The sequence below is a fragment of the Paramisgurnus dabryanus genome, chromosome 6 (assembly GCF_030506205.2).
Source record: "Paramisgurnus dabryanus chromosome 6, PD_genome_1.1, whole genome shotgun sequence".
NCBI classification, from domain to species: Eukaryota; Metazoa; Chordata; class Actinopteri; order Cypriniformes; family Cobitidae; genus Paramisgurnus; species Paramisgurnus dabryanus.
Window position 1 is genome coordinate 9,385,579 of NC_133342.1, and position 138,822 is coordinate 9,524,400.

Sequence of the window (138,822 nt, forward strand, 5' to 3'; positions counted from 1 at the left end):
GCTTATCCCCGTGTAATATTATGTAATTTAAATGTAATTAAGAAGCTAATTCATGTAATTAACAGTGAACTAGTAAGTCGTTTCAAACTTAAGTACACACTAGATACACTTTATTTTAAGTAGCTTATCCCTGTGTAATATTATGTAATTTAAATGTAATTAAGAAGCTAATTTATGTAATTAAACTGTGAACTAATAAGTCGATTCAAAATACGTTACAGATGAATAAGGTATGTAACTATGTAACTAGTAACATATGTAGGTACTTGTTATTACATAGTACTACACAAAGTACTTTCAATATGATTACATTGTAACACATATGTAACAAGACCTTTTATTACACCAGTAGTTAGCTTTGTAACAGACTCGACCTGTTACATATGTGTAACAGTTGCAGGTTATTACATGTGCATAATTACAATCTGTAAGTACATGCTGTTCTATAACTTAGTTACATATTAAGTACATTTAGTTGCATGTAATTACACCGTCTACTACTAAGTACTTAATGAGGTAATTACTCTGTATTAAGGACACCTTAAAATAAAGTGTTACCCACAAGGGAATTGTTTCTGTGTTCAATTCTCATGAAATTAAATTAAATTTATCTGCCTTTTGATCTTGCTATAAGCTTTAAGGTAAAACTGTATAGCAGTAAGAACATTATTTTCTTAAGGCCACGAAATAAACTTCTTAATGTACAATAATGAGAATATTCGATGGACGAATGCATTAATTAATTGTTACTATTAATCAGGTAAAACCTTATAAACTTCTATAGTTAATTACAGGTACCGTAATTATACTTTATATTCCCTTTGAGCTGAATCTGGGAATTACCATAGTATGCTTCGGTAGGAGGTTCAATAGTGTTTTAAATAACATGTCACAGGTCGGAGCGGACCCGAGATAACTAAAGGGTCACGCCCCGACCTGTGACAGATTTGGCGTAGTCGGCAGGGCTCCACCTCGAGTTGAGCGACCAAGGCCCTCCAATGGCCGACGACGAGTTGCCCGAAGCCCCACCCCGTGTTGTGCCCGAGTTGCCCGAAGCCCCACCCCGTGCCATGCCCATATTCCTGGGGAACCCCTGGGTGCAGAAATATGGCGGAACCGAGTCTGAGGTTCGCCTGTCTGAGTGGAGGGCCCAGATCGAGTACCTGGCCGGCCTCCAGGGGCTGAGTGCCACCCAGCAACAACAGTTTGTGTTGAACTCTTTAGAAGGAGAGGCCCGGCGTGAAGTACAAGCCGCCCCCGAAGCCGTTCGAGCCACCGCCCAGACCATATTCCAATTCCTCACCGACCAGTATGGTGACACCACCCCGGTAGCCGTCCTACGGGCGCAGTTTTTCAATTGTAAACAGGGCCCCCACCAGCCCATCCGAGCCTTCGCCCTGAAACTCCGCGAGCAGTATGCTCGCCTGCAGAAACGCTGAGATCACAGGTTAGGGGATGAAGAGACCCTGTTAAGAGACCAGTTCTTGCTAGGGCAGAAAGAGGGCCCCGTACGTCAGAACCTGAGGGTGCAGTTCCGAAGGGACCCCGGGCTATCGTTTGACGATCTGAAGAAAGAGGCAATGGCCCTAGAAGGCGACCAAGCCGAGGTGAAGGAAACCCCCATATGTGCGTCAGTGAGTGGCCCGGCAGCGACGGCCCCAGAGGGGATGGACTGGAAGCAGGCGTTGAAGATGGAGTTTCTGAAAGACGTTCGAGACCAGATGGCCGAGCTGACCAAAACGTTAGTAGGGGAGCTGTGCCTAGGGTCTGGAAGGAGTGAAGAAGGGCTTGCCCCACGAGAACGGGTATATTCCGAATGGGCCCGATACTCGATGAGACGGCCCTACCAGACTAGTCGGCCCCGGTTCGAGTGGGACGAGCAAGGGAGGACGATTTGTAACCGCTGTGGGACTGCGGGTCATGTGAGTCGGCAATGCGGCCCACGAAGAGCCTCTGAAGGGGGGTTTTAGGACGACCGGCCACAGTGGGTCATGTGGTCGGAGCCCCCCAAATTGACCCGTCTAGAAGAATGGAGTCCAGGGATAGAATGATCGGGCTCAGCCCGACGGTGGAGGTACAAGTGTGTGGCGCTACGGTGCAATGCCTCGTTGACACAGGTTCCCAGGTCACCCTATTCTCCGAAAGCCTGTCCCATGAGTTGTTTGGAGCTCAACCCGTACACGAAACTGAAGCTCCCTGGCTTACCTTGAAAGGAGCAAACGGGCTAGAGATTCCCTATATTGGCTATAGGCTCACGGATTTTGAGCTCTATGGAGTACAAGTGCCACAGAAGGGGGTCATCATCGTCAAGGATCACTGTCTCGGCCGCAACCCCGCCCTCATAGGTATGAACGTTCTCTCTGAGTGCTGGGAGGAGCTATTTCGGGCTAGGCCCGTACAGAACATACCGAGGGACGAACGGCCGGACTGGGAACGGGTAGTAGCTGACTGCTGCCGAGTACAGATGGCCAAGATCCAAGGTAATCGTGAAGAAGTTGGGCGAGTAGCATGCCGGTTTGCACTCTCTGTGCCAGCAAGGAGCGAAGCCATAGTGTGGGCCAGAGTTCCCCAGCGGCGCCAGAGGCCCGGGAGCTGGGTGTTGATTGAACCCCATGGAGACTGCACGCAGGTGGGAGTAGCCCAAGGATTGGCGGTGGTCCAACGAGTGCCAGTGAAGGTCTGTAATGAAAACCCCTACCCAGTACACTTACACAAACACCAACGACTGGTGACAGTGACGATGGTCGAGGGCCATCAGGTGTGGGATGGAGAAGATGTGAGCTTTCGCCAGGTGCGTCCCGCAGTGGTTGAAGTGGCTTTAACCCAGGCAGATGGGGCGTCTAGGATGATGGAGAAGAGGATGCCGGGCCACTTGACAGGTGACTCCTTACAAGGGGCGAACTTGGAGCAAGTACAGGCGGAGAAGTTACAATAACTCCTTAGGAGATGGCAACATGTTTTTTCCACCCACGACGAAGATTATGGGTGCACTACGGTGGTAAGACACAGCATTCCTACGGGAGAGCCCAGGCCGAGTCGGGAGCGGTATCGTCCGATACCCCCCACATTATACACGGAGGTCAGGACCCTGTTGCAAGGTATGTTAGAGCAAGGGATTGTACGGGAGAGCAGTAGCCCGTGGGTGGCCCCTTTAGTATTGGTCCAAAAGAAGACAGGGGCATGGAGGTTCTGTGTGGACTACAGGAAGCTGAATCAATTGACTAAGAAAGACGCGTTCCCCCTGCCTCGCATTGAAGACTCGCTGGCGAGCCTGGCCAAGTCTAGCGTGGAATACCAAGCGGGTCCTGGCAAGTACAAGTCGAAGAACGGGACCGGGAGAAGACCGCCTTTACCACTCCTTTTGGTCTGTTCGAGTGGGACCGGATGCCCTTCGGGCTCTGCAACGCTCCCGCAACCTTTCAGAGGCTGATGCAACGGTGTCTAGGAGGTCAGTTGATGGAGTCTGTATTAGTATACCCTGATGATGTGATTGTGTATTCCCCAGACTTCGAGACTCACCTACAGCACCTGGAGCATATGTTCCGAGAGATGGAGAGGTATGGCTTGAAACTACAGCCCGAGAAGTGTTATCTGCTGCGCCGCGAGGTGAAGTTCCTAGGCCATGTGGTGAGTACCGCTGGAGTGGCGGTAGACCCTGACAAGGTGTCTGCAGTGCGGGACTGGGACGCCCCTAAGACCGTGAGGCAAGTGAGATCCTTTTTGGGCTTTGTGGGATATTACCGGCGATATATAAAGGGGTTCTCTAAGATTGCCAAGCCCTTGAACCAACTGTTGGTCGGGACGGGGCGACCACGGGGCGGGGGTCTCCAACGGTAGAGTGGACCTCAGAGTGTGAAGCAGCTTTTAGGGCGCTAAAACAAGAACTTCTGCAAGCCCCGATTCTAGCATATGCTGATTTCTCTAAACCCTTTTTGCTGTACACAGACGCCAGTAACCTTGGCCTGGGAGCCGTACTCGCACAGAAGCAGGATGGAGTGGAACAAGTAGTTGCCTATGCCAGCCGGAGCTTCCACCCCGCCGAAAGGAACGATGCGAACTACAGTTCATTCAAGCTCGAGCTGTTGGCGCTGAAATGGGCGCTAAGTGAAAAGTTCAAAGACTACCTCTGGGGAGCCAAGGTAACCATAGTAACCGATAACAATCCCTTGGTACATTTGCAGACAGGCACTGATGGCGGCATATCACGACCAGATGGGGCATCAGGGACAAGAATGCACGTTGTCCCTACTACGCAGGTGCTTCTATTGGCCGGGGATGGAGACTTCCGTGAGAACGTTTATTCAAGCATGCCCCAGATGTACCCTATTTAAATCTCGACAGGAAGCACGAGCACCGATGGTCCCCATCCACGCTAAAGCCCCCCTCCACATCGTCGCGATGGACTACTTGACTCGAGTCCAGAACATCCTGGTCGTCACCGACCTGTTCACAAAATACGTCTGGGCCATCCCCACATTAGACCAGACGGCGAGTACCACGGCCGCTGCACTATGGAGGGCGGTCTTCCAGCCGTTTGGGTGTCCAGAGTTCCTCCATTCGGACCAAGGACCCAATTTCGAGTCGCGGATCATTTGGGAATTATGCCAGCTGTACGGCTGCACGAAGACCCACACGACTTCATACCACCCCCAAGGGAATGGAGGGTGTGAGCGGTTAAACCAAACCTTGTTGGGCTTGTTGGGAACTCTGGACCAGAGGCGCCAAGACGACTGGGTGAGTGCTCTGCCGAATCTGCCACAGGCTTATAATAATAGTGTACATAGCACCACGGGGTACGCCCCCACTTACCTGATGTTTGGTAGACACATCCGCCTGCCCACAGATCTGTTGTTAGGAACAGCTGGGAGTGAAGGAGAAGAGAGCGTAGGACGACACCACCATCGTCTCCACTTTGCCTATGAACAGGTCAACAAAAGGATCAAGGTGGCCGGAGAAAAGAACAAGAGGCTGTATGACAGGACGGCACGGGAAGCTCCCTTGCTGGGTCCTAGTACGAGACAACCGGCGACTAGGGAAGGGTAAGCTGAGTGACCGGTGGGAGGCCAGGCCATACGTTATACAGCGTCAGCAGAGGCCGGGGCAGCCAATGTATACGATCAGGCCGGAAGGGAAGCCCGGGCCTGATCGTGTGGTTCACCGGAATATCATCCGCCCCTGTCCGAACTATCCCCCATTACCCACTGAAGTGGCTCCTAGGGAGCTGGCACCCGTAGCTCCTTGGATCGGAGAATGGGCCATAGTCCCAAGGAACCCGGTGAATGCACCGGTTCGGTTGGCTCCGAGGGAACCCGAGAACCTACCTGCAAGAGCAGACCCGGTGAATGAACCGGTTCGGGTGGATCCAAGGGAGCCGAGGACTTAACCTGTTAGGGCAGACCCGGTGTCCCCTCCACGGCGGCCCCAGCGTGAGAACCAGGGGCGACCACCAGCCCGGTACGGTGAGTGGGTCACAGGAAGCGGTTCTAGGGACTAGAACCATTTCGGCGGGGGAGGATGTCACCAGGTGACGATTTGTGAGGGCGGAACCAAAAGTATGGAAGATGGGTTCCGCCCGGACGACTGACTCCGAACCTCGGAATTTCCAGGGTTTCCCCGAGAGCAAATCAGGCCATGTTACGCGCAGGTGTGGGCGATTAATGCAGCGATTGCTGATAGGCCAATGAAGAGGGAAAGCAGAGTACAAAAGGACCTTTGAAAACTGAAACGGTGTGCTTTTATGTGCTTTGTTTCTGCTGTGCAGACCTGTGTGTGTTTGGTCCACACCGATCCCTTGGGGAAGACAACGGAAGCCTGTTTGCATTCTCAATAGAAGGAAAGAGGTTGGAGGTGACTGGGTGAAGAGGATAGTTGGCGATTCACTTTTGACTGGGCTGAAGATAAGGTTGTATATACATTGGTGTATGGATGTGTTGACATATGCAAACGTTCTGAGGATTATTCACCAGAGCTGGCGCCTCTGAAAATCGAGGATGACGGAAGAGCTGTGATAGGAAGAGAAGACCGGCAGCGTGTTGACAACGAAGCGTGAGTAGCAGTTAATGTGTTGATACGAAATATTCAGAAGAAGAGTTACTGGGCGTGTGTTGTGAGTGTGTTGAAGAGTTCCGGCCCCACTGCGGAAGGAAACGTGGGCAAGCTGTGGATCAACCGTGGAGCACGAGTGAGGAGACCAGCTGGCAAAGCATCCTCGTTATATGTGAGTAACTGAATATAATACCCTGAGAAATTGCTAGCGGGTAGATCCACTTAACCTATGCTGTGAGCCTAACCACCAGAGTCTGGCCCCACTGATGAGAGAACTGTGGGTGAGCCGAGAAGGTAACTAGGAGCATATAGGGGTCCGTCGACTATATCTACGTGCCAATATTTCTCTCTGTGACAAGAACAACGCCCAACCAGCCTCACGAGGGGTCTGAGTCGAGCTGGCCAAGTCCTTAATTCATGTAAAGTGTGTGCAGAGTGCGGTGGGTGAGTTGTGACTTTTATTGTGTGTGTGTACACTAAAGCTTGCTGTTTAATGCTGTGCTATTAGTGACTGAAGCCGCCCCTGGCCCAGTACAAATCGTGAAGAGGTAACAGCACGTTGGGGCCTGAACCACATGAGAGAAGGCAACTCAATTAGGACCTCATGTGTGCTAGCGAGAGCCCGCGCCGATCCAGAGAGCAGGCAGTGGTGGAGATCAGCCGTGTATCAGAGTGAGTAGCGATTGATGTGCACCGTATGGACCGAGGGTCATTGTGGTGAACAAATCTGCATAGGAGAACCATCTGTGTGTGGAGCCTTGTCAAGGGTTCGCCCCAGCTCAGGACCCCTGTAACCGAAAAGGAGGGGGAGCCAGGGAAGCGTTCGGCTCCGCGCAGCCTGACCCAAAAGTCCCCACGACGCCCAAGTAGCCCAGGTGGACGGAAACGTACCCTCGTCGCCTAGAGGCCGATCGGGTGAAGGTGTACTGTGCACAACCGTCACTGTGAAAGTCCACTGCCCGGAGGAGCGTTGGGTGAGCTAAGCCTTGTGAGTAACTTACCTTTGTGGTGTGTAACCTACCTTTGCTTACAGCATTACCCTGAGGAAGAACGGAAAGTCTCAGCCGTGTGAATCACTTACCTCTGTGGTGTATACATTACCTTTGCTCCAGTAATCGCCCTGAAGAGAACGAAAAGCCCAAGCCTTGTGAGTAACTTAGCTTTGTGGTGTGTAACCTACCTTTGCTTACAGCATTACCCTGAGGAAGAACGGAAAGTCTCAGTAGTGTGAATTACTTACCTCTGTGGTGTATACATTACCTTTGCTCCAGTAATCGCCCTGAAGAGAACGAAAAGCCCAAGCCTTGTGAGTAACTTACCTTTGTGGTGTGTAACCTACCTTTGCTTACAGCATTTCTTTGAAGAGGAACGACGACAAGCCCCAGTCCTGGAAAATCTTTACCGTTGTGTCGCTAACTTACCTCTGTTTCAGCACGATACCGAGGGGAAACAAGTTGTCCCCGCCTTCTGGCAGGATTCACCTCTGTGGATCGTGGGAGACCTCCCCCCCTTTTACTGCCTCGTCCTTGCTGGGTGGGAAGTGTCCAGCAAAGTCCACCGGGGGGAACCTAAGGGCGAGAGAGAGAGAGACGAGAGCATTAGGCAAGTAGCGAAAAGTACTGGACCAAGCCACTAATTGTGTTCTCCCTGTTCTGCCTCCAGGAGAAGCGGAGGGCGCCACGGATAAAAGGAAGCCCTGGAAAGGAGTCCTAGCCCCCGCTCCATAGTCGAATTAGTCCTGGAGACGAGAAGAAGAAGCTTGTTTTAACTGCCCTTTCCCTTTCCCCTTACCTTTTTAAATATTTAATAAAGTTGCATTTTAATTGTAGTATACTCGTCTGTCTGGTCATTGGGGTGGTCTTGGGAACCTCCTCGAGGTGGAAAGCTAGGAAGGGGTGTGACCCTTTAGTTATCTCGGGTCCGCTCCGACCTGTGACAAACATTATTCCTTTCCATTCACTGAATCGCTACAGTTGAGCACTTGTATTTTGTTCTTACAGCAGTTTAGGAATTAAACTTACGGTGACGTCATTGGCCTTCAAATACGGCCTTGGAAGGTCGCAGCCCCTGAACTGGGATGCACCCTTTTTGCTACTGGTAAGAATGGATTGGGGTATTTCATGATTCCTTCACCCATCAGAATTTTTAAAACATAAATTATAACTGTACTGTTTACAGTAATGTGAACTACAATAATTACAGTAATGCATGAAAATAACAATGCAAAATATCTTAATGGTTTTATTGTACTGGGAAATTTTATTTAAGTAACGTGCAATTCAGACATTAATGAACTTTAGTGATGGTCTTTAAACATATTGTTAAATTTTTTAGTATAAATCCACCATTGTATATTCAGCATTGTATATTTTGGATTAAACTAATGTCAAAATTAAATGTTTGTCTTAAAAATAAGTGAACTGAGATTAATTACGAAATTAAACCCAAACATTTTAGTGGCTTGTATAGCATTTTTATTTGTAGTTATTTATAGTTTGTATACATAAAAGAATACACGGCTGTAGATGAATAATATTAACTGTAAATAACTACTGTACAGCTACCTCTGATTGACAGGACAAAATACAATTATTAAAATATAACATTACAATCAGTTATTTAAAATTACTAATTACTAAATGAAAGACTTAATATTTCTTTGTGTTGATTCATCATGTTCAGACAAAATTATTTATAGACTCTCTCTATCATCTATATTGTTATATCAACCAGTTTCACTGATCCAGCAACATAAAACCCAGGATAGAGAGGTTTAGTGAATGTGGTGTTGACTCTGTGGATGAGGGTCATTGTGTCAGAGACGCTGTGGAAGGACAGAGATCCTGCACTGTGATCCACATAAACTCCTATTCTAGAAGATATGGACATTTCAGGGAGTTTAGTCTCAATCTTATTGTGCCAGAATGAACAACTGGAGCCATAGCAGACCAAACACCAGGACTGATCATTAAATCCAAACAAACACCCATCACCTCCCTTCCTCCTGATGCTCTTATATGACACTGAAATATCCACCTTATGACCACTCCACTCAATCTCCCAGTAACAGCGTCCACTCACACTCTCACTACACATCACCTGAAAACAAAAATTATTAAAACTGTCTGGATGATCAGGATCATGCTGAACTCTTTTAGTGTTAGTAATCACTCTGTTCCCCTCAGACAGACGGAGAAATGTATGTGCTGTGTTTGGATCTGCAGTGAAGTGATGATAATCTGATGGAGACAAAAACATCATTTAAATGTAAAATGTCAAGTCTTATTTATTTTAGTTTTTGAGGACTGTCAATGTGTTAAGAAGTGAACAGAGATCATTTACAGTATAGACAGAATCTAATCTGATTGTTTTACTGTTATATTCATCATAATCCTGTGTGTGTAAAAGGTTTGTGAATGTGTGAACATTGTCAAAGTCCCTCTGTTCTGTAGTTGTACACTTTAAAACATATTTTGTTATCATTTAATTTAAGTGTGGAGAAATTTTGTTTATAGAAAACTTAATGGCTTATAAACTGCTATTTGATCTCACAGTTATGTTTCATTGTGGGCGAGCACAGTTATTTATTTTCTGTTTATCAGAGGTGTAAAGAGTACAGTAGCTGAAAGCCATACTTGAGTAAAAGTACAAATTCCTTACTGTAAAAATTACTCCACTACAAGTTACAAGTCACCAATTTAAATACGACTTGAGTAAAAGTATTAAAGTAACCCAATTTAAAAGTACTCAAGTATTTTTACTCGTACTGAATGTTGGCTCAAAGATGCGCTAGTCCTCAACACAAAGAGACATTGTAGGTCTGGGCAGTGAAAACTAAGAAAGTGTATTTATGAGGTTTTATTTCCTAATATAGAAAAGAAATCAAACACCTCAAAATTTTGACCTGGCAGAACAAACACAGATTAAACATAGTAATAGTCTTCTTTTGACTAAAATTTTATTTAGTTTTAGTCATATTTTTGTCATCTGAATTGATTTAGTTTTTTGTCTAATTTTATTCAACTAAATGCCATGAGATTTTAGTCTAGAAATCTAAATTACATTTAATTTAAACCCATTTAATTTTAGTCTAGTGTCATTGTGTACTTGAATGTGCCATGCATGCTGAAAAATATATAGCCTAACTTTGTGATATAAATATATGGTAACAATTTACAGTGGGGTTCATTGGTTAATATTGGTTGGCTACATTGGTTAACATGAACTGATAATGAGCTGCACTTATACAGCATTTATTCATCTTTGTTAATATTAATTTCAACAATTACTAATACTTTATTAAAATCTTGTTAACATTAGTTAATGCACTCTGAACTAACATGAACAAACAATTAAAGCTTACATTTTTATTAACTAACATTAACAAAGATGAATAAATGATGTAACAAATGTATTGCTCATGGTTTGTTCAAGTTGGTTAATAATACATTAACTACTGTTAACTAATGAACCTTGTTGTAAAGTGTTACCAAATATTCTTATATAGGCCTATCCTAAAAAAGATATAATTTTAATATTTAAAAAATTCCAGTAAACTAAAATTACACTAACAGAAATATGATAATGCATATTAAAAACGTGAAGTTGTTCATTTGAAAGATTAATTGAAAACACATGTAGTACGTAACACCACTCTCTCACATTAAGTGCACTACATTTCTTCCGTCATGCATCCCTCTTAGAGTAAATACATTACAGCCTACTTGATTAAATGTGAGGACAGTGAAATTGTACACTTATTATCAATCTTATAATGTACTTAAGTTACTCGGGCAATCAGTACAGGACCTCGCTGGTTTATTTTGGCTTATATAGTAAGTTATATCAAGTTATGTACCAGCTCAGGTTAGCTGATAAGGTAGCATCCGAGTATATAAACATTTGTGCTTGCCTTTGAGTTGCGGGATGACCCTCCTGCAATCGCGCATCACTTTTGTTTTGATTGTAGCATCACATGTTTAAAAAATGGTCCCTTGACTGAAGCAAATGTGATATGCATCCATATGTTTGCTCTTTATCTCTTCTCTCAGACCAGACGCGAACTTTTCTCTACAGTTTATGACATACGCAGCACGGAGATGTCCCGCTACGGTGGCTCAACGCAAGCCATTCAGCGTTTGACATCAAAGTACCGCGAGACCAGACTTCTCCATATGTATTTGATTCGCTCTCGCAGTACTTTGATTTCATACGTTTTCTCTGCGCAGAGCCAAATGAAGTCCCTCAGTTGTGTGTGTGCGTGTAACCTCGCGACCACAGATTCTATCCATCATCACCCTCTGACACTTTCGTCTCGTTTTTATTTGACGAATAAACAATGTAGCGAGTAACGTTAAGTGTCATTTCAAATGTAGTGGAGTAAAGAGTACAAATACCCAATCAAAAATGTAATTGAGTAGAGAGTAAAAGTTGCCTATATTTTTGATACTCAGTACAAGTACAAAGTAGCCCAAAAAATACTTAAGTACAGTAACGAAGTACATTTACTCGAGTACTTTACACCTCTGCTGTTTATTCTACACACAGTTTGATTCATGAGTATCATTAAAGATGATTTTAAAATGACTGAAATGCATATTATCACTGTTCATGTCTTTATCAGCATCAGTGTGTTTATTTGTTGTTTATTGAGACATTTTAGGAACTGCTCCCTGGAGTAACTATGTTGAAAAAATATTAATTCAGAATCAGTAAATGGTATTCTCTCGATTTCTACAAAATATAATATTATTTTTAGATGATGTGTGCTTTATGTCTGAGAGAAATAGGTGCTTTACTTTTATGATATATCTTCTCTATCTCTTCTCTCCAGAAATCCTCCAGTTTCTTTCTCAGACGAGACACAGATTTTCCTACATCATCAAAAAAGATGAGAGCGCTGCCAGTGATGCTGAGTGAGTCTGTAGATCCAGGAGGAACAGAGAGAGACTGGAAACTCTACACAAACACAAACATAAGTTGTCAAAACTTCCGGGCCGCGCCACGTCCGCTGACCCAGTGCTTCACGTCAGGTGGTTTTCTTGTTTGTTTGTCCACTAACTTCGGCTAAAGAGTGTCTATGTGATAAGTCTGGTTGTCAACAATAAAACGAGTAGCTTTAATATGGAATTCTTAAAATCCTGTCTGGTAATTTACATCGTGCTTCTGCTACCGGCGAGTGTCTCAAGCAGAGGACAATGTGCGCTCCCTTAACAATGAATTTGAGGAATTTGTTGCACGAGTGAACTTGGAAACAGATTTCAAACTATGCAATCTAATTTGCCTAACAGAGTCATGGTTAAAGCCTGAAACAGCGGTATCTATTGCCAGCTATACAACAATACGGGCAGATAGAGATGAGCACCTGTTGAGGAAATCAATTGGTGGGGGATTGTGCAAATTTATGGACAATAAATGGGTCACAGAGATGCACATTCAGGAACAAGTCTGTACTCCTGACTATGAAATTCTGACTGTATCATTTCGGCCTTTTTATCTCCCAGGGGAATTTAGACAAATCACAATAATCCTGACATAAGTACCTGGACCGAAACATCAGGAGGCGGCAGGTAGGTAATGCTGTACTCTTATGTTCACCAGATCAGCCAGTGTTTGTACTCGGAGATTTTAATAACTGTGATTTAGTAAACCATCTCCCCATGCTTTATCAGTTTAATATAGATTGCCAAACTAGAACTAGAACACTCGACCGTTGCTTTGGTAATATACCTGATGGGTACAGAGCACTTTGCCGTGAGCCACTAAGGAAATCGGATCAAAATGGGCCTTTTTACACCTGGTCACTTCATATGTTTTCTCTAATCGGATAGCTATCTGATTGGTTAAAACTGTTCCATTTACATTTGGCCACATAAATGCGTCTTGGCAAAACGGATAAGAATCCGATCTTTTACCCACGCCCAAAATGCAAATACACTATTTATTCCTCCGCCTTAAAAAACTTAAGATGATGTTTATGCAACAATAGGCAGCACTTACTGTATGTTGTACTGTATGTTGGGCAGGGGACGCGCGTCTACTTGCTCATGAGCTGAAGCTGACAGTACAGCGCAGCAGCAGAGTGACAGCGCGGTGATTTAATGCAGGTCCATGATGGGGAAAAGCATTCACAAAACTCTCTTTTAAAGTTTTATTTCTTTGTTTAATATCATTTTAGTTTGTCATTGAGTTTGTCATTTTATTGATTCTAGGAAGCTTTTTTACCCGCTGTCGTCGCTCCATAAAGCAACGAGCGTGTCGTCTTTGTTTCCCTCTTTGACGGTTTACTTCTGGGTGACGTGCTTACGTTTGGGAGGAGTTATGCGCTGAAAGATGTGGTTTCATCAACCAGAAGTATTTACACTTGTCCAGTTTCACCTGAATTGCGTCCCAGACCACCTCCTGAAGTGGTTTGAGCGATCGGATTTAAATCTGTCTCGAAAACGTTTCGAAGGGCATTTACACCTGGTCTTTTTACGATCCGATAGTTATCCGATCAGAGAAAACGCATGAAGTGACCAGGTGTAAAAAGCCCCAATGTTCCCTTTCAATACGGTTCACTTCGCATTGTGTCAGTTGCTGACACTATGGGAGAAACTCTTGTTTACTCCTCGATTGAAGCATATCGGTTAACGTCTGTAAAATTACAGACCTATGGTGTTCAAGCCCACGAAAGTGGCGAGACTTTGCCCTATAATAGTCTGAAAAAGAGCGCCATACCTCATTCGCATTATCCTTCAGCCCAAACCTCTCGCTGCTCTGAAGAAGAAGAAGCCTTACTCGCCGTCAACACAAGCCCTGCATTGGAATCCAGGCCTAGCGTCTTCCCCTGCCGTTTTCCGGCTGAGAACCGAAGATAGCAGAATCCAAGTCTAGCGTCTTCCCCTGCCGCTTTCCGGCTGAGAACCGAAGATATCCTTTGCTTGCCGTGGTACGAGCCCTGTGCAGCGGACACATGCCTGATGAGGTCTCCCCTGCGGCCGCCCGGTAAGATCAATATTTTTAATATAAAGCTATAAGCTAAAAGAGCAGGGCCTGTTGTAATAGCGTCCAGCACAGCGGCTCGAATGAGCCTCTCTGCTATGAATTTCCTCCGAGTGCGAACAGACTGTCTGGGATAGGAATGGTTAAGTCGCTCCTCAGCTGGACTGCCCTCAAATGTTTTATGTGTGCTGTTTATCCAGAAACATACACATGTAATACTGATGGTTATGCAAACGGTATTGAATTCCTCTCTAAGAGCAATTTGCGTGCTTACTATACTGTGTATTGACACCCCACGGCTGTACGGTGTCTCTAAACACTTTTTTGCCTTACCGACAAGCAGTTAATATACGCACACATGGCCCGCCGTCCATAATGGTATCGACGCTCGCCGTCAAACCCTGGTTTGGGGATCCATTCCCGGGACACCGGGCTGGATTCTAAACAATAATTCAGACGCTTTCTCGCTGAAATTCGCTCTCAGCCTACCTCAGTTCTTCCGCTACGATACTGACGGTGCAAGCAAGCACGGTCTTACGGCTGTTATTTTCTCTTCCTAGAGAGACGGCAGCCTCAGACGTTTTCATGGCTCCAAGCGTTTGAATCGCACCCTCTCCGGACGGCCACTCAAAGGCCTACAGCCAAGCGGTTTATGACGTTTTTTGGCCATATAGCTGGTTTATATCAGTGGATCCGAAGACGAAAATTAAGGGTAATATCAACCTCAAGTGAGCTTGCTACCCGCCACAATGAGTTTCGTTTATCTCGTTTAAGGCGGGCTCACGTACCCCTCGAACGAGTCCCAGAAAGCTGAATATCGTGGCATTCTGTTCATAAGACCACTTCATTTTGACTAAGCAAAGGTCCCCCCCGAGCTGTCGCCCAGCATCTGCTGTGGGTTGGACACGCCTTGCGACAACAATCAGCCTTCGGCGCGTGAAAGGCCAGTTGTCTCATATCAATGACCTTGTACTGTACATACAGTCGATTTAAGGGGGTGATTTTAGAACTGCAGCACTCTCAACCGTGTTATTGTGATAATGCGGTCGAGCAAACTACTGTGGTTTCATTATTCACCGAGCCAGGCTGAGATCTCGCCCCCTGTACATGCTGAGGAGTCATCTCCTTTATAAGCTCATTGCATGGCTTTTATAAGCTATGTTCAATCAGAGTGATACGCATCTCGTGCTTAAACCACCAAGGTGCAGACATATTCCCCCGTTAAGACGGGCGTGTGGAGATTGCATCCGTGAGACACGACCTACGTGCCTTATGACACGTTGACACGAGCTGCTAGGACCCCTTTCGCGAGGCGTCCTTGTGCAAAGTATGATCTATTCTGTCTAGTGACAGCGAAAAGTCTAAAACCCCACGAATTGTGGTGTGGAACACTTTTCTCCTCACTACAGAGGCTCGTGCACGGCGGCACTCTCCCCCTACACTATATCTATGTGGCGGCAGTTACAGCGAACCACGCTTTAACGACCGACCATTCATTTAATTCACAAGCCTGTCATCTCTAAGATGCTGACGGCGGTTATAACAGTGAACCACGCTTTTACGGCCGGCCATTTATTTAATTCACAAGCCTATCATTTCTCAGATGCGGACGGTGCCCGAGGCGCAGTGCTCTGGAACTGTCCAAGGTCCTGAATGACAGATACGTTTGACATACATCAGACTCCACGTCTGACTCCTCGCCGTCCACGTTGTCAATTTTGCAGCTTCGACATCCCTGTCTTGGCACTACTGGGGTTTGTTGCAATAAAGGTGCACCCGTAAGCTCACCTGTATGCACGATATGCTTTTAAATTATATGTATCCACCATGCGCTTAGAGAAGCTCACCTATGCACGCTATAAGATTTCAGTATACACTAAAGATGCGCTTGGAGAAGCTCACCTGTATACACGGCTATTTTATCTATTTGTGACACATAGAGGCTGTTTACACTTGGCATTAACATGTGTTTTCATCGATCGGATCACAAGTGGACGAGAGAGACACATTACGTTTACACCTGGTATTTAAATCTGTCTCTTTTGTCCACTTTCGACCGCATCTGTCCTGAATACTGTGAGGGGGTGGTCTGTGAGACGGTGGGCGAGTCTCTTTGCTGTCATTCAAACCCGAGCGGGAGTAATTATGAGTTTATATGGACGCAAACTATATTATGTCGGAGTCCACTGCTTGTTTAGCAAGTATACATGCTGCATATTGTTTTGTACATTTATATGTTGGAGCTTTCTCTGAATTTTCAGCGCAATTGATGAAATAGGATCGCGCAACTTTCACACGCTTTCAAAACGAAACTACGGAGATCAGCCGCTTTAGTTGTATCAATGAAAGGCTAAAAATAGCGCTGTTCACCGTATGTTTACGCCAGAAGTCAAAAAAAGACGTAAAACTTGTGTTTAATACCTCAGATTAGATAAATGGGCGGAGAGAAGGCGGTCGCATGTGGCTGTTCGAACGCATTTAACCACATGCGTTCCGCAACTCCAAAGCGATCCGATCGAAAGTGGTTTCGACTACCTCTGGATGTGGTTGAAAGTGGTCGAAAGTGGACGAGCTCAAAACGTTTTGAACACCGTTTACACCTGGCATTAACGTCGTCCACTTGTGATCCGATCGACGAAAACGCATGTTAATGCCAAGTGTAAACACAGCCTTACACACTGTTGTTGTTCATCTGTGTACGTTCACGGTGCGTTGGGTACCCACCGTTACGTTCATCAATCATATCTGTACACATTCACGTGCGTTCTGTGCACTGATTTATTTATACGCATTCATGGTGCACTGAATGGTTCACCTGTGTGCGCACAACTTATTATCAGGACACATGACGGCGCGCTCAAGAATCTTGCCGGCCTGTGCATTATAACACTCTGATTCATCTATATGCATTCACAATGTACTCAAGTGTTCATCTGTGCCCGTGCAATTTATTGTCAGTACACATTTACGGCGCACTTGGGAAGCTCACCGACCTGTGCACTATAATATTACCTACTGTATATGCATCCCCGATGCGCTCGAGGGCTCACCTGGGTTCATGCTATTGTGGTATCTGTATATCCCACGCTACAAACCGTTCTGCCGCATATTAAAGTCAGATCGGCCGTTCGTGAGCCTTGCAGATCACTCACTAAGTATGCCGGTTACTAACAGTGGCTATTTAGATGGATCATTGAAGCCATCGCACTGGCTCACGCCTTCCTCAATGAGCTATGATGTTAGAGCCCACTCTGCGCGAAGTTGGCTTCATCATGGGCTTGGTTTACAGGAGTATCTATTCTTGATATCTGCAATGCGGCCGGCTGGTCTTCGCCGTCTACGTTTGTCAGATTTTACAGCTTAGACGTCCCTGCCCTACGAGCGCAGGTTCTCTCGGCTTAATCATGCACGCTCATTCATGCGCTTTATGTGTACATCGGGGTGCGCTTAGCGAGCTCACCAACGTGACTCTGGATTTACTTATTCTCGCACACCCGCGGCGCGCTCTGTGATCTCGCCGTCTTGTGCTATGTTATGTGCTTCCCGGTGCATTTAAAACCACACCGTTAACATTTTATATGGTGCTTACACTTTTGCTTTAAAGCTATGAATATGCTGGATATAGGGCCACATTCAGTGTCTCTCCGGTAAGGCACTTCAGTCCATTGTGTATGCACGGCGTGATGGGATTACGTTCCCCCTGACTCCCCCAACTGACGCAATGCGAAGTGAACCGTATTGAAAGGGAACGCTTAGGTTACTCACGTAACCCCGGTTCCCTAAAATAATGGGAACGAGCATTGCGTAGACAAACGCCTACGCAGCGAGCTTCATTCAGCAACTGACGCAATGCTCGTTCCCGTTATTTCAGGGAACCGGGATTACGTGAGTAACCTAAGCGTTATCCACCTGCTTCCCAACTACAGAGCCAAAGTTAAATGAAAACAAACGGTGGTTAAGGAGATTCAAGTATGGGATCCCTACTGAAAAATTCAGCTAAGACCACTATAAGCTGGGGAGCTGGTTTTAGCTGGTCTCCAGCTTGGTTTTAGCTGGTTTTGCTGGTGTAGGAAGCTGGTTTTGCTGGTGTAGCAAGCTGGTCTAGCTGTGTTTTGGTCACTTTTTAAGCTAGTCTAGCTGGACTTAGCTGGTCAGGCTGGAAGACCAGCTTGCCCACCAGCAAGGGGAAAGGAAACATGATGCACTAGAGAACAAAGGGGTGTAATTTGCAAATGATTTAAACCAATTTCATTCGAGATTTGATCTCCCTTTATACGTTAACTCTGATGACATTGATTTTGATATATTTAACAACACAACTGCCCACTCAGCAATAACACTGACAGAGACAGAGGTAGCAATCAGTTTAGCCAGAATTAAATTGGGCAAAGCACCCGGCCCAGACGGACTAAATGCCAGGGTGAATAAAACATCCAGTGTTCACAAAACAGTTTCAGCTTTTTTTGAATAACCATCAAGTTCCAAAGTCATGGAAAATCAAATATTGTCCCTGTCCCTAAGAAATCTCAAGCCATAGAGATTAATGATTTTAGACCATCTGCTTTGACCAGTATTCTGTGCAAGTGTATGGAGAGGGTAATAGTTAGCCATCTTTCATCCTCACTTAAAGAACATTTTGACCCACTCCAATTTGCATATAAAAGGGGCTGGGGAACGGGTGAAGCAATATTTACACTGATGAATACGGTCAGCAAACACGTACAGCAGCCAAAAAACTATGCAAGACTATTATTTATTGACAGTTCAGCTTTTAACTGTATGCAGAAACATATTTTAGTTAAAAGACTGTGATATTAACACAAATAGTTTTCTTGTGCAGTGGATATGAGAATTCCTTCAGTGGCATTACCTCTGAGACAGTAGTCTTAAATACTGGGGCGTGTCAAGGCTGCATTCTTTCACCTGTCTTGTTTTCTTTGTATACCAATGAAATGTGGATTATGAACTCCACCTGTCACTTGTATAAGTATGCTGATGATATGGTTTTGGTTGGTCTAATGCAGGCAGGGAATACAGTCAACTAATCTGTATATTTCAACTGTATTAAGGAACTTATTAACTGGTGCCATGACAGTGCTCTTCTCCTTAATCAAGGGAAGACTAAGTTTGTGATAATGAAACGGAAAAACTCCTGCCATGATCTTATACCTGTTGAAATTAATGACCAAAATGTAGAGGAGGTAGAGGAGTTCAAATACTTAGGAACATTCTTTGACTCCACCCTAAGTTTTACTAAAAACACTGACTACATTTTTTTACATAAGGCAATGCAGCGTCTATATTTACTTAGGAAGGTGAATTCATATGGAGTCAGGAAAGAAATTCTAGAGATTGTGTATTGGAGTTTGATTGAGAGTGTGCTGACATTTGATATGTGTACCTGATTTGGAAATCAGAAACAAACTATCTGGAATTGTTAAGCTGGGCAGTAAAATTGATGGTAAAGGCCAGGGACAATTGGCAGACATATATAATACACACATGCGATGTAAGGCCCAGCATATTGTGTCTGAACCAGTACATCCTCTGTTCACAGAATTTAGGTAATCAGGAAGGAGGTACACAGCTGCAACAGCAACTAAAAATGTACCAAGTGCAATAACACTACTGAACTCACAATAGTCTATGCAATATATCCATATTCATCTTTTTGATGCCAGTGTGTGGTGAAGGTGTTATCTATTGTTGTTGGTAAGGGTGATTATGCTATTTGTTTGTTGTATTTATTGTCTATCCATTTTGTATCTGTTTTAGAAATCCACCTGTGGAGTCAGAGATAAATTTCCACTTTTTGTGGAGAATAAAGTTAATTGAATAAACTCATGACACTGAAACATTGGTTGCACTTTATTTTACAGTATGTGTACTTACCATGTACATATATGGTAAATAAGTTGTACTTACCAACAAATGTGTGGTACTTACTTTTAGGTATCTACATGGTAATTAATTGGTATCATTACTGTACTTACCAGTAGTACCTTCTTGGTAGTTATTATGTAACTCTAGGTAAGTACTGGGTAATAACAGAAACATACTTATAGTGTATGTATACTGTAACTAACGAGAAACATTACTGTAATTACAAATAAATGTACAATATAAGTATTTAGTATTTACAGTATTTACAATAAGTGTGTACTAGTGAATGTATCCAGTAGTTAATGTGTCCGGCAAACCCAACCATTGACTATCATACGCATTAACTACTGGGTACATTCACTAGTACGTCCATGGTTACTGCATGGAAACAGGACTGTAAAATAAAGTAATGCTTTTACACAGTTATTACATAGGACCTAATACCTAAGATGTACCATCATTCAATTCAATTCAATTTTATTTATATAGCGCTTTTCACAAAAGTCAATTGTTTCAAAGCAGCTTTACATAAATAGAAGCAGTGAAAAGCACAGAAAAATGACAGATAGCACAACAAAATACATGATAGCATAAGCAGTTAAATTTGCTGCGGCTATGACTCAATATTATAAGTGAACGTATTACTAAAGTAACGTCTAGAAGAGGAAGCTAAGTAAAGCCCAAAAAGGCTGCCTCCCCGGGGTGAAAAACCCCCTAGGAGAACCCCGGGCTTTTATCTGAGGAAAAATAAGTCCTAGGAGGGAAAAACCCTTGGGAGAACGGATAAGGAGATTTAGCGGAGATTAAGCGGGTTCTGCCGGTGATCGTTGGTCAGGCATCAGTTGGGCATCACGTTGAAGGACGGCCAGTAGATCAGAGGTGTGCCGACTTTCACATCTACCGGGACTGGGTCTGTTTATCTCGTTGTCCTCGGGTCGAGGACGAGACAGGGAGAGAAAAACAAAATCGTATTAGCCTAGCGGCCGTTCATATGTATTGAAGTGTCACACAGTGATGTGGTTTAACTCAGCTTAGTTCCAGACAGACTAACTATTGCGGCATAATTATATTATCCACAGTTGAGGATTTAGCAAATTGGGGGCCCAATGCGAGGGTATATATGGTAAATAAGGGTCACCTTCCGATCTTTAAGAGAAAATGAAACCTGACGACCCGTTTGACTAAGGCCTAAAGCCCCACTGTTGTCGTTAATGCAGGTTCAGTGGCAAACGGGTCTATATTGTATACCATTTACAGGACCAGGAGAAAACGCCAAAACATCGCAACCTGACCATACGTGCTAACCCCTTTAACTAAGGCCGGAAGCCCCACTGTTGTCGTTAATGCAGGTTCAGTGGCAAACGGGTATGTATGGCATACTATTCACAAGACACACGAAAGCGCGAAAAACGCAACCCGACCATACATACCAACCCGTTTGACTAAGGCTGGAGGCCCCACTGTTGTCGTTAATGCAGGTTCAGTGGCAAACGGGTCTGTATGGCATACTATTCATAAGACTTACGATAGCGCCAAAATCGCAACCCGACCATACGTGCCAACCCGTTTGACTAAGGCCGGAAGCCCCACTGTCGTCGTTAATGCAGGTTCACTGGCAAACGGTGGCAAACTATTTATTGCAATTCATTTTAAGTGTTCATGCAGAATAGGTTGTTATTTATTTATTTGGTTGGTCTGTGTTATGACCGTGAGTGCTTTGTTCCGTAAAAATAACTATTGCGAGTTAAGAACCTTTACTAGACAAATTATGCGAATGCTTTGTTGAAGAGAAAAGTTTTAAGTCTAGATTTAAAATGATCGACTGTGTCTGATTCTCGGACATCGGTTGGTAAATCATTCCAGAGCTTAGGGGCTAAGTAGGAAAAAGATCTTCCACTTTTAGACACTTTTGATAGTCTAGGGATAATCAATAGGCCAGAATTTTGCGACCGTAGTGTGCGTGATGGATTGTATTCTGATAGTAATTCTCTAAGATATGAGGGTGCTAAGCCATTTAAAGCTTTGTAGGTGATTAGTGATATTTTAAATTGTATGCGATATTTAACTGGTAGCCAGTGTAAAGATGCCAGAATTGGGCTTATGTGGTCATACTTCTTAGTTCGAGTAAGTACCCTTGCAGAAGCGTTTTGAACTAGCTGAAGCTTGTTGACCTGATTTGAATGGCATCCCCCGAGTAGCGAGTTACAATAGTCTATTCTAGAGGTCATAAAAGCATGAATAAGCTTCTCTGCGTCAGATGTAGACAGTATATGGCGTATTTTTGAGATATTTCTAAGATGGAAGAATGCTGTGCGGCAGACGTTGGCGATATGACTATCAAAGGATAAGTTGCTGTCGAACATCACACCTAAGTTCCTAACCGTGGAAGATGGCACCACAGTACAGCCATCTATATGCAATTTGTAATCTGACATATTATGTTTGTAGCGATTTGGTTCAATAATAAGTATCTCTGTCTTATTGGAGTTGAGCTTAAGAAAGTTATGTGCCATCCAGTCACTAACATCGCTAATGCAGTCTTTTAGCTTAGAAAACGGGTGTGTTTCGCTGGGATGCGAGGAGATGTAAAGCTGGGTTTCATCCGCATAGCAGTGAAAACTTATGTTATGTTTCCTGATAATGTCTCCTAGGGGTAACGTGTATAACGAGAACAGGATAGGACCTAAAACTGATCCCTGCGGTACACCGTATTTAACCAGGGAGTGATATGACTCTTCCTCATTTACATAAACAAAGTGATAGCGATTGGTTAGATATGACCTAAACCAGGCTAGCGCCTGACCACTGATACCAACATAGTTTTCTAGTCTATTGAGTAAGATTGTGTGATCTGTTGTGTCAAAGGCTGCACTAAGGTCTAGTAATATAAGAATTGAAATTTCACCACGATCGGATGTTAATATGAGGTCATTTGTAACTCTAAGCAACGCTGTCTCTGTGCTATGGTGGGGCCTGAATCCTGATTGGAACTTTTCATATGTACTATTATTTGTCAAGAATGTGCGTAACTGGCTTGCCACTACCTTTTCTAATATTTTCGAAAGAAAAGGGAGATTTGAGATTGGACTAAAGTTATTAAGCTCTCCTTGATCAAGCTGGGGTTTTTTAATCAGCGGTTTAATAACTGCTAGTTTGAAAGCTGTTGGAACGTATTTCTAGCAATGAGTTAAAGATATTTAGAACCGGGGTTGACACTACAGGGAATACCTCTTTAAGTAGTTTTGTGGGAACGGGGTCTAATATACAGGACGATGATTTGGATGATGTGACTAGTTTAGAGAGCTCATCTAGTGTAGTAGGTTTAAATGAATCAAGATGTTCGTATGGTAGTCTAGTGTTAAGTGAACTAATGGGTAGAGTGGTGGCTGCCTGGGTAGCTACAATGTTTTCCCTAATAGCCGAAATTTTGTTAGAAAAGAAGTTCATGAAGTCGTTACTATTGTGTTGGAGTTTACTATTGGTTTCTGTTTGTTCTTTGTTTCTAGTCAGTTTCGCAACTGTGCTAAAGAGGAAACGAGGGTTATCATGATTCTCATTTATAAGCTTGCTAAGATATGTAGATCTGGCGGTTTTAATAGCCTGTCTGTAGTGTTTAACACTCTCTTTCCATGCTGCACGCCATACTTCTAACTTTGTGCTTCTATAATTTCTTTACATTTTTCTAGCTGCCTTTTTATGGGCTGTAGTGTGATGGTCATTGAACAGACATTGTTTAGGTTTTCTATTACAATATCTAGATCGTCACAGTTATCTGCTACATGTTTCATTTGGGACAGGTCTGGAAGAGTGCTAATAAAGCTATCTTTAGTGGTGGAAATTATTGTTCTGGCTAGTCGGTAGCATGTTGTAGATTGAGTGATCCTATCTAGAAGTACAGTGTATGACACAAGGTAATGGTCAGAAACTGCATCACTCTGAGGTGATATTTCGACGTCATTAATATTGAGTCCGAGTGACAGAATTAAGTCTAATGTGTGCTTACGAGTATGCGTTGGCCCTGTCACGTTTTGTCTAATATTGAGAGAATTTAGAACATCCATAAACGCACGTCCTAATGCATCTTTTGGGTTATCCACATGGATATTAAAATCACCAACAATAGGAGCTTTATCTACAGTGACTACAAGCTCAGATAGGAAATCTGCTATTTCTTTAAGGAAATCTGCATGGTGGCCCGGTGGTCTATAGATTGTCGCTAAGGCAAAAGAAAGCTGTTTGTGGTTACGATCAGTTATTTCCATATTTAACAACATTTGTTCAAATGATTTAAATTTTAGCTCAGATTTTTTGTTTACTTTAAAAATTGTGTTGTATATTGTAGCTACACCACCCCCTCTCCCCTTTAATCGAGGTTCGTGTTTATGATAATAGTCTTGTGGGGTGGATTCATTTAAACTAATGTAGTCGTCTGCTTTAAGCCAGGTTTCTGTTAAACAGAGTGCATCTAAGTTTTGGTCTGTAATTATTTCATTGACAATAGGTTCTTTATTGGTAAGCAATCTAATGTTAAGAAGGCCGTATTTTAACATTCGAGGTTCATCTGTTAATGTATTGTTTTCTTATTTTATATTAATCAGATTTGTACCAGATGTAACAAGCAGTGCTCTGTATTTATTTGTTCGGGGAACAGATACAGTTGAAATGTGCTGATATTTCGGTAAGATTGAATCGAAGTGCTGGGATATAAGTGGTCTTGACATATCACGGCAGCTAACAGACGGACGGTTAAGCCGATCCGTCTGTTTCCTGACCTGGGCCCTGGATAGTCAGACTATATCAAAATTAAGACTATTGATCAGATTTCTAGTGAGTATAGCACTTCCTTCCGATGACGGATGAAGGCCATCTCGGGTTAGGAGGAATAGTCTTCCCCAGAAATGCTTCCAATTGTCTAAAAACCCTACATTATGCTGAGGGCACCACTTTGACATCCAGCCATTGAAAGAGACTAATCTACTATATGTTTCATCTCCCCGGTAGGCGGGGAGGGGACCAGAGCATATTACATTGTATTACATTGTCTGATACTATTAAGGACATCTCCTTAATAGTATCTTTGGTGATTTCCGACTGTCGGAGTCTGGTGTCATTCGTGCCGGCGTGAATAACAATCTTAGAAAACTTCCGCTTAGCATTAGCCAGCACTTTAAGTTTGGATCTAATGTCAGACGTTCTGGCTCCCGGTATACAGTCGACTATGGTGTTTGGTGCCTCAATGTTAGTGTTCCTGAGTATAGAATCTCCAATGACCAGGGCACTTTTAAAAGGTGTTTCAGCTCCTTAGGGGATCGAATCTGTTAGAAATTACCGTAACGTTATGGGTCTTAGAAGGACGCCGTATATGACTATGCCGCCTGACAGTCACCCAGTTTGACCGCCGACTTGACTCGATGTCGGAACCGAGCCATGTGTATTTTGATAAACACTCTGCGCGCTCGATACAGTATTTGTAATATTTACATTAGCATCTGATGTCGGAACCGAGCCATTAGTCTTTTCGCTCGATAGATTATTTGCAACAGTAACATTAGCGGTTTTGCTATCCTCAACTAGCATTCGGATGCGCGATTCTAGTTCAGCAACCTTCTCAGTTAACCTTAATACTTCAATACACTTAGAGCATGTAAACCCCTCTATGCTAACAGCAGAAGCTAAACTATACATGTGACAAGTAGTACATGTTACAATAACAAGCAGAGTCTTACCGCTTTCATGCTGGGCGATGGCGTCTTCGTTTACCCGAACGCGGTCCCCGGAGCTGCATCGCGTGGGGTGTTCGGTTATGACACGCCTCGGTCGCCTGCGAACGTCTGGGGCCAGGGTGATGTGGGGCTTGCTGAATCTGTGAAGGCCGGGCAGCGGTTCCTCCACAGCTTCCCGATCGCTTTCATGTTGGGCGATGGCGTCTCCGTTCAGTCGTTCACGGTCCGTGAAGCTGCATCGCGTGGAATGCTCGTTTGTTGCACGCCACGTTCGCTTGTGGACGTCGGAAGGCAGGGTGAAGTGGGCACTGTACCTCGCGTTGGATCTGCTAAAAACCGGGGTAACAACTCCTCCACAGCTTCCCGCTCAGGTGAGGACAGGTCAGAAAAGCATATATCAGATGAATCCGCCATTAGATCGGAAAATGCTAGCTTCAGCCTCCACCGTTTGTTGATGCTAGCGGGCTATATGCTAACACTGGGTGTTTATTAGTGATAAATAGTTTCACGTGGTAGTACTGCTCAATAATCGTCACGGTAAAGTATTCCTATGTAAAACTAATAAGTTATATTATATAAATAGGAATAAGATGGTAAAAAAAGGATTTTAGATGATGAACTCGACGGAGCTCCGATGCACGATCTGTTCAGCGTGACGTCACAAACCGGAAATGAATCACTGGGCACACACACATCATATACATGTCACTGTGAGGCAAATCCAAGCATTGACTATCATACGCATTAACTACTGGGTACATTCACTAGTACACAGTTATTGTGTATATACAATTTGTAAGTACAGTAGTGTTTGATATTAGTAATCATATATGTACACTATAAATACCTGTCATCAACCCTAACTTGCCTGTAAATACTAAATATTTAAATTGTATATTTATTTGTAAGTACAGTAATGTTTCTCGTTAGTTACAGTATACCTACACTATAAGTATGTATCTGTAATTACCCAGTACTTATCTAGAGTTACATAATAACTACCATGTATGTACCACTGGTAAGTACAGTAATGATACCAGTTAATTACCATGTAGATACCTAAAAGTAAGTACCACACATTTGTCGGTAAGTACAAATTATTTACCATATATGTACAAGGTAAGTACACATACTATAAAAAAGTGCTACCGAAACATTTCATAGAAAATATCATCTGAGTAAAACATGCTCTTCACTTCCTAAAGATCACTGATCTCTGTTACCTGGAGGAAATTGATGTGATCATCTGTGTGTAAAAGCTGCTCCAGCTCAGCGTCTCTCCTCCTCAGATCATCAATCTCCTGCTCCAGTCGCTTCAAGAGTCCTTCAGCTTCACTCACTGCAGTCTTTTCCTGATCTCTGATCAGCTGTGTCACCTCAAATCGTCTTCTCTCAATGGATCGGATCAGTTGAGTAAAGATCCTCTCAGTGTCGTCCACTGCTGTCTGTGCAGAGCGCTGTTAGGACACACAGAGAGAGGAGCATTAGAATCAGCAGCATTCACTCAGCTCTTACTGGTACATCACACAGTCTGTTACCCACAGTGGACTTCAGTGAAAGTCATCCAGCACTGAACTCCTCACTGACTGATTGGATGAGAGTCTTAACTGAGTCTGAAACAGATCTGAAACAGCAGACAGCAGTTGTTCTTCTGATCAAAACTCACCTTATGAGTCTCCACAGCATCTCTCAGCTCCTGAAGCTTCTTCTGACTCTCCTGGATTCTCTGATGATATTTTCTCTGCGTCTCCTTCAGTTCTTTCTGTTGGATGTATAAATAATAATTAAGCAGATAAAATGTACATTAGATAAGTTAAACTCTGCAAATCCAGCCCTGGACAATACAGTAGGTCCAAAATTACATCTTCCCAATGTCCTTTCCTTATAAATCAAAGGAATGTAATGTATGTGTTACATTAAGATATAAAGATCTTTAGTAATGTAGCTTTGGTGTCATTATAATGAAACATTTATCACAGATCACATCTCTTACCTGTTTCTCAGTCCTCTCTTCTTCAGCTGGTATAGTATCATGATTTTTGTGCTTCCCCACCATACACAGATAACATATACAGAGCTGATCAGTTTTACAGTAAATCTCTAAAAGTTTCTCATGTTGAGGGCAGATCATCTGCTGAAGTCGTCCAGTGGCGTCTATCACTTTGTGTCTCTTTCCTGACTGAAGTTCTTCATGAAGTTTAAAGTGAGTTTGACAGTAAGAGTTCAGACACACCAGACAGGACTTGACAGCTTTGTGTTTTCTCTCAGTACAGACGTCACACTTCACATCTCCAGCTTTAGCATAACTGGGAGAAGGTCGAGCTGCTTTCCGTTTAGTGTTTTTCATTTTCTCCACCACTTCAGCCAGTATGGTGTTTTTATATAAATCAGGTCTTGTATTGAAGGTCTGTCTGCACTGAGGGCAGCTGTAGTTTCTCTTCTGATCATCTTGATCCCAGCAGTTTGTAATACAGCTCATACAGTAACTGTGTCCACAGGGAATGGCCACTGGATCCTTCAGTAAATCCTTACAGATTGAACAGATGAACTGATCCTGAATCACTGAAATACTCGCTTCTGCCATTTCACTGTATGTTCACACAGAAAGAAAGACGAAACACACAACAGCCCAACAGTTTCAGTTTCTCTGAACTCAAAGTTTTTCCTGGTTGTGTTTATGAAACGTGTGCAAACAGGTGTGCCAGTCATATAATAAACAAGTCCACTAGATGTCAGTCTCATACAGAAAGTCACAGTTTGAGCAACAGTATGAAAATGCTCTGCCTTGATGAATGAATGGAAGAAAACAATGACAGATTATTACTTTAAATCTTTCTCAACTAGGGGTCCTGAGCCTTAACAAACTTTCTAAAGATCATAATAAAAATATGAAAGCAAGCACTGTAATAAGTTACTAAATGACTAGATGCAGTAATATAGAGAGGCACTAGATGGCCTAATATTTAAAATAATTTATAATGCTCACTTCTATCAGAATATTGTTGTAAGTAAACTCTAGATTAAAATCAGGTGTAATACTGTCGACTTTGCAAAACAACACATATACTGTATAATGAACTTTTTATTTTATTAGGCTAATTCATATGAGTATATCTACTTAAAGGACCTTGGGGGGAGGGAAGTGACCATCAGTTGTACCCTTCGAAATTCCGAAGGGAATGAAGTGGCCTTTGAAGTGGCCAGTTTTTTAACAGTTTGTTCCTGAAAAAAATGCTCAAAAATATTTAAGGGAAACTTTCACTCTGTCAACATGTTCATAGTCTTTTAATGTCAAAATCTATAAATCAGTATAAAGTTAACTGATGTGAAAAAATAACAGCAACGCTCAATTTAGTGTAGTGAGAAAAGAATGTTTAATAGAGACAGAAGAATGTCTGAGACATGCAGCGCTAAAACCACAAATATAACAAAATAACTTCAGCTGACCTGTATGGTATTTTATTTCTTACCAGTGGGTACACAAACATGAAATAAAGTACATTTTAACTACCCACAATGCATCTGAATATGGGAAGAGATATGGTTCACATCTTTCTACAACCATTATTAGGATTTGTTGCTTGTGGTCAGGGCTCCAGTAAAGTTAAATGTTTTTGTTATTGCATGAAATGTGAAATATAACCCTACTGTTATTGAAACAAGGATTTGTAAGAATTTGTAATTGCGTCTGAATAACATATACCGCACACATTAATCCAGAAACATGCAATGCGGTGTAAAAATAATAAAGTGTGACATTTACTGTATATGACATTATAGAGTGCTGTAGGGATGATGTATTTTTAAGGCATAAGGCATTTTAGCACTTCCATCACTTTTTTTAACTCCTTGAATAAGGACTTGGGTTAACACAAGCCCAAGATGTTTCCCATTTTATTCTACAATAGAAAATACACCAGTAATACCCACACTTGTGACTTTTAAAAGCTTTAAAGGGGACATTTCACAATACTTTTTAAAGAAAGTATGTATGTGAAGTTTTAGCTCTTTGTAGGTGTGAGCAAAAATGTGCTGTTTCTGGGTGTGCCTTTAAAAATGATTTAGCTGATTTAAAAAAAAATGATGAGCTGATTTAATGCAAATACTGATCACCATAATGGTGGTTTGTTGAAATTGAAACTCAATTGTGCTGTCAATTACAATTTTCTCTCTCTCTCTCTCTCTCTCTCTCTCTCTCTCTCTCTCTCTCTCTCTCTCTCTCTCTCTCTCTGGCCTAGTCCACACAGACACGGGTATTTTTATAACCAGAGTTTTTCCTCCAAAAAAAAACTGTGCACACATGTTCGGTTTAAAAGAAATCTTTGTCCTCATGAAAAGGCAAAAACATGCTATCAAGTGCTGTCAAGAGCATGCAACACCAGCAGGCAGCGATATAACCCAAATCATACAGCCACCTTGGCCAATCAGAAGCCTAACAAAAGTGACGTTGCAAAATACTTTTGTAAAAATAAGTATGTATGTGAAGTTTTAGCTCTTTGTAGGTGTGAGCGTGCCTTTTAAAATGGAAATGAGCTGATTTAATGCAAACACTGATCACCATAATGACCACCATAGTCACCAAACATTTTTGTTCAATCCTACAAAGTGGTAATTTTAATATAAATGATCTATATGGTATTTTATGCTAAAACTTCACATATGTACTCTGGAGACACCAAAGATGTATTTTACATCTTAAAAGAGTCTTGTGAAATGTCCCCTTTAATAAAGTTTTAAAGAGCTGTCGGAAGCTTGGTGGTGATGATGTTGATGTCAAGAGACCCTTGTGTAGTTCTGATTTGCAAATTGCTAAATTATGAATATATATGCATATAGACTGTTTCAGCAGTAACAACATAAACAAGCAGCTGTCGCGGGCCGCACGTTTCCGGTAAACTCCGCAAAGAACAAATAACAACAAAGTTCTTTAAACGTAGTTTATTTATAAACATAAATAACACATAGATAGGAAGCCAAAACATTAGTTATTTTCGATGAGGCATTTGTTCAAGAGATCAGTTTAGCAACTAGTCAGACCATTAAAAAAAAGAAACCGGAAGTAAAGTTCGGATCCAGACATGTATCGCGTCAGCGCACATGCGTCCGATGAAATGGTCTATATTAGGCTATATTACATATACCTGTAAACATGAAATATATATATATATAAAAAATGTATACAAAATATATTAAAGAAATCAGTGCATAACCATCTGCCATACTGAGTGTGGGATCTGTGTGTTTCAGATAGGGATGCGATGTTATTTTAGTCTCTGAATCACATATACAAGTATTTCTCTGTGGAGCAATGCAGATTTACTCACAAAAGAAATTGTACCCGTTTTATAAATCAACCTCCACAATTGGCCGAAATTAACAAAAACAACGGCCCACTCGATCAACAGAGACAAACATAACTAAAGAGAGATTGTAGAGCAAATGCGATTAGTCAGAATAATCAATGAGACACTGATGCACTGATCCCAGAGCAGATTTTCTGGCATGAAGAAGAGATTGGCCCAAATAGACAGGAAATGGCTGTTGACATCATCAGTCGAGCGGAGGACACAGATGGACCCTACACGGGAGACATGCAGGTGATGGAGACTTAAATCTGAACAGACCGTCATAGCACCAATGAAACCTGATTTAATATTGAATGCTTTCACAGCATAGAAATATTCATTTCATTGGTTGTCATACTTTGCCGCATAAATGAAAATATTTTTCAGAGTTTTACTACTTGGACAGAAACTTAGACGATTAGTGAGTACATAGTTTAAGTAGATAGTGTATAATACAGTGGGGGCTGGTGACTTCTTTTTCAAGGGCGCACGATGTGAAGCTCTTCAAAACATGTATTTACCCCGTCATATGTGTGGCTCGTCATGTTAAAATATGTTTTTGGTGTATCATGTCAAAATACTGTATGTGTTCACCATGTCATGTGAACCTATTTGCATCATGCGTCACATCAAAATATGTGTTCAGCACGTGTCATGTCAAAATATGTGTTCAGCGCATCATGTGAGCCTATGAGCGTTACATGTCATTTCAAAATATGTGTTCGGCACGTCACGTGTGTGTCATGCGCCATGTCAAAATATGTGTTTGGCTCATCATGTCAACCTATGTGCATCACGCGTCATGGCAAAATATGTGTTTGGCTCATCACGTCAACAATGTGCGTCACATGTCAAAATAGCAAGATACTCCCTTAATCTCATCTGCAATCAGAGATTAGTGTTAAATTAGTGTCTTGCGGGTTTTTTTGAACGTGAGCATCTCTTTTATCATAAACCCATTCGACCTGTGTGCATCAGGGACGTATTTTGACATGATGTGTGATGCACATAGATTTACATGACACACTGAACACATATTTTGATTTCGCGCAAAGAAAAGATGTCATCGGCCGCCAGTATGTTACTTCAACATTATTTCATGGCAATTCATATGAAGTATTTTACGAGGTGCGTAATTCTACGTGACTACGTTCAGTTTAATTCATTACATTATTTTTTTATCAAATGAATTAAACTGAAAAATAACTTTTTAAAAAAAGTAACTCAAATATTAATGTACTTTACTCATTACTACAGAAAAGTATTACATAATGCACGTTACTTGTAATGCGTTACCCCCTACAGTAATACATTTATAAGAATTAGCCAACTCGTAAAATATGTACAAATTCTTGTGAGATCAGGCTGGTTTTTGGACACACATCTTATAGGAATTCGTATCTATTTCATGTGATGGCTACTTCGTATTTATTGGTACGATCATATTTGTAAATTTTTATACGATTTGCTTTCTCCCATGATTTTGAGGTTAGGTTTCATTATTTTTTCCTCTAACTGTGGGTTCACACCAGCCGCGTTTTAGGAATCAAATTCGCGTCTACCGCGTCTAGTTTGCCGCTTGAACATTTTGAGTTTAGTCACTTCATTCGGGCGTGAAAGCCACGTGTGAAAGTCTAGTCATTGAGACATTCACGTGGAAATTCACGTCATGGGCTTCTGCAACTCTGCTCACTTTCTGTAATCACGTCACTACTAGAGCAAGCTCCTGATTGGTTAAAAAATTTTCAACTCACGCATTTCCCGTGCCATTCGCGCTTACTACACGGGTGAATGAGGCGGAATTGTGTCTACCAGGCCACGCTAAACGCCTCATTCGCGCCGCGAGACCTCACGCTTGACGCATCTACCAGCGGCTGGTCTGAACGCAGCATAACTATTGTACATTTTTGTACAATTTACACAAGTGCTTAGCCAACTCTTGAAATTTGAACAAATTTTTGTGAGAATGTTTTTGTCTGATTTGTTTTATACTTCATGATTTTCTAAATCCATAATGCAAAATGACGTTTAATGAAAAACTGTTTCCATAAGAAAAATGTTACCCAGGACAACAAAACCAGTCATATGGGTCAATATTAAAATTGAGATTTATACATCATCTGAAAGCTGAATAAATAAGCTTTCCATTGATGTATGGTTTGTTAGGATAGGACAATATTTCATATTTGATATCTGAGGGTGCAAAAAAATCAAAATATCGAGGAAAAGAGCAACTCCATCCACTCACATAAATAAAATGTACATTTACGGTAAGAAATTTACAAAATATCTTCATGGAGCATGATCGGTATTTAATATCCTAATGATTTTTGGCATAAACGAAAAATCTATAATTTTGACTCATACAATTGTTGGCTTTTGCTACACATATACTTCTGCGACTTAAGGTTTTGTAACGCAGGGTCCCAAATGACTTGCATAAAGAGTTGCTGAGCACATTATCATGCATGTGTGTTTGAATTTCAAAGTAATGAAACAAACTTGACACATTTTTAAAATCGTATGATGTTTATAATCGACACAAGGGTTTCTTAATCTTTTCATAGAACATACAACAACATGGACAAATCATTTTCTTCAGCCTCATAAAAAACCTTGAACACAAACTCCCCATTATTGTTCATTTAAAAACAAACAAACAAAAATAATGAAGTACAGTATATATCAGAATGCATTGTTTCTATTGTATCCCTATGAGACCATTTGAAAATATCAGACATATTTATCACTATAAGGCATTACACCTAAACGTGGGACTGTTTTCCTGACCTTGGGAACTGTCACTCATCTGCAAACAAACGTGCTAGAATTTAAAAATGATTTCAGGTCAGATAACTCTGTAAAGATTTTTACCAAACATTCAAACAATCCATAAAGTTGCCTGCAGGATATTTCTCCAATCCTAAGTGGACGATACCGATCTATCAAAGAGAGGCTGTGTGCGTCATGCAAGGTGCAACATTACAAAAATGTGTGTTTGTGTGTGTTTTAGGAGATTGTTGTGATGTGATGATCTGTATGACCCGTCAGATGCACACTCCATCTGTAAATGACATCATTACTGTACATCCTATGGGTGACATCACTTCCTGTAACTTCTATAAACATGGAGAGATTTCACTGAAAGAGGAAAGGACCTCACTGATGCCCGTCTTGTGGGGCGGTCACACTACAGACTTTAAGCATGCAAATATTTTTTTGGACATTACTGCAAATATGGGCTAGAAGAGAGGCAGTACATGAACTTTGGTACGCTGCAATATGCAAAAATATCTTAATTTCCGGTCTGATGCATTTGCATGCGTATCAATGGAAAGAAAAGTGTAGTGTGACCGCCCCTTTAAAGCTCGGTCAAACACAAATTTCATTCATTGTGTGCTTGCATACAGTAAGTTTCTATTCTTAAACATTTGTAATGGGTAATACTGCCAGACTTTTGTTAAATGTTACAGCAATGTTTGCCTTAATGTTACAATGCTGTTTTAACAATATATGTGCGTACAATATTTTCACTCGCAAAAGAGCCGTGTGTATTTAAAACACACACTTACATGTCACGAACACAGCATGTAGAATACACATATGCATTATATTCCTATTATTAGCTTTCATTTCGACTTGGACATTAGAGGTCTTCTCGGGTCTAAAGAAATGCACTCGACCCGAAATGACACAAATCACTTTTTGCCTAAACCCAACGTGCACAAATATATACTTTTTTAACTTGGAAAGAAAGTGTAAGAAAGACACAACCCCGAAAAAATCAGACCCGAGTCCACCCCGAACCAGTGGCAATTTTTTTATCCCGACTGTACCTGAATGTAAAAGGCACCGACATGTATGCCGTTTGCAGTTCAGCACACACCAGCCAGACCTTCACAATCAATTTGGCCCGCTGCTTTTAACCATTTATTTTCATTTATTATCTGACAAAAATTGCACTCAAAATTGATTGACAGGTCTGGCTCATAGAAAATTAACCTACCGGCAGCCACTTGATGTCGCAAGCGCTTTTGGCAAACAAAGGAGGGGTTGAAAAAGGACTCGATGCACACAGTTACGCGAGACAGTTCGGGTCTGTTCGGCAAAACCACATTTATTTTAAATTACCAGAGACCTGATGCCGCTTATGTTATACCCGACCTGCTTGGGTCTCCGGATGGACCTCAGGTTTTCGTATCTAAGTGGACCCGTGAAGACCTCTAGTGCACATAACAGTACAGACTCGTACATAAAACACATGACTGTGTATGGTGATTAAATTACACCTCTCATTCTATCCTTTAACACATGCTGGTGTACGTTTGTTACCGTAAGCCCCAAATATTGCTCGAGTACTGTTGGCCTTTAAAGATATGCTTGAAAATGTGACTGTGTTAGTATGTTTATTTACATCCAGAATACATACATGTTGTGTTTACTTTAAGACAGCCCTGGAAAGAAAGTGTGCAAAGAAAATACTACGCAATAAACCAAACAAGACCTTGCAGAGGTTGTTTTCATTATTAAAAAGAAAGCTGAGAAAGTAAAAAACTCTTTTAGATGTGCTTTGTGTTCTGGGACCCATTCAGAAAATCATTAAAAGACGTTCTCACGCCGAAAGGGTCTACACTAAAACCAACATTTGTTATATAAACACCAGGGTCTTAATTAATAAATAAATATAATGTAACACCATCAATGACTTGTTTTGTTGGGGTCGGATAATCAGTTGAAAGCGGACATACGCACCTTTCCATCACAGAAAAGACACAAAGGCAAGCAGAAGACCAGCTCTAGGGGTGCCATATATCAAATAAAAAACAAAAACGTAGACAGGTCTAAGAACATTCTGTGGTGTTCGTATTCAAGACAACAAAAAAGTGATGCATTGGCCAGTTTCCGTTGCATTTTTGTTTTGGCAATGTAACTAAACCCACCCCTCCACAATCCAACCCAGTCCTATAGAGAGTCCTAATTGGTGGATTTGCCTGTCAATTATCGCCTAAGCAAGATTGTGACCAGTGAGAGAAGATAAAGGCTGACGCAAGGAAGATTCTGGCTGCTTCTGCCATTCACCACCTTCTTGTTCTCTGATGGATAGGCGTAGACTTTGGGTTTGTCCGTGTTTGGGACCGTGAGTTGTGGAACCTGGGAACACTGGTTCTCGGCACACATTCCACTTCCTGAACCGCTGATGTCATCACCTACAAATGAGAACACGAGGCAAAGAAAGTGATATCAAAACAGGAAAGCTAATCATTTACATGGACTACTAATAATTTTCAAGTCTGACAGTATGTGTTTGAAATAATGAAGTTTTACAGACAATACAGTATAACCATTTATTACTGGTAGTATTGAACACGCAATACTGTCTCCTGAAATAGCAACTCTCAAGCAAGACAAAAAACATAAAATTTAAGTGAATGTGTGCATAAAACAAGCAAAAAACTTGCCAAAAAAACTTGAACCTTGTTCTTACTCCATTTTTTTCTTACACACATTCACTTTAATTGTATATTTTTTGTCTAAAAACTAGACATATTTTCCTAGGTCATTCTTGTTAATCAAGAAAATGCATCTTAATTTAATCATTTTTAGATATTTGCACTGAAAACAAGACAAAAATACTAAGAAAGTCATTTTTTGCAGTACTTTGTGCCCCGATCTCCCATACAGATATAAAAATGTAGAGATTGTTTGCACTGTGTGTCACTTTGGATTAAAGCATCTGCAAAATGCCTAAATGCTAGTGTCGTAAGTCTTGAATGAGACCTCAGTTATTGTTTATGGATGAAGTATAACTGAAACCAAATAAAGTCCTCTGTTTCTTAGATGTTTCTCTTAAAGGGCACCTATTATGCAAAATCCACTTTTACAAGGTGTTTGCATTGGCAGTGTGTGAACACAACCACCCACTCCTTTTTAAATCCCAGTTCAATACGGCATGTCTAATGAGACTGCTTTGATTTATTCTCTCATCAATGTGATGTCACACTGATAAAGCCCTGCCCACGGTCATTGACTGACAGTCCTGCATTAACATAGTTTCTGCCCTCAGCGAGTTGTTAGATACTATTGTCTCAGATTGTATTCACAGGAATCAGATCTATTATAACTTAAAGCTCTCACTTTCTTTTGGTACGGGAGTGAGTAACTGTAGCTCATATGCATTTAAAGATACACACATGAAAACAGCAAGTTTTTGCTCCCATTTCGGACTTGCTATAAAAAATCTTGTGAGACTTATATTACACCAGTATATCATGCTGTATTGTTAACAAGTGATGTTGTAACATTTTTGGGACAAACATCTGAGATTACGTTTAGACTAGATTAAACCATCAAATTCTTGTCTTTTACACCACGAAAAAGCCATCTCTGGGAAATAAAACATTGCTTTGAGAATCTTCCTCTAAACTCCTACAATATACATCAGGAGAAATCTTTACTTACTGGTGTCCTGAAAGTCCACATCATTCCCATTGATGGCATTCTTCAGTCGGTTGACCATAATCTTCAGTTGCATGATCTGTTTGCGTACTGCCATGTCTGGTTTGGTGATGTCGATCTCCACCTCAGGATTATTGATCTGATTAGCCAACCCGTCTCCCATCAACTCGGGCAAATACCTGCGACAACACATATATGAACGCTAGGGAAGTTAAGGATCGGTGGAGAGTATACAGATCAGGTGAAACTTCAGTCTAAATGTACTGTCCAGTATTTTCATAGAGTCTTATTAAAGATTATAAATGTGTTGCTCAAAGCTGAGGTTGTGAAATATAACACTGACAATTCTTATTTTTTAATGCAAAATTGCAATGTTTATTAGGAAAAATGTATCTGTGTGGGTCATTATTTTAAAAATAAGACATTTTATTTCAATTTCTGAAATATACATCAACCCTCTTATGGCGATCCTTTCCTGATGATGTCAGCTTGACAGCTTAGGCAGAGAATCAGTTAACCCCGAAGTCTGCTATGAGTTCCATTAATGAATGAAACGCCTACTTTTCCATATCCAATCAATTTACAGAATACACAAACACCCCCTATTTTTCTTGTGTGATTTTCCATTTCACTTGGAAATACGTCACAATACGGAAGCAAAGTCGATGGCGACTTACTGTTCATGGGGACCTTAAAGTGTCCTCACCTATTGACACTAATGCCGTTCCAACATCTGTCCACTTCACTGGGTCCAGATTCACGATCCACACAGAGTTTACTCGGCAAAAGGATCCAGTACTGCATCACATCTCTTAACATCCTCGACACATCAGATAACTGAAAGAGATCAGAGAACAACATCACTATTCAATCTGATGAAATATTAACATCTGATATACACAGTGTTGGCGAAAGTTAAAAGTAATGTATTACAATATTAAGTTACTCCCCAAAAAAATTAATAACAATGTTACTTTTCATGGAAAATAATACTTGGGTTACTTTTGCGTTACTTTTGCGTTACTTTTTCTTACTTGGATGAGGCTTTATCTCTCTTGAAACCAACTTGAAATCCAAACTTAATCAAAACTTTTATTATCTTAAATCAAGTCTGTATTCTTTAAATACATTTGACTTGATCTCCACAGTAAAGGTCTTCACGGGTCCACTTACAGTAGATCCAAAACCCAAGGTCCGACCCAAGTGGATTAGGGTCTAAAAGTTTCATGTGTGCATCGGACATGGCTCAGGTTTAATAACAGCGGCATAGTGTACAATTTTTGCAGAATGGACCTGAGAAGACCCAAACTATTTTGCGTGTGTGTATTGCGTCCTTTTCCGACCAGTTTTCTGTTTGCCAAGAGCGCTTGTAGGTTAATTTTAATTGAGCTAGACCTGTAAACCAATTTTGAACGCACATTTTAGCGGTTACCTTGGTCTCTTTGTCATATAACAACAGAAAATATGCAGACTGCTCACACACCGGTGCCGTTTACAATAGGGTCCAGTCGGATTAAAAAAATACTGGTGCCAGTGGTTTGGGTCGGACTTAAGTCTAATTTTCTTGGGTTGGGTCTTTATTTAAAATAAAAGATTTATGCATGATGGGTTACTTAGGGTAAAAAGTGATTCGGGTCATTTCTGGTCGGGTACATTTCTTTGGACACGAGAAGACCTTTACTTCACAGCATGCAAACACACTCACCAGTTTCTCCAGTTGAGCTCCCGGTGTGCTGCTGACCTCATCGGCTGTGTTTCTACCTCGTTTGATCTGATCCTCAGAACTGAAGCTCAGAGAAGGTGAACCACACGCCTGAAACACCTGAGGGATATAACGTCACATCAGGGACTGCAGTGGAACAGACGTCTCATGGCATGGGACTAAGTGTATGATACAGAGTCCATACAGTCATTTTATCATAGTACTACTGTATATAAGTAGAAGAGCAGGAGTATATTTATTTGAAGGTAATGTTGTATTAAAGTCAGGTGAAAGTTAAGAAAGGCTGACCTTGTTGTTGAAAGTGTTGAGGTTGTCTTGCATGTAGAGGACAGCTTCAGCGATACGCTTGGGTAAAGACAGAACCACTAAGTCCACACTGTAAGGTCGGCTCAGTTTATCAACGGTCTGCAGCATGGCATCTACACACAGACACACACACACAATGTTTGTTTGTCTTTAATGCGTCACCGCAGGGTTAATACAACTGCTCATTTAAAGCTTTTACACTTTACCTGTACTGTCTTTTACAGACTTTAATGTAAAATATACAGGAAAATAATTTGTATGTATTTCTGATTGTTTTGGCAATTTAGATCGCAGACTAAATGAAGTACTTTTGTAAGTTTGTTTTTGTCCACTGGAGTAATCGTTATTTAGACGTGCTTGGCATCACTGTCTTCAAGTCCTCAAAACTCAAATTTCGCTTGGGGTCAGGGTACAATATTTGGTATAATATAAATTCTGTAAGATTAAACAGTACTAAATTCGTACTAAAGACCAACTTGAAACACCAAGGATTTTCCTGTTTTCAACTTAAAAATACATATGTATAGAATATCTTAGCTTGTTGTGGATATTTCCTACTTACAATCCTTCTGTGAAATTGTTACAAAATGAAAAGTACATAAAACTTCAAAAACGTGTGTCATAATTAACGTCATTTAAATAAACGTATATCCGTTTTTTATAAGCTCAAATATTCAAAAATTATATTACTAAAAAATGCCCATAGCTAGAATGTACATGTTCCCACTTATTATATGGCTACTTGCCACAGTATATGAAAAAAAAGATATATTTTATTAGCTTACTTGAAGGAAATGCAAACCTTTCATGAATAAGAAACGTTTCCTACCGACTTTAAGGCAAGACACATTCAAACAAGTTCAGAGTTTAAACAAAATGGACATGCATGTTTTTTTAATCATTTGTAAACAAAATCTCATACATGTTATTATAATTATGTATATTTATATAAGTACTAAACTGCACCTGTCAACATATCCATGTACTAACATCTAATAATAGTCTACGTAAAATATAAAATATACTTTTTACTGTTGTCCTTTTTACCATTCTAATAAAAGGTTCAGCTTGGTCCCACCCACCTGCCAAGTTCCTCCACTCAGAGTCCAGATCTGCTTGATTGGCAAGGCAGCCCTTCATGACGTTCTTACAGTAGTTTGAACAGGGCTTAGCAGAGGCCACACCACTACAGTGAGGACAGTACGTCATCTTCATTACTGCACGAACACATTCAGTGCTCAGAGGAACCTGAGAGAGGGAGAAAATAAATAATATTCATTGCTATATGTTGTGACATACAATATACTTATTTACTTCTTTATTTCGATATTAAGATTCTTTTTCTAAGAGAGAGAGACAAATAGAGAGGAAATACGAGAGAGTTATTCTATCAATTTATTAATAAAAATGTCAAATGAAACTAAATAAATAAATATGAGTAACAAGATGTTGGTTCTGTAATGATATATTGCGCAGTCCTACCCAGTGGTTTCCCGCTTTCATGAAAATATTTGGCCTGCCAAAGCCCGTCCCACACTCTGTATCTATTTTCTTTTACAACCCGCAGCCATTAAAGGCAGGAATTATCTAAAAAAGTTTTTTTTACAAATTTGTTTAAACTGTCTTTATATACCAATACATAATTAAAATGTAAGTACTCTGAAAAAGAGAGTATAAAACTCGAGTGTTTGTAGACCTCTCACAAGGTTTTAAACATCCGGGGCAAAACAAATGATTGGCTTGCGCGACTATCACTCTCTCTCGCGACAATGGCACCACCCCTGTTGCTATGGGATCTGCCCACACATGCGCACACCCGATTGATTTGAACCTGCACAAGGCACTATAGGAAGAGAAAAAGTATGGCAGAGAAAGTGCATTCAGAACTCACAGTACCTGCATATGCAGTCAGCGAAGGCAAACAAAGGAATAAACGAAGCAGTCAAACGAGAGTAAATATCGCGTGGCTTTTCCTTGAGTCGACGATGCGGTAGTGGTATTGTCTCCGGAGTGTAGTCCTCATCAGAGTCAACAATGCTTTCATCACGGAAACTCTTCCATGCAAAACACTGGCTTAATAGTGAGTACTAAAAGCAATCCTATTTGTTTATATTCATAGTGATAAAGTTAGGCGTATTATTACATGCAATATTGTGACATGATGTTACTACATGCACCGCGCTCCCAGCAGAGCCGGTCAGCGTCGCACGTTCATGTGTTTTGGGGGCGTGGCTTTAGAAGAAAGGGGGTGGAGTGAATGGAAAAATGAGCTGTGTTTAAAACAGTGGTGAGAGGTTTACAGACACTCAATGTTTATACTCTCTTTTTCAGAGTACTTACATTTTACTTATGTATTGGTATATAAAGACAGTTTAAACAAATTTGTAAAAAAGTTTTTTTTAGATAATTCCTGCCTATCCTGCCTTTAAGTAGACATACTAAACATTAATGTAAATGAAACATGCTTTTTTCAGCCTAAAATATCTCATACTTTAGTATCACATTATTGACAGAAAATACTTCTGGTGAATAAGCAAAGATAATGCAAAGATATAGATAATGATGTTTGACATTATATCCTAACCACCGCCATAGAATTGTGTCACGACTGGGATGCAGGAGTGAGGAAGTTAGGACGCAAGTGCAGGGTTCACCATGAAATAAATAACATTTATTAACAGAACTAGAAACAAAACACGAGAATAAAACAACGGGCAGGTAACACAGGAACATCCAATACAAGAAACAGGAACAGACATGAAAGTAGTGACAATGACAATGATCCGGCGACAGGTGAGAAACAGACAGCAGTATAAATACACAACACTTAACAGGGAACAGGTGTGATGAATCAGTCCGTGAATTGTCCAGGTGACGTAATCGGAGACACAAACAAAACATGACACGGATCACCGTGACATGACCCCTCCCTCTACGAGTGGCTACCAGACACTCACATAAACAAAACAAACACAAAAGTCTGGTAGCGAGAGTCCAAGGGAGGGGTGGAGGGCTTGGGGACCCTGGCGAAGCCGGCAGCCGCCGGGATGAGACCAACAGGAACGGTAGGCCGGACTGCGCCAGGAGAACCGGAGCGATCGCTCCGAGAACCGAGGCAGACGAATTACCCCCCTCCTGGGAATCGCCGACGATCAGCTGCCCCCGGAAGTCATCTCCCATCCCCTCGCGGAAACGGGGACCCTCTCTCGGTAGCCACCCCGGGGAAATGATCGGGCGTGGTCCGTTCCGGATCCCCCTGCGAGCAGGATGGTGGTCCTCCGAGGGACCGTCGACGACGACTCAACCGTTGGGGGACCTCCTGGGCCGATCCTCCTCCTGCATGCTCGCAGGAGCGAGCGATCGCTCACGGTGGTCCCCAAGAGACATCGGGGCTGATGGGGAATGAACCCCGATGTCACTACTCCCCCTCGACGAAACTCCTGGGGGAGCCGCCCTCCGTGAACCCGCTGCGTCCAGTCTGGCCGGATCATTCTGTCACGACTGGGATGCAGGAGTGAGGAAGTTAGGACGCAAGTGCAGGGTTCACCATGAAATAAATAACATTTATTAACAGAACTAGAAACAAAACACGAGAATAAAACAACGGGCAGGTAACACAGAAACATCCAATACAAGAAACAGGAACAGACATGAAAGTAGTGACAATGACAATGATCCGGCGACAGGTGAGAAACAGACAGCAGTATAAATACACAACACTTAACAGGGAACAGGTGTGATGAATCAGTCCGTGAATTGTCCAGGTGACGTAATCGGAGACACAAACAAAACATGACACGGATCACCGTGACAGAATTGCCTTTTGGCCTCAACAAACATGTTTTAAACACACAACGTTATAGCAGCCAGAAAAAACCCCGCTTTTTCCCCGCTAAAACAAATATTGATCACCATAATGGTGACTTTAAATAAAACAAAGCCAACATCTAAACCTAAGTTAAGAAAATAACTCTACAAGTAAGATGTAAAATGCAATTTTAGGTTTCAAAGAGAAATGGTGAAAAAGAGGATAAAGTCACAGATTGTAGCTTTTAACACTTTTTACTTTTTAACAGTCTATAGTGTGGACCAATAAAAAACACAAAGCAGTGTTAATTTAACTCTGGGGATTTTGGTTACCCTGAAGGGTCAGCCAATTATGAGACGACCCACAGATCACTACCACCTAGGGGCAGAGCCAGACTTTAGAAACATTGGGGGCTTAGCCCAAATTTAGGGGGTCTAGGGGCATGGTCCCATGAAATCATATTGAGTACTCTGCTGTCTAATTGCACGCGTTACTGTGATGTCATTACTGGCATCACAGTTAATGAATACAATAATTATGTATATATAAATATGCACACATGCATGTATAATTTTGAAAACAAATATATAAATATATATTTTTTCTTAAAATTATACATGCATGTGTGCATATTTATACATACATAATTATTTTTCCCAGATGTAAACATTTCTTAAATATATACATGCAAGTGTGTGAAGTTATCTATACAAAGTTATTATACACAGTTCACACACATAATATGATGTAAACAAAAACTTTTCTTCTGCTATAGATTAATCCAATCCAATCCAACTTTATTTATAGAGCACAGTTTAAACAACCACAAGGGTACCAAAGTGCTTTACAATTAAAAATACAATCACGATTAATTGTCAAACACACCTATTTCAAACATCTTAGAAGAAAGCTGATAAGTCAAGTTGTTTTATATAAGGAGACATCTCAAACATGCTAACACCGACCTAGTATACTGAATGAATTTATTTTAGAAACGAGAAAAGATTCAGGACTTTTAAAAAAGCCACCACCTCACTCCACCCCTGGTCCAACACAGAAGTCAATACCCAATCATAAAGACCTGAGAACTGCAGTGTCTCACACAATAAAAGCATGAAAATTAATTTCCATAAATATCCCTCTGCTTGTTTCTTACAGGTTTCCCATGTGACCCCTGAATGTAAGCTGGTAAATCATTGGATGGTATTGTAATACCCATGATGCTTGACACATTGGCAGCTAAATAACCCACAATGAGATGAGCACAGTTGACATCATTCACAAGTTTCCCACATATCTAATCACAGAAGAGAGTTTATGTTTGCCAAAAATAAAGCACATCAAGAAATAAACTGGTTGGAAAGCCTTCTGATGGGTTGGTTAGGTTCGATTCGGTTCAGTTCAGATAGGAAAGTACTTGAAAGCTGACATTTGCTTTTAAGGATAATTAAATCAGTTTAACTTTATAAACAACACTGGCACTGAAATTCAGTTTTTGTTTAGGTGTAACTCTGGAGCCGGCATGGCATTTGCTTTGTGTAAATGTAAATGGTTTCTTTCTTTCCTGACTGCAGTTTTTTCTGATATTCAAAGAAACTTTGAGACAGCTTCACAAAGCTGAATGTCAAAAGCTATTGGGAAAATGTCAACAGCTCGGATGCAATGATGCTTCTGACGCATCTTCAATGAAAATCTTTAATGCGATTGGACGACGAAATGCTTACAATTAAATCTTTTTCAACAGAGGACATGCATACATTTCCAGTTATTGTAAAATACATTTTAATTCATGCTGAACCAAATAAGGTTGACATAGAGTACAGTAAGCACTTCTTTATCCTGCAGTTATAACTGAGACTCGGCCACAGCAGGACTGCGAAACAAAGAACAATCTGTGGTATTCTGCCCGAGATTAAACCAGGTCTGGACTACATTTCATTGGAAACGTTTGCATTCTGGACGGAGATCAGTTTGCAAATATTTGTGTGATTTTCTTAAAGACATTCTTGGAAAGCTGTAGCATTGATGTCTTCAGCCAAACCTAAGACTTAAGAACAAAGAGCAGATTTCTAACGGTCAGTATATGATTTTTGGATCCTTTCTCCAGCTGAATGGAAAAAGGTTTAAACATTAAAGATGCCAAAGTAACATTAGAGGTTCATTTATAATCATAGACACACCATTAAGAGACTTTGCGACTGTTTTATGGTACTTGTAATCAGGTGTTTGTTTCAAACATTTCATATATAATGTAGTCATATATTTATAAGCCAACATGATCAACAAAAATTAATACACAATCCTGGATTTGCTTATCTGGACTTATTATCTGTGTATTTTATTTCAAAAGAAAATATTTTTGTTATCAAAATGCAACTGCAACCAGATGCATCTGCTTATACAACACCTTAACTGGTGCAGCCCTTTTTGAGTGAGGGGGTGAAAATGTGATGTACACCTTCAAATTAATAAAACTCATGGCTATATGAGGCATTTTTTGGTCTAGAAGCCTAATCTTGGTCTTGTTTTAAAGAAGACACTTTAAAGTTTTTTCACGGAAGTGTCTGAAGGTGAAAATATTTAATTAAATTGTTGTAGTAGTTTACAGTTATTGTAATAAAAAAAAAAATGCAATAAAGTATATAAATTATAAAAAATTGACACTTTTAGTGGTTTTACCAACAACGGCCACTAGGCGTCAGTGGTTTGCAGCATACTCTTGTCACAAATTAATAAATTACAGTCAGTGCATTGTTATTACTGCTAAAAGGTTTTGAAATATAAAGTATACTGTACATGTACTGTAGATGTTCCTGTTAACAAAGAAATAGAAATAGCCTTTTCGACGTAGCTGCAAAATGTAACTTTCTGTCACTTGGTGAGACATAAATATTAAAGATGCACCGATATAATCAATAATAATCAGTATTGGGCGATAAAAGCAACTTTTCACACTATCAGCAGAAAAATGTAAAGAAACATCACTAGTTTAATGTTGAATAATAATGGTCATTATATGAATTAATCACATTCAGAATGTGTCATTTTTAGAAATTAGTTAATGCAAGTTAATATAATCACCAAACTATCAGTAATTGTCTTTTGGTATTGGTGGAAAAATGTAATATCTGTGTATCTAATAAATATAGGCTCTGTATCTGGATTCAGAAAAACACTTTCAGAAATGTTTTCTCATGCACACGCATCTCATAGATATTCATTGTTTTATATCGTATTTTCCATCTCCTAGCACTTTAATCCTCACACAAACCTGACATTTTACATTTGAATTGAAACATAATTTGGGAGTTCATAAGCCTTTCTTCTTTACAAGTAATGACCACCAAAAAGGTGAAATTTTGTCTTGAGCTATATTCGTGACACATTACAAACATAGCAAGATCCATACACACACGCAGCATCATTCAGCGAGAGCTGGCAGTGGCAGTGCCACAACCACACACAATCTAATGAGGAAAGAAAAGGAAAGAATTTGATGAGCGAGAGATATAAAGACCAACAAATGGAGTGAATTGTGAGGAGGAGGATGTGTGAAGATGCACAGGACGATCTAAAGAGACTGAAGAAAGAGAGAGAGAGAGAGAGAGAGAGAGAGAGAGAGAGAGAGATAGAAGAAGCTGAAGGAAGACATTACACCTCATCAAAGCCACAAGCATCTGTGATTCATCAGATCAGGGAGAACAAGAGTCTGTACAATCTTACACTGAACACATATTCATTGGCTCGTGGACCACACTTATTGAATAATAGACTGGACAATTTAAGTCACAAAAACCAGAAGCACCAGAGTTACAGAACAAAAACAACGTTGCTACAATAGAGATATACAGTCATGATGTAGGCCAACCGTGAATGCTACGGGTATGTCTTTGAAATATTGAATGGGTTTTCTCATTTCGGATTGGGAAACAGCGTGTGATTTTTGACATAAATCAAAATAAATTAGCAAAATCGGACCTCAAACGTGAAAGTGTTTTAAAAATGTTAGAGTAAATGTATAACACATACATAAATATACATTTTTGATTCACAGAGAACCGACAGATGATTGCACTACTTTTAAACATTTATCCAGTGCATTCATGAATTGAAAAAGTGAAATAAATAAAAAGAAAATTAACTTAAATAGGCGCAGATTTCTTTTTTTATATCATTGATCTACAGTCCATAAACAGTATTTACTTCATTTACATCAGAAGTAACTGTAATTAAATTACTGGAAAAATAAAACATAATTAAATGACAGTAACTATAGTTGCTAGTTACACCCAACACTGTATCTAACACGTGCATCCTAATGGAGACTGAACAGAATAGAGCCAGAATCTATTTAAAACCCAAAATATCCATCTAAATAAAATGAGCAGTTTAGCTAGAGGTTAATGTTGTAATCTTCTCATTCTATCACCGGTTGTCAATAAAAGCTGCTGTAAATCTGACACCCTGAGGAACAGATTACACATTTCCATGATTAGAAAGAAAGAACTGCTTCAATATGCATCATGACAAATGATAAAACAGGTCATATCAGGTCTGATCAAGAAAGGTTTGAAGTAACACAATAGGATAAAACATGATGAAATACCTAGAAACATTGGATGTTTTTGCTTTTTTTTAACCAGAAGATTACATGTCTTTTACAAGTGTCAGCTAATTTATAAGAATTTATACGAAGTGAATTGTACAAAAGCAATAATGATATCCCGACCCTAACCCTAATGTCATAAATCAAATTATACAAAAATCTATGAATTTGTTTGCATGAAATATAATACATATAATACATACAAATTGCTGTGAGATCATGTTGTTTTTTTCAACAACAAAAAAAACTATTCTTAGATTAAAAAGGGAAATAATCATAAACTAAATGATTTCAAATTAGATACAATTTCCCTTAAATAGGCAATCTTTATTGAAAGTGATTTATTGTAGAAGATGTTAACATAGAAAGTCAAGCTGCAGTTCATTGTTTCTTATGACACAAAGTTGTTTTCATTTGGCTGCATTCAAATCACATGATGTTTATTTGAGATATTTGTACACTAGGAATGATTCAAAAAAATTTAAATCTATTTAGTGCAAAATATGGTGCTTGAAATCTACTCCTGCAATCTCTATGATGAAATCCCTATGGTGAATTTCACCAGTGTGACACGCTATACTATACTATCCCATACTATGCTAACTATTTAAACTATCCTGTTTTATTATCTCATAATATGAATATACTATTATCCACCAGGTGGCTTCTCTTCTGCAACTTATAAAATCTGGAAGTAACACCTCACGTGAAAGAGAAAGAACTTTGTTTATGTTTAAAGGGATCGCTCTGAATCTGATCTCTATCAAAAGTCCGGCATCTATTTATTCATATAGCGTATAAAATATAACCATGCATGCCAACATGAAACCTGATAAGGATTATTTTCAAAATCATTAAACAGATAACTTAAACGGGACATTTCACAAGACTTTTTTAAGATGTCAAATAAATCTTTGGTGTCCCCAGAGTACGTATGTGAAGTTTTAGCTCAAAATATCATCCGATAATTTATTATAGCACGTTAATGGTTGTGTCCTCTAAAATGCAAATGAGCTGATCTCTGCACTAAATGGCAGTGCCGTGGTTGGATAGTGCAGATTAAGGTGTAGTATTATCCCCTTTTGACATCACAAGGGGAGCCATATTTCAATTACCTATTTTCCACATGCTTGCAGAGAATGGTTTACCAAAACTAAGTTACTGGGTTGATCTTTATCACATTTTCTAGGTGGAACAAGGACTGGGGACCCAATTATAACACTTAAACATGTTATCAAAGAACTTTGTAAACAATTGCAGCCAGATGTAAAAAAAAAAAAAATGGGGTGCAGATATTATGGTACGGGATAATATTATTTAATAAAGCTAATAAATTGATCTATCCAGGACTAATGTATTTGCATTTTTTTGACTAACATAAATCTGTAGTGCTTGTGTCCCATTTCCCATCTCTGACTGCATCCAATGAACTTTAAAAGACTTCAACAACTTTATCATGCTTCCTTTTTTTAGCATTTTAAGCTGTGATGGATCTGTGTTGGTAAAAAGCAGAAGGCAAAACAGCTGTGTTAGCCCGCTCTGTTTAATCTGAGCTCACGTTATCCCACAAAGACCCTCATATTTATTTAGCTATGACTGTATAATCTGTTCAACAGACACAAGTTAAATATTTGCAAAACAATTCTGGACCCGACTGAGCATTACATTACTGTTTTCACATGCAAACCTATGACTGACAGTGCATAATGTTATAATACAGTCTTCAACCTTTATTCATTTATAAACATAAAGATCATCCCAGCATATTCTTATCTTTCATGTTTTATGAGGCTCTGCTTGTTCTTCTGTCCTTAAATGGCACAACCGAGGCATGCATGCTTGAGGTCGGGGGACGGTCTAGATGTGCTCTCCTTAAAGATTCTCTATTTAGCAATTAGTATGAAATATGGCCGCTCTCCTTCAAGTGTGCGAAGACAGATGTTTGCCGACTGGCCTACTTACTGTATGAGGACGCACGGAGTCCACGCTGTCCTTAATAAGAATGAATAAAACACAGGAATGACCGGAGAGCAGAGGAGGACAGACCAGCTGCGCTTTATCACTTTATTATTCTTCATTTCCTTCCTTTAACACTAATACTCCTTCTTTTACTACTTTTAAAATCATTTTTCCTCCATATGCAAACTTTATGACAGTACAGGATAGGACGGTTCACTAAACAGGGCGTTTGTGAATGACAGGGGTCATTCTGCGTGAAACCCTCGCAAACAGGAGTAGAGAAAGTGTGGCGGATGTCTCAGCTTTGTTAAGCGTGAAATATGTTTGAAAGAGAAAGGACATTGGTGAACTGAATGAATGAGGAATAAAATGGTGAACGGGAATGAATGATTGATAGGTTTATTTAACAAAAAAGTCGAGAATCAAGAGAATCAACGTATGGGGCCACTATTGGAGAACACGAAAGTATAAAATAAGGGTTAGTGCAAAACATTTCTTTCCATATAAGGTTGAATATGAAAGATAGAGATGAGACAGCGTTGAATATAGCAGTATTATTCAATTACCACCTATAATTCAGCTTCAATCTCTTAAAAACAGCTGTGCCTCATTATCATTATTCACATAACTCAGCACTTGATGCAAGTAGATATTGCTATACGCTATTATTGCATGATGTTAAAATATGTTATAGGATTGTCTGCATGCATTTTCAAGCAATCATAGAAGAGGATCAACTTTTGTAGATTCAGGTGTTTAAATGGCAGCAATGCTGTATGGCAGATTATGGACATCTGTGGCATTCAGATCGAGCCTGAGGGAAAATGCACTGTGACAACACAGATTTAGTTTGCATATTTACGCTTTACCTGATGCCGAAGTCCTTCTGTGAATTGCGTGTTAAAACAATGCTGGTGGTGCATGCAATTTAAATTTGTTGACCTTTTTTCTTTTTTGAAAACCACTTGTATCTAATATCAGGATTTGCACTAAACACTTGGCAAAACCGTTTATGGTACACATTCAGACCCTGAACAGCTTAAACCACAGAGGAAGTAGAGCATTGAGATATGCAATAGACAAAGACCAAATTTTTATACAATATTTAAAGGAAAACACCACCGGTTTTAAATATGTTACTTTGTTATTAAATCAACTAAGACAAATGAAAACATTTCTATCTTTTTTCAATATGTGAACTTCATCTTTGCATAGAGCGTCGTGAATGTGTTAGCATTTAGCCTAGCCACATGCATTCCTTAGGATCCCAACAGAGATGAATTTAGAAGCCACCAAACACTTCCATGTTTTACTGGATCCTAAGGAATGAATGGGGCTAGGCTAAATGCTAACAATGCGCTGTAGAAAGATTAAGTGCATGCATTAAAAAAGATATGTATTAATTTGTTTAAGTTTAGGTAAGAATGTAGTAAAATATTGAAAAACTGTGGTGTTTTCCTTTAAAGGGACAGTAAGTACGATTTACCCCATCTAGTGGTGAAATTGCATTTTACATTCAAATGAATAGTGCTCTCTAGCACCTCGCTTTTCCAAATGTGTTGCAACTAGGCATGGGCTGGTATGAGATTTTGGCAGTATGATAACCTTAAGCAAAAATACCATGGTTTCACAGTATTGCGGTTTTGCCATTGCAAGACTAAAAAGTGTTATTTTCAGACGTATACAAACAATAACTTTTTAACTGGCCACAATACATTTTATTTTTAAGCAACATACAACATGTATGCTGGGTAAAAAGAAAGCCTTTAAATTAGAATTTTTTATATATGAAGAGTTTGGTTTCAAAACGCAATAAATCCATTTTGACAAATTTCGGTAAAAACGTGTTTTCTATAACAAGAAAGTGACAAAAGGAAAACCACTATTTTCTGTTACAAACTTTCACATAGAAACTTTAGGTTATAAAAACATAAAAAACTTGATTTTCAAAGATTTATTATAAAAACGAATGATTTTTTCCACAAAATGCAATAAATCCATGACGTTATTTTTCAAAATTCTATAAATCTATTCAATCAATGTATAGATGTGCATTCATTTTTGCCATTTTATATTAATTTATTTGAACAGTTGTACACACTGATTAAAAAAATTAATCAAAACACTTACTTTGTCATATTAGGAACACTGTCATTGCTGCGCGGTTATACTAAACGCCATCGCTTAACATTTTTCACAGCGATCAGCTGTGATTCTCGTTGACTTTGAGTAAAATTATGTAAAGTTTTTCATAAGATCCCCTGGGGTCAATGTGTTAGCACGAGAGAAGCTAACACCTAGTGCCTCTCGCGTAAATTATTAGATGTTGATGGCTTACGTTTCTTTCCCGTCAGAGAAAACCATCACAGGTTTATCAATGCTATTAAAGTATTATTTTGTTTTTGTTTGTTTGTTGATCACGAAGTACAAAGTAGATGAGGAAAACTAGGACTCTGTGTACTCAACGTGCCACCATTGTTTGTTTACATTGTGTGGAATGGTGCGCTGTGATTTGTGGATTTATTGCATTCTGTAGAAAAGGAGGAGTGGCGTTTATCGCGTTTTGGGAAAAAAGAGAGAAAAGATGACAGAATAACATGGCGGATATTGGATTTTGCGTAAAATTAAGAATTAACTTTTAAATACTGACCTGATATAATACTGATTTTGGCAGTAACTCAATTTTTTCAAAAATTTATTAAATATTAAATGTAAATTACATTATTTAATGAATAAATAATACATTTTGTTTAAACACAGCTCAAACCTTGCAAACGGTATTACAGAAAATGTCAGTTTCAGCTGGTTAACGTGTTCCGAACGAAAACGTGTTGTGGAAACGCGTTGGTAGGCTAGTGCTTTTTGTCCCTCTCTGCTATTATAGTTTTTCAATACGGTGGAACGACATGGAAGCCTTTTTGGGCTTACCCGTTCAATGTAAATAAAGTGAAGAAATTCTAAGCTTACAAAGAAAAGTCAGATCATTGCCAGAGGTCATTTGACACCAATGATGACATATTTATAAATAAAGACATTGATTCTGACTAATAAAATACTTAAAAAACTACACCTTGTCCTTTAAATACAAGTTCATACAGCTTTATTTCTGTAACAAAACATAAAACTTCAGCATAAATATCGGATCTGTCCGCTGACACTGCGGATGCGAATGCATTCATGTCCAATTTGTTTCCACATTTATTTCCGATCAAAGAATACTGTAAATCTTAGAACCTATGCGTTTTTTTCCTGCTTACAAATTTGTGCCACGTGAGAGAAAAAAAATTCAAACATGCAGTCTAAATGCGACCTTAGCAGTGTAAACTGAGCCATTTTGCTGCCTTAATAGAGAGCCACCTTTATGGAAACATACTGACTGAAACAGACTAAAGGAGGCTGAAACAGTCAAATCAATCATTTCCCTCCTCAGTTCACACACACACTGCCCTTTTCAATATGCACTACAGGCTGTATCTCTATGTTGTCAACCTTGACTTTTGAAGGGGTCGGAAGAAGAGTTAGATTCCCTTTACTGTTCATTCACATCTCCGGAGAAGAGAGGACATATGAATCATGATAAAGTAAAGGAATGAACCTGTGTGAAGAAAAATAATTCATCCCTTTATTAGACCACATTTACACCTATTGCCTGTTTGTAGTGACTCAATTCATTTTTCCCCTCAAGTGGCACAGATTGGATATAACCCACAGACGTGTAAGTGCATAGATTCTGATATTCTCCAATCGGTTTCAGTTCTCATTCATATGTGGAAATTAATCGGATATGAATCGGATAGATGCATTTGCATCTGTAATGTAAGCGGACAGATCAGTCAAGATGTGTCATGTTTCATTGAAAATGCAACTCAGGTGGACAACACCCGCGATCACATAACTCTTCTGAGCAGTGCATCTTTGGCACGACGGCTCAACTTAGAGTAGGGGTGTAACGGTACGCAAAAATCACGGTTCGGTGCGAACCCCGGTTTTGAAGCCACGGTTCGGTTCATTTTCGGTACAGTAAGGGAGAAATGCAAACATTAAACTGCAGGTTGTTTATTACTATAAACTTTTTTTTTACAATTTGTTTACACTTTTTTAAACACTTTTTATTAAAATATAACATATAAAATATATATAAAATGAAAAAATAATAAATAAAAGACTACTGCAAAGTTCTTTTTTACATTATTTTATAACAGTAGGTAACTCTTTTCTTAACCTTCTCTTAAACTTTTTCTACTAAAACCTTGAACTAACAAATTCAATTCCTGAATACATTTATGAACTATTAGCCTACATTTTTGCCACCAAAAATTTTCTGTTTTGATTTATTTTGGATTGTTTAACCTCACAGTATTGAACCATCTCTGTATAAAAATAATATTACTGCTCTATGTGTAACTGCATAGCAAGCAACATGATGATATACTTATTATACACTCATTTTGAGATTAGTGAGCTGCATACATAGCCATCTTTGATCTTTTGCACGTTTCTCCTAATCTTTGCTTGTGTCGTCAATGTAAGCTGTGACTTTACTTACGAACCCCTCCGCAGCTGAGTAACAGCTGAGTAAGCCCGGGTTACAGCTCTTCTCTGTCCCGACCAGCTGATCGCATTGTGACAATGATATGATTGACGTGAGGTGCAGATGAAAAATCTGATCACGCATGCCTTATTCTCGCTGTCACAGAAAGCGCATCTCATGAATGCGTAGCAACGAAAGACGCGCATCCTCTCACGCATTTTGAAAGAACAAAGCAGCGCGTTGACACGCGTTTAACATGCGCTTTTAGATACGACACGTAAACATTTACATCAATAATCAAACGGATATACAACTAAGTAAATAAAAATCTTTCTGCGGGCCGAACTATGTTATATGTTTGACAGAAGACTTGCGCTGAACGCGGAGACTTCCGCCACTTAATATGTTCGTGCGGAAACCCACGTATTATGTTCCGCACAGGCGCACACAAAATGCATTCGGCCATTCGGTGCACGTGTGCACCGTGCCGAAAGCCCTGAACCGAAACGGTCCGGTTCGAATACACGTACCGTTACACCCCTAACTTAGAGTAAAGTTGAAGTTTATGTATAAATACAAAAATAAAGCTCTATAATATTGTGTAAATAATCTTTTTTCTGAAGCAACTTATAGGGAATTCAATTCATATGCGTGTTGCATGGGATCCAAACAGTGCAGTGCTCTACCAAGTGAGCTACGGGAACACACTGGCACCCATTAAATTAGTAGGTGGGAATTTGAATTGAATCAAATGATGATGAATGAGAAAGTCAAGTGAAATGACAAAAGTATGAATTTTCATACCTGTGAAACCTTCCTGAGCGCTTCACCGCTCACCACCAGACCTTGCAGGAAAGTTCTTGCAGCTAAAACCGTACGTGTGATTCTGGTCTTCATCTCTCTCGGCGTGTCTCCGAAAGGCTTCAGTGTTTCCGACTGTTTGGCTACACACTCCAGATACTCTTCCTCAATGCTATACTGAGGATTTAAAGCTTTGAAAAGCTTCTCGAGCAGACGGGCCCAGAATTCATTCACCGCCTCCTCCAGGTTGACTTTGGTCCCTTTGTAGTACCTCCGCAGCTCCGAGTACAGGTCCTGAAACACCTTGGTAACGTGCGAGAAGAGAGGTCCGAACCCCGTCTGGAAGGAGCTTTGGAGCGACGCTTCAGAACGATTCAAAAGCTGCATGAAATAGTCTGAAAACACACAAAAAACACATTAAAGGTGCGTTCACAGTAATGGGGATTAAGTCTCTGTACTGTTGGTTAGTAACAGGTGTTAGCGCAGTCACAGATGCTCTGTCTGCATTAATGCAGTGTCATATCAAAGCATTAAAGCAATTAATAATGAATGACTCAATTGCTTTGTTGCGGCAAATAAGTATAAACGGTGTGCATGTGTGTTTGTGTATTTACCGGAGGTTTGTGTATACAATACCTGGATTTCAATTTGCCTGCATTACACGATTCTTGTGCAAATAAACTACAGGGCAATGTAACCAGCTGCTGCATGATACAACAATCATCATAAACTCACAATAACCTGCTTACACATCAATCAATCCAACCCTACTTCAGTTAGAAATATAAATAAAGTAAAAGGAAAGTTAATAAAGGTACTAGATTTATAGCTTATAAATGAACTATAGTTAAAAAAAGTTGTTCTTTCCAAAATTGTTTATACATGTTTTAAGATCTTTCCTATACTGCACCAATGGGATTATGTTGAGACGAATACTTGCAGGATGAAATACAGGGCCGTGTGCTGTAAATAATATCTCCTTGTGCTTCACATTTAATAAAGTTGACATGAATCATACTTTTGAAATGCCCAAACACATTAGATCATTTCGTGACATTACAGCATGTTATGTACAGTGCTTGGCAACATTTTTTTCATCGAAACATACAGATGTTACCAATCCAACCTTGTCTTTAAGTGCTGCGTTTGCTGTGGTGTTTCTACAAAATTATTGAAAACAGTGGAGTCCAGAAGTTTTCAGGTTATTGTAACTTTTAAAATAAAGTTATGGCATGACATTAAAAAAAGTAAAAGTTTACGTTTCCAATTTACTTATGAAATAAGAATGACTGAAAAGTACAGACGGACTTCTGTTCAAACGGTTTTTTTGATTAATGTAAAAAACTCTGTCCTGATAACATCAGATTTTCCCTAAACTAATAGAGTCTAGGACCACTGTCATTATAGGAAAACTTATGACCATTATCTTTAATTTTCTATTCAACCATTCACTTTCATGTTAATAATAATACATAAAATAACAAGATATAAAAATGCTCTATGCATCCACAGAAACCTCTCAAAGCTCTTTAGATTTCACTATGCTCAATTTTTGTCGTTACAAAAGCATTTTTATTTCATCTTTCTGAATAAAGACATTCTGAATAAAAGGTTTTAGTACATTTAAATCAATTGCACAGAACTCTATGTGGGTGATTCTCACGAAACCATTGAAACACCACGGCACTAATGATTTTAGCTATAAAATGTGTAATATAGTAATATTAAAAAGCATCAGAATTAACACAATACTGTGTTCTACCTTGCACAATGTGTGATTTCAACATAAGAATTTATAATGTGTCAATTTTATCTTATTTTCTGCTGAAATTGTCATTACCGCAATGTGTTTGAACATGCGTTATGTTGTAATTTAATCAAATGAACACAAAAATATTTAGAAAAAAATAAACTGATGTTTTGCTAGACTACTTAAGATGACAGAAAAAATATTTACTGAATATTCATGTATAATAATAATGAAGAAAAATTTGGAAAATTATGTGTCCATGCCTGATGTTCTCATCCTCCGCAACACTTTTTGAGAACAGTTTAAGCACACATACAGAATTTAAATAAAGTTTGATTTTGAGTGACCAAGCACATGGACCAGTTACTTCAAGATGGCTACCAGGTAAGATCATTTTTTACAGTTAATTTGAAATATTGTCTTGTCAGAATGCTTTCACGACATTTTGATTATCATTACCGCAACAGATGCTTATTAAATGTTAATTTAATTAATAGAAGCATAATACTTTGATTTTAAATGCATGTGCAGAATCTCCAAATTATGTTCTTTCAGGTTTGTCATGTCATTTTGAAAATATGTCAGTGTTGATGTTTTCTGACTGTTGCGGTAATGAGATTTTTTAGGACTAATTTTTTTAATTATGTTACAAAAAGTGTTAAATGATAAGTAAAAGTGTTTAAATTAATGTTCCCATTTACTCCAGACTTTGTTTTTCAATGTCTGGTGGGAAAAAAGTAAATTTAAGCAATTTTTACATTTTCATGCTTGACGTTGTTAAAACCAAGTTTTCGTGAGAATCACGCATGTATTGTAAAAATACTGTCAGAATAGATATCAGGGTTCCCACGGGTCATGGAATTTTTGGAATATCATGGACAGTCTTTTCCAGGCATTTAAAGTGAGGAAATTTTATATTTTTTTATCTAAGTCATGGAATATCAGGGATTTTAGTTTCTATTGATCAAAATGTATTCTGCATGTTAAAGAGCACCTATGGTCTGATTCATAATTTTAAATTTCTTCTGGTGTGTAAGTGTGTATTAGTACATGTTAACGATATGCAAAAGTTACAAACCCCAAAGTTAAGGATGACGTGAGTTATCGTCTCCATTAGAGATGTGTTTTCAATCACCACTACTGTACAAGGTTTGGTTACTCAATGTAATGAATTAAGAATGTTTATATGTAATTGCTTTAAAGCCACAATATGTAAGATTTTTGTAATAAAATATCCAAAAACCACTTGCACAGTGTGATATACTTAATGCAGTTGTGTACTTACATTATCCCAAAAGTGCCCAAGAATTTGTGAATCCAGAGAAATTCCTATTTTAAATAATGGCTCATCCCTTGTCTTTCTTGTAATTGACGGCCTATTAGTGACTAAATATTTGCGCTATCTTCAGTTTCTGGTTTTGGAAACTATGGCAACACGAGTGGACAAATGCAAAAAAGTGATTACACAGCATGTAACACGCATCTGTTGTGTCTTGCAGCTACTTAATGTGGCTTTAATTAAAATATCAAACCAAGAGTCACATGAGGTAAGGAGGTAGGAACAGTAAATGTATCGTTATGTATGCACAGTGCATAAAGAAGAAGGTACAATGTATGCGTATATGATATAAATACAAGTATGGTGGATACACTGCTTTTTTGTTCATGTCACAGTTCTTTGACCCCGCGATATTTCACTACAACCCTTCGCACTTTGCTCTCGCTTTCTCTTTCCTTCATCCATCTCTCTGACGGCCGTGTGGATGTAATGATATTAGGGGCTTTGTAAAAGGACACACAGAGAAAGTGAGACAGAACAAGATATTAGATTTATTTAACTGTATTTAAGTGTTAAATGATTGAATTAAAGGAACCCTTTTTCACTTATTACATTTTTAACGTATACACAAATACAGACATTTCACAGGTGGAGCCTCAGCAGGTTTGTCTTCACTGTAAGTCACAGGCCATGTACAAAAGAGCTCTTTAAGGGCACTACTTCTGTGTGAAAGTCTTAAATCAGATCAACACACACACATGAACAGGTGTGGCCTGAATCTCAGCAAATCGGCTCTTAGTTACATGTGTGTGTCACCAATACAGTTGTAGCGTAGCCACATATGGAGAGGACTATTTATACGCTGTGAATGTTAGCGTGTTGTTATAGGTCTTTATCGTCTCCACCTGTACTGTTTTTTGTCCCTTCTGTTTGTGTTTTGTACCGTCTCTAGCTGTCGCGAGAGTTTGCACGGCGATCTCACGTCACGGGTGAGATTGCCAGTTGACTTCCGGATTGGCCATATATGGCGCCGGTTCCGGCGTGCGGGACAGCGTGTTATTGGATGGTAGGCGTTCGCCGTTATATTCTGAATAGGAATAGCTGTCATCATAAGGATTATCTTTCCCTGAGGAATTAATCATTTTTTGGATTATTCACCTGGGAAGACACCTTCACACACTCACTTTTTTATGGATTATGCTTCTGGTTGCGACCTTCACCGGTTGGACTGATCCGTTCTTGTAAATATATTGAACTTGAGACTTTCACGCACGCACACACATACACAATCATGGTATTATTTGGAAATCGTTGTTTATCTTGTATATGTTGTTATTGTATATATTTGATTATTTTGTATAATACACTTGGGCAAGTTAAATGGTATTGGTGTCTGTGTCTTTATATTCTGCTTTCGTAGTTTACTGTTTTAAAGGTGAGCATCTTCCCCTTTATTATACTTTTGTACACTCCTTGATTTAAAAGAATTGCGGAGCGTTACACAGTTTCAGTCCTATTGACGTCACTCGTAGGTTTGTGAAGAGAATTTTTTAAGCCAATAGTTGGCGGGGCCTGCAGTAACCATCTTGGCAGCGAGTCCTTGCTATAAAATATTTAAAACATGGACATGGTGTCTGTGACGTCAACTGTATGTTTCTGAAGAGCGTTTTTAAGCCAAAAGTGGGCGGAGCCGGTCATCGCATCTTGGCAAACGCGTCAACCCATGTCACTTCCATTGCTTATAAAACCTGGAAGAATCGCCCTAGGGCAAACAGCTGTATGTCCATGTATGTTTTGAGGATCGCTCTGAATCTGATCTTTTTTAAAAGTCCTCCACAAAAATGGAATTATCTCAGCTTTTTGAAGAAACCTACCCATATATCAGAGGTGATAGAAGAGAACAAATGAATGTAGGATGAATTTTTTTTTTTTTTTTTTTTTTGAAAGCAGAGGTTCTTCTTTATTTGATATAGGGGTGTTTTCCCAGACAGGGATTAGCTTAAGCCAGGACTAATTAGGAAATATAACCAGTTTTAACAAGCATGCCTTACTAAAAACATTACTTGTGTGTTTTTTGAGGCAAAAACAAAGGGTAATGGAGTATTTTAAGATATGTCAGTGCAAGTTGTTTTCAGTTTGGACAGCTTTAAAAAATTTTTTGTCTAGGACTAGTCTAATCCCTGTCCGGGAAACCACCCCCATATGTTTATATATTTTAAGAAGAACATTTTCTGGAAGGCAATAAACTTTTGTGAAAATCATGAAAAATGCTGGCTGGCAACTTAAAAACTTAAAAAAATGATAAATCATAATTTAACCATTTAACCATCGAATCATAATAAAATAGTTTAAAATTAAATTAAATAGAAAATCACCATCCTCACAGTTGTCATGAATGCAAAATTATCTATATAGATCAAAACCACTTTTGTACCTGGCTGTAAACATATTATTTTCTGCTGTAACATTGAGAATTTTAACATGGAGGGTCTATATGGGGATTTGACTCGCTTTTCTGAGCCTGCCACTAGAGATGATGATGTCAAAAAAAGTTTTCCGCCTTAATATTTCATTGTACAGCTTGTATTTAGCTTTGATTATGGCACAAATTCTTAATGACACTGTTTGAATAATCTTACAGTAGCCTACCCAATGTCACAACATTTATTTCTGTCCAATGTTTGCCATTTAAAATATGTTAAGAGTCTATGGCTGTGTACGAAATAGCTCCCAATACCCATCAATAGTGCACGATTTAAGGGAACATCCATTTTTAGTGGTGTCCGTAATCATAGTGGACATTATTGAGTGCACTCATTCAATCCCAAAAGCACCGCAATAATGAGTGTACTCACAGGTAGCCCCTACTGATGCTCATGCCCAATGAATTACTGCATCTCATCGGATGGCGGCACACACACTGCAGCGCTTTCGGCAAGCTTAAGTATCCGAATTCACTTACTTGTTTTCATTCACTCATTTGAGTAAATTATACTCTAAAAACAAACAGTGCTATATAGCACCAAAAGTAGGTCTTTGTTCGTAATAATGGAAGAACCATTTTAGTGCCATATAGCACTGGTGAAGCACCTGTGTACCATATGGGGGCCATATAGCACCACTATATCACTATAGGTTCTACACATGTGCTTCAGCGGTTCTATAGTATATTGCACTAAAAATGGTTATTCTGTGATTACAAGCAAAGAACCCCTTTTGGTGCTATTTAGAACTGTTTGTTTTTGAAATGTATATTAGTAAACTAATGTAGGTAATAGTGAATAGGGGTATGGGTGGGTATTCGGACACAGACGTTGATTATTATTAAGTGTTTGCTTCTTTAAAAATGAAATGCTTGATATAAATACATATATCAATACATCCTCAACATGATGGCAAAATTACTGTGATTTGTGGTCTTGTTTGGCTTATATTTGTGTGTCTGTGAGTGCTGAAGAGATTATGGGACTTTCTCTGTCAATAAGGTTGCTATCCTCCAACAGAACTTTAATTGAAAATCTTATTTTATAATATCAGCATTTAAAATGCTTACAGCTATAAAGAGCCATTTAAACTCAATACCATATGTTGAACTACCAAAATATTTCTTGTTTAATTTATAATCATTCAGAAAAAAGCAACTGTGAACATGACGCACATACAAACATACAGTTAAAATGTCATTTGGCAGATTTAGGATTATTTATTTTTACCAAAAATGTCTTCACTTGTAAAAACCTATACATATAAAGTATATGTACTGTAAAGTAAACAAAGTGATAATTTTTTTGCGTTAATATAAAGAAAATTAATTTTAAATGCAGAATTTTATTCTAAACTGCAGCAGAACTTTCACTTTTAGGTTTAAGGTGTGGGTTAGTAATTATACTTAACTGTATTAAAACAATGGAAACATGTCTCTGGTATTTTCCTCTTTGGACATCTAGATAAATGTGTGTGTATTACCCTCAGAAATGATCCCCTACAACGAAAAGCCGCTCCTTATAAATTCCTAAATACCACTGAGTGTCTACTCACCCTCTAAGAGAATCCAATATTCAACCCATTACACGCACAAATACATACACCTACACACACCCTAAAACTAAGTGTAATCCAAAACAGATAGACAGACAGATGGATAGATGGATGGGCAAGCAGACAGACAGACAGACAGACAGAGAAATACAGACAGACAGACAGACAGACAGACAGACAGATACATACAGACAGACAGACAGACAGAGAGAGAAATACAGACAGACAGACAGACAGACAGATACATACATACATACAGACAGACAGACAGACAGACAGACAGACAGACAGACAGATAAAGACAGACAGACAGATACAGACAGACAGATAAAGACCTACAGACAGATTGACAAATGGATGGATGGATGGGCGGACGGATAGATGGATGGACGGGTAGACAGACAGACAGAGAGATACAGATAGACACACAGACAGACAGATACATACATATAGACAGACAGACAGACAGACAGACAGATACTTACAGACAGAAAGATATAGAAGATACAGACAGACAGACACACACAGACAGACAGACAGACAGACAGATAGATAAATACATACAGTCAGACAGACAGATATAGTAGATACAGACAGACATATACAAACAAACAGACAGACTGATGGAACAGACAGGCAGACAGACAGACAGACAGATACATACAAACAGACAGACAGACAGACAAACAGATACACTAGATACAGACAGACAGACACAGACAGATACATACATACAGACAGACAGACAAATACAGTAGATACAGACAGATAGGATACAGACAGACAGAAAGATGCAGTATATACAGACAGAAAGACAAACAGATACAGACAGACAGAAAGATACAGTAGATACAGACAGACAGACAGACAGAAAGATACAGTAGATACAGACAGACAGACAGACAGACAGACAGAAAGATACAGTAGATACAGACAGACAAATACTGAAAGATAAAGTAGATACCGGCAGACAGACAGATAGACAGAAAGATACAGTAGATACAGACAGATAGACAAATACAGTAGATACAGACAGTCATAAACAGACAGACAAGCAGACAGATGAATAGATATATGGATAAATTGATAGATAGGCAAAAATAGATTCTTTTTAAAGGTGTTAAAAGTGTACATTTGGTATGTTGTGGGTGTTGCATTGAGGTGGCAGTATGGAAAAGTTTAGGACTCAGTAAGGGGTTCAAGATTTACATTTACACACACACACACACACACACACACACACACACACACACACACACACACACACACACACACACACACACACACACACACACACACACACACACACACACCTACACACACAGCATTTAAACTATACCAGATGAGACCAGTGTATAACTGCACTCTCTCTTATCTTTATTTCTTTTCCTCACAGTGGCATCTCATGACCAAAGCGTGTTTATATGACTTAAACAGTGACATCATCATGAGAGATTATTTCTGACGAGTTCAGATTACAAACAAGAGATTATAATCTCACTCCCCCATCTGAACCAATCTAACTGCAAAAATTATTCTGGTTTTCATTTCATGCTAAATATTTTCACATATTCCAGCTTTTAATGAGTTAATGAGCGTTTCCACAAATAACACAAAGCTGCACATAAACAAGCACATATGGAAGACAGTACACACACTGGGTATAATCCACCATAGGAGAGCCAACTATGCCAAGTGTAATGCATGCTGGGAAACACACACACACACACACACACACACACACACACACACACACACACACACACACACACACACACACACACACACACACACACACACACACACACACACACACACACACACACACACACAAATCTTCTCCTCCCTCTGCCACAGCACTTGGAAAATCATAGTTCAGGAATCCTCACCACAGAATGTGTCTCCATGTGTGTTTGTACACATTCCCAGAGGTTAGCTGGCACAGACGTTATTTAAACCAAACCTGGGTTTATACTCTTAAAATAAAGCTTCCTAAAATGTTCTTTGTCAGGCTCCATAAAAAAAACTTTAACATCCACAAAAGTTTTGTGTTGGACATTAAAGGGACACAAGGCAGCATTTTTATGTTAATAAATCATCTTCGTAAGTCGGTATATGGTTAAATGACTCATTACATGACGAATGAAGACTCTCTCGCCCGCCCCTACCGTCTGTAGGAAGAATACCCCACTTGCAAGTTCGCTGTATCCGACCCGGTGTCCTTCAGTCTCGTATAGTCTTATAGAACGCATTTACTCCCAGACACTAGGGGGAGCTAGTAGACAAATAATACTCAGACTTGCCTTGTGTGCCTTTAAAGTTATTTGTCGCAGAAAAATTTTCTACAAACGACATAAAGACAAAGATATTCAGTATTAACAACATGCATCACTGGTATTAAAATGACAGGGAAGATCCCAACCCTAGGGTGACCACCTGACCAAGGCCCTGTTGCAGGACAGCAGACGTGATTTTTTTGTGGGACAAGGCAGACACAAGTGAGAGTCGTGATAGGCTAAGTATTAGTATTCAATGTAAAAAAAAAATATTTTGCAGTGATTGTACTGTAAGAGCCATTTATGGTGTTATTCTTATTTTGTACACTAGGTGGACTACACGCGTCAAACAGCATTCGCCCACAACCTCTGTGAGTGACTGATTGGCAGTCACCGCAACAGTGATGTTAACCCTACTTCAAATCCCAAAAAGACTGCTAATGAAAGCGCTGTGTAATTTGGCACAGATTCCATACCAACTCATTTTAACAGCACACACCTATTCAATATCAATATAAGCCTGTAAGTTCAGTTTTTGTGAGGTCCACAGTTCCTCAGTTCCTTGTCTCTGTTTAGGCAGTCGTCATGAGAGAAAACACCCTTTACACGAATGCACTGGTGACAGGAATGTTAAACAGGAGCTCCCGTATAGATTTTTTAATTCTGTTGCTGTTTTTTATCATTTTTTTAAAATAGTGCACTTGTAATTCAAAGGAAGATCAAATAAAATCTATCTATTATAAAAAATAAAATAAAAAACAATACGGACAAAATTGAAATTTCCCGCGAAATGTGGCACAGGTGGTCACCCTACTCAACGATCATTTTGGCTGATTTAGTCCCGGCTTCCAGTAAAAAGAGCCAATCGTCAAAGAATAACATCCTCTGGGGGAATGACTTTGCACATGGGTAGTATCTGACAAGTCTTATGGGCAAGAGTATGGGGCGTTGCAAATATGGAGGCCCAGTGACCCGACTTCCATAAAAAAGACTTTGATAAAAATAAGAAAAATGTTTTTTTTCACTAAACTTAACTTTGACTAAAAGAATCTGTGGGGAACCAAATATGGATCTTGATGTCATCACTGTAAAGAATAGCGCTATAAGATAAAATTAATCCAGCCTGAATTTTGCAAACGTGCATATACACATAAAGCAGTGATTTTATTATTAATTGTTGGGCAAAAATAATCTTGATTAATCACATACAAAATAACACATACATATAAACATTTCAGAAATGTTTTATTTATATATAATTTTTTTAAATGTATATATAATATAAAATATTTAAAAAATATAAATAAATCTATATACACATGTAAATGTTTTTTAAATAAATGTATTTAAATATACATAATAATTACACACAGCACACATTGTATATTATGCTAAAAATCACTTTTATTTTGTATGCGATTAATCGTGATTAATCTTTGCCCAGCACTCATTTTAATAATTTTAAAAGTCATGTTTTAGGTTAATGCAGATAGCAAGAGACTGGTGAGAAAAAAAAGGAAAAAACATGCATGTTGTTATATCATTTTGAATATTTTAAATATATTTTGTAGTACTGATTTATTTTACAAAGTTAAGTATTATAAAGTATTATTATAGTACATATCGGACATGCATATATGCACAAAATATAGCATTTTTCTTCAATTTTTGAGCACCCATTTTTTCAAGACTAGGGGCAACAAAAACAGAGAAAGAATAATGGACAAACATTTTATCAACTCCAGCAATGAAAGCACAAAATCTCACACAGACTTGATGAACGTTCATGCAGACTGTACAGATTGTGTTCGTTTATTCGCGAAGTTGTCGTTCATTAACAGACACATCTCATCATAACACACACAGGCACACAAAGACGACAGATGAACGTTCATTAAACACCCACACATGCACCGGAGAGAGCTAACTGAAACATGGAGAAAAACACAGGAAGACACAAAAAACACAACTACACAACTATACACACAGGCGTCTCACTGTCAAAACACTTGGTTGGAATGCTGCTTTCACTTTAGTTGTTATTAAGAGTGAAAATCACCATACAGAAATGTCCAAAACAAATGTCTTAGCGAGAGTTCACCAAAAAGTAAAAATTCTATGATCATTAACGTATCCTCACGTTGTGTATAAATGTCTATAAATGAATATATTTTGAAAATGTCTGGGATCTGGGGTACCATTCAATTCCATAGTATTATTTTCTCCTACCGTATAAGTCAATGGTCGCAAACTTTCTTCAATTCAGCAGAACAAAAAAGTATATCAGTTTGGAAGTCCTAACTCAAGATCTGACAAGTTGATTGTATTTGGGATCTGAATTGAAGCATGTTCACTAAACAGATATGATTGCAAGTCAAGATGTTTCTGTAATACAGCCATCGGTTCTCTTTCTTGTCTTCAAACACAATCGCCCACAATTGTTTTCAGCTGGACTGCGTGCGCTACTCTCAGATACGAAGCACAGGTCTGGTCGTCTGTACAGATAATCACAAAACTATACAGCCTGCAGCGTCAACACCACCCCAACGCCCAATCAGATCTCCCCAATGCCCAATTAGCTCTCGTTACCATAAATTACTGCATCTGTCATCATCATAAATATCAATAAACGTACAGAGACAAAAATTTGCTATGGTAAACAGGCCATCTGAAGAAAAAAGACTTTCATATACTATGTAGTCATACTCTGAAATTACATAATAACACAAAACTCCCTCCTGAGTCTGCAAAAGCAGACGGTTACAAGAAGACCAACTAAAATGACCAGACAGCCATAAGCACGATATTATACGACAAAAAACCTGTAAAACTTTTTTCTGACAGTGTAGGTTGAAATCAGGCATGCCACACACGTCCTGAAAAATAAAGTCAAAACATTTTGATAGCCCTCAGGTATCTGGCTGCATTATAAACCACGCCCTCTCCATGCAAACGTATAGAACGTAAGCTGAACTTAAAAATCAAATAACACTTAAATACATTTTTTACAAAGATTTTAGTTATTTCTAATTAGGCTGAAAAAGTATTCACTTTTAATTATGTTATCCCTCTTTTTACAGTCTATGGTTAAAACAGCCCAGCTACTTTCTAGACTTAAAAAAAATAAAACACATGATTCTTGAGATAAACACCAATCCAGATAGAAGCTTTGACACCTTAATAAATTTCTTTATCGCTTTCTCAAAAGAAGAAAAAGGTTTTTATTCATAACAAAACAGATGAGTCAAACTGAAAATGATTTAGTGTTTAAAGCCATGTGTTCATTGTGCTATATAATAAAAGGAGGCCATTTTGGATCAAGGTAACAGTAATCAGTTTCCATGCACATTCATAGACAGAAGATCTGTAACTCATCTGTAACTCACCATCAAAGCTCTTGTACTGGCTGCTGATAGATGCTTGGAGGGTTCGTCCAGTCTCTCTCACCTGAGTCTCAAACTCTCGTTTGCTCAGGTTTAAAAAATTCTCCTCCATCCCACTCGTGCAGCAGGTGTAATCTTTTGCGCACACCCGCAGATGCTCACCTGAGAGAGACAGAGAGACATTTTTAATTGAAAATGCATTTACAAATCGATTTAACACAGAATCATTACAGCACACAAGGAGATACACACATGTATTACACAAATAAAAAACTGACAAAGTGTACTGTATATGTGTGGAAACTCAGATCAAGTCATTCTATGTAAATTTACAGTTTTCTACATAAAATCATAAAGAACATTCTGTATAAAATCTAATCTTGATATCTTTAACTCTTTTCCTGCCATTGACGAGTTATCTTCTCAATTAAGAAAAAGTGCCTCCCTGCCAATGACGAGTTTTTACGGCAATCCGTATTTCTGCCATTATCCACCAGGTGGCCTCTTACCCAACTTATAAAAGACTTAAGTAGCCACTGATTCAAAAACAGTAAAAACTCTTTTGATCAACGCTTTATTTTGTTTAAAATTATAGGATCTGTTCTTCCATTTGATATATTGTATGTTTATTTATTTATAGAGGAAAATGTTTAGGTGCATAGGTCATTGATGGGCACTAAAATCAGTAAAGGTCTGAGTATGACACAGTTTATCAATACATTAAAAGTAGGGCCGGGACTCGATTAAAAAAATTAATCTAATTAATTAGAGGCTTTGTAATTAATTAATCTAAATTAATCGCATTTTAATCACATATAAATATTTGACCTGAGAACATTAAGAAGTAATTTTTTTACACTCTTAGTATACACTCTTAGAAAGAAATTTTAACACATTATGTGTCAGTTTGTGTTGATTTTGTGTTCAAGTATAACACATGTTGTGTTAAAAGTAACACAAAATGTGTTGTTTCAATAATAACACAGAGATTCCAGGATAACGCAGTTAGTGTGCTGTCCCAGAATCAACACTAATGTGTTGTTTTTAACACATTCGTTCTAAGAGTGTACCATAAATAATGACTGAATACATAAGCTTAAGCAACAAAATATTGTTTATTTTTGTTCAACCAAGTCGTTGTACCCGGAGCCGGGCTAATGTCCACGCTAGCTGCTGTATGTTTTGCATTGAGATGATATTTGAGGCTCGATGTGCTGCGGTGATATGTGAATTCCTTGTTGCATAGCTTACACACAACCATGCTCTTATCGACGCTTACCAGTGATGCGCGGGTCAAAACAACCAGAACCCGACCGAGGTTTTCATCTTACCCGCCCGCAACTCGGACAGTAAAGAAAAAAAATATATATATTATACCCGACCCGCTTCCTGGCCCGCATTTCTTAAAGTAGTCATTTTTTTAATAATTGCAGGGTTCGGGATTCTCGGGTTGTGACTGTCTGTGTTCCGGTACCTATTTGCGCGGATCCCCCACCTCACGTATAAAAACAACAAAACATATACTATATAGCCTATATTAAAATATATAAAAATATGTTATGCACATTTTTAACTTCCACATTATAGTTTTCTTAAGTGGGATTCGGATGTGAAAAGCGCTGCATAATGTACGCGCCTTTAGTCTTACCATTGAAACTTAACTAAATTAAAACATAAGAGGTGATATATAGCTTTAGCCTACATAAATGCTTATTGCTTTAATGTTGCGAGTTCCTCTTCAGATTTTCTTGCTGTTATGTTTATAATAGTTCATTGTTCAGAGTTCATATTGATGATCTTATAGTCCATTTAAAAATGTTCTTACAAACTGACTCTATTCGTCAGAAAAACACCATTTAACTTTTTTCCTTTACCTGCCGTCGCTGTTCTCTGTGCTTGTCCTCCGTCAAAGTAGCCTATTAAAATTAATATGAAGTAGATTTTTTAAAAGTCTTAAGAACACCGCAAATCAAACGTGCTGCTACATTATGCTCTAAATGCGCGTGTAAATTTAACTTCTGGGCACTGCCAGGCTGATTTTTTGAAAAGTAAGTGATTTAATCACTGCATGTTTTGGCATTCGGAAGCATATGCATCAATGAGATGCACGGTGTTGCTTAATGTTCTTTTTAATTTATATTCACAAAACCTAACAACAAAACATTGTTTATAATTACGAGACAAATTATTTGAAACGAAATTCGTTTTAAAGTAGCAAACAAAACTTAAATTAAACTCGTAATAAGCTAATTAAATTGAAACAAAACAACATTACAACAATATTTAAACCCAACAATACTCAAACATTAACATATAACAGACATTACGATACATGTTAAAATAATCTGTAGTTTGTTGGTAGATGTTTATTGGGCAAAACCTCCGTTGTAAACCATTTTTACTTTGAAATTGATGCGTTGTCACGTTAAAATCAGCTGTTCGTTTAGGTTCCGTCTACTTTTATTTACACTGCAGCACAACCCCGGAGTTTTCGAACTAAAACAGGGTCTGTAGCTTTTACGAATGACTTTGTTAATAAGTGCGATTAAAATGCGTTAAAATGCGTTATTTTTTGTGTAATTAATTAATCTTAATTAACGCGTTAAAGTCCCGGCCCTAATTAAAAGTGTTTGGTGCATTATTAGTTGCATTTTTAATTAAATGGTAAATATTGTGCTAGATGTCTTTGCATTTGGGCATTCAGAACAAATGTGTACAACGTGTAGCACATATATCTCCAAAAATGTATCAGATGCTTTTATCCAAAGCGACTTACAAATGATGGCATGTTTAAGTCTTAAGAGCCAATATTGCTTTGATCCCAATATGGACACAACATTTCAGTAACAGCCATGTTTTATGTCTCTCTATAAGTACAATGTCTCTTTAAGTGTGTACAAGGTATTACTTAAAGCAGTATTCGGTTTAAAACATATGTGCATTGTGTCAGTGTTAAAAACAGCAGGTGTCTGTCTACCCGTGACGTGCATTTAAGTGAAACGTTTATCCTGAACCTTTTCTTCAATCCAAGAGAGAAAGACAAAGAGACTCCAGAGGCACAAAAACTCATTTCACATATAAAAGTAGACCATGAAGGGACAAAGTTTAACGTGACACTTATCTAAGCTTAATGTTACCATGGGCTGAAAAAGGTTTACAGGCAGAATGATTCTCTGAACATTGTAAAAACTGATGAAATCGACACAACAAATGCATTTAGTTGGACACTGTGACCTAAACAGGCATAAATCAACATTATATCAGGATCAGGTCATTCTGTCTTTAATGAACACAAAATATTGCATAAAACAAAGGATTTTGGAGTAATGAGGATTCTGGACTGATGAGATTTCACAGCTGCCATTGTTGCAATAAAATGCTAAATAAAACCGTTTGCGTGGCCATTGCAGTCACAGCAGGTTAACAATCTCAGATTATCCTTAAGGTTTTTGGTTTTAACTATCAATCTATTATCAAATTAAATTCATAGTCTTTTATTAATCAATACATTTATAGACTTGAAACTCCTTCTAATTCAAACCGAGTCAATTTAATCATTTATCTTTGACTCTTCTCAAAAAATCAATTTATGCTTTAAAATACGAGGCACAAAGCCATAGTGATATAATATATTGTGTGTGTTTGTTTGAGCATCATACTGTGCTGTTACAGTAAATTATCTATCAGATCAACAGCTCTTGAATAAAATGAAGTGGGCTGGTGTCTTATACTGATTCAATATATGACAATATCAAATGGATTGTACTGTAAGAAAAACACGTTACATAAACTTGCTGTTGATGGTTTCTACAGAGTGTGAAAGAAAGAAGAAAGACCTTAACTGATCCCTAATAGACACATTTAGTGTGGTATTTTCCCCTCTTGGGTCCAATAACACATGCACACGCATGCACACACACAGAGAAAGAGTGAAAATTGAAGAGAACCAATTCACAGACCATTAACTTATTAACACTCTAGGGAGGAAGTCTTATTAGGATCCAATTAGAGCACAGAAAGAGACTCCAAAAAACCTTGTTCTTGTGGTGTGTGCGTGAGAGAGAGAGAGAGAGAGAGAGAGAGAGAGAGAGAGACATTAGGGTGTTTAGGGTCATTTACCAGGGGAAGAAGAGAAATGTTAAGTCTTTAATTTGTTCACCTCAAGAGTGGTTAAAAAGTAAAGGTAACTGTATAGCTTTACCACATCTTTAGAGGAACTAATTACAGGAATCTATCTTTAATAATCCCAAGAGGAGAGCATTTATTTACAATGGATACCCACAATGCATTTCCCCCCAGTCGTTTCGGTTTGTGAATTTAGAAAACATTGCTCCCTATAGCAAGACGCCTTCTGAAAAGTAATTCTTAGAGAATTAAATCAGTAATTTTGTAAGTCAATTTGGATAAAAATTTCTTAAAATCAAAACTGTATTAGTGGATGTCATTTTAGGTCAATCTTGTAATGGTGCATACCTACTTATTTGTTATTTTTATTTAAGCTTGAGTGTTTTCCCTTTTGGAAAATAGCTGATAACCAAATAGATGTCACTATTTTTCTTCTGACTGATCTTAAACCTTTTTCAGGCCAAGAGCTCCTTAATGGACAGAGAGGAAGAGCACCCCTACTCATGTACATAGGCAAGAAAAAGTATGTGAACTCCTAGAAATGAACTGGTTTTCTTCCAGTGATTTGCCATAAAATTTGATCTGATGCTCATCTAGGTCACAACAATAGAGAAACACAATCTGCATAAAGCTGACAACACACAAATAATTCTAGTGTCTTGTGTCTTTTTTTGAAAACACCCATTAGACATTCACAGTGCTGGAGGAAAATGAAAGTGAACCCATAGACTAATTACTTTAATGAAAGCTAATTTGTGTCAGAAATAAAATGAATTCAAAGGTATGGTTTATTGATGCTTTTATTGATCAAAATTTTAACATTTTAAGATGGCTGTCCTTAAGAAGCAAGAAGAAGCTCTCTAAAGATAACGGATCAAGGGTTGTTGCACTCCATAAGGCTGAAAAGGGATACAAAACAATACCAAAATATTTAAACATCCATCAGTCGACATTAAGACAAACTGTCTATAAATGGAGACAGTTTAATACTGTAGATACCCTTCCTAGAAGTGGGCACAGTGCCAAGATGACTCCTAAGGCTCAACACAGAATAATCAATGAAGTGAAGAAGAACCCACGAGTAACAGTTAAAGAAATCATTGGAACTGGCACACATCTCTGTTCATGAGTCTACCATACATCTTTATATTATAAGTCAGGGTGGCTGTCTGCCAGTTGAAGCTCAGTAGAAGTTGGTTAATACAGCAAGACAATGACCTTAAGCTTTGAAGTAAATTCACCACAGACTGGCTTAAGAAAAACAAAATGTGTGATATGGAGTGGCCTAGTCAAAGCCCAGACCTTAACCTGTGGAATGACCTAAAGAGAGCGGTTCACACCACACATCCTACAAATATGTCAGAGTTGAAGCGGTTTTGTAAAGGGGAATGGGTAAAAATTCCTTCTGAATGATGTGCAACTACTGTAAGTACCTGCTTGAACTAACTTATGCCAAAGGCGGTTCAATTATTCTTAAGCAGGGGGTCCGGGGCACCTTGAGGGCCCTCCAAGTATTGTTTGAATTCAAAATGATTTTTGGAAAATTGAAAATAAGGAATCCAACAAAAGTGCATTAATAGGCTAATAATTAAAATAAAAACTTAATTCAAATGAAGAGCAGTTCCCAGTTCAAAATCTATTCAGTAAAATGTAAATGTTATGTTAACAGTATGTGACTGTGTATACCAAAAATTGTTATTTTAATATCTTGGTAACGTAACCATCATAACAAAGCAAGTAATCCAGTCTTAATTTGATACAGAACATGTAGTGGGGATCCCTGCTCTTTCTCTCTATCCATTAGAGGTCCTTGGCCTGAAAAAGGTTGAAGACCTCTGTCCTACAGTAGGAATCAAACCCAAGACCTTGAATTGCTTGCACAATGCTTTACCATTTTACTTGTATTGCAACAATGCTCAAGTCAAGGAATTGTGGAGGAAATCGTGCATGCGATATAAAAGGCCAGTAACACATCATGTAGCTCGTCCTTGGTTTATTCCTGAAACAAGTACTTCACGGAGAGTGTTTGTTATCAGCAGGGAGTCTTTAGCACAGTGATTTGATATAAAATATTTAACACCCCAGCTCTTCACTATCCGATCAATACAACACAAGAGCTCTCATCCCGAAGACAAGCATACACACATACACATAAACACATCTCTTCAAAGCTGCTTGATAAATGAGTTTGCCAGTGGCATACATTTCTGCTAACTATTCACACCAAACTTCTACAGTCGCTGTGATGCGTGTTCTGCATTAACTAGTATTTCAAGTCTAAATAAGAAGAGTCTTTTTGACACTCATGTTATAGGGTTTTAAACAACACCTTACAAAGAACAACAAGAACAATACCTTACAAAGAAGTACAATGACAGTACCATGGTATGAAGGGTCTTGTTCACTAAACATGTGATGCATCTATTTGTGCAAATGTTTTTTTATCATTTGGTTACATCTTGTTTTGGAAATGAAGTCTGAACATGGATCGTCACACACTTCAGTATCTCCTATAATCATGAGGGAAGAAATACAGGTCAGATGATCCAATGTGAAAAACAAAAACAAACAAAGCTTCATTTCTGTAAGGTCTGGCTCACCGCTTTTATTTTACTCTTAGCCCTTTGTAGGTCACACCAAGAAAACTGTATTGAAAAAAAATGCTTTTCTTAGGTCCATGACAACAAAATATGCTGTTTTTCTTATAGACCCTAAATTTTAGTTATTACAGACCTCTACAAAACGGTTGAGCGAACTGCTAAGGGTCAGTGTCCATCTAAAAATGTAAAACAATGTAATATAAAAATGTAATATGCGGTTCATAAATTGGGGACAGGTTGGTTGACATTTTCTTACATGGCTCTCTAAAATGCTAGATTTAAAACTAATAACACACAGTAACCCGCATGCTACAAAATATTTTGACAGGTAACGTTTAATATTACACAAATATGAAATATATATTTATATAATATATAAGTCTTTTAATAACATATATGACATTATATTTACAAATTATTAAACCAAATAGTGTGAGAAATACGTCTTCAAACGTAAGGCCTTCATTCATTAAAAACGAGCAAATAAAATATTTCATGTCAATATTTAATGCTCCTTACGTTACTCATGAGGTAAATAGACGTATAATAAAAAGTTTGAGCCTGATTTATTAATTTTCTATGGAATGGGGGCGGCAGGTATTTGGGATGGACCATCCACTAGGGAGGGGTGTGGTGGGTGCTGAGAAAGTTAAAGAACCACTGCTTTATCATATACAGTATTTATATACAATAATTTAATGATGATATTTTAATAAAGCAACTCAGTTTTATTGACCTTACAAAAAAATATGGAGACTTTCTAGAGGTTTACAAGTATACTAGTCAACCTTTGAAGTGGATAAAAACCTTTCACAAAACCTTTCATACGCAAAATGACATTGCGAATTAAAAATACGACCAATGAAAACGTGCCAATTTCACAAAACTCATATATTCGCAAACATGTTTTTACACTCGCATGAGTTGTATTTTGCAAAACTGCAATGGAAACAGTTTATTTGCATATTCAGGTCACCTGACACAAGTACGTCACTTAATTATTATTTAAAGATGATGCGTTATGTACTAAAACCTCACAGAAACACTGCATACATGTCTGCTTTCAAGTATAAGAGGCTTTCCTTACCAATAATGTTTGGATAACACTTCTACATCTCTTCTGATTTAAAATAATGGACTATTACCTCCAAGAAACACCTATACGTTGCTGCTCCTATAGTAAGTATAAGAGACTTTTCTTGGCATTAAAGGTGCAAAAGAGGATGTTTGTTTTATACATTTTTGCAATATTACTTGAAACTGTCTTTACTAAATGATAAAAGACTATTTATTAGGTGCACTGAAAGTAATAATATTAATATACGTCTTCTGTGCACAAGATAGGGCCTTAAAAACATCAGCCAATCGCTCATGCGGTCATCGCATCAGCGATTGGCCCTCTGGCTTGTCAATCACTGCCATTACGATCCTTGTGAGATTCGTGTGCGCTCCAGTAACTTTACACAGGCGACGTCTTAAGTTTCGGTTTGTTTTCATTGTCGATCCTGCTTTCCTCCTCGAATTTGCACCATGGAAGAGAAAAAAACGGAAGTAGGACGCAAAAGAAAGACTTTTTTAAGCTGCTGGGAATAGGAGAAAATTGCGGGAGGACCTAATGTAACCCGAGTCGTTTTTGGAGAAACATTTCAACGCTGGAGAGCAATGAAGGAACAGAGGTGTGTCAAGACTGACGCGCAGTTCGCAAAAATTCTTCCCGACAGATAACAGTGATTATTGTTTCTTTGTGGAATAATTATTGTTGTACTGTTATTCAAGTATATTGACGTTGTTCTTGTACTGTAGTTGTAAGGCAGTGACCAGTCTGCTACATGGGAGTAGCGTCGACTGATCTAACGTTTTAAAGTCTAAAGCCCGGGATACCCTGCACGATTATTGGTTGTCCCAGACAAAAGATTGCCATCGTGAAACAATCGTCGCGATTTCTGTGATCGTGGCTTTTCATCAGTGGTCCTATGTCGTACAATGAGAGAGGTTCAAAGATTGCTGTTTTCCCGGTCTTGCGTCCAAAGATAACCTACGATAGTTTTCTGACAGTGTCAGAAATTCGGCATGATCACCGCACAGTGTGTTTGCTGCTACGACCTGCGTGCCGGTATGTGACGCTGCCGCCGAAGCTTCCGTGTCATCGTCGTACAGTCTACATGCCTCTAGTACCCGAGTTTAAACGATACATGTCGCACAGTGTGATAATGTAATGATCTTATAGGAGGGCAAAAATCGTGCAGTGTATTCCGGGCTTTATGTGTTTATTATCATATAATTTCACATAATGAATCCACTAACCTAACACAGCATATATGCCGGTGGTGAACAAACACTCATGTTCAAATATTCGTGCACGAGTTTTGGAAGGCGTTCCTTAGAAATGAACTGTGAAGGAGGGAGGCTGTTCTTACGCATGCGCTCACTTAAAAAACTCAGTAACTCATCCTCTTTTGCTCCTTTAATGTTTGGATAACACTTTTACATCTTCTTCTGTTAAAAATAACACCTAGTGTGGTGGATGTGAAATTAGTAAACCTACCAACATCAGTTGACGTAATGTTTGGAATGACTTAGCATGAGATGAAAAACTATGTTTCAGACGCATATCATCGGTTAATGGAAATGCAATAGTTTTTAATAATGCTAAAGTTTTGTGCAAATCTGTAATGGAAACGGAGCTAATAACTGTACTATCTAGTGGTGATTAAGGGTGGTACATGGTTCATAGAAGTCTTACAGATGGCCCAAAAAGTTTCATAGATTTACTTTTTGATTATGTGCTGAGCTCTACCAAACGGTTTTCTGACAAATTTAGGTAATTACAGAATGAATTGCACCTATTGATAGTGTTGAATCTGTGTTATCACTAGTGTTTTAGCACCTGATTCACTTAACAAATGATGCAAATTAGATATCGCTGAAAACACGCCCACAAAATCACTGTATGACCACACATCCAGGCCGTGCCCGTTCTAAGCGCTCGTCTCTGTTATGAGATTTTAATTTGATAAATGGATGCTGAGCACCAAACAATGTACATAAATATCACTTTCAAATACTAAACTGTTTACTGCTTCACTGTACAGTACAGAGGCGAATGGCATTATAAATGATATTGCTAAATAGGCTCAAAATACAATTTTTTTTTTCCTCACAAACGTATCATTTTGCTGGATTCATTTTTCTGATGATGGGTAACTTCAACTTAAGCTAGGAAGAGTCAACATATTATTCAATTTAACATTATGAATGTGTCTGGCTGAAGAAATGAAGTCGGATGGCTTCGGGATGAGAACAATATGGTGTAAGTTTCAATCTATCCCTTTAATGTACCTCTCGAGTGTCATAAAACATCTGTTTCCCTTCATTTTATTCTGTTTAAGCTCAATAAAAAAGCAGTACATCAGGCTACTGACAGCAGGCCATGTTAAACAGACACATTGGCGAGGTAATCTGTAAGATCAGCCACGAGGAATCAGGATTTCTGATTCGACCGAACGCATCTGTCTGTAAACAACAATCATAAGCACAAATCACTTCAGCTGACTGGACAGTTTCACACGCAGCCTCATCAACAGTCATTTATCTGCAGAAATGAGGCATCTGAGAAATCCACTGAACAAAAATCTGATAAGCTGAGAAAACGATGGGGAAATAAGACAATAATTCAACAATGTGTTATGAGTGTGGCATTTCGGAGGAAAATTCATTTAGAAAGATTTTCCTAGAATATAAAAACGAGAGACTTTTCTACAGCCAATAGCAGTAGCTTCAAGAAACAACTATAAATACAATACAAATGGTTTTATTTGAACACCATCATGAGAATATATTCTCCAAATCCACCCAAACTATTTATTTTCTGACTATTTAGGTTTCTAAAAACATTTGCATGTAGGATCAATTTAAAACTTATTTTAGACTTATTATAGATGTAGATACACTTTTCGGGAAATAAACACATGACCTATGGGCAGCTTTGCAAATGCTTTACTTTGATATGTGGCCTTAATTGACTACCATGTAAATACTGTAGCTTAGTACTCACATAAAAACACTATACATTAGATCTGTGTACATCAATTCTTTTTACATTTTGAAGTGCGTCTTTCAGATGTCTACAGCTGTTACCGGCCAATAAAATTCAGGATCTTTTCCACGGTGTGATGATAAGTGAAATTCAGTGACGAATGTAAGCTAAGAGCCAGCTGGGTGTTCAGGGACACTGACATCGATCTAAATCTGAGTCTAATCCGCTCATCTGTCACCACACAGGTGAGCTCCAGAGTTTCACATCTGCACGCTAACCTGGTTTCAAGTGTGCAGTGATTTATTCTCATATCTGTTGTCCCAGATTCTGACAACCGTACATGAGACTGTACAGACTTAAACTGCATACATCTTACGTGTTCTATGCGTGTTAACAACATGAGAAAAATGCAAAATTACAAGTCTGGCTTTAGTGTACTATACTTCTTAGCCATTTTACACATTTGAGCATTTTCAGCTTTTTTGAATGTGATATTTGCAGTCACAACTTGAAATATAAACTCTCAGTGAATGTATTTATTACCAACAGTGGCGGCTTGTGACTTCTCTTCCGAGAGGCACGAATTCAAAATATGTGTTTGGAGCACTGATCTATATAAATGACTGGATTGCGCATAGAACGCTTGACGTAACTGCGTGAGGTGACGCCAGCACAGAGTTCGAGCCGCCATCTTGGTATACCCAACCGGCAGAGAGCGTCATTGACTTCCATTCAAAATCATGATCAAAATTTACCCGCTTTACAGCGTATCAGTTACACAAGGTTAATTTTTAGGATATGTGTACGTTAATTATTTGATAATTCTGGTGTTATTTGCAATGTTTATCTTTTAATCGGGCAGGATAATGGATTTATAAAAAAAACCGTTAAGGTGAGTGTGTGTTGCATTTGTTAATGACACGGGTATAAATAAAGTTTTGTTTGACATTCAGCTACACTGTGACGGTCAGCGTTATTTCTCTAAATAAGTTTAGGTAACTTGTAAGTTTAGATAACATTATTACAAAACTAGCAAATTATTGCATACACATACGGTACAAAGTATGATTATTTATTTAGATTTCAGAATGAGCACGTTTATTGTCATTAATACTAAATATGCTGCGGTCTGTCTGCTGATCTGATACTGTAATAAAGATGAATGTATAATAACTGTTTAAAACGCAAAATGTACAACTTTCAGTAAGTAACTATTTACATGCTTTGGACGTTTGTGTTGTAATAATGTACAGGGTAACTTCACATATAAAAACGAAGACGAGTAAAGTGATGTTTTATCATTAAAATCTGATAACGTCCATTGATTTAATAGAACGTTTGGGTATACCAACATGGCGGCGCGGTGGCTTCACAAGTGTGACGTCATGCGCAATCCAGTCATTTATATAGATCAGTGGTTTGGAGTGTTCAATGTGTGGCTCATCATGTCAAAATATGTGTTCGGTGTGTGTGCATCATGCGTCATGTCAAAATACGTGACTGCTGCGCACGCATCAAAAAGGTTTGTGATAAAAGAGTTGCTCACATTCACAAAATGCTTGCAAGACACTTACTTATCACTAAACTCTAATTACACATGAGATTAAGCAAATATCTTTTACCATAAACCACAAAGTGTCAGCAGCAGACATGTATTTTGACAAGACGCATGATGCACATAGGTTCACATGACGCGCCGAACACATGTTGGGCTAAATACATGTTGTGACGAGCTTCGCATTTGTGCGCCTTACTGATTACCAATTTATTAAACCATCTATTTATATTTCCTAAACCACTGTTGATAAAGTCTAGACATAAGAAATATCAGTCTATACACATTTTCTTCTATTTAAGATGAACATGCATTGTGAATGTGACACAAAAACAAGACACCGGCTTTTGAGAGACAACATACTTTGTAAGATTTCTGTAAATTAAAATGCACCAAATGCAAACCAGAATCAATAAAACCCAACACGAGGAGAAATTATGGCTCTTCATCGAACATAAAATAGGTATAATTTATTTGTTGTGCCCATTTATGAATAATAAGGGGAGTCTCCCGGACAGGGTTTACTCTAGTACCAGATTAAAATTCATATTTGAGCTGCCTTGCAATGGCTCATCTTAACATATATTAATACCAATGCTTTGTCTCAAGATGCACACCAGTAAAGTTTTTTGTAAAAACTAAATGTCCTAATATAAGTAAGGCCTAGTCCTGGATTAATCTAAACCCTGTCTGGGAAACTGCCCCATAGAGATGATAACAGGTATGGAAAAGCATATAAAAATTGCTTAAAAATTTTAAACCTCACATGGGTATTTAAATGACAAAATATTGACATCTGAGCTGTTAAAACCTTTTTTCATGGTAAAGTTGACATTTGCATGGAATTGCCATATATTCATTTGGCAGAGAGTTTTTTTATGAGTCTGTTCCCTGGGAATCGAACCCATGACCTATGCACTGCTTACGTATTGCTCAATCAGTAAGCTCAGTGGTACCAGCAAAGCTGATTTAGGCAAAAGCCTGCAAGGTTAGCATATAAATGCATAATGCTGCGGTAGGAGACCAGATGCCATTTTTTTATGGAAGTCAGTGGAGGAGAGGCTTCAGTAAGCTGAATAAACCGCTTTTGTGAGGAAATTGTGTATTATTTAATGAATCGACAGCCTGTCCACTAATCTTCAACGATACTTTTGTTGGGAAGTGTATTAAGGTTTATAGGTGATTAAAATGCTATTTTATAAGAGAAGGCAGATTAGGAAATGTCGCCCCAGGTATAGGACTCAATAACAGCATTACTACCACTAATAATATTTAATCATAGATATTGTGTAATATTATGTGATATTGTCTAAAGAAAAAGAAAAATATCTGTGTTTCCCAAATTAATCTAAAACTTGATGCAATTAAGGGATAAAGGAACATGTTTTTGGTATACCTGTATTAATTATATTTGAATTTTAATAATTAATGACATACATTCTGACTGTTGATAATGATATGTCTGATGACAATGATAGAATGCTTTATAAATATATAGAATAAATATTTTTACAATGATAAAGATTTTAATTAGAATTTAATAAAAATGGTAAAGAAGTTCATTGAGAAAATATGTGAACTTGATAATAGCACAAACACACCTACACAATAACATCCAATTGTAATTTGCACCGGGGCATTCCCCAGCTTGAAGACTCTCATAGACACAATGGATTGTAAACTAAAATAAAGTTTACTATATTAACAATACTCTCCCCCTAAACTAAAAATGTAACCTTTATATAAATCTTTTGGCATTTTCAGAAAAAGCATGATTTAGGAGAATTATAAGCCTTTCAAGTAATGACAGCCACTCTACATTTACAGTTATGTACTTTATGCAGATGATTTCGGGGCTATTCATAATTTGCATCTAAAACTGTGTGAAAAACACAACCACGCCACTTTTTCCTGCTTTCCAAAGCGCTTTGGCGATTGCGCTCCTGTAGCATCTTCTGTTGCTAAGCAACCATAAGCTTCACTCTCTATAGACGGTTTCAGCAGTAACAACATAAACAAACGGCTTTCATGGTAGGGTTGGGCGATGTCCCCATAAATTGGCAGTTGACGATGGTTACGTAAACCATCGCGATGGACGATGATATCGTTAGGCGGGGGGTATTTTAATTTTTCGTTATTATTCGTTATTATATAATTATTATTCGTTATTTTACTTTATTACTTCCACTTAAGAAGAGTTGTGCACTTTTTATTTTAATATATATTTTACATAAATACTATTCTGTACTTAAAATCTATAATTTTGTTATTTTACTATCCCAACTAATGTCTCTTTCCTATAGGTTGCACATAAGGGGAAAAAGTAGCTTTAATCCACTGAAGAAGAGTTGTGCACTTTTGAGCACTTTTTAATCTCTTTACATAAATATTTTTTTCTATTTAAAAGCTATAATTTCATTATTTTACTAACCCAACGACTCCTCCGCGCTTACCAAATTTTTGCACGTAAATATCTGTGCATATGTGCCACCAGCAGTACTCCGTCAGAGAGCGGGTCTTCAGCACCGCGGGGAGCAGCCAGCACTTCAATCCGCAGCTTATTAAAACAGGGCCAGACACATCTAAATTTAAACATGGTCTGTGAATGTAAATCCCGCGTTTCGGTCGGAGTGTTGTTCCCGTTTTCTTGTTCTTGACGTTCCCTGAATTCTGGGTTTATATCTTAATCCGCCGCTTCAGTGCAGTATAGCCTCAATGTAACAATGAGCACGATCTCCCGAGACACTACAAAACGCTACTAATAAATGATTAATAGCCTATGGGCTGTTTTCTTGTACAAAATTAAATATTTTAAGATAAATGTACAACATGTAAAAAGACAAGATTCTAGCAATGTCAAGATTAGGGATGGGCATTTTCCAGTAATTTACTAATTTTTTTAATATTTAATTTTTCGAATATTTAAGCTCTTAAAGAACGAATATTCGTTTATTTAAATTATGTTAATTAAGACATGCGTGTTTTGTATTTTTCATTTCGTCATAATTTCACAGAAGGCTTATAATTAGGAAATATCCACAGCAAGCTAAACTTATATTATGTATGTACATATATATATATGTATGTATTTTAAGTTGAAAACATTGTAAATATATATATATATATATATATATATATATATATATATATATATATATATATATATATATATATATATATATATATATATATATATATTAAATTCTTCTTAAAAAATATCCTTCAGAAAAAAAATGCGTTAAAACTTAATGCGGAGCGAAGTCTAGTCAAATCCTTAGTTTCAAGTCGGTCGTTAGTATTAATTCATTACTGTTTGATGTTACATACATTATATTATACCAAATATCATACACTAACCCCAAATCTAAGCGAAGTTTGAGGACTTGCGAAGTTTAAAGTTTGAGGACTTGACAAAGTAGGCTATCATCATTTAAACAGACTCAAAACACCAAGAGCCCGGAGCAAACGAAAAAACACATCTACATAACCGACTGCTCAGTCGCCATATAAATATCTTCTCAGTTTAGTTTGACGTATTTGCATGGGCGTCGGAACCATTATACGTGGGTGGGACAGGACCCACCCACTTTTTAAGACCAATGATAATGGACCCACCCACTTTTTCTCTAATTTAGCGCATTTGTCTGTTCACTTATCAAAGCGCTGTCAGTCCAAATCCATTCCACTAGAGCAGGGATCCCTAACCTTTGCTTTTTTTACACCGCGCGGACCCGTTTCAGCTTTTAAACATAATTCGCGGGGGTGAGTGGACGCTGAGTTGCTGTTCGAACATAGTGCTGAAAAACCTCCTTTGCCAAATGTTTTAAACAGTAAATGTCAAACAACCATGCATTAGGAAAATTAATAACTGCTTTATTTATAGTATATTTTCTATAGACGTGTAAAACCATATTATAGCGGATTATTTTACTTTCATTGTTTCACGAGTTTGCCTGCCCATTTAGTCTTAATAATTAACGGTAAACGAACTTAGCTTGGTGTTCTTAAAGGCAGCTCGAACCTTAGGTCGGACTCGAGCCCCAAGTTCAAGACACAGAAGAAAAAAGGAGGAGATGATGAGGAGAGATGCCAGAAGAATTGCGTCTGTCGCGGACGCACAGAGACTCCCGTTTTGCTTTTAATGATAATTAACACAGCACTAAATGTGGTTCCTTTCAAACGTTAAAAGTGTGGGCTAATCGTTAAAATATTATTACTGCTGTAAAATAGTTTATTTTGATTATGGTCCCACGATCGCTGGATAATTTTCAAGTTTTTTTTACAGAAGCCTGCAATTACTTTTCATTTGCGACATGAACGTCCTCACGTATTGTTATTATTTGCGAGGTACATTTGCAGATCATTCATAAAGTCATACCTCTGTTTAATCGATTGTGTTTTAGAAGTACACATGCTCAAACTCTTATGACAGCATTGTTTCCCGACGGATACCATAAAATAAAGTGATCTCATTTCCAGAATCTCACATTTATATTTCTCTAAGAGAGAGAAAGAGAGATTGGGTATAACAAATAAAAAAGGTATACAAAAGTTGTATCAGTTTACCTTCATTCGTTTTTCTTACCTTTTATTTCCTCAAAATAAAAAATAAACATTGTAGCCTACTGTCAGCAGAGTAGAGAAAAAAATGACACAGAGAAAGATAAATGAAACATGACATCTGTCATTATTTGCAAAATATTTAAAGGGCTATTATCAGAATTTCTACCGTAATAGGCTACTGTCTTTAATTTAATAAACGCAAATGTTCAGGCTAATTAAAAGGAAACATGAAAATGTCATCTATTGCAGTAAATTTATTTTTCGGGGGGGGGGGGGGGGTTATGTGGGGACCCACCCACTTTTCATTTGCTTCCGACGCCCATGCGTATTTGTGAATAAAGAAAACCCTATTTATCCCACCTGCTTCGGTGAAAGCCCGTTCTTCTGACTAGATACAATAATGCCGGTGCTGCGGAGAAAACTCTTCCTGATGATGGTTATCCGATAAAAACAACAGACGGATTGAACAAGATTGAAAATCTGTATTTAACATTATTTTACAAATAACGTAAACTGGCTCGATACATTATTTTTGACTGTGCAAAGTTACTAACGTTAGCTTAATTTAACAACATTTTACAAAGACGGTGCTTTGCTTTAAATTGCCATGTGCAGTTATCCGGTTCATTTTCGAAAGAGCACCGCATATAATAAATGTTCTCCGTTTCATTTCGTTCTCCGCGTCTGTCTCGTTATTAATAAAATAATGTAGACTTTATAACAGAAAGCTTACAAATCTCTCATGATGTGTTGATTCGGGCGGCGGAGAAGCACGTTTAATAACACGTGAGCGAGCCCTCACTGAGCCAGTGGCCAAATACGGCGTGCCGCGGACAAACCCGGAGATAAAATGAAAAACTTAAATTCGTCTGCAATCTGCATTGCCAAACAATCAGAAATACATACAAATTAATGTTCATGTATATTTTACATTTAAGTCTGTAAAAGACAGTATAGATGAAGTGAAAAAGCATTAAATAAGTTGTTACCCTTTGGTGGCACATTAAAAACAAACAAACAGTCGAATAGCATTTTTTAAATTCGAATTATTATTGCCATTCGAATATTCGAATATCCGTGCCCATCCCTAGTCAAGATCAAATGCCTGACAGGATATTTTCACAGACTAACACACGTCACGTCTTCTATTTAATTTATAGAGCAATTCACGCAAAGATATTAGGTTAACTATAGTCTATATAGAAGAGAGTAAGTGTATGTGGACTCGCAGCGGAGTGGGGAGGGGGCGTGGCATCACGATGGTGTCTCTCCATCGTGATGTCAGTCAACCATCACGATGGACGATGATATCGTCTATCGGCACAACCCTATTTCATGGTCCACGCGTAACTTCCGGTAAACTCCACTAAGAAAAAATTATAACAAAGTACTTTAAACGTAGTTTATTTATATAACAGGAAAAAAAAACAACACATAGATTACATAGGAAACGAAAACATTTGTTATTTTCAAAGAAAGTATTTGTTCAAGAGTTCAGTTTAGCAACTAGTCAGACAATAAAAAAAATAAAACCGGAAGTAACGTTCGGACCAGATGCGTATCGCGTCACCACACGTGCGTCTGATAAAATGGTCTATATATATCAAGAATCGACAATGGGATGATGAAAGAAGTGTGTTTTTGGAAGTAAGGAGAAGAAAACCTTATTCAGCTTTCCAAGTGACCCTGTCTTAAGACAACAGATGCAGGTTGTTTTTTTCTCCGGACAGCAAGGTAATTGCGAATGGGTTTGTTACCTGCATTTTCTAGATGATTGCTTTATAAACAAGGCCCAGTTTGACATTAAAAGACCTCGTTCAGAAGTCAGAACCACAGGCGTAAATCAAAATCTAATCTCAAGTGTTTTGTTTGCAACCGGCACATAAGTGCATATAAATTAAACAACACAAACATATAGCTGTGCTGTACTCGTAACTCTTTATCTCCTCCCACTGTACACTTCCAAGAGTTCAGCATTTTTCTGCAAAAAAAACGCTGTTCTGTCTTTTATAAATCTGACAACACGAAAGACTCTTTGGACATGATGGAGGATGAAATACTACTCTATAGGTACCCAAGATTAACATGAGATTGGCAGGAACTATATGTGTTATGTGATCTTTAAGCCATCCTCATCCACACAATAACAGATTATGCAGTTGGTTGAAACATCAGCTGACGGTGAATCAGCGCAGACTGAGGTTCATCATTAGATTCACTGAGCTGTCTGTCTTCAGCTCTGCTTTAACACAACACCCACATCAGTCACCAGTGTCTGATGAGTCAAACACAAACACATACACACAGAGATCTGGAGATCTGTCTCAACACCTCAGGCTGAAACAGAACAAGTGCAAACCTCTTTTTTTTAAATGTACCAGCCTGACAGTTTCCTCTTGTTTGTTCCTTTGGAGGATTTCGTCTGTCATCCCAAACCACTCCAGCTCAGTCAGGTATGTGTGTGCATGTTTTAGTCAAAAACTACACTAAGCCTTAGTGAAAGATCCTCACACCTACAAAGACTAAATAAGCCATATGACAAAAAGATAATCCCAAATGACATCTTGCAATTATTTTAAATGCGCCTAGTATTATATTCTTCAGCACTTTTCCTAGCGTGCATTGTTCCAATACAGCGTGCCAAAAAACATTTTAGTAAATGAAAACGAGACAATTTTTTTAATGCAGAAATATGGAGAAATGTCCCCAAATGTATGCATTTTTCGAGTGACAGTAACAAAAAACAAAAAAAATTATAAGGTGCTTTGCCAATGGTTATTATTACACCAAGTATTAACGCAGTAATATTTTTTGCAAGGGCTGTATTATAAACTTACTGCTCTGAATCATAGTAATCTACGAAGATTACAACAAAGATACAGATTGTTTATATTTTTACTCCATCCCTGATTTTGTTTATTTTTAACCAAATTTACAGATTGCAGCTTTAAATGAGTATGAATTAGATTACAGAATAATTAACGCTATCTCCTGGCAATTCATACGTTTTTTACGTGATGGCTAATTTATTCGTACGTATATATTCATACATTTTTTAATGACTTGGTTTTGCCTCTGTGACGTTGGGGTTAGGGGTGGGGTTTCATTATTGTTTTTTATGATAATCATAATTTTTTTGTACGATTCAATTTTTACAGATTCATACAAATAAGCCAACTTGTAAAATATGTATGATATCTTGTGAGATCAGGCTGCAATAACGTATAAGCCGGATGGTTTTTAACATTACAAATTCAATATGATCTCACGGAAAGTCCCCCAACCTCAAGTGACAATGGTAAGAAAAAACTATGAGACAACAATACATAAAATAAAATAAAATGAAAAAGTCGTGCAACGGACATGAAAAACTATTTATATAAATTAGTGCGAGTGGCACGGCAAAGACATTCATGCTCAAGGCACGAATAAAGCTGAATTTCATGCCATGGACACGAATAAATTAATAAAATTGTTCGTGACTATAACAAGACTTTCTGTGAGATTAGTCTGTACAAATTTCTAATTGTTACTGTTTAGCACCTATAGTCTTCAAGTCAATATAGTCAATATAGTCTTTAACCAAATATTCACAACACCGTGATAATAAGGATATTCAAGAAGAAGAAAATGTTAAGTTGGGTCTTTTATCCATTGGGCAATCTCTGAATAATAAAACCACCCTCAGCTCTCTCAAGAGCTAAGAGACACACATACAGACTAAACTAACTAGAAACTACACCCATCTGTAGAGGAAGAGGCGTACTGAAGGGTCAACAAAGAAACTAAAAATCAAATAAAGACACATTTCAGCGTACACATGTGGGTTGGGTTCACTGACAGCCTGAAGTATGATTCAGCGTGTATGTTTCAGAAATTAAAACAACAATCTTTGTGTCCTGAGGGATAATCATCTGTTCAGACACAAGAAGCTTCCTGACTTACCTTAACCTAACTGTTTCTAAAACAGAAACAACTCCCGTCTAACATTTAAGAGCCAGCAGGCAGGAGTAAGACTAACTGGGCTCAGATGCAAAAGTGCCAACTGCTCTAAGTGCAGAAAAGATGAAATAGATGAATAATGAGGTGCAAAACGAATGTGGATCACATTCAAACTTGTTTCCCTTGTGAGTACTTGGACCTGAATACAACTTGTATGTGGCAGTAACATGGACCACAGCTTAGGCTAGTTGTGATTGTCGATGTAACCGGTGATACACGGTCCATTAGCTTTTCATTAACTTAATATAAGCGAGATCGTTTTGTGGTTGTGTTTTTCATTAAGAATAATAAACCCATTATACAAGCAGCACTTTAAATGGAGGAAGAGCCGGTTGCTCAGCTTGGGTTTGGCGGGTTTCCGTCAGAAGTACATACGAACACTGGCTCAAGCACTTATTTAACGAATTGTTGTCCTCGCATTGCATGGAGATTCATACGCAATTTAACGCAACGTACGCAAGCCCAACACTTAAAAAATTGCCTCTTGATCAAAATTGTAAGTAAAATGTGCACGGCTGCATGCACATTAATAAGCCCCTCCCACCAAGTGATACCGGTATCACTGGCTTAATCACACGCTGATTAACAGTTGAGAAAATTTTGTCATCGCAACATCCCTACCACAGCGCCACCTAATGTTTGCTATTTTTAAAGCCTGACCTTTTTCTATGCAGTTTAGCCATTCGTCCAGGTGCAAGCGCAGAATCAGGTGACTTAAACCAAACTTTTATAAAAACTCCTGCAAGGGTGAAGATTTTTCAACGTTGTCGTGTAGCCTGAGCTATTTTGCAACTATTAAGGCTACTGTGTCTTGTTAAAAGAAGTGGATTTTTTTAGAAGTGGATTTTTTGCCATAAAGCTTGCATGCACTTAGAGGGTTTTGCAGTGAAAGACAAATTTGTTAAATTAAAATAAAATGACAAAAGTGAAATTTGCGAAAATAAGGCATTTCAATTACTGATTAATAACCTTTTCAATGCCATTAAAGGAAAATTACTGAACCTAAACATAAGAGCCTTATAATAAAATTGTTATTTACAAGAAAACACTTCTGAACTTAGAGGATTCTGACGTTTCAAATACACTTTTAAAAACAGAAATATTCATTATGTCACCACTTTAGAGGCAAATATAACTTAGCTGTCAGGACAAAAGCACTGGTGGGAATCTGACAGCACTTCTTGCCAGTCAACTGTGAAGTTATGGTGCTTACAAATAACTCTTCCTAAAAGGTCCCATATGGCACAAAAAAATCTTGCAAAAATATATTTTTAAAATTTTGTAGAAAGTAAAGCTTTATTAAATATATTTTTGAATGAAAAAATATATTTAGATTTAACCTTCATATATTACGATATATTTCAAAATGTATTTCGGGAGCAAAAATATTTTTCCTGGCCAAAAGTATAAAATACAAAATTATGTATAATAAGTATATTTTTGCAATTGAAAATATATTTACTTTAATCTTTTCAAACCTGTTATGTTTACATAAGATTTTTTTCCAATGTGATGTTAATATAAATGCTTTATAATTGATTTATTCTTATAATATATTTCATAATATACAAACAAATTGCCAAAAACATATTGATGAAAAATACCTTTTTGTAAAAAAATCTAATATATTTCAGCACATATTTGTATATTTTGAAATATTATATTTAAAAAAAAATATTTTTTTGTGGTATGGGGTTCTTTGTCAGGCTGTATGGTTCTAGAAAGAAATTATGTCATAGTTCTTGCTTTCACAAAATCATTAATTGTACCCATGCTGACCTAACAGTGTGTTTACCATCACATGGGTAGTGGCCTGGGAAACTTTCATTTAACTATTTTAGCTTACTTATGGCAGGCCATAATGTGATTTCAGCACAATGTGCGTCTTTACATGACATACAATCACTGGCATGACCACTGGCACAAAGTGAGAGGAAAACATGAGGATCATCTCCTGAAATCTGGCACTCCTGCCAAAATTCATTCAGGAATTCGCTTTAAATTCCATTCACCTGATTTAATTTGCAACTTCTTGCTCACACAATCAATCAATAAACAATGCAATTTTAAGGGTGTATTTAGACTGGGTGAGTTCATGCATCTTCATTGGTTGAATTACTAGACGATGGGTATTTGCATTCCATTTACACTACGAAAAACAATGAAATGTTGAGCTGAATATCTCTTGCCTCATATGGCAATCGGCCTTTGACTTTAGTTTCTCATTCATGACTGCTTGGTGTGGTCTGGACTGTAGAGCATGATGTGATGGACGGTGGGTATATTTCCCTTACACTGTGAAAAATCTGACCTGCTGTTTTGATTGATTGGTCATGCATGACATCACAGATTAGAGAATGAGGTCAAGTGGGAACTGTGGGCAGAGGAACAGCTGATTCAATCCTGAAACACCACTGAGTTGCTAATAAATTAATAACGTACCCCATCATGACTAAATGCAGTCCTGTCTCAATTTTCCAAGCGTGCCTTGTTTTGTTTTCTGTTGCTTAGGTTACCGTCATTCCCTTGATGGAAATGCACTTTATTCGCATTTGTTTGTTTTTCTTTTTTTGCTAATTTTCAAAAGATTCGCTTCAGGTTTGGATAGAAACCCAGCTACAGAAAACACACACACAGACAGAAAGAAAGAAAGAAAGAAAGAAAGAAAGAAAGAGAGAGACACACACACAGACAGAAAGAGAGACTCACACAGACACACACAGGACAAAGGACTGCAACAGTTCATCTGTCTTTGTCTCTGCCTGAAAATAAACTAATTTAAACACATCATTCACACTTCATCACCTCGTCCTTACTACAATCCTCAAAAATGAGACGCATGGAGAACATACAAACTCCACACAGAAAGCCACCTGAACCAGCAATGACTCAAACCGTGGGTTTTCTTGGTCCACTCTGCTGCCTTACCCTGTAAATATGAGCGGTCTTTAGACAAGAAATGTAAAGGGCTGATCCTGGTTCAGTCAGTGTCCTTCTTATATATATCATAACCTCATCAGACACGACAGTAAAATAAAGACCAGCAACAAATCTATAAAGTAGGCTACTACTAGCTTCTAATCTCACCACACAGATTTCATCTTCTACTGTAAATGCAATTGAAATACAATAAATGCTACAAAAGCCTTAAAGATTTGTAAGCACACAGTAAGACATTTACAAAAAAAGTTTCAGATACATAAAGTAGTCAAAAGACAAAAGTCAAGAAGCAGACATTTAGGTTTTGGTTGTACGTTGGGTACAAGCTAAGACTTGAACTTTTGAACTGTTCTGGGTTCAGATTTGTTTATCAAGCTAAAATGATTAATGAGGAGTCACAACAGATTTAATCTAGGAATGAAGTCATTGAGATGAGTTCATTCGTAACAAGTGAGGATGATTGGCAACCTAGTTACCACCCAGAACAACCTAGCAACCAGCAATCAGTAGCACAGCAATGCATTCCAAACCACTTAAAAGACCTTAGCAACCACATAGCAATGGAAAGAGAGAGAGAGAGAGAGAGAGAGAGAGAGAGAGAGAGAGAGAGAGAGAGAGAGAGAGAGACTTTCTGAAAGCACAGACAGATGTTAAGAGATGTTGAAGTGTTTTGACAGCTGAATGAAAACAGCATTTATAAGAATCCTCTGGTCGTTGTCATCATACACTTCTTCCTAATCTCTGAAACTTCTGATTTCTGATTTGCCAACCGGAGTCTGTTTAATTTTACCGATGCAAAACCAGTTTTTCATCAAACTGCATAAGCTGCATTATAGAAACCCTATTCCCTGATCATTGTGATTTATGAGCTGTGTGAAACACTCACTTTGGAGAAATCAGCAGTCATAAGTAAACCTTAATACTCCATGTAATCCCATCATGATGTGACCAAGTTCAAAAGCTAATCTTGTGTGTTTAATTGGACGCGAGGACATCTGACTGTACATTCATTATTTTGTTCAAATGTGCAGCTTTATTTTATTGATATATTTTTTTTTTCAAAAGGTGGACTCGTACTATAAAAAGTTTATATGGTAATAAACCATATGTTCAACCCAAAAACCTGTTTTCATTTATTTAGGGTCTTTGTAGCTGATGATTATAATAATAATGATTGTTTAATAGCAATAGTATCAAAAATGACACTGAGTTAACTTTACTGTGTGAAATGTACACCATCTTAACTGCAGATCGGCTGCTAAATCTCCATTAACATAGCGATGATCCATGATTGCTGTCTCTCCTCGTCTCAAGAAAATCAAAACATTTGTTATTTCCGACAAGGTATTTGTTCCAGAGTTCAGTTTAGCCACTAGTCAGACCATTAAACAAACAAAGACCGGAAGTTAAGTTTCTTCCAGACGCATAACCGCGACAATGCATGTGTGTCCGATGAAACCGGCTATACTGTGAAACTGTGATATTTTCAAAAATGATTGTCATACTGTGAAAATCTCATATTTTACATCCCTAATCAGTTGATATATCTTCACCATATATGGGGTTCGACATTGTCATATTGCCCTCGCTGTTACTGTGGGTTCACACCAGCCGCGTTTGATGCATCAAATTCATTTCTACTAGTTTGCCGCTTGAACATATTGATTTAAATTAGGGATGCACCGATACCGATACTGGTATCGGGTACCGGCCTCGTTACCACATTTTCTAAAGTACTCGTACTTGTTAAAAGTCCCCCGATACCTGGAATCGATACCACGGTCTGAGAAATGTCTATGTTTGAGCAGCGTGTAAGGGGTTAATGCCTCTTTTGTTGTCCAAAGATGCAGAGTTTACAACAAACTGGAAAACTAGTCCTTTGTTTTTTTGTTAAATTATATGACTAAAGCTATTACCTGTAAATTTAAATCATGTTTTTTTATTAAGTACTCGGTATCGGCAAGTACTGAAATGCAAGTACTCGTACTCGTATTCCAAAAAAGTGGTATCGGTGCATCCCTAATTTAAATTCACGTCTACTAGTTTGCCACTTGAACATATTGATTTAACTTGCTTTATTCATGCGGAAATTCGCGTCATGGGAGGGGCTTCTGACCGTGGGTTTACACCATCGTGAGTTCAACAATTTGCATGAGTAGATTACATAAAAATCAATGCAAAGACGCGATCAGACGCATCCTCGCGTGGGGCGATGCAAATTAAGCAAAATGGGGGCGGCGCATTTACCGCGAAAACATGCGCTATTTGCCTCAAACGCGTCTTTACCCAAGTTGGATAATATTCAACTCGAGCGAAAAATTTGCATGACACGAAGTTAAATCCCGCGAGTAATCTAGAGGAGTAACGCGATGACCCCCGTTTGGTATCTACGCCGCCATTTGCGCAAATGAGGCGGAATCGTGTCTACCGTGCCTTTCTTAACGCCTCATTCGCGCTGCGAGACCTCTAGACACGCGTCTTCACATTGACTTAACATCGAAATCACTTGCGCTTGATGCCTCTAACGCGGCTGGTGTGCACGCAGCATTAATGCATGCATCAAAATTTCTGCATTTCTTCTTCTGTGCACAACATTTAGTTTGGCAATTAATGTACAAGAACTTGCCAAATCGTAATTAAATGCAATCCTGTGTCACAGTGTTTTATTTACTGTTGACTACTAGGTTAACAATGCCTCCATCATTACCTTGAACAACTTTTGAATAACTTTTCGTATTTAATTTCCATTTGTCTTTGTGGTCTCACTGACTTTTTGGGCCACACTGTAATAATCTGACAGTCTAAAAATGTCTGTGACAGTTTATAATGTTTCAAATTATAGGGATCCTGTAAGCAATAAAATAAATCTTAGGCTGGTACACATTGAATGTGGATTCATCAGAAGATCTAAACAATCCTACTATTTTCTCTTGACCTGACCATAACCTGACCATAACCTCAACAGGCTTCCAGTTCACTTCCGCCACCTCATCTGTGAACTTTTATACTATGACTACTAAAAGTGCAATGACAGCATGCAACATCCATCATCCATCTGTGTGTGTATATAAATGTTACTGGCAGGAAAATCTTATAGGCAGCCACACTTGCATCCTCTATGAATCTTCAGGTCCGTGGCATATAAAGCGCTTATTGTCCAACTCTTCTCTCGTCATAAAAAGCTGGATGAAGGAACAGATGAACGGTTCATATTTAATTTAGCTCAAAATCTGTCAGTCCATTACATTTTGTGCCAGAAAACAAAAAGTGCATGTCGGATCATGTGCTGTTGGACCTCCATGAAGAACTCTTTTGCTGTTATGTTTCTATATTTCCAAAGCATTCAATGAATATTGGCAAACTGCTGGATGGGAAAAAATAGAAATCAAAAACGTTGTGGGAACCTTAACTCAAGACAGGTTATGGTCAGAAAAGGAGAAAATGGTAGGATTGTTTAGTTTATCTCTTTTGGCACTAATCATTAAAGTAGGATTAGAAAATCAATCACTTGGCAATAAAACTTGATTTGTTTTTTCATTCTGCATACAAATTTTCTGTATTTTCTGATCGTATTCTAATAAAGAAACTGAGAAATATAATATATGGTCATTATACAATTGCAAAAACAACAAATCTAATGGTTACATAGTGAAATTGTGAGATTTGTCAGGTTTTTTGACAGACAGTGATGTCAACGCCTACAGTCCACCTGGTCATTCAAAACTGCCAGTGGGAAATCCGTCAAAACCTACAGCATACTACTGCATCTCTTCATGATGTGTGCAGAACCTGTATGTGCAAAGGTTTTTATTTAGCAGTTTCCCCAAAAACTGTCACTTTTATGTGTTACTTTACTTATGTTTGTGAGAAAGCAGTTTATTGCATCTACATGCAACACAAAATGGGAATAATGGGCAGAAATATACCTGTTGAAATTCAATTTTGGATTTTTTTTATATGCAATATACTATTTTATTTGTATTACCCATGTAATTCGTTCAATTTATTAATAATAAAAAATAACCAACTTATTCTCAAGTTATTATAAGCAAGACATGGGAGTTTGTAGTAAGTTTACTATATTTATTAATTATCATATTAAATGTTTTTAATGCTTATTGCTCACTTTGCTTATAGACGGTTTCATTGTCGCAATGATATTTCGCAGTGCCCGAAAATAGTCCCCTGCTATTGGAAATTACCAAGGGGATTATTTTCAGGTGCTGCGTAATATCATTATGCCTCCTGCAGCCATGTTAAGGCAGCAAAGTCCTTTATAATTACCCCAGAATGAGAGATAGTTCCTAGCCATATCGGAAAACTTTTACAACTTTTAATTTTCTGTCTGTCTTAGTACGTGATGTCACTACAGAAGAGTCAAGTTTTACACATACAGGCACAACCAAAGGCACATACATGCAGGGACAAACACACGCAAGCATGTATGCACAGAAATATGCACACACCATACACATATAGGGATGCACACAAGCACGTAAACACTCATGTGCACACACACAAATACACCTGCTTGTCTGGACTGGTTCAGTTTGAAATTACATGCTGTCAAAAATTGAGCTGATGTTCTCTGGCAGCTTCATTCGAACACACACACAACACAACACCAGCTGCCAGACTCCGTATTAGTACATAAATGCTTGTCATCTTGCTTGTGTCTGTTTCTAGATGTGTTTCATTGTTAGAGCGAGTGCAGAAGAGAGGAAATGTTTATCAGAGATTACTTAGCAACAAAGCCTGACATCTGTATGATCATAAAGTATCTTAATTTCACCCTTTCTTCAAAATGATAACACTTTAGTCAACTGGCGGCCCTCCAATCATCTTTATCTGGCCCGCCAATCATCTTTGTCTGATTTGAAATCAGCGTGGTTACTTTAAAGCAGCCTTTTCACTGTACATGGCATATGATGAACGATAAACCGGAAGGAGAGTCGGGAAGCTTGGGCTGCGTGGGTTGCAAACCATCTGCGGGTGCATAATTTTCGGATCCAATTTGTGCTTTTGGTGCATTAAAAATAAACTTGTGCGACTACACCGCATGTGACCCGTCGACCAGAAGTTTTGTAATTCAGTTTGTTCCAATCAAAACACTGAGTACAAGGTGAAAATTATTATTCCTTTTCTGTTTAACTTTATCAGTAACATTAAAACGGCTGATTACTGATAAGTAAATTATTAACTATAAATATATTTGTAGATTAAAGACTCTTGCGCTGAATGAGCTTCTCTCCCATGTTGACATGAATTTAAGATTAACTGAAATTTTATTACAACTGCCTCTAGGGGGCGAACACCGACAGTCACATCCGAATGTATACATATAATATAATCAAAAGTATGTGTGTTGATTATTTACACTTGCACCATTTTTGTGCAATGTTTATAGTTTAACTATTAACATGTGTCTCTTGTAATGTTAAATTGGAATTGTTTTATAATATTAAAAAAATAAAATATGTTTATAACAAGTTACAACATATATTATATATATATTTGTAACAAAAGTTTGGCCCGCATCATATTTACATTTTTAAAATCTGGCCCTCAAAGAAGTGCTCAGTAAGGTCTCATCCATTCAGAGAAAGAGAGAGAGGGAGGATTAAAGCCCTGATGTTCTTGAAATATTACTCAAGAGACATTTTTAATCCCACAGGGAAACAAATGCTGTAATGTGCTGCTTTGTGCATTCCTGTTTGTGTCTTCTGACTCCTCTAATGCATTTCTGTCTTCAGTTATACAGCAGAAGAACAAACAGTGAGTTCAACAAGCAGTACAGAACACAACGTCACTGCCAAAAACCTGAAAGAACCCGAAATGTTCCCCTCATGCAACTCTCAACTCAAATAAGAAACCACAAATTGGTTTGGTTCATCTGAACCCAACCCTGCGTGAGCGTCTCCTGTCCACAACTTCTTGTTAAACCACGTCAAGGTCAACGCAGGTGCAAAGAGAAACTGAAGAAGCCGAATCATGAGCACAACTTCTCAGATGTTTCGAAACACAGACATCTCTTTTGGGTTTTACCTGACCATGTTTTGCTCTTTTTCTGACTCATTATTAAACAAGATGTACGATCAACTGTACCTTTAAGACATCTATGTGAAAATACCTTAGGGATGCACTGAATGTTCGGCAACTGAAAATATTCAGCCAAAAATAGTAGCTATGTTTGCTGCATTTATAGCATTATAAGAGTGTGCACCTCTCATTCCATGCTGGTTCCTATTTGATTGCATCATCAAAGACGTCTTTTCACTCCTTCCTTTATGAAAATTAACCATGTTTTTTGTGGTAAAAGTTTAGTTACTACAGGTCGACCGATATGTTTTTCAGGACCAATGTCGATACTGATTTTTACAGATCAAGTAAACCGATATTTTGAACCGATATGTCTGGTACGTCCGACGGCTCTCACTAAATCCTTGGGCTGCATGAGAGCCAAATAGCAAAATTCAAAATTGCATTACTTTATCGGCTTTTAAAATGACCAATGTTGATAATCGGCAAAAAGCTTAATATCGACGATGATAATCGGCCAGATCAATAATCGGCCAACCCCTAGTAGTTAAAAAAAATAATAATACGCGTTTCGTTATTACGATGTCTTAGAATGATGACGTGTTTGTCCTATGACGTTACCGTTGTTTCTCTATGAATTTTGAAAGGGAGGGGTGACCTTTCGACCGAGCCGTTGGTTGCTATTCACAGTCTCACTGCTAGATGCTGTTAAAAGTCCCACATCGCACATATGATGTACACCACATGAGAAATATATATCATAACAGTTTACTGTCATGCAAACACCCCAAAACTGATGTGTGTTGTATTGTATTGTGTTGTTTAGTCTCTCCGTTTCATTCATTCATACACATCCGTTGTCGCCTCATCGCCCGTGAAAAGCTTTCAACTGGGATGTCATTAGATTCCCAGCATGTATCAGGACGGTCTATTACCACAAGGCTGCCCGCTGTTACTGTATCTAACCAGTAATGCCTTGCAGTAGAGGATTACACACCACCCAACCAGCACCACACAGGTGGTTGATAAACACGGTACAAGACATCAAGCTTGTTCGACTTTACGTGGCGTCGCAAGAACCGACAGGCGGATGACATCAAAATAACGTAAGAGCGATTCGAGAAATCATTTGGAAGAGTGCTGTCGAATTGCTCTGGTAGTACTGTGATGTCATCCACATGAAGTCGAACAAGTCTATTATAATTGAAGATTACATCAAGGTTTTTTAATTGCTAATTTATCTCGACAAAACCTCATCTCCCAAGATTCTTTGCACTGTCAGCATATGACTCTATAAAGCACTTATAAAGTACACTGCTAATCCCTACTTAATACTCAAACCCTACATCACACCAACCATTACAAATCCACCAATATTTTATACTTAAGCTCTAAATGTTGGATACTTGATGGACTAGATGGACTTGACACACATGAACTATCAAATTGCTCCACGTTAAACGACTCAAAAAACACTGAATATAGTGCAGATGCCTGGTGAATTTCCGTACAGTTCCCCGCAAATGAAAAATTCAACGGCATGAAAATCTCTGAAGCACAAATATGGTATAAACAGCTTGCTGGAAATGTCAGAGTGTGATTTCAATCAGAGCGCAGCGTATACATAAATAACCACGAAAGGCTCAACATTTAGGGAAAGTAATGAAAGATTAGACTAAACACTCCAGACACCTGGGACAAAACGTGTGGTATGATCACACATACAAATATACACTTAACCAATCACTGATGATGATTGACCTTTTGCTGTTTTTTATAACTGTTGCTCAGATTGTTTAATTTAATTACAGTAAAATCAAGTGTGTGGATTTTGTACGATATACATCTTGGAATAATAGTCATGTTTAAAGCATTGGGTGGATGATCAAGCATGCAACTAAAACGCTACCACACAAACCTGATCGTTTCTAAAGGTCTGAAACGCACATTATTGTCTTCGCCGGCTGTGTTTCTACATGATCTTCATTAGATTGCATCCACATGAGCTGTCAAACTGATTTCTGACACTGTCATCAAACCAGACTTAACAAATGATGGTAAATCTGCTTGCAAGTATACTCTCAGAAATCTTGCATGACAGCACAAACGTAACAGTGTGAGCTTCAAAGTGCCAGATACACATTACCTGATGTCTGCAGATCAATGACTGTCACATCTGTAGATTTAGATAAAGCATAGGAAAGCCAGATACTGTCCATCTTTATTAATAATATCAACACGCCACTCCCCATCCACAATCAGACCTGGGGACTATAATCGAGTCTATAAGTTAGATTCACATTGCACACAAATCCAAATTGGTTTCAAATCCGATCTTCAGGACTGATTGTCACTTTGCCCATAATCTGGTTTGTGCAGACAGTGATGATGATATCAAGTGTAGAAAAATGGTTGAAAAGTACAGTAGCAATGTAAGCGTCAACAAGATGCCAAGAGACTTTCTCATATAATAACTGAGAATAGCTGTCCGTTTGGAAAGATGCGATGGAAAACCGAATCTCATCTGCTCATTTCTATCCCTGCACATCACCGCAGTGCTGAATTCACATGAGAAAACATTTTACAGGCATTTTACGCATTCATGCATACAAACCGTGTCCAAAATCACTGATGCATTCATTCAGTCTCTACATGGTGACCACCGCATAGTTGATGTATGAGGACAACATTGCACACTTAATACAGAATAACATCATCAAAGATGCATCTGAAACAATTTCCTGTAATTAGACAAAACATTTGTGGCTGTACAGGCTACATAAATAAAGCAAAATCTGTGTCATACTGTAGCTAGTCTGTAGCTATTATAAACAGCACTGATATACAGAAATATATGGTTTGTCGCATGACGCAAAGTGAAATCCCGCGAGTAATCTAGAATGTAAAACACGTTCACTTTTGGTGTGTACTGTAAACAGCATTAGGTTGTTCCCACCAGAAGTGAATTTAATTATTTGCGCAAGGCAATACATACAATGTATGTAAAGAAGCGAATAAACGCGACAGGCGATGCGAACGACACAAATTGGTTAGCATGATTGCGCGAATGTGCGCTATTCGGCGCATTCAACATGCAAATTGAACATATTTAACTCAAGTGGAAAATTTGCATGACGCAAATTTAAATCCTGCGAGTTATCTAGCGCACGAATGCGATGCTTCATTTTTGGCGTGTACACAGCATTATGTTGTTCACACAATGAGTTAATTTAATTATTTGCGCAAATAGATACAAAGTCAATGTAAGAAGTGAAAAGATTGCGGCACATGATGCGAATGACGCAAATTTGGTCGGCTCGATTTTGTGAATGCGCGCTATTCGCCTCAAACATGTCTTCTGCACAACTTGAAATGTTTTATCAAGCAGAAAATTTGCATGATGCAAAGTTAAAACCCGAGAGTATTTTGCATTATAGCAATATGCTGTTCACACCAAAAGCGAATGTAATTATTTGCGCAAGCAAAGTAAGTTTTTGGGTGTGTCTTTTAAAATGCAAATGAGTTGATAATGCAAACACTGATCACCATAATGATGGTTTGTTGAAATTAAAACTCAATTGTGCTGTCAATTTCTCTCGCTCTCTCTCTCTCTCTCTCTCTCTCTCTGCACTAAATGGCAGTGCCGTGGTTTGATTAAGAGGTGGTATTATCCCCTTCTGACATCACAAGGGGAACTAAATTTCAATGTTTTTAGGTTTTTTACATGCTTGTAGAGAATGGTTTACCAAAACTAAGTTACTGGGTTGATCTTTTTCACATTTTCTATGTTGATAGAAGCACTTGGGACCCAATATAGTAGCCTGGCTCCGCCCTCCTACGCGCTTCCGCTTAATTTTCATTTCGCTTCAGTACTACGTCTGGGACCCCTCTGTAGAGTTTCGTTTTCTCCTGCAAAAATCTGCAGGACCAATCAGCGAACAGATAGGGGTGGCTAAGAACGATGACGTTGAGGTCGTGCGTCAGTTTGAGTTGTAGTTCAGTAATGGCAGCGGAGAAAGACGTGAGAAAAGCTATTCGGTCCGTTGTTGCAAAACTGCCGAATATACAGAAGTTAAAGCCGGAGCAAGAACCAGGTTTGCTAAGTTTTGTTTGTCTGATTATTCTTACTTGTTGTTTCCGGCCGGTTTCGGTGCATGATATACGTCACGACCAAACGTTAGCGATTGGTTATGGCAGATTCAGAGTGACTCTGGGCAGATCCAATAGTTTTAAACTTCAACAGAGGACCCTCCTTACCAGAAGTAACGCTTTGCAATGGAGCGTGGCCAGACTCTCTGTACAAATGAAATGAATGTACGAGAGTCTGGTTGGACCAGGCTACCAATATAGCACCTAAGCATGGAAAAAGTTGGATTTTCATGATATGTCCCCTTTAATTTTCATTGAAATATTGATAACTAGTTGATATTAATTCAAAACTGAATTGTATCTAATAGAATAGTAACTGAATTAAACTGAAACCATATAAATAGGAATCAAATTGAATTGCCAAATTGGTCACAATACCAAGCCATTCATATTCAATGAGAAGACATTTTGCACAATTATTCAAGACACCATGAAGTGCTTCCCATCGATTGACACCTCATATGGTACGATCACACAGTATTTGGAATAGGTGTTCATGGGCCGCTAGTGTTAATCACTCACTAGCACTTCCAAACTCTTTGGGTGTAGCAAGCATTTTTTTCAGCAAAGCTGCAAGGGTTGATGCAATATGCGGGGTTGTGTTTTGTTTATAAAGGCCATTGGCTTATAGGGTTTCATGACACTTTATAAATGCTCTAATAACATTCTCAACAGTACACCAGATTTGAAAGAAAGAATTATAAATGGAAAGGAATCAAATAAGAGTCACTGTAAATTAGCATTTCTATACTATGTAACAGAGATGGACTTCTGTCATGGTGAGATCTACAGTTATGTACTGTAATGACTGGGGAGGGCTAATATTGATGTCAGCTGTTCTCTTTTTCTTACTGTTTTTCTCACCCTCCTTCTCTTTTTCTCTCTGTCTCTCTCTTTATCTATTTCCTCTACCCGTCGGCCTGTGTGGATTTGTGACTCAATTTTGTTGAGTGATGCCATGTGGTGAGGTCACAGTGTGGAGAAACTTCTCTTACAGAAAAATACATATTCACTCCTGTCCTGATATTACTGTACATTTATATCCATAACATTTCACGGAGGGATAGATAAAACAGCAACTGTACAGACATTATATTAAATGGTGGTACAATAGTGAATGTTTTAAGGTACTAAAGAATTAACACATTCATATACATTAATATCCACAACACACAATCCTCCACCACCTGAAGTACAGGGACAGAAAATATGTGGCATCCCGGTTGGCAATTTGCTTTTTTTACACCCCAGCAAGTGGTTCTCAAATTGGGGGGGTGTGAGATGGTGCCAGATGGGTCCCAGTTTTATGACATTTTTTATACCTCAGAAAAATGAGGCGACTATAACCAACAGCACTACACTGTATAATTTAATATGGTTTGTTTAATTCAAATTCTAAGTTTGAGATTGTTTTATGTCATGAATTTTCTTTGGGGGGACTGCGAACAGATGCACCCTACACAAGGGGTGCACATGAGAAAAAGAGTGCATTTACATGCACAGAATAAGCAGACTATCAAAAATCTGCTTATTAAAGAAAACAATTTTCATGCATTTACATGCAAATCAATAAATACGACTGGTTTGGATTAAACATGGACTCTTCACTCATTTCTACAGTTCCCATAGTTAAACCATGGTTTCCACAAAATAACCATGGTTGTGCTGCAAAAACCATGGTTACTGCAGTAAAATCATGGTTTTGCCAATGATAAGCCTAATTAATAACACAAAAAAACTGTAGACTTAAATATCTTAAACTGTAGAGATTTAATGGCAAAAAAGTGTCATTTCTCATCTTTTTGTCTTTTATTTTATTTAATACTGAATTTGTGTCATTTTAGCCAGTACACAAGTTCAAATCGATCAAACTGATCAGATTTCACACACATCAGCGTTAAACAAACAAGTAGACTTTATGCAGTATTTCTGTAATATTCATGGAGGAGAGGAATAAAGGCAGCGGCTCTTGTGTTATCTTCATGCTAGCTGTTTCTCAGGAGACAGATAGAGATAAATGTTTTACAGTGTGCTTTTAACACATCTAAAAATACATCAATCTCATCTAACAAAAATAGCTCACTTTCTGTGTCAAGGCTTGTCTCTGAAAGATGATACGACCAGCATTGAAATATATGGGATATATCCTTTACCATTTACTAGGGATGCACGGATGTGTCGGCCTACAGTATAATCGGTATGGGCAGATTTTCTAAATGCTAAAACACATTCATTTAAAATTACCCAAGACCAGAGGCCGCTAATATTATACCCGACCCGTGTCCGAGGCACACGTGAAACTTTTAGACCCAAACCCGCTGGGGTCTCGGGTCAGATATCAGGTTTTTAGATCTAAGTGGACCGTGAAGATTTCTAGTTTGCATGCTTTGCACTTTTAAGATTTCACCGCATAAACAAGTAGTGCTGGGTATTGTTAAGAATTTCACAATTCAATTTGATTTCGATTCTTGAGGCTTCAGTTTGATTCGGTTCGGTGTTGATTTATTTGCTTCAGTATTGATTCAATAATAAGAATTAAGAACCTGAATATAGTTTTAAATTATGTGTGCAATATGTTTAAGAACAAATTGGTGGTTCAGGCTTGAACGGAATGCAGCAGCTGTTTGCCATCTTGCTGTTTTGGTAAAGCGCGTCTTGTACAACGCTGAACGCTCTTACTAGAGTGTTGCCCACAGCGCCCCCACTGGCCAATGGGCTGAATCGATTCATAGGATTTAATGAATTGATATTGAATTAAGAAACAAATAATTGCAATGCATTGATGAATCAATATTTCTACCCAGCCCTATAAACATGCAAAACTATTGGCATCTATCGGTATTGGTAGATGTAATTGTAAGTTAGTTAATATCGCCTTATCATTTTTTTTTAATCAGTGGATCGCTACAATTTACCAAAGTAATTGTTAATGGAAATATAACCTACAGTAAGAAGTCATTTTAGTGTCACAGATTTTCAGTTTGCTAGGTACGGGGCATAGCGCAGGAGGAGTGAGTCTGAGCAAGCAACACACAAAAAAAACATAATACCACTATCTGTGGATAACTGCATGTTTGTGTCATTTACATCATATGCCCTTATGCGCTGATTGCCAACAAAACACAGACATTTGATGCATTTTACTTACTGCCTGCGATTCATGACACGCCCCAATTTAACCAAATCCACCGTTAAACAAAGACACATGCACAACTCCGCTGCTGCTATCCCAGATATACAAATTATTTTTATTTTTTCCATAAAGCTGGGTTCTTTGGGAAGATAAACAAGCTTATATTTCACTCACAAACAACAACACACTCTTTCTGTTCATTTGCCCATATAAGGATTTCCACTGTAAGGGGGGGGCTCTCTCTTATGCAACAAAAAAGTATGTTTGGCTCAGAAATACTGCGTCACACGTCCAACTGCTTTTTTGAACCTTTGCCAATGTTTAGCATGAGGAATCCAATTCTTAAACTGTATTAGAACTGCCCTTTAAATGGGTACATGGGTGTATAAAGACCATATTGCCAGCACCTTTGATAAAGTCATGCATGTTTCAGCAGTGACTCCTCTCCATAAAGTGTCAGCATAATGTTAAAGATCTGTGCTACTAACACAAAGATTGTAGGTTCACTCCCAGATAACTGTGACCCATGAACTAGACTGATGAAAATTGCTCTCCATCTCCATTGTAGCTGTCAGCATAGCATTTAACCTCAGTTTGCCTCGAGGAAAACAGGCCCTGCAATTAGCGTACTGATGTTCACAATCTCTTCATTTTTCTAACACCATGACAATTCTCATTACGGCCGTAATAAATTATTATATGAGCCAAAGAGGCTGCAACTAGACTGATATCGCATTACGAAATCCTGGATTACATAACACCAAGTTTTCAGCTAAACAACAACTCTACAGATACACACAATCCATCTCTCTCTTTAGCTGGATGGAGATTCTGACTGGCTTTTTCCACATGATATTAATGAAAACCAACTCAAGGATCTTAACCTCAATGATCTAATATGAAGCTAGTCTTGCATTGCCAATGTTTTAAAGGTTTTGTAATCCATGACGCACCATTTTCTGCATATTTTGTTTTAACATGTTGTTTGAATGCAAGTAAATCTAAAATACGGTAGATCATAGCACAACAGTGGACTGATGCACTTAAAGGCATAGTTTACCTAAAAATGAAAATTACTCCATGATTTACTCGCCCTCAGGCCATCCAAGCGTTATAATGGTAGTAAATGGTGCTTTTTATTTGAAGCCCAAAAAGTCCATCCATCCTTCACAGAAGTAATATACAGGAAGTTAATAACGGCCTTTTGAGAGTAAGCAATGTGATTTTTGTAAGAAAATTATCAATATTTAAAACTTTACAAACCAACTTTACCAGTTGCGAGGATACATAAGAGCCAGGGCTGGTCCACCCAGTCAGTTTTGAGGGAAAGCAGAGGAACTCATGCATAAATGTAATAATAATCTATTTAATAATAATCAAATATGCATAATTCAGAAATTAATAACTATTTATATATAAAGGTTATCATATGAATGTGTTTCTAAACCTTGCAAGTGTTTTCAACCCCTAGGGAGTCAGCTGACATTGGCTTAACTTAGCACCTTCTTCTATACGTTACATCATTACTACACTCGCTAGTATGGTTTAAACGACATTGCCCAACAGGTTGGTCCTATAAAACTCTGTGGCTATCATGTCTTGCCATACCCAGACATCCTTCTTGAATATAAAATTGTTAAATGCCAAAAGTTGCTCTTTTTTTTAAATAAACTTGCGTTCAAAACTACTTAGAACTAGGGGTGTAACGGTACGCAAAAATCACGGTTCGGTGCGAACCCCGGTTTTGAAGCCACGGTTCGGTTCATTTTCGGTACAGTAAGGGAAAAATGCAAACATTAAACTGCAGGTTGTTTATTACTATAAACTTTTTTTTACAATTTGTTTACACTTTTTTTTAAACAGTTTTTATTAAAATATAACATATAAAATATATATAAAATGAAAAAATAATAAATAAAATACTACTGCAAAGTTCTTTTTTACATTATTTTATAACAGAAGGTAACTCTTCTCTTAAACTTTTTCTACTAAAACCTTGAACTAACAAATTCAATTCCTGAATACATTAATGAACTATTAGCCTACATTTTTGCCACCAAAAATTTTCTGTTTTGATTTATTTTGGATTGTTTAACTCACAGTATTGATTTGGCTATGTACCATCTCTGTATAAAAAATAATATTACTGCTCTATGTGTAACTGCATAGCAAGCAACATGATGATATACTTATTATACACTCATTTTGAGATTAGTGAGCTGCATACATAGCCATCTTTGATCTTTTGCACGTTTCTCCTAATCTTTGCTTGTGTCGTCAATGTAAGCTGTGACTTTACTTACGAACCCCTCCGTAGCTGAGTAACAGCTGAGTAAGCCCGGGTTACAGCTCTTCTCTGTCCCGACCAGCTGATCGCATTGTGACAATGATATGATTGACGTGATGTGCAGATGAAAAATCTGATCACGCATTCCTTATTCTCGCTGTCACAGAAAGCGCGTCTCATGAATGTGTAGCAACGAAAGACGTGCATCCTCTCACGCACTTTTGAAAGAACAAAGCAGCGCGTTGACACGCGTTTAACATGCGCTTTTAGATATGACACGTAAACGTTTACACCAATAATCAAACGGATATACAACTAAGTAAATAAAAATCTTTCTGCGGGCCGAATTATGTTATATGTTTGACAGAAGACTTGCGCTGAACGCGGAGACTTCCGCCACTTAATATGTTCGTGCGGAAACGCACGTATTATGTTCCGCACAGGCGCACACAAAATGCATTCGGCCTTTCGGTGCACGCGTGCACCGTGCCGAAAGCCCTGAACTGAAACGGTCCGGTTCGAATACACGTACCGTTACACCCCTACTTAGAACACTAACTAAGGCTGCATCAAAAAGAAACTTTGCATCTGCTGCCATGTTGGATAAACAAAACTGCTTCAGTGTGTCGCATAGACGTCGTCATCGTCTTGCCGCCCCCTCCCCGTTCTGTGATTGGTTCCCTATTTCATTGGAAAAATAGGTCCATGGTTTCCATGCTAGACTTGCAGCGTAAATACATTTGCGCGCAAGGCAGCATTGGGAAACCCAGGCTATATTCTAGCAGGAAATCAAGACAAAAACACTTCGCATGACTTTTATTTTTAAATTTGTGTTAGAACAGCATGGCACTCTTCACAACTACTGCAGAAAGCCATGAAAAGATTGAGATCAAATTTTCTGTTCATTGGTCTAAATTGGTCTAAAAATGTGTATGCCGAACATCTGATTGGCAATGTCTTTTAAACTTGAATGTAAATGGCACCGATGTGTGTGCCTGGTGGCCTCGCATCCAATTTGGCCCATTACTCCATTTATTTTCATTTGCTATCTGATGACACCAAGGTTTACCTCTACAGTGTGCATTCAAAATTAATAGACATGTCTATCTAAAGGAAAATTAGCCTACCGCCAGCAACACAATGAGTATGTTTACATGCAAAGTGTTAAACCGATTATGCTTAATAAACTGATAACACGTGGGGTCATGTAAAACAGGTTTTGGAAATCCATAAACAGCGTAAGAAAAAAAAGATCCGCAGAGGTAGTTTTTGCTGATACCCCGATTTTGTGTGGCATGTTAACACTTTAACCAGCTTTCTCGCAGTTTTCTTCATGTGCACTTGTCTCCGTGTGTGAAAGATAAACGTCACACGCAGAAGTAAGCACAGAGGCGTCATGCCCATTCAAACTGAGGGGGCACCTGCCCCCTTGGTTTTTTTGAGCCAATGGATTTTGCATCCAACCTCAAAATCAAATAAGCATCCATTAATCTGTTATTTGACTTTTAATCTGTTAATATGCACAATATTATACATTCTGTGCTGCATCCTTGTCACTTTTCGGAGATTTTCGCCGTTTTGATCGTGTTTTGATCATGTTACATTACTTTTATTCTGGCGGCAGCTGGCGCTGCAGTCAGAGCGCAGTCGCAGACGTCATCAGTGTCTGGGCGCGCTCACGAGCTCTCTGCTGTTGCTGGCTTGCTGCTGCATTTGGCTAACTGAGGAATTAAAACGTGTTAGAAACGCTCACAACATTTCCAAACCCCAGTACGGTAATGTGCAGTTAACCTTCTCTGTGTAGAAAATGTATGGTTTTAAATGTGACCGTCTCAACGTTATATCAGCAGAGATTCATCTTCTTGGCACAACGCCAAAGTTCGCCAAAGTTCACGCGGGCGCGGAATCTCACATGCTCACATGAGGTAAAATTTAATGCAAAAATCCGTTCCTCTAATAATTTTATCTAAACATATTTTTATTTTAAAATCATTATTGAACATTAAAATCAATCACGTGGCTATAGCTTATGCCATTTTCGTTGTTTATATACTTTATGGATTTAAAATTACATTAATTTTATATGATAATGTAGTTGTTGTGCAAAATGCATTAATGACACAATTAAACAAGCCATTAAGACTTAAATAAAACATGCCGTTTCAGATGTGAATATGATGCAAATGTGTCATTATTCCGATTGAATAGTATTTGATATGAAAGTTAGTCATCACTTTTATTTTGGAGGTTTTTGCATGAAAGCAGGGGTTTTCAGATTGTTAGAAATGTAAGTGCCATGGAAAAGACTGAAAGCTCTATAATATTTCGTTTGATGTCTGTGTATGCACAAATTTCTGTGAGCTGTTGACACTGTGCCCCCTTAAAAAAAATTGGTGCATGACGCCCCTGAGTAAGCACATAATGCATAAAAGTCTCTGCTCTAATATTGCAAGTGGCAGAAAAGCTGTGGAAAGAAAAGTTCATGTTACATTTACAGCTTCTGCATACACGATCAGATACAACAGTAAAGCAGATACTAAGATATTAAGACAGATTTGAATGACTATATGTACTATAGGCGGTGACGTCACTGCCTCCGAAAAACCTTACAAATCTCCAAGTCCCATGTAAATGTAGTTGTCTGCATGGCCGGTTTATTGATTTGCATGTAAAAGCATGAAAAAAGTTTTCTATAATAAGCAGATTTTTGATAGTTATCTGCTTATATTGTGCATGTAAATGCATTCACTGTCACAAGCACTTTTGGCAACCGAGGAGGGGCTGGAAAAGGACTCGGTGCAGACATGCATGACAGTTCAGGTCTTCTCAGTCCGTTTGGCAAAAACACATTCATTTAAAATTACCTGAGGCTAATAATATTACACCTGACCTGTGTCCGTGCCTATACATGAAAGTTTTAGAGCAGAACCCGCTCGGGTCTCAGGTCAGACCTCGGGTTTTTGGATCTAAGTGGACCTGTGAAGACCTTTACTGTGTTTCTGAAGCAAACCAAATGACTTGGAAAAAAATGGTTAGGAGAAATGGTTTGAGCAATTTAAAGCCAGAGCATTGCTCTTTCCTCCATCCACCTGCATCACCCCGACAGCATTTTTCCACCTCACCGCCGTGCCATATGTGTGAGTGATTTTATGAGCTTGCTGTACATTGAACAGTTTCTCATAAGCACCATTACTGATGTTATTACGTCAGAAGCTCATATGATGAATGGGGTGAAATCTCGCTCATTTTCCCACCCCTCCCTACAGCTGCTCTGAACCTGGCCAAACTCAACACACTCTACGCTCCCAGTTCACCATAGCGGAGCCACAAAGATCACTGTTGTCTACACAAATTTAACAGGACGCCACACCAAACTTCACTATTGGGAACACAGCGCTCACCCAGCATGCTTGTGTCACACTTGCTTGATCTGATTCTAGTGCATTTAGTGTCCCAGATCCCCAATATCTTCATTTCTCTTTGGTTCTGTTTCTCTTCCCGACCCTACTTCAGTTCTGGCCTGAAGCTTAATACTCAATCTCTTGGGGTTTAAGTTACGCTGCTGTTAGGAGCATCAGGCCAGAGAAGCTAAAATTAAAATCAAACTTGACAATCTCCGGAAACTTTTCTTTTATGCTTTAGTTCTGTTACTCTGTGATTTTTAAATCTTCTCTTGTCTCTTCTTATTATTAATTTTATATCACATATCAGGGGTGACAATGTACAGTAATTTTAACATTGAAATCAACACTGTTATATCCGTTTTTTTAAGCTGTGGACTGAATCTGATTTCTCAGCCAACACTTATCCAAAACATAATTTCTGAATTATAGCTGTTGAAGAGATGATAGCTTGTCTTGCTAAATTTGGCCATATGTTACCAACCCATTTAACCACACGCTCTCTATAAAAATATCCTGCACTTAAACAGAAAGTGCATTTGACTGCTCCATATACTAGCCGGTAATGTGACATCTAGGTATGTATATATCTATGGCCGACATTTAAAAGCTGTGTGTGCTTCTTTCGTAAATTTTCGTAAAAAGCTCTTACGCGTGAGTAAATAATGACAAACATCTTTATTCTGGGGTGAACTAACGCTTGATATGAAACATTGACTACGTTTACATCAACATTTCCAGTTTTTTAAACGTTCTAAAAATGTTTCTGGGTTGTCTGAACGTTAGAGGAATGTTACATTCTATCATTTCCAAACGTTTCCTTGTTATGTAAATGATAGAGAATGTTCAGTAAAAATATTGCTGAAAACAGAATTCACTTATTAAGTTTAAAGGTTGATGTCTTGTTTAATTTAAAGTCACAATTATGGTGATCAGTGTTTGTTTTAGTTGGACTCTTGACCCTTGACATTTTGTTTGCTAGTTTTTCAATTATTTCAACTAACAACTAACCCCGTGTAAAAATTATTTTCAATTCCAGCTATCAGTTACTAGGAGTTGCTGACATGTTTCAAAATGGTGTTATGTTTTAGGTAACAAGGACAGTGATTAAAATAATATAAGGTTGGATTTGGTGACTTACACGCCCAACTCAGAAATCGAAAAAAAAACAAGATGAAGAAATGTACTATTATGCCTCCAAAACACATCAAAACTTTTTACAAATTCACATGAGATCTTCTGACAGTAAGAGAAAAAGACCAAAAGCACAGATTGCTCAGCCCTGTAGAAATATGTAAAGTACTCGTGTTACAATTAACCTCACGTTAATCTGTGCCCTGCTCATGTGTATTCGCTCCAGAAATGAAAGTGTGTGTTGGTGTGTGTGTGTGTGTGTGTGTGTGTGTGTGTGTGTGTGTGTGTGTGTGTGTGTGTGTGTGTGTGTGTGTGTGTGTGTGTACCTGGTAATTATCACATTGTGGGGACTAATTGTCTCCATAAAGATAGCAATACCAGTATTTCTGTGACCTTGTGAGGACGTTTTAAGGTCCCCATGAGGAAACAAGCTTATAAATCAAACCGAATGATGTTTCTTGAAAATGCAAACTGGCAGAAAGTTTTCTGTGATGGTTTGGGTTAGGGGAAGGGAATAGAATATACATTTTGTACGGTATAAAATGCATTACGTCTATGGAATGTCCCCACAAAACATGTAAACCAGAGTGTGTGTGTGTGTTTTAAAATGTTTATCTGATCAGTGTGGACGTCTTAGAAATAGAAAGACACAAGCAGAGGAAACTTTACAGCAGTAATTAAACTCAGAAAGAAATTGCATCATTCTGAAGTCTGAACCCATCAATATCTATGTAGACTTGCGGTGTACGATTTGGGTCTTACAATAAATCATCAAGACTAGTTTGTTACACAATATGTGGTTAGTATTATAACTAATAAAACAATTTTCCAGAGAACAGCGTGCCCTCAGAGTCCAAGTCAACAACTCTCAATACAGTCAAACTATTCAAGTGCAATAAAGCACAGGTGTCAAAAATGAAACCGAGAAAAGTTTGGGTTTTAGGCGTTGGTTCTGTGTGAATTATTGGTGTATCAGATCTGTGTAGTCACAGTCATGACAATCAGCACACATCTTGTTTTTAGTCAACTATACACAAGAAATCAACATATATCTGAATAACATATTGAGATTCTGAAGCGATACTTTATGTCCACAAAGGATGTGCTTAGGAGTTGAAAAAAAAACAAGCCCTTTAATCTGACAGTACCATCTGGCACATGTTAAGTGTGTATGTTTAGGTTTACATTACTAAACAGTTTATCATGAAGGTGTATATCTGAATGATTGAAATGATTTATGTGGTGAAAACTATAATTATGCTATTCACTACAAACAACCCTTTTTTTTTTCATAAATGAACCAAAAATCAAAGCAAAATCAGCCAATAAGAGGTCAAAATAAATGCGAAAATCAATGCTGTAAAAATTTAAGAAACTACTTGATAAAATGAACAAGTGTTTACAAGTGTGAAGAAAGAGGAGCGTTCAAACGTTGTTGTATGATAATGTCTTTGTGTCAGTTTGTTGTTTAAAATGGTCCACAAGTTTGGGTTTCAAACACATGAGCTTTTGATGTGATAACGTAATACATCCACGTTGGAGCGCCACAAGGCAGACCCCATATTTATCTATTATAAAGATTGGAAGAGCTAGGACCTTTAAAAAAATATCTGAATATGTGTTTGTATGAAAAAGGATGGACATGTGCAACTCTGGTGGTTTCAGGGTGAGTAAATTATGGGGTAATTTTCATTTTTGGCTGAATAATCCCATTAAACTGCATTGAAACTATTGAGGTCCACTAAAGTCCACTATATGGAGAAAAATCCTGCAATGCTTTCCTTAAAAAAAATTTTTTTTTAGACTGAAGAAAGACAAACATCTTGGATGACATGGGGGTGAGTAAATACATTTTTTTATAAAAAGTGGAGTAATCCTTAAATGGATTCTGCCAACAACGTGATATTTCTAATTATTTGATAAACGTATATTATAGTAGCATTCAGTTAATATCATCATCTCCAGTGGCGGCTCGTGACTGCTCATCCGAGGGGCACTAATTCAAAATAAGTGTTCGGAGTGTCATGTGTGTTGCTTGCGTTTTCAAAATATGTGTTTGTTGTGTCATGTGAACCATGTGCATCATTCACAAAATACACACAAGACACTCCCTTAACAGTAAACTCTGATTACGCATGAGATTATGCAAGTATCTGGCAAACGCGAGTGTCTCTCTTTTATCATAAACCCTTTAGACGCATCTGCAGCAGACACTTACTTTGACAAGACACGTGATGCACACACAATCTCTCGATGCGCAGAACACATATTTTGAAAAATGGAACCGGATTAGGATTAGGGTGTATGTTAGATTTAGGTTTAGGATTGGGTTAGGGGCTTTAAAAAAAAAACCTTAAACTATTATTTCACACTAATTTGAGGGTTTAAAAATGGTTAGGGTTTGAGTTAAGGGTAACTTTGATTAAAACATTGATCCAGGATCAACAAAAAACGTTGATCCAGGATCACATCTTACTTGGTAAAATCACGTCGACCATGGGCTACATACATGTTGTGATGAACTTCGCATCGAGCACCCTCGAAAAAAGAAGTCACCGGCCGCCACGGATTATCTCATTGTTGAGGGAGGTGGCGTTTAGCAACTTTTGCACGTGAGCTCTTTAAATATATGTTTTTTTTTATTATAAGTCTCACCCCATTTCGTCAATATTTGACGACACTTGACCATTCGTCAATATGTGACGCGGAGGGTATACCTTTCGCGTCATTTTTTGACGAACTGGGGACTTCAATACTATTACGTCCGTTGCATTCTCTTCTCCTATTTTCTTACCAATTTCGCGTCGGTTTAGGGTTAGATTTACATAATGACATCCCTACCCAAACCTAACTCTAACCCCAACGCCAGGTGACAACTGTTTCTAACCCCAACGCCAGGTGACAACTGTTTAATTTCGCGTACACGGTTTAATTTTGCGTAATCTAACCCTAAACCGACGCGAAATTGGTAAGAAAATAGGAGAAGAAAATGCAACGGACGTAATAGTATTGAAGTCTCCAGTTCGTCAAAAAATGACGCGAAAGGTATACCCTCCGCGTCACATATTGACGAATGGTCAAGTGAGACTGTGTTAGCCATTTATGTGTAATTGAGTTTACCGTAAATGTAAATGTGTAAAAAAGGGACCTGTTTGGACGTCTATATATATATATATTTATAATATTTATAATGTTTAAATGATTAAACCTGCTAATCAGAATCTATCATATATAAGTATCAATACAGATCTCATTTTAGCACTGTAATAAATAATATGAGTTTGATGTCATAAACTGACCTTGAAAGAAAGAAAAGTATACGCACAGGTTGTTAATATGGGGTCTCTCTCTCTCTCTCTCTCTCTCTCAATTTATCAAAGATGTCTTAATCTAAAGGTCACCTTGGCTTGTCACTACCTCTCTGTCTCTCTCTCTCTCTCTCTCTCTCTCTCTCTCTCATGTGCCCTTCACTCAGAAGGCGGCTGAGAACTACATTACCCTGCATGTATTACAATCAGAGTCAGTTATTTGTCATATTTAGTGCCCAGATAATTTAATAGACCTCACCCGGTACTGCAGACTTACACCGCGACTCTCTTCAACTGCTGATTTTACACTTATAATATTCAAGCTATGGCTCACATCCAAGATCACGGGCCAAGATCTCTGCCCGCTCACAAACACAGGTTAATGTCTCACCAATTGTCAAAAACCCCCAGAGTCTGGTCCACTTATAACAAGACAATAACACTTAAAACAAAAATCAGTTTGGAATAAATGACCATGCTGGTCTGGTGGATCAAAATAACCAAAATGTTCTCTCTAGTACTAACTGTGTCAACCATTAAAAGCCTGGTAGAAATTTAGGCACAGCCACACAGAATCCAAAACAATGTTCAGGTCTTTAAATTTTGCTGGTCTTCAATATCAGCTCTTTATCTTTTTCATCCACTGAATTTTCTCTAGTGGTTCCTCTTCTCTGTGTGACATCAAACACATGAGTTTTAGACTCATGAGAACAGATTACAGTTTAATGCTTTCAACATCTATAGCATCAGTACTATAAATGTATCCCTATGTGTGTGTGTGTGTGTGTGTGTGTGTGTCTGTCTTTAGCAATGCTCAGTACCCTCTTCATCTTGATATCGATTGCATTTATAAATACGCAAATGAATGTGCAATTAATGCATTCATATCAACACTTTCAACAAATCCATAGAACTGAATATGCACACAGACAACATGCACATATCTGGAATAAGGAAATGCAGTACTGTAATAGATGTATAGGGAATTTGATTTAAATGTTGAAGTATTCATGCACAGAGACGTGCCACTAGTCACTGCAGTATATGATGTCAGTGTAAACTCCACAGGCCCTTTCACAAAAAAACAGGCCCCAGCAGATGCACCAATTGCCGTTTTGCCGCGGGGTGGTGTTTTAATGCTCTGAAGTACACAAAACAATGATGATAGCTTCTTTATAATCACTCCAAAGACAGCTAGGGGGCGCTACACTATTACTACAGATGCTACAGGTTAAAGTTTTTAAGAGCTTTCTGGCACACGTCTTCCTCGTGGTCTCTAACCGTATGGCTTTTATTGCATTATTCACATATTAAAGTAGTCTGCCTTTGAAAACCCATAATGACTGAACATTAACTTGAATGTTAGAGCATCTGCATGTGCATATGTGATGTATAAATGTATCAGATGCTTCAGAGTTTTCTTCCCATTGAAAAAGCAACTGCAACATTAGTAATCATTTTTGCTACACAAATAGAAAAAAATAACACTTTGCAAGACAACATGCAAAGCGAATTAAAAGAGATGGGAGTTTAATTTTTCTCAAATGTGTTCGATTCCCAGGGAACACACACTTGTTTTTCCAAAATGATGCAAACTACAGAAATTGAATACAACTGACAAGAGTCATCATCATATAATACTAACCATGACACAGAGACATGTGTTTGGCTTAAAGGAGGTGAGTTACAGATTATCACTGTGTATTCTCATAGGATCAGGAACTGGCGTTGGACGTTCGAGCTGTTTGGCCAATTGCAGGGTGTGCCACAGTTTGTTATGACAGAAACCCCTATCCAGATCACCAGGGGAGCATCATCATAACTCATTTGTGAGTAAAACAGCATGCATGTGTGACCGATACAAGACAGCTGCTCTTAAATAAGCTTTTCTGGTGTTGATACAAAACACAATAAACACAAACACACACAAGCTCACAATTATGCTCAGGGGCCAGAACATGGCACTCGAGGGATTTTAGTCAAGAAGAGTCAGATGATGTACAATCCAGAAATCTCAAATTCAGCTTTATTTATTTAAATGATGTCATCACTTTCTCATCCACAAGTTGTTATAAACCTGTTTAAATTTATTTGTTTTGCTGAACACAAATACATAAAAAAAAATTGTTATTAACCAAATAGATCAGGGGCACCATTCACTTCCATAGTATTATTTTTTTTCTTACTATGGTAGTCAATTGTGCCCCTGATCTGCTTTGTTACTAACATTTTTCAAAATGTCTTTATTTGTGTTTAGCAGAACAAAGATATTTATACAGGTTTGGAACATTTTGGGGTGAGAAAATAATCATTTCTCTTTAAAGTTAATGTGTGTAAATTTGTGTGTAATCTAGTGGTGAAATTGCGAATTGCAATCAACAGCTCACCCCTCAATTTCAGAACACAAACTGTAGGCGCCACGGGAAAAACATTTCATCATCTGAGATAACGTATAGGGACGAAACGCGTTCTGTAGATCAGTTTGTTCGTTTAGGGCTACTTTAGAAACACAGCACCGACTTCCATGTAAAGAGAATCGCGGTGTATGGAGATAAAAATGTCTCATTTTAAGGTTATAAAAACAAAACAGTTCATTATTTACAGTAAAGTATGTATATTATATTGCATTTCTATCAAGAGATCATTTTAAAAGTTACACAATGCACCTTTAAGACATTTCCTTTTGAAAAGTGAAAATTTGACCAAAAAAAAATAATAACCTCTCTAGATTCACAATGAGAAAATGAAATTATGATCTCAACGATGTCTCAAACTGGGCTCAGATTTGCCAAAACACCAAAAATAACAAGTCAAAGATTTTACTTTAACAAGACCACATTTGCTTTTGCTTTGCCTATTGGCTCAACAATTGTTTCATCTGTGTCTCATAATAACTTTGAGGAAAAACATCTGAGAAAATCAGAATACTGAAAAGTAAAAAAGGACAACCTCTGGGAAATATTTTTTTCCCTACATAAACAATTGCAGAATTGTCAAAAATCCTTTAAGACTTTTCCTATTGTTATTTGAAAAGACTCCCTGAATTGGATGTGCCCATTCAATGTTACTGTAGTAGGAAACAGAATGGAAAACCAGTTGGATAAAAATGTCTCGATCTATTAAAAAGAAGAGTTTGGGTTTAGATTTTCTTTCCAGACAGCTGACAGCAGTCATGCAACTTTAATATTCACAAAAACCAAAATCAGATCCCCGCAGTTTTATGCATGGGAGGATAAGTATGTCGGCTCTTGAGTGCAGACCCAAAGAACTTCTCTTCCTAAAAAAGTGCCGGATAATTGAAGAGCATTTCCTGGGGGAAACTCCTAACTCTGAAACAATTACTTTCAATTAAATCTCATTCTGTCTGTGGGAATGTGTTGGTATGAGACTAATGGGATAAAAAAGGATCGAAACACGGCCCTCATTGTTAGCGTGTCTGACTGAAACCATCGTAATGATGAAACAGTCTGATTAAATGTGTCTGAACATGAAGTACGATTTTATGAGGATAATGATTTCATCACATTAATCTCCAGCATCCAGAGTCTGCATTTCACCTCTATTAATCTTCTAAATGGAGGACACTTTCTGATCATTACAAAATACAAGGGATTGGATTGTGCGTCACACCCGAAGGATGATGGGTAAAAAAATGTCCAGGCTGCAGTGGTCAATCTTAGGTTGTAAAAAATGCAGTGAAACAGAGACCAAGGTACAATGAGCTGCTTCTATATTTACAGTACTGTGACAGCTCACTGCATACCTTTAAGTCCAGCTAAGAGGTCAGGGGTCAAATCATTTCATCTTAAAGCGTAACTAAACCCCTGGTCAGAGCCTGACTCCACCCACTGCAATATTTGAAAAATGCAAGAAAAGTGGGCAGATCCCAACGGAGATAGAGGGGACGAACTAAGTGTGTGGTGAGATCGTAACAAGGGCGTGGTGAGCTTGAACCTGCTTACGTCACGAGTCATTTCTTGGACCCAACATCCAATAGGAAAATTCAACTGCAGTAGCCACCGTTCAACCTCAAGAGGGCAGCACTCAGACGTTTTTACACCATATATTGTAGTATTGAAACACTTTATATCCAAATGTCAAAAAACTTACTAAAATCAATGAACAGCACTAATAAAGCATCATTCTTACAGATCATTAACTAAAAAAAAATGGTTTGGGGTTTAGTTACTCTTTAAATCATGTCTCAAAAATCAATTGTGAACGCTTTTGCCGTCATGGGGTAACTGTGGATGTGAATCAACTCCACCCTAACACACACACGCGCGCTCGCGCGCGCACACACACAAACCAGCAACAGCAATGAAACTTTTAGACTGCAGAAATATCAGAACATTCAACAGCAAATGTTTGTGTGTTAGCACAATACAACACTTTCATGAAAGACAGGACTGTGACAAGTCTTGTGACAATTTCTGTCTCTTTTTCCAGGAATGACAATAAAAGTGAATAGATAGAAAGACAGACAGACATACAGACAGACTTATGTATAGACAGACAGACACAATGTGTTTCTGTGTGAATAACAATTCTACTTCTTATACTTTATTAATGTATTCAAGCTGTTTTAGTAAATGCAACAAGGCTAAGTTTATTATAAATTACATTTTGTGGATATAATATAATGAAGTACTCGAGTTTGTCACTGCATCCAAACCCTTTATCACAAGCGTCATGTATGTAGAAAAACTTAAATCGTAAAACACTGCAAGATCAACAAAGGTTTTCATTTACCGGATATTTCGGTGTGCGGGACTCCGTCTCCATTGAAGCCCTTGGTGTTATAGAAGTGTTTGAGGTCCGTGCATGTCCTGGATTTAACGTCCCCGAACACCGTACCGGTAAAAGCGCACAGAACCAGCAGCGCGAGGAAACCCATCCTGTACGGGACGAGAGTGATGTGCAAAACCAAATCCAAAGACGAAGAGAAGCGCGCCGCGTCTCTGTGCGGATAAACGCATCCACTGCTTACGAATCTGACGCTTACCGGTTTAGTGCTCCGTTCTGTTCCCACGCGCAATGACAGCAACTTAATTGAAATCAGCCGACGTCACGCGTCAACGCGCAATCCTAGACACGACCGGATAGTTTATGTAAGAAGCGCGCACTGGAGCGCACAGTCCGGCGCGCTTAGCGGTAAGCGCGTGAGAGGTTTGGTGATGCGTCTGCTGCGCTCGCGGTTGCCCGAATGCGCAGCTGAGCGGCACCATCTGCAGGGCATCGGGTTCGTCTGCCGGCGCGTTACATCAAATCCGCCCGCTGGCCAATGAAGACGGGATTGCGTTTCCCCACAGGCTCGTTAAACAGCGTGTTCTGTGTGATAGTATCAGGATCTCACAGAGTCTTTGTGTCGTTTGGGGAAATTCTGGTTTTGACAGTCATTATCTAGGGTTTGGGTCTGGACTCAAATATGTTTAAGGAATGTATAAAGACATCCACACACGATTCACACTGAAGTGTCTGTCACATTTCAGAATCTAAAGGACACCATTGGATATTTCAACCAAAAGTAATGCACTAAACGCAGCACTACTGCAGCATACTTAGTGCGCAGCAGCCTACAGGTTACTGTACATATCCTGATATGGTATAAAGTTGTTTCACGACCAAATGACGTGGAAAACGGCGAAACTTTTGGCACTCTAAGTTAATAAAAATAATAGTATAACTAATAATAGCCTATTTAGATTTAAAAGTTTATAGAGCCGCTTTATCCATAGTGACTTAAAGTGCATTCAAGTTATGGATTTTAGCACACTGCAAAACTGTCATGTAAATTTACAGTACAATCTAACAGTACGCTGCTGTATTAATGTCATACAGTAAACTGCAATGCAATATGAGAGGTAATAAACCAGTTGCATAGCACTGTGGTACTCTTTTACTCTCTGGTGAATGTGCATTAGCGGAAGCCAGCTACTATAGTTTTAAGTTTTAAATATTAATATTTTTTCTACAAAATCACATCAGTTACCCTTAGAATGCCTTTATTAAAACTGTGATTTAAAACATAGCTTCACTTATTACTATGTTTGACTTTATGCGTTTTATCATGTTCGAAAGCATGACTTTTAGACTGTTCCCTTGTTTTTATCTTCTAAATTATCTTAGCCATGTTTTTTGTAGTATTTTTTGAGTATTCATTACCATTGGCAAAACTATGGCTGTAAACAGTAAGCATGGTTTATTTTTAAGCATTGTTATTTTGTGTTTACCATAGTTTTTGGTTTTAATTGTAGTTAAAATATGGATAATTTCCTTAAGGGTTATCTCAATGCCTTTAAACCGTCATGCATAAACACCTACTGTATATTTATAATAATATAAACTAGTGCACAAGAGGACCATTAGGTCTATGAGCTCTTGTAAGACATGAAGGACATGTTTTGAACTGATTCAAGCTCAGTTTTGAAGATGAATACAGACCTAATTGTCTGTTGAAAAGCTGTGACTATATAAACTATATACTACGAGTATAAAGTGTCCAAAATAAACACTTGACCATTTATTCTACAACACATACCAAAGCTATAAATCATATCATTAACTTCAAATCCTTGCTTTTAATAACTAATGACCTTTGTATAAAGTGCTTGTAAAAGAATTTAAAGGAAAAAATTCTTACAGCACTTCATATAATTTCCTTTATCTAACCTATAGAAAGATGAAATTCAATACAATATGAACAGCTAAATATTACATAATCCAATAGGATTGTGAGAATCAAATAAAATCTCACAAATCGTATAAAATTCCTAGACTGTGGAAGATAATATTGAAATATATATGAGGTGTATAACAGGGTGCCAACCAGGCTTTTAATGTCATGCTGTTCATGTAATTTTCTGCCGTATTCATTACGAACCCCTCCGTGGACAGACCTGATCTTGACACGCTTCAAAGATGCAGTACATTTCTGAACACGCCACAGCTCGCGTGCGGCCCTCCCGCACACACGCAGACACACCCCTAGTTGTTTTTTTGACAGCCACAGTGTTTGAGTCATGTCTGAAGCCTGCAGTCTGACAAATATGACAGGAAACAAAGTGAGAGAAAAAACACAAACCCCTGGGCCACAAACAAGAGTCAGTGGTATATTGAAAAAGATAATCCAGAGAAGTGTATTATTGCCGTAAGGAGACAGAATATAAACAGAGTTTTGATGAAAAACAGGGGCTTATATAAATAGGTAAGCAATAAATACAGTGAATTACACCGACTGACTTACGTAAGAACCGAACAAAGCTGCCAGGGATGTTTATATGAGTCAGAGGTCCACACTGACATCAGGCTGCAGCACAAACCCAACCTATACTTATACTAGTCTTCCAGTTAGTAGATAAAGATGCACACATTTCTCACCTGAAACACAGAAGACAAGTCGAATTCAATTTTAGGGTGCTTTTCTGTTCTTTGTTAGTTCTGGAAGCAGCTGGTATAAACCATGGTGGAAATAAATAAATGACAACAGAACATTAGAACGAACTACTAACTAAATATTTATTTGCTACAAAAACAAAGTGCTAAAGTGCTATGCAGGGACATAGTTAGTGAATGACTAAACAAGTCAATTTCTTTATTAAACGGGCCATAGCATGAAAATCAAACTTTTTCCATGTTTAAATGCTATAATTGGGTCCCCAGTGCTTCTATCAACCAAGAAAACGTGAAAAAGGTCAACCCAGTAACTTTGTTTGGGTAAGCCATTTTCTGCAAGCATGTGAAAAAATAAGTGTTTATTCATATTTCGCCTGTTTTGTAAGGTAGGTAGCAAGACGAATTACAATAATACCGCCCCCTTAATCTGCACTATCCAACCACAGTACTCAGGGCCGGCGTCAAGGGGGGGCATTCGCGGGACGTGCCCCTCCAAACAGGTTGTTGTTCTCCCCCTACAAAGTTTTTTATTAACTTAATATATATCAAGAATAATTAAAATAAATTAAACATTGAATGTTTCATGACTTGTAATGTAATCAAATGAGGATAGTTGAAATATGTTTTCTTTAATTAAAATAGACCGGTTTCTCTGATTGGATGTATTGCCGTGTCTCATACGTCTTGCGTCTTTAGCATATTTGTGACTTGATACTAGCAATGTGTTTTTTCGCGGCATTTTATGGATCGTGTAAAATATGGATATTAGAACATTAAGAATGACCCAGCAACCGCACTCACGCCGCGGTCGAAGTTCAAAATAGTTTTGCGCATAGTTTGTGGTCTTTTGCACTTTATACGGGAAATGAGCTGACAGTCTGTACCAGTTGTATGAGTGTGTGCTTGCACTGTATTTGTTGTTTTAATGTCTTGTTGTTGCAAGTTATTGTTGCTATTGCGTGCCCCCCGTTGGAAGCCACGTGCCCCCCTGTTAGTTATGGTCTGACGCCGGCTCTGACAGTACTGCCATTTAGTGCAGAGAAAAAAGAAAAATAATTGGCAGCACAATTGAGTTTCAGTTGCAACAATCACCATTATGGTGATCAGTGTTTGCATTTCATCAGCTCATTTGCATTTTAAAGGAAACACCCAAAAATGGCACACTTTTGCTCAGGCCTACAAAGTGGCCATTTTAACATGTTATAATAAATTATCTATATGGTATTTTGAGCTAAAACTTCACATATAAACTACAGGGACACCAAATACTTATTTTACATCTTAAAAGCATCCCATAATATGACCCCTTTAAAATGAACTGTACAATGAATAGGGCTGTGCAAAAATACCAATGCAACTTTTGCAATATTTTACGTTTTGCTTGCACCTACAAAGTGGCATTTTTAACATATAATAAATTATCTATGTGGTATTTTGAGCTAAAACTTGTAATTTTAGGATACCAAATATTTATTTTACATCTTAAAAAAAGGTCTTGTTATATGTCCCCTTTAAAATGTATCAATATTGAAGTTTGGAATATCGATAAACACTACAGTGAAATGTGCCGTTTTTGGGTGTGTCCTTTAAAATGCAAATAAGCTGATGAAATGCAAACACTGATCACCATAATGGTGGTTTGTTAAAATCAAAACTCAATTGTTCGGTCAATCATTTTTTCTCTCTCTCTCTCTCTCTCTCTCCCTCTCTCTGTAGTAAATTACAGTGCTGTGGTTGGATAGTGAAGATTAATGGGCGTTATTTTTATAATAAAATCCCCTTCTGACATCACAAGGGGAGCCAAATTTCAATTACCTATTTTTATGACCTATGGTTTACCAAAACTAAGTTACTGGGTTGATCTTTTTCACATTTTCTAATGGGACTTGGGACCCAATTATAGCACTTAAACATGAAAAAAGTAAAATGTCCCATTTAAAGTCAGTGTAAAGTCTGATATTAAATGTGTTCTCAGTTTGTCACACCACAGAAAAACACCAAGCTAAATTAAAATGATAAAAAACGGCAAGTAAATAAAATAAGCTATCAAATTCTTGGAAAAACAAGCAGGATTCTCTGCTGTCAAATGCTGGGGGCGTGTCCGCTGTCGGCACTAAAACCACGCCCACTCGTGGGAAAGCTGCCATCTCTCTAAACTTTCAAACAACAATACAACCTAAACAGATGCTCGTGATTGTGTTAGGGGTGGGGCCATGCTCGGTGGCTCCAGTGCATCATCGAGCCACAGTTTTAGCCCCACCCAAATAATCCTGAACACATAAATGTAGAAAAACTGTTTAACTCCACATTTCAGTACTACATATACATTTATTCATTTAGCTGACACATTTTTATCCAAAGCGACTTACAATTGCTATAATTGTCAGAGGTCGCACGCCTCTGGAGCAACTAGGTGTTAAGTGTCTTGCTTAGGGTGCTCAGGGTCACAGTGGATTCAAACCCGGGTCTTTCACACCAAAGGCACTACACCATCACCACCCCTGCTGTACAACATAGTTCACAGTCTGAAATGACTTTACACTTTAAAGAGCCTCTAATACGATGCTAAAAAGAATGTTATTTTGTGTATTTGGTGTAATGCAATGTGTTTGCGTGGTTATTTTTATTATTTTCCACATGCCGTACATTATTGTCCCTCCTTTATGCCCTGGTGCTCTGAAAGCGTTGATTTTGTACAAAGCTCATTGCTTTGAAAAGCGTGCTGTGCTCCGAATGGCCAGGTATACAGTGCATTGTGATTGGCCTGAAGCGTCAGGTGGAAATGTGACGCTCCTTACCATGTTTAAAAGATTAGCTCTTAATGCAATATTGACAGGAGTTAATATCATCTTTAATACCTTTTTTAATATGAGCTGAATCTGATCCAGAAAATGCAGATTTGCAAACAAGGCATGAGCAGAACGTATCAGGTTGATAAGGTAAGGATTACTAAAACATAAAACCATGCCTGCATTTGTGATCGTAGAAACAACAAACAACAAGCGCTGCTCTACACTGCTCAAAACTCAGTCATGGTTTAATCAGCAGTAAATTAATTAAATATGAAAACATAGACTACTTACAGGCTGTGAGTCAGAAGCAGGCGGGATTATAATAATGACTGTCGAGTCCACGTTAACAGGTTGAGGAAGTAAACTGTTGCCTACAATCCCTCTGTTTGTTGTAGATAACTTGCGTAATTGAATAAATTGTAACTTTGCATATCAGTAACATGTAATAACACAAACTTATACACCAAAGGAAATACGAATATTTTTGCAAATAAACTGCAATGGAAGTATTTATCGGTCTGCAGAGTTGTTGATATAATTGCATGAACACAACAAAATAAACCAGGTGGTACAAAGTAAGCTTTCTTTTTAACATTTCTGTAAAGCACCGCAATATATCGCAAAGTATTGCATCGTAACACATGCATCATACCGCGAGGCCCTTGTCAATACACGGCACTATCAATGAAACCAACTCATTAAAAAATTCAAAGATTTGTACAATTCACAATATTATATATGTTATAATATTAATATTAAAAAGAGGCAAAAAGTATGAGACTTTACTTGCGCTAGCTTTACAACACACTATAATAATCACATACTATGGAAAGAGAGCAGATCTGTTTTTGTATAGAGCAGCATGCACATCGACACAAGACTCTCAGGGACTTCTGCTGAGCTTCATGTCATTACTGTGAACGAGAGGAACAAATTTATCCCATTATCTCGCAAGAATAGCAGACGCAGTCAGAACTTATGTAAGTTGAGCTAAGCTGAATTTAATGTCACAGTTTTTACCAAGGGGTCGAACAGATCTGTACTCTGCAGGTCCTGACCCACACATATGTGGCTGCCCAGTGGCATTTGTACAGTACGTATGTGTGTGTGTGTGTGTGTGTGTGTGTGTGTGTGTGTGTGTGTGTGTGTGTGTGTAGGCTTGGTGAGTCAAACCCTCGGGGAACCAAAAAAAGCATTCAACAGTCTGGGATCTGTATTCCGGTTAGTCGGGTCATGTGATCAAAGCTCTTTTTTGGGGACGGCTGACTCATCCCTGCCCACACACATGACTGGTCATCACAACACAGGCGCACATGTCTGTGATGTCACGATGCACTTCCCACAGAGTCCCACTGATAAATCTAAACTGCCTTTTTACTAAAAGTCTAACTAAAATCAGTCTCATCTGATTTACAAAATTCTAGGAAAATGGACACAGAAAAATAACATTTAATAGGTTTATGCTTAACAAAGAACAAATCCAAGCGTTGTTAAACTGTACACATACAAAAACACATTCAAGTACATGCAAGTACACATGAACATCATGCATTTGGCAGACTAAAAATAATTAGCCAGTGGAAAGCTACTAAACACAATTTCATAAGCATTAATGTGAATTACAACACTGTACAAAGCCCAAATTTCCTTTAAACCTAAAGTACTTCATAAAGGATATTAAATGCATTATTTATATTTATAGATTTATATGCAATTTAAACCATACAATAAACACATGAGAATTTGAAAGACTTCTATAAGCCCAATCACGCAGCACTTTGGTCCCAATTTCCGTAAAATTGGCAGAGAGGCTTTTGTTCCCCTTAAATGTTCTGGGATCGCTCCCATAAGGAGGACCTAGTAAAATTGCCATACTGTAACATTTACAGAACATGAATTGTGTAAAGAGCCAGAAATAGCCATAAGGGGTGTGCCGTCGTAAGGACACGTGTGTCATCGCAACAAAAAGTTATGGTTCAACTCTTTCACACAGGGATTTAAACCCAGATCAACATTCACAAAGAGAAATGTCTGAAAACTGGACTGAATCTGAGATCATTCACCAGCATGACAAAACAGCGCATCACTCGCTCCTTATGATCTTGTTATAAATAAAAATGCATGCGTGTGGTTTCTCCAGAGAGAAAACACAGATAATTACCAAACTTCAAGTACAGGACTTTAAATACGGCACATGTCTTTACGGGATCTTTATGGCATGTGTGTGAATGCACGGACAGATTTCGGAAAATCAATGGCAATCCCAGATGCATTTTCCGTAATCTCTGTGTGAAAAGGGCTTATGGCCTACTGTGTTTTGCATGCACAAACACCCTTCACATTTTATGTAAGAGTCTTGTGGGAATTTCTAAATCTAAACTCTTATATAAAATAATATATTTAAAAGTTCCCTCTTGAACTCTTTATAACAGTGGCGCGGTGAAGCAGGTTTGCTGACGTGGGGAATGTGGTTGAGTCCCTGTAGGGCCGGGCTGGCAGGTGGCGGAAGATCTGCTACGGTTTGTGCTGTAATAATTACGTAAAAACGTTTGCTCCAGACAGACTCATTCAAGTTTTATTGGACCTGACCATGAAAGAGCTTAATGAGGAACAGGAGCTGTATGTATGTGAATGTGTATGTGAACGGCATTACTGTGGTACAAAGTTAACACAATAAGACTTAAAATGCAGAGTAATGATGCTATAAGGTTCAATCTCTATGACTGTCAATACAGACAGATCTGATTCACTGTATTTGTGAGAACATCTCAAAGACATCTACTGTTTTCATAGTAGGCTAATATTTTTATATAACCCTAACACACACATGGGCGGAAATCCCGGGGGGGTCGGGGGGGACAGGACCCCCCCTATCTGAGGGTTGTCCCCCCTAAATTATCATTAGAATATGTGTATTGAAAATAATTTAATGATTTATAATACTTAAACTAGTTGTGTAAGAAGTGAAACAATACAAATGCAAACGGAGCAACAACAAAAAAACGTTTTAAATATTTGGATTCCCCCTCCCTTGCCTCACAGTGGTTTGGTCCACTGCCCACGCCCCTTTTACCTCACCACCACACATTCCGGTGGTAGAGAAGTGTACGGAGCCGACGCGTTAATAAGCTATATACAATACAACGTTTCCCATCACTTATCAGTTTATCCTCATATGTTTTAAAACTGGACTATTTTGACATATAAACATGAACATATTTCGTTTTCTGAGAACAGAAGCAGATAAACGATCAAGAAAACATTTTTATGCATTCATGCAGAGGTGAGGCAGAGCTGAAAGTAACAAATTACATTTACTCACCTTGCTGTAACTGAGTTTTTTGTGTACTTTTACTTTGAGTAGTTTTTAAAATCTGTACTTTACTTTTACTTAAGTATGTTTAAAGTATTGTTGGTTACTTCGCTACATGTTAAATCATATCCGTTACTGAGTAAAAATAAATAAAAAAGTAAGGTGATAAAGACGCGCCACGGTCGGATGATTGATTGATGGGCGGGGGAACGCGCAAAAAGAACCATGGAGAGGGACGAGACAGGCGCAGGCTAATGCAGACCCTCAATTCAATTCTTACGAAAGAAACCCCTGGCCATTGACGCAAAGCGATTGTTTCATTCAGGTAGGGTTCATGCTCTTGAGTACGGAGTTTGAGAATTGCCGACCGTGTTTAACCGCTAATTTGCACGATGCATTTTTAATACATGCGCATTATCTTCCGAGGTCTAGCAGCTTCGCGTCAAGTCAAACAACTTGAGAACGTCCTCGAGAATGCGCAGATCATTAGACATTGCAGAGAGAGAGAGAGCGCGAGAGAGATAGATTGAAAGACATCAGGTACACAGGTCTGGGAGCTAATAAACGTGTAAAGGATGTATAGTGTATAGCCATGGCACTCATCTCATTATATGTTCATTTATGTATATAGTTTAATAACAATGTATGTTACCAGCAATACATCAATTACAACCTTCATATAATGATTGTATTTACTAGCTGCTGACCTCATATTATTTTTGCTTCAAAAGTGCATAACTCACCTGTAAAAATCATTAAATAATTCCATAAATGTTTCTTAGTTATAAAAAGCTTTTTATTTTATTAACATTTGTTATTGCACTTTAATTGTAGAGATGTTTACAATTAAAAACATAGTTTGAGATGTATATATCCTTCCTTTGTGAACTATACTAGAAACCTCTCCCCGCTGTAAAAAAGTAACTCTTAAAATTAAAATGACTTTTTACTTGAGTAGATTTTTAGACCAGTAACTTTACTTTTACTTAAGTAAAATATTATTAAAGTAACTTTACTATTACTTAAGTAGAAAATTGTATTACTCTTTTCACCTCTGCATTCATATGTATTAAAATTAAATTTGCGTCCGTTCATAGAGAAAGAGAAACGTTTTCTATCTGTACCCATTTCCTTGCAAGTACAATTTTGCCTGTATTATTGGTGTCCCCTTCAAAAATTGTTCTTGAAAAATTTTATGTTTATTGTCCCCCCCAACATTTAGATGAGATTTTCGCCCCTGAACACACACACACACACACACACACACACACACTTGTGCAGAGAGAGAGAGAGAGAGAGAGAGAGAGAGAGAGAGAGAGAGAGAGAGAGAGAGAGAGAGAGAGAGAGAGATGTGTGTTGATATATAACAGGCACGTTGGCATGGCAAACAATTACTGTGTCAGAAACCACACTTCTCTTTAACACGCACACACACAGACACACAAACACACATCATCATCACAACGTGAAACACTTTTAAAACACCTACATGTCTAACATGTCATTTCACATAATCATACACATTATGTGTATTTAACAGTACAGTATGTGTCAGTATGTGATGGCCTGCTCACCTCACATTCACATTCACATGCTTAACATTCTTCTTTTTCAGTGATTAACCTCAATTTATGCCCAAACAATCTTTTCAGAAAACACTTTTTTAAATGTCCAAGTAGCCTAATGGCAACCGTGCTAACACAAAATCTGTCACATGTACGAAAACAGATACACATCTGAAAAATAGAAAATTATGTTAACAATGTTTACAATCTTTTATACAGTCCTCTCTCGTGTACTGAAACTGATACGTATGGTCCAGTTTGGACTTGAATATGACAACACCTCGTCTTATTCTTCCTTGGGTGAATCCTCTCCTGAGGACTCCTGAATGCATACTTCAAAACTTCAAAATCTTGCCGGTAGTAGTAGGTCATCTGTTTGCCAACAAATTGTTGAAGACTATGGGCCCTATTTTAACGATCTGAAACGCAAGTGCGAAGCGCAACGCGCAAGTGAGTTTGTGGGCGGATCTTGGGCGCTGTTGCTATTTTCCTGCCGTGAGAAATAACTCTTGATCCGGGCGCAAATCAATAAGGGGTTGGTCTGAAGTAGGTTCATTATTCATAGGTGTGGTTTGGGCGTAACGTCAAATATACCAATCAGAACGCTATCCAACATTCCCTTTAAACGCAAGGGCGCAAGTTCCGTGGCGGGTTGCTATTATTATGACGGATTTACCAGGCGCACGCCAGGAGCGGTTCACAGCCGAGGAGACCGACGTCCTTGTACGGGGGAATCCCAAGCTTGCCAGCATAAATCGGGCACGCCGTGTAACGGGAGGTGGATCTGCCTCAGGACCTGACGCCAGCAGAGGACATCGCTGCGTCCACCCTCACCGCTGAAAGGGTTTGGGGGCTTTGAAATCGGACCCAAGAAACACAAGGTCCAACCCCAAAGTAGACTAACAAATCAAGTTCATATACATTAAGGTTTCTTATGAAAACATTTAAATTATTATTTACATAAAATAAACGTAATACAGCCACACAACAAACTTATGAAAATATTTTAATCGTTATTTGCATGAGAATTTTTTAACGCAGCCACACAATAAATAAAAACTATCACCACAATGCTCACCACTATGATTCCCCTTATCTCGTGTATTAATATTTTTTAGTGTAACAATTTATGATTTGCAAAGTGTATGCGCGTTGTGCACGCTATACATTATGGTCAAGCATGCGCCCTTAAAATAGCATAATGAACAACGCGCAACGCGCCACTGACTTTAAACTTTTTTTTTCTGGTCAGTGGCGCAATTGTTTTTTGAAACTGCAAAATAGCATCAGGGATGGTTTGCGCCGGAACACGCCTCTTTTTTGCGCTGAAACGCCCAGGGAGCGCAAGTTCATTCCCTAGTTTGTCGACGTGCGTCTGTGGAGGGAAAAACCCGCTGTGCGCCGTTGCAAAATACGAATTATACATGCGTCACTGACAAAGTCAATTGCGCTGGGTGCAAGATAGGGCCCTAAGAATTTGTACAGACTAATCACCTCGCCTACTGTTTTCGCCTACTAGAAGTCGATGGTTTTGGCGCAGTGATAGTCTTCAAATAAGATCTTACTAAATGATAGTTCCCAAATCACTGAATTACATGAACCAGGATTTGTTAAGACTGACAATGTGTCCAAAACCACATGCCGTGACAGTAGGTTCTGAATTAGATAAAGTAAAAACATTAGGTACACATCAGTCATGTGATCTTTTACGTCATTCCAGTTGCCTGCCGCCATCTTGAGTACCTACCGAGTACCAGTAGGCTACTGACAAGCATTGGCAAGCTCGCTACGATTTACAGATTTCTTATCTTTTACTGTCTATGATTTTTACGGATACCGGAAATGGCTACGAAAGACAACATTTCGCACCTTGACTGTCATGAAAAGAAATGCTATTTAAAAAAATCTCGGATAGGGTGTGATGCCTACTCGATCCCTGATGCGTTCTTCCAGCCCCTGTCCGCTACTACCGAACTACCACTACTTTTACGACACTGAGAAGGTACGACACAACATGAAACTTTGCTCGAAGTATCACATGGATCTCATCACATGAACGCGAGCATTGAGAACATTGTTTGTGTACACAAGAGTTTACTAAAAATAAAGGTTTTGAACAACTGACTTTGGCTGTTATGGTGTCCGCTCGTCATCTTTGCCAGACATAAATAATCGATTTCCGAATGCAAATGAATGAATCTCATATGAGGCTCCTTTTTCAACTAGAAGGTCAATATTGTTTTTAACTTGCGACAAAACAATGAATTATCCATGCATTTATATGTGACTATGCTTTAGGTGCTATCCATCTTTACTCTCCTCCCTCCTTACGTCGCATTCGGAGATCGATACATCTTGACTGCCAAGATGGCGGCGAGTGGACACCAAAACAAAGTCAGTTTTTTACTAAAACCTTTCTTTTTAGTAAACTCTGTGTACACAAACAATATTCCCAATGCTTGAGTTCATGTGTAGAAACACAGGTAATACTTCAAGCGAAGTATCATGTTGTGTCGAGTCTTCTTAGTGTTGTAAAAATAGCGTACAGTAGCTTCTAGTTCTTTTGCGACCACTTCAGGTACTCAAAATGGTGGAAGACAAGTGAGTGACGTCAGCTGATATTCATGAATATAGTATGAATATGGGTAGTGTGAATTAAATTCAGATGTACTTCATCCACCATGTTGATACAACAGGTGAGACTCCTCTCCCGAGGACTCTATCGAATGCACAAAATCTTGTAGTAGGTCATCCAGTTATTTTTTGCATTCTTGTGATACTCCTCCCCTCATCTACTTCTTTTTGCCTTCAATATAGTATGGAAGTACTATAATGGTTTCGGACGCAGGGATAGTCTCCAGTTAACAAATGACTGAGTTTGCGTTTAAATGTGGCTAAAGATGCCAGGCGGACGCCACCGGTGGGTGCTTGTCAGCGTTTTTTCAGCTAAGCACTTTGGTTGCTGTTATACCGCTGTTCTGTTTATCAATCATTGTACAATGCGTCGGTTGGTTGATGTGATGTTTGTCCCACCCCCTTCCACTGTGATTGGATGGCTGAGTGAGAAGTGACATTGACACAAGTGTTTTACCCAGTTAAAAATTTTCAAATCTCGGCGCTCATCACTGATTATACATATATGTATAAATTACATGCGAATTGCCATGAGATAGCTTGGAGGATCCTCTAAGTTTAAGTGCATGTGCGAATTATTGTATTACTGTAGCCCAAATAAATAATTGCAATTATTGGTTTTAACTAAATTAACACACATTTATCTTTATGCTATAAGTTGAATCATGAGTAACTTAATTTGACATTTTTATTAAAAATATCCCACAAATCTTGCTTTCTACTAATCTTTTACAATGTCATACACAATAAAGTCCAACTGATCTCTAACAAAATAAGTGCTATATATACACATATATCCCTGCTTGAATGGAGTATATATTTTGTTTTGTTTGACCACAATGTAGGATCTTGAGGCTACAAAACCTATGACAGGCTGTAAAAAGTTAGATTTAAAAAACACTGCCCTAAAACATTTGAGAAGAACCAACATGGATATTAAACGCTCTTGTCAACAGATTTTAATAGACCTCACATATTACGTAATCATGTCGAAAGGTCACATACAACAACATCTGAATGCTCCTCTTTCTCCACACCTTTAAACACTGAAGCAGTAGTTCACATATATAACACATGACCTTTCGAAGAGATAACGTAATACGTAAGGTCACCCTGGTGCATTGCACCACAATAAGCTGTGGTTTAAAAGTACATAAGATAAGCTAGATAAGACCCTTATGCCTCAGTTGGGGTCCTTTGAAGCTGCATGGAAACTGTAAACTGTTGAGGTCCACTAAAATTCACTATATGGAGAAAAATCCTGGAACGTTTTCCCTTTAAAAAACGTAATTTCTTCGCAACTCAACAAAGAAAGACATAAACATCTTGGATGACATATGGTGAGTAAATTATCAGAATTTTTTTATAAAAGTGGAGTATTCCTTTAACACTCCAAAACTCTTTGATATGACTTTACTAAACGCTCTGCCAAGTTCAGTAGACAATTTAAATACACTAAATCTAAACCCTCGAGAAGGAAGTCTGTAAAAGCATTAAAATGAAGTGTCACATACTGGCGCTTTTAAATATGTCCATTCCAAAGCCGTTGAGCCCGTTTGTTCTTAATCAAAAGGAAAAGGGCTTCATGGGAAAAAATCTCTCTCTGCATCATAGCCAGGCAACTCGCACTTAAGATAAATCAACCACAGAAACCAACATGCTTCAGGAAAAATTGAGCAAAAGTCTGCCACGAGCTAATGATCTCTGTAAAACAAAAGCCCGGCTGTCTGAAGGGGAACGCATTAAAGATGGGTTTAAAGAGTGAAATGGCATAAAGACACATGGCATACTGACACACAGCCACTTCAAGACCTTAAAGCTCCTGTATGGCTCAGCGTCAGCATCACAAAGGTCATGGGTTTGAACCCAGGGAACACACATACTGATCTAAATGTAAACCTTGTAATGCATCGCAAGTCTTTGGATAAAAGCATCTGCCAAATGCATGAATGTAAACCTCAGCACACCATGAAAGCTGTCTTTATACAGTTGCTCCCCTGTGATGCAATTGTAAGTCTTTGGTAGCGCAAATATTATTTGTCTTTTAATGTAAGAATGTTAACAGCTATGTTGAAATTGTGTTGTATTAAACAATGAAAGTCTATGAGACATCCTCACTGATAGTGTGTAAGGATGTTCTTCAGGCACGAGAGCTTTTTAAGTATTGATTGGAGGGCGTCCCTCGCCCTTAGGGTTGTTTTGGCTTTTGTGGCCCTGCATTTTTAACACATTGGATCAATAGGACCCCCAACTCACACATACAGCTACGTACACGCTCACAAACACATGAATCCATCCAATTTATTAGACAATGGTTTATTGTTTGTCCAACCTACCTAACTAACTAACTAAATAACTCTATCTTCTTCAGACAGTCATTTTGTGCAAGCATTTTAGCTTCATTTCAGCTGCCCGACAAACATCAACTCAATGGAGAGAGATCATAGGAAGATGAGTTAGAAAGAAAGCAAAACAAAATGAAAGAAAGAGAGAAGCTGTGTTTCTCCTATGAAAGATCTCTTTCTCTCAATTCTACACAACTCTGTGTACACGCTCACCATTCACTTGGGTTTAATGAGCTCTTTTGTACTGGGAGAACTGGGAAAATTTACCAAACTCCATCGCAGATCACAGAAATGATATCTGATGCTTTTTGAACTGAAATACAGAGGATTCAGACCTTCAAAGACATCATAGAAGAAAGACTAGAGAGTTAATACCAAACATTGATTTATATTTAGTTGGTGATAAAAAATAGAGCCATAGATAGAGACAGAAGGCTCGTTCAAGACCTCTTTGATAGCAAAGGAAGCGAGTTAATGTGTAAAATTAATTCATGAATTGTTTTGGGTTCCTGGGATTACTCCATTTCTAAAATATGTGACTATATGATAGAAAGATGCTCAGAAACACTTTACAGTTATTAATCAAATACATTTACACAGGGACAACGCCTGCTACGTCTGTGCTTTTAGAAAAGGCTGATTCTGTTCCCAGCACTTGCCAAAGTGTCCGCCCGTGTTCGCTGCTTTCTTACTTAAAGTTAAAGTAAAATTCAGCCAATCACAAGTGCATGTTATGAGACGAATCATCACTCCTGTGCGTCTGTCATGAGCTTCAAATCTCCTGTTGCTCTCGTGATTTCTTTTATTCCCAACTCTTTTTGGCGGTTTGGGGATGCATGAAATACTTTTCTGGAAACACTTTAGCAGATTTCGAAGTCGTCCTTTGATTGGTTTAATTATACAGGATTTCCGAGAGATGTGGGTGTCGTGATCTTTAATATTCTGCAAGCTTGAAGAAAGCTTTCATGTTTACATTGGTAACAATATGCTTCATCAAGACTGAATAAACGCTGCATGTTTGCGTTAATGACATTTGTGAATGATGATTGCATAGCGGACTGTTATCTTCAAGCCCCGTAACATGACGCTGCACAAAGCGAAATCTGATTGGTTGCTTTTTGTGTCAGTCATATGGCCTCTTGGAAGGTCCTTGGCCATTCAAAATGGCCACACTGGAAAAAATTACTTTCTTAGTATTTTTGTCTTGTTTTCAGTAGAAATATCTAAAAATTCTTAAATCAAGATGTATTTTCTTGATGAACAAGTTACCTAAGAAAATAAGTCTAGTTATTAGACAAAACATTTCCAATTTAAGTGAATTTGTGCTTAAAACAAGAAAAAAAATCTTCCAATGGAATAAGACTTTTTTTGCTGAATTTTTTTGTCACTGCAAAAAATGATTTTCAAGAAAACATTGTCTTGGTATTTTTGTCTTGTTTTCAGTAAAAATATCTAAAAATTCTTCAATTAAGATGCTTTATCTTGATGAGCAAAACGACCCAAGAAAATAAGTCTAGTTTTTAGACAAAAAATATCAAATTTAAGTGATTTTGTGCATAAAACAAGCAAAACAATCTGCCAATGGATTTGGCAAATTTTTCTTGAATTTAGTGTTTAAGAAACATTTTCAAGATTTTTTGCTTACCCCATTGGCAGATATTTTGCACAAAATCACTTCAATTTGATATTTTTGTTCTAAAAACTAGACTTATTTTCTTGGGTCGTTTTGCTCATTAAGAAAAAGCATCTTCATTTAAGAATTTGTAGATATTTTTATTGAAAACTAGACAAAAATACAAATATTTTTTTTTCTTGAAAATAATTTTTTGCATTGTAGGATGTCACTTTAAGTGTTAGTTTACACATTTTTTTCTGATTTATTTTCAGATTTTAAACCATTGTTGCCTGGCGTTGGGGTTAGAGTTGGGTTTGGGTAGGGATGCTATTTTATGTAAATCTAACCCTAAACCGAAGCGACAATGGTAAGAAAATAGGACAAAACAGTTGTAACCAATCTGTGACAATGACACGGAAAAGAAAGTCAGTGGTACTGCTACAGAGAAATCCGTGACAATGACACGGATAAATGAGCAAAATATTCCGTGACTATACCACGGAAATTCAAGAGGTTGATTAAACACTTTTCTGGAAATACTTTGATTGGTCTAATTCTACAGGATTTAAGGGAGATGTGGGTGTCGCGATCTTTAAAATTCTGCCCAGAACAAAAAAGTAGCCTGATGGAAGAAGAAAGCTTTCATGTTTACATTGGAAAAAATATGCTTCATCAAGACTGAATAAATGTTGCATTTTTAAAAGTGGTCAAGGGATTTTTAACGTGTTTGCGTTAATGACGTTCGTGAAAGATGATTGCACACCGGTCTGTTATTGTGGCGACATCTCCAAGCCCCTTAACATGACGGTGCACAAAGCGAAACTTGATTGGTTGCTTTTTGTGTCAGTCACATGGCCTCTTGGGAGGTCCTTGGCCATTAAAAGTGCCCATGGTTCAGTAGGAAGGTCTGGCTAAGTGAGATGTTAAATGAAGCCCTTAAAAAGCAAACACATTGTAAGTATATGTTATGTCACGATTGGATATTACGTTATTTGACTTAACACCGCGTCTACATTGGACGTGAGTTACGCAAGAAAAGACATTGAAACTCATTAAGGCATGGTCAAACAAAATAAAGAATAGATGTCCACAGGTGTACAAGTTCCAAGTATTGCAATTTGAGTATGATATCATACACAAAAAATTTGTTAAGCTTTCTTGCTCCCTAAACTATCATGCCATATTTCCAAAACGTATAAAACACCAATTGGTATTCTATACTTATATAGGTTTAGTGGCAACAACATTAAAAAAGGCATTTGTAGCACAAACATAAACTTCCGGTAGACTTTCCCAAAGAATCGATAACCTAAGAGACTCTAGAGACCCTCTATTATTTCTGATAACAAGCAAAATAAATAACAAGTAAATTACCTTAGATTAAATCATAGCTAAAGCATATCAACTTCTACACTGAGCTAATGTTAGTGTTTAAAATGAATGTTTAGCTTCAGATCTTTGAATTCTTGCCAAAACTCTCTTCGTACAGCTGTGATCCATGCTCGCCGTCTTCCCACGTCCTTAGGAAACCAAAACATTTTTATTTATCGACAACGTATTTGTCCCTTTAGTCACAAGCCAGACAGATAAACAAGCACAGAAGATGACTTCGGGCCAGGTGCGTAATCGTGACAACGCTTGTGGATACGCTAAAACCGTCTATATATCATTTATTATACGAGTATAAATGTATTTACTTTGTACATAACATACATATTTTGTTTGGCCTTTAAAGGTCACATCACCTGAGAGTCCCCCCTCCCACACCTACACACTTTTAAAATGCCTGCTAAGCCCCTGCGTTTACATCAGATGGATTTTAATACTAATGAGAGAATCAGTAAGTTGTCATGTATACTAGTTTTTCTCAGTAGCTTTGGTGCACTTCTCATATCACCATTTATATTTGCACAACAGTTAGTTCAACCTCCACAACATTTAGTCATTAGTGCACAGCAGTATCTTATTCCTTCGAACAAATTGTAAATGCTTTTTG

At 38.3% G+C, this 138,822-nt stretch overlaps 2 protein-coding genes across 2 annotated transcripts; both read right to left on the minus strand.

The window, feature by feature from the left end:
* Window positions 1-8,558: 8,558 nt before the first annotated feature.
* LOC135744280 (E3 ubiquitin/ISG15 ligase TRIM25-like) lies at window positions 8,559-28,324 on the minus strand. The gene is made up of 5 exons (XM_065262293.2): window positions 27,628-28,324; window positions 27,301-27,396; window positions 26,858-27,091; window positions 11,844-12,003; window positions 8,559-9,284 (listed from the first exon to the last, which is right to left on the minus strand). The coding sequence occupies exons 1-5, from the start codon at window positions 28,216-28,218 to the stop codon at window positions 8,758-8,760; spliced, it is 1,608 nt and encodes a 535-aa protein (XP_065118365.1). The 5' UTR covers window positions 28,219-28,324; the 3' UTR covers window positions 8,559-8,757.
* A 5,165-nt stretch (window positions 28,325-33,489) lies between these two features.
* Window positions 33,490-120,508, minus strand: gpc1b (glypican 1b). The gene is made up of 9 exons (XM_065262375.2): window positions 119,920-120,508; window positions 67,899-68,057; window positions 55,173-55,564; window positions 40,547-40,712; window positions 39,447-39,577; window positions 39,141-39,257; window positions 38,142-38,272; window positions 37,439-37,614; window positions 33,490-36,186 (listed from the first exon to the last, which is right to left on the minus strand). The coding sequence occupies exons 1-9, from the start codon at window positions 120,062-120,064 to the stop codon at window positions 35,978-35,980; spliced, it is 1,626 nt and encodes a 541-aa protein (XP_065118447.1). The 5' UTR covers window positions 120,065-120,508; the 3' UTR covers window positions 33,490-35,977.
* Between the last annotated feature and the right edge of the window lie 18,314 nt (window positions 120,509-138,822).

Bases quoted from the DNA above. Each gene is read 5' to 3' on its own strand.
- LOC135744280 (XM_065262293.2), bottom strand. From the start codon at position 28,218: ATGGCAGAAGCGAGTATTTCAGTGATTCAGGATCAGTTCATCTGTTCA. The intron at 27,092-27,300 runs GTGAGTTTTGAT...GTGTCCTAACAG, and splicing joins ATGCTGTGGAGACTCATAAG to CGCTCTGCACAGACAGCAGT. The intron at 9,285-11,843 runs GTAAAGCACCTA...TGTCTCCATCAG, and splicing joins AGAGAAGATATATCATAAAA to ATTATCATCACTTCACTGCA.
- gpc1b (XM_065262375.2), bottom strand. From the start codon at position 120,064: ATGGGTTTCCTCGCGCTGCTGGTTCTGTGCGCTTTTACCGGTACGGTG. The intron at 55,565-67,898 runs GTGAGTTACAGA...GTGTGTTTTCAG, and splicing joins CCAGTACAAGAGCTTTGATG to ACTATTTCATGCAGCTTTTG. The intron at 37,615-38,141 runs GTGAGGACACTT...GTGTTGTCGCAG, and splicing joins AACGGCATTAGTGTCAATAG to GTATTTGCCCGAGTTGATGG.